Source organism: Micromesistius poutassou (assembly GCF_964030765.1).
Source record: "Micromesistius poutassou genome assembly, chromosome: 5".
In the NCBI taxonomy this organism is placed as follows: Eukaryota; Metazoa; Chordata; class Actinopteri; order Gadiformes; family Gadidae; genus Micromesistius; species Micromesistius poutassou.
The window spans coordinates 7,863,212-8,007,390 of NC_140275.1; the positions used below are offsets into that span (position 1 = coordinate 7,863,212).

Sequence of the window (144,179 nt, forward strand, 5' to 3'; positions counted from 1 at the left end):
GCGCCACCTAGGGGCGAATGTGAATTTGAGGGCTAGAATATCAAATTTTTCACCAATCCCACAAAATGCGCCAAGAAAAATTGAGTTTTAGAATATGTTCAGGGGGGGAAAAATGCAGTCGAAGGCGAGGGAAAATAGGAAGAATAATAATAAACACGAGGATTTCAATAGGGTCCTTGCCAAGTTTGGCTCGGTCCCTAATAATCACGAGGGTTTCAATAGGGTCCTTGCCAAGTTTGGCTCGGTCCCTAATTAAAACTGCGCGCAGTGATGAACGGGACCTCGCGCCGGCTTGCAGCCGCCACTACGAGGTCCCGTTCATCACTGCGCGCAGTTTTAAAAAAAAATCGCGCCGGCTTGCGGCCGCGTCACGTGCCGTCGTAACATGTGTGCTGGCAAGATGTGCACATGTAAGGACCGCACGTGACGCAGCCGCAAGCCGGCACGAGGTCCCGTTCATCACTGCGCACAGTTTTAAAAAAGCGCAGTTTAAAAAAAAATTCGCAAATTTATGTAATCTGTAGAAGCAGAGGTGCCCTGTGGTGTCCTACTGATTGTTTTGACATTAACATGTAAGACCACATTTAACTGAATTACATGTTGTAACAACTTTAACTAACATTATTAACCCTACATCAATGATCCGATAAATTCCCTAGGAGGAGTTAGTTGAAATACAAGGCGAAAAAGTGAAAGTATTCCATTCAAAATGGCCAACTTTGACAGCACGCCACGGCCATGCCCTTCAATGTACAGTCACAAATAGCACGATTTTGTTTCAGCACCACTTCATGACTGTACTGACCAATTTTGAAGCAGATCCGATAAATTCCCTAGGAGGAGTTAGTTCAAATACAAATTCCCTAGGAGGAGTAAGTTTAATACAAGGCGACGGATTTCAAAAATGGCCAACTTTGACGGCACGCCACGGCCATGCCCTTCAACGTACAGTCACAAATAACACGGCCTTGGTTGAGCACCATGTTTTGACTGTACTGACTAATTGTGAAGCAGATCCGATAAATACCCTAGGAGGAGTTCGTTCAAATACAAGGGGAAAAAAGCGAAAATAAGACCACGGAATTCAAAACGGCCAACTTTGACGGCACGCCACGGCCATGCCCTTCAACGTACAGTCACAAATAGCACGGCGTTGGTTGAGCACCATTTTTTGACTGTACTGAGTAATTGTGAAGCAGATGCGATAAATTCCCTAGGAGGAGTTCGTGCAAATACAATGCGAAAAAGTGAAATTCCATTCAAAATGGCCAACTTTGACATCACGCCACGGACACGCCCTTCAACGTACAGTCCCAAATAGCACGATTTTGGTTCAGCACCACTTCATGACTGTACTGACCAAATTTGAAGCAGATCCGATAAATTCCCTAGGAGGAGTTAGTTCAAATACAAGGCGACGGAATTCAAAAATGGCCAACTTTGACGGCACGCCACGGACACGCCCTTCAACGTACAGTCACAAATAGCACGATTATGGTTCAGCACCACTTCATGACTGTACTGACCAATTTTGAAGCAGATACGATAAATTCCCTAGGAGGAGTTCATTCAAATACAATGCAAAAAAGTGAAAAAAACTCAAAATGGCCGCCAAAAGTGAAAATTAGAAATGCAAATAGCCGACTTCCTGTGGGGTTTGGGGCATGGGTCCAAGAGGCTTTTCTGTAGGTATGGGCACATTGTACGTGAATACTGAGTTTCATACATATTGGTGAAACGTGACGTAGGGGCTGCATTTTAAAGTTCCTGTAGGGGGCGCTACAAAAAATAGAAACACGAATTTTGGTATGTGAGCTAGAGGCACCAGTTTACACGTCTCCTGTGAATTTCATATTCATAACTATTACGGTGTCCGCAGAGTGATTTTGAGCCTCTGGCGGCCATGTTGTTTTTTAAATCGACTTAATTTTTGGTGAGCAGTTAGAACTTTGGTACCTAACGGCCATTGAGTTGGTCGCGCTCGAATCAAACATTGCGTCTATGAACTGTGGCTATTTTAGTAACTGGCCACGCCCACTTCGATGCCACGCCCCATTTGAAAAATTGTTGAATTAATCTTGTTCAGAATTTGATTATGAACAACTTTAGTAGAGAGGTCCAACACCATAGGAGTCCAATTAATGTAGATATGTGCAATTTACTATTTTTGGGGTGAAAAACACACCCCTTTTTGAACTCAATGGCTCATGGGTACTTTGAAATTTATCCTACAGACTAATCCTTATGTCAGATTGACGATAATGGGCCATAGATGATATGTGCCAAAGGATTTTTGTCAAAGTCGAAAAACCTGGGATCCTTGGGGAATTTACTGTTTTTAACTAAATTCAAAATGGCGGGAAATCTGGCTACCGGAAGTGCTAAGTTAGTATCTGCAAATTTCTTCATTATGAGGATTTGCATATGTGTGCAAAGTTTCATGAGTTTAGGTCCAACCGGTGACGAGTTATGCTTGTGCAAACGTTGAAATTTTGGCATAGTTGGTATAGCGCCACCTAGGGGCGAATGTGAATTTGAGGGCTAGAATATCAAATTTTTCACCAATCCCACAAAATGCGCCAAGAAAAATTGAGTTTTAGAATATGTTCAGGGGGGGAAAAATGCAGTCGAAGGCGAGGGAAAATAGGAAGAATAATAATAAACACGAGGATTTCAATAGGGTCCTTGCCAAGTTTGGCTCGGTCCCTAATTAAAACTGCGCGCAGTGATGAACGGGACCTCGCGCCGGCTTGCAGCCGCCACTACGAGGTCCCGTTCATCACTGCGCGCAGTTTTAAAAAAAAATCGCGCCGGCTTGCGGCCGCGTCACGTGCCGTCGTAACATGTGTGCTGGCAAGATGTGCACATGTTAGGACCGCACGTGACGCAGCCGCAAGCCGGCACGAGGTCCCGTTCATCACTGCGCTCAGTTTTAAAAAAGCGCAGTTTTAAAAAAAATTCGCAAATTTATGTAATCTGTAGAAGCAGAGGTGCCCTCTGGTGTCCTACTGATTGTTTTGACATTAACATGTAAGACCACATTTAACTGAATTACATGTTGTAACAACTTTAACTAACATTATTAACCCTACATCAATGATCCGATAAATTCCCTAGGAGGAGTTAGTTGAAATACAAATTCCCTAGGAGGAGTAAGTTTAATACAAGGCGACGGATTTCAAAAATGGCCAACTTTGACGGCACGCCACGGACACGCCCTTCAACGTACAGTCACAAATAGCACGATTTTGGTTCAGCACCACTTCATGACTGTACTGACCGATTGTGAAGCATATCCGATAAATTCCCTAGGAGGAGTTCGTTCAAATACAATGCGAAAAAGTGAAATTCCATTCAAAATGGCCAACTTTGACATCACGCCACGGACACGCCCTTCAACGTACAGTCCCAAATAGCACGATTTTGGTTCAGCACCACTTCATGACTGTACTGACCAAATTTGAAGCAGATCCGATAAATTCCCTAGGAGGAGTTAGTTCAAATACAAGGCGACGGAATTAAAAAATGGCCAACTTTGACGGCATGCCACGGACACGCCCTTCAACGTACAGTCACAAATAGCACGATTTTGGTTTAGCACCACTTCATGACTGTACTGACCAATTTTGAAGCAGATCCGATAAATTCCCTAGGAGGAGTTCATTCAAATACAAGCCAAAAAAAGTGAAAAAAATTCAAAATGGCCGCCAAGGGTGAAAAATTAAAATGCAAATAGCCGACTTCCTGTGGGGTTTGGGGCATGGGTCCAAGAGGCTTTTCTGTAGGTATTGCCACATTGTACGTGCATACCGAGTTTCATACATATTGGTGAAACGTGGCGCAGGGGCTGCATTTTAAAGTTCCTGTAGGGGGCGCTACAAACATGAAGACCAGGATTTTTGGTATGTGAGCTACAGGCAGCAGTCTACACGTGTCCTGTGAATTTCATATTCATAACTATTACGGTCTCCGCACAGTGATCGACCCTCCTCTGGCGGCCATGTTGTTTTTTAAATCGACTTAATTTTTGGTGAGCAGTTAGAACTTTGGTACCTAACGGCCATTGAGTTGGTCCCGCTCAAATCAAACATTGCGTCTATGAACTGTGGCTATTTTAGTAACGGGCCACGCCCACTTCGATGCCACGCCCCATTTGAAAAATTGTTGACTTATTCTTGTTCAGAATTTGATTATGAACAACTTTAGTAGAGAGGTCCAACACCATAGGAGTCCAATTAATGTAGATATGTGCAATTTACTATTTTTGGGGTGAAAAACACACCCCTTTTTGAACTCAATGGCTCATGGGTACTTTGAAATTTATCCTACAGACTAATCCTTATGTCAGATTGAAGATAATGGGCCATAGATGATATGTGCCAAAGGATTTTTGTCAAAGTCGAAAAACCTGGGATCCTTGGGGAATTTACTGTTTTTAACTAAATTCAAAATGGCGGGAAATCTGGCTACCGGAAGTGCTAAGTTAGTATCTGCAAAGTTCTTCATTATGAGGATTTGCATATGTGTGCAAAGTTTCATGAGTTTAGGTCCAACCGGTGACGAGTTATGCTTGTGCAAACGTTGAAATTTTGGCATAGTTGGTATAGCGCCACCTAGGGGCGAATGTGAATTTGAGGGCTAGAATATCAAATTTTTCACCAGTCCCACAAAATGTGCCAAATAAAAATGAGTTTTCGAATATGTGCAGGGGGGGAAAAATGCAGTCGAAGATGAGGTAAAATAAGAAGAAGAATTAAAACTGCGCGCAGTGATGAACGGGACCTCGCGCCGGCTTGCAGCCGCCACTACGAGGTCCCGTTCATCACTGCGCGCAGTTTTAAAAAAAAATCGCGCCGGCTTGCGGCCGCGTCACGTGCCGTCGTAACATGTGTGCTGGCAAGATGTGCACATGTAAGGACCGCACGTGACGCAGCCGCAAGCCGGCACGAGGTCCCGTTCATCACTGCGCACAGTTTTAAAAAAGCGCAGTTTAAAAAAAAATTCGCAAATTTATGTAATCTGTAGAAGCAGAGGTGCCCTGTGGTGTCCTACTGATTGTTTTGACATTAACATGTAAGACCACATTTAACTGAATTACATGTTGTAACAACTTTAACTAACATTATTAACCCTACATCAATGATCCGATAAATTCCCTAGGAGGAGTTAGTTGAAATACAAGGCGAAAAAGTGAAAGTATTCCATTCAAAATGGCCAACTTTGACAGCACGCCACGGCCATGCCCTTCAATGTACAGTCACAAATAGCACGATTTTGTTTCAGCACCACTTCATGACTGTACTGACCAATTTTGAAGCAGATCCGATAAATTCCCTAGGAGGAGTTAGTTCAAATACAAATTCCCTAGGAGGAGTAAGTTTAATACAAGGCGACGGATTTCAAAAATGGCCAACTTTGACGGCACGCCACGGCCATGCCCTTCAACGTACAGTCACAAATAACACGGCCTTGGTTGAGCACCATGTTTTGACTGTACTGACTAATTGTGAAGCAGATCCGATAAATACCCTAGGAGGAGTTCGTTCAAATACAAGGGGAAAAAAGCGAAAATAAGACCACGGAATTCAAAACGGCCAACTTTGACGGCACGCCACGGCCATGCCCTTCAACGTACAGTCACAAATAGCACGGCGTTGGTTGAGCACCATTTTTTGACTGTACTGAGTAATTGTGAAGCAGATGCGATAAATTCCCTAGGAGGAGTTCGTGCAAATACAATGCGAAAAAGTGAAATTCCATTCAAAATGGCCAACTTTGACATCACGCCACGGACACGCCCTTCAACGTACAGTCCCAAATAGCACGATTTTGGTTCAGCACCACTTCATGACTGTACTGACCAAATTTGAAGCAGATCCGATAAATTCCCTAGGAGGAGTTAGTTCAAATACAAGGCGACGGAATTCAAAAATGGCCAACTTTGACGGCACGCCACGGACACGCCCTTCAACGTACAGTCACAAATAGCACGATTATGGTTCAGCACCACTTCATGACTGTACTGACCAATTTTGAAGCAGATACGATAAATTCCCTAGGAGGAGTTCATTCAAATACAATGCAAAAAAGTGAAAAAAACTCAAAATGGCCGCCAAAAGTGAAAATTAGAAATGCAAATAGCCGACTTCCTGTGGGGTTTGGGGCATGGGTCCAAGAGGCTTTTCTGTAGGTATGGGCACATTGTACGTGAATACTGAGTTTCATACATATTGGTGAAACGTGACGTAGGGGCTGCATTTTAAAGTTCCTGTAGGGGGCGCTACAAAAAATAGAAACACGAATTTTGGTATGTGAGCTAGAGGCACCAGTTTACACGTCTCCTGTGAATTTCATATTCATAACTATTACGGTGTCCGCAGAGTGATTTTGAGCCTCTGGCGGCCATGTTGTTTTTTAAATCGACTTAATTTTTGGTGAGCAGTTAGAACTTTGGTACCTAACGGCCATTGAGTTGGTCGCGCTCGAATCAAACATTGCGTCTATGAACTGTGGCTATTTTAGTAACTGGCCACGCCCACTTCGATGCCACGCCCCATTTGAAAAATTGTTGAATTAATCTTGTTCAGAATTTGATTATGAACAACTTTAGTAGAGAGGTCCAACACCATAGGAGTCCAATTAATGTAGATATGTGCAATTTACTATTTTTGGGGTGAAAAACACACCCCTTTTTGAACTCAATGGCTCATGGGTACTTTGAAATTTATCCTACAGACTAATCCTTATGTCAGATTGACGATAATGGGCCATAGATGATATGTGCCAAAGGATTTTTGTCAAAGTCGAAAAACCTGGGATCCTTGGGGAATTTACTGTTTTTAACTAAATTCAAAATGGCGGGAAATCTGGCTACCGGAAGTGCTAAGTTAGTATCTGCAAATTTCTTCATTATGAGGATTTGCATATGTGTGCAAAGTTTCATGAGTTTAGGTCCAACCGGTGACGAGTTATGCTTGTGCAAACGTTGAAATTTTGGCATAGTTGGTATAGCGCCACCTAGGGGCGAATGTGAATTTGAGGGCTAGAATATCAAATTTTTCACCAATCCCACAAAATGCGCCAAGAAAAATTGAGTTTTAGAATATGTTCAGGGGGGGAAAAATGCAGTCGAAGGCGAGGGAAAATAGGAAGAATTAAAACTGCGCGCAGTGATGAACGGGACCTCGCGCCGGCTTGCAGCCGCCACTACGAGGTCCCGTTCATCACTGCGCGCAGTTTTAAAAAAAAATCGCGCCGGCTTGCGGCCGCGTCACGTGCCGTCGTAACATGTGTGCTGGTAAGATGTGCACATGTTAGGACCGCACGTGACGCAGCCGCAAGCCGGCACGAGGTCCCGTTCATCACTGCGCGCAGTTTTAAAAAAGCGCAGTTTTAAAAAAAATTCGCAAATTTATGTAATCTGTAGAAGCAGAGGTGCCCTGTGGTGTCCTACTGATTGTTTTGACATTAACATGTAAGACCACATTTAACTGAATTACATGTTGTAACAACTTTAACTAACATTATTAACCCTACATCAATGATCCGATAAATTCCCTAGGAGGAGTTAGTTGAAATACAAGGCGAAAAAGCGAAAGTATTCCATTCAAAATGGCCAACTTTGACAGCACGCCACGGCCATGCCCTTCAATGTACAGTCACAAATAGCACGATTTTGTTTCAGCACCACTTCATGACTGTACTGACCAATTTCGAAGCAGATCCGATAAATTCCATAGGAGGAGTTAGTTCAAATACAAATTCCCTAGGAGGAGTAAGTTTAATACAAGGCGACGGATTTCAAAAATGGCCAACTTTGACGGCACGCCACGGACACGCCCTTCAACGTACAGTCACAAATAGCACGATTTTGGTTCAGCACCACTTCATGACTGTACTGACCAATTGTGAAGCAGATGCGATAAATTCCCTAGGAGGAGTTCGTTCAAATACAATGCGAAAAAGTGAAATTCCATTCAAAATGGCCAACTTTGACATCACGCCACGGACACGCCCTTCAACGTACAGTCCCAAATAGCACGATTTTGGTTCAGCACCACTTCATGACTGTACTGACCAATTTTGAAGCAGATCCGATAAATTCCCTAGGAGGAGTTAGTTCAAATACAAGGCGACGGAATTCCAAAATGGCCAACTTTGACGGCACGCCACGGACACGCCCTTCAACGTACAGTCACAAATAGCACGATTTTGGTTTAGCACCACTTCATGACTGTACTGACCAATTTTGAAGCAGATCCGATAAATTCCCTAGGAGGAGTTCATTCAAATACAAGGCAAAAAAGTGAAAAAAATTCAAAATGGCCGCCAAAAGTGAAAATTAGAAATGCAAATAGCCGACTTCCTGTGGGGTTTGGGGCATGGGTCCAAGAGGCTTTTCTGTAGGTATGGGCACATTGTACGTGATTACTGAGTTTCATACATATTGGTGAAACGTGGCGCAGGGGCTGCTTTTTAAAGTTCCTGTAGGGGGCGCTACACACATGAGAAACACGATTTTTGGTATGTGAGCTATCGGCACCAGTCTACACGTGACCTGTGAATTTCATATTCATAACTATTACGGTGTCCGCAGAGTGATCTACCCTCCTCTGGCGGCCATGTTGTTTTTTAAATCGACTTAATTTTTGGTGAGCAGTTAGAACTTTGGTACCTAACGGCCATTGAGTTGGTCCCGCTCAAATCAAACATTGCGTCTATGAACTGTGGCGATTTTAGTGTCAGGCCACGCCCATTTCGATGCCACGCCCCATTTGAAAATATGTTGACTTTATATTGTTCAGAATTTGATTCTGAACAACTTTTGTATTGGGGCCAACATCATAGGCGTCCAAATTGACGTTGATATGAGCAAATAACTATTTTCGAGGTTTCAACCACACCACTTTTAGAACTCATTGGTGCTCTAAACTTTATTGTACAGACTAATCCTTAAGTCAGATTGAAGATAATGGGCCATATATGATATGTGGCAAAGGATTTTTGTCAAAGTCGAAAAACCTGGGATCCTTGGGGAATTTACTGTTTTTAACTAAATTCAAAATGGCGGAAAATATGGCTACCGGAAGTGTTCAGTTCAAGAGACTTTTTTGTTCATCATGAGGATTTTCATGTGTGTGCAAAGTTTCATGAGTGTAGGTCAAACCGGTGACGTGTGCTGCTTGTGCAAAGTTTGCACTTTTGAACAGTTGCTATAGCGCCACCTAGGGGCGAATGTTAATTTGAGGGCTAGAATATCAAATTTTTCACCAGTCCCCACAATTGCACCAAAAAAAAATGAGTTTTCGAATATGTTCAGGGGGGGAAAAATGCAGTCGAAGTGTTTAGAAATAATAATAATAATCACGAGGGTTTCAATAGGGTCCTTGCCAAGTTTGGCTCGGTCCCTAATAATAATAAACACGAGGATTTCAATAGGGTCCTTGCCAAGTTTGGCTCGGTCCCTAATTAAAACTGCGCGCAGTGATGAACGGGACCTCGCGCCGGCTTGCGGCCGCGTCACGTGCCGTCCTAACATGTGTGCTGGCAAGATGTGCACATGTTAGGACCGCACGTGACGCAGCCGCAAGCCGGTAAGAGGTCCCGTTCATCACTGCGCGCAGTTTTAAAAAAAATTTGCGCCGGCTTGCGGCCGCGTCACGTGCCGTCGTAACGTGTGCTGGCAAGATGTGCACATGTTAGGACCGCACGTGACGCACGAGGTCCCGTTCATCACTAAGCGCAGTTTTAAAAAAAGCGCGAATTTATGTAATCTGTAGAAGCAGAGGTGCCCTGTGGTGTCCTACTGATTGTTTTGACATTAACATGTAAGACCACATTTAACTGAATTACATGTTCATTAACCCTAAATAAATGATCCGATAAATTCCCTAGGAGGAGTTAGTTGAAATACAAGGCGACGGAATTCAAAAATGGCCAACTTTGACGGCATGCCACGGCCACGCCCTTCAACGTACAGTCACAAATAGCACGATTTTGTTTCAGCACCACTTCATGACTGTACTGACCAATTTTGAAGCAGATCCGATAAATATCCTAGGAGGAGTTCGTTCAAATACAAGGGGAAAAAAGCGAAAATAAGACCACGGAATTCAAAACGGCCAACTTTGACGGCACGCCACGGCCACGCCCTTCAACGTACAATCACAAATAGCACGATTTTGGTTCAGCACCACTTCATGACTGTACTGGCCAATTGTGGAGCAGATCCGATAAATTCCCTAGGAGGAGTTAGTTCAAATACAAGGCGACGGAATTCAAAAATGGCCAACTTTGACGGCACGCCACGGACACGCCCTTCAACGTACAGTCACAAATAGCACGGCGTTGGTTCGGCACCATTTATTGACTGTACTGACCAATTTTGAAGCAGATCCGATAAATTCCCTAGGAGGAGTTCATTCAAATACAAGGCAAAAATGTGAATTTTTTTCAAAATGGCCGCCGAGAGTGAAAATGAAGAAATTAAGATTTCCGACTTCCCGTGGGGTTTGGAGCATGGGTCCAAGAGGCTTTTCTGTAGGTATTGGCACGTTATACGTGCCTACCGATTTTCATACATATTGGTGAAACGTGGCGCAGGGGCTGCTTTTTAAAGTTCCTGTAGGGGGCGCTACACACATGAGAAACACAAATTTTGGTATGTGAGCTATCGGCACCAGTCTACACGTGTCCAGTGAATTTCATATTCATAACTATTACGGTGTCTGCAGAGTGATCGACCCTCCTCTGGCGGCCATGTTGTTTTTTAAATCGACTTAATTTTTGGTGAGCAGTTAGAACTTTGGTACCTAACGGCCATTGAATTGGTCCCGCTCAAATCAAACATTGCGTCTATGAACTGTGGCTATTTTAGTAACGGGCCACGCCCACTTCGATGCCACGCCCCATTTGAAAAATTGTTGACTTATTCTTGTTCAGAATTTGATTATGAACAACTTTAGTAGAGAGGTCCAACACCATAGGAGTCCAATTAATGTAGATATGTGCAATTTACTATTTTTGGGGTGAAAAACACACCCCTTTTTGAACTCAATGGCTCATGGGTACTTTGAAATTTATCCTACAGACTAATCCTTATGTCAGATTGAAGATAACGGGCCATAGATGATATGTGCCAAAGGAATTCTGTCAAAGTCGAAAAACCTGGGATCCTTGGGGAATTTACTGTTTTTAACTAAATTCAAAATGGCGGGAAATCTGGCTACCGGAAGTGCTAAGTTAGTATCTGCAAATTTCTTCATTATGAGGATTTGCATATGTGTGCAAAGTTTCATGAGTTTAGGTCCAACCGGTGACGAGTTATGCTTGTGCAAACGTTGAAATTTTGGCATAGTTGGTATAGCGCCACCTAGGGGCGAATGTGAATTTGAGGGCTAGAATATCAAATTTTACAGCAGTCCCACAAAATGCACCAAAAAAAAATGAGTTTTCGAATATGTGCAGGGGGGGAAAAATGCAGTCGAAGTGGCCTAAAAATAAGAAGAAGAAGAATAAACACGAGGGTTTCAATAGGGACCTTGCCATGTTTGGCTCGGTCCCTAATAAACATGAGGGTTTCAATAGGGTCCTTGCCAAGTTTGGCTCGGTCCCTAATAATCATGAGGGTTTCAATAGGGTCCTTGCCAAGTTTGGCTCGGTCCCTAATAATCATGAGGGTTTCAATAGGGACCTTGCCATGTTTGGCTCGGTCCCTAATAAGAAGAAGAAGAAGAAGAATAATCATGAGGGTTTCAATAGGGACCTTGCCATGTTTGGCTCGGTCCCTAAATAGGCCTTCTGGACTTACAAAAACTGGAGGATGTTCAGTCGTAGCCGGGTCCATCAAATGCAATACTCCATCATGATCTGTGAAGTTCATTAATTAGTCACGTTTTACAATAGAGCCACATATACAGGCATACAACAAACATGAGGTTTTCTACCAAGCTACAAAAGAAAAGTTGGAACATTTGCGCTGTGACACGCACACGGTTTGCATGTGTTCAAAGACATACACAAATTAAAATACAAATAACCTACATTCAACCAGTGGGTTGACGGTGTGAGATGGACCCGGACTCTCTGAAGAGGTACCTCCAGGTACCCCCTCCATGCCAGGGCGCCCAGTATTTATATTTATGGCCAGCTCCTCAACCGGGGTGAAGGGAATTGGAGGGCCAGACCCAGTCTGCCGACTTTCGGCCCTCTTACGATTCGCTTTAAAAAAAAAAAATGTGGCTATTTAAATGCAGGAGGAGGGACAAATATGTAGGACAATACGATGGTGGGAAAAGCTTACCAGTTTGTACAACGTTTTTATATTTCATTTTCACTTGGTCTGCTGTTCTTTTTGGGGCCGTCGGATTACATCTTTGTAGATAACAGATTATGTGGTAGGAATGTTAAGAAAGCTTAACTGAGATGGGCAATGAATAGATTCATAGTTCAAATATTCAAATATTAATGTTCAAATAATAGTGCCTTTGCAATGACACTTACGAATTTACGCGGTCTGCAATTCTCTGCCATGCGTTATTTCTTTGTTTGGCATATGATTTGGTGTTGCTTTTTTTCATGATCACCGCCTTTTCCTCCTCATAACTCTCCAGGAGAACCTGGAGCTCTGGATCGCTAAAATAAGCGGCTCGTTTCGTCATTCTGATCAGGATTTCCATGATCCATACATCACGTCTTTATAGGTTTGCCGTGAACGCGCACAACCCTGCCAATCCCGTGTTGATTGAACAAATTCATAACCGGTGCTGTGGAACCGACAGCTCTGGGTTAGTCGGCACAGGATCGGACAACCTAGAGTTCAGCGTTAACTCTGTGTTTGTTAAACCTCCGTTCTTGGAACACCCCTCAGGTCCTTGATTCCGAGTCGTTATCAGGCTTGCGAAAAAATGTAAACAATGGAGCACATGGACATTGCCTCTTCGTAGCTGGTTTGTGGTCGTAGCACTCTCTATCTAACCACTCGTTCAGGTGCTTTCTCGAGTTTTTGCAACCAACTACTGCACACGTTGTTCCCGAACCACTTTTCTTCATGTTGCATATCCTCTTTTTCACTGCGATATCAGTGCTTTGTCGGCACAACGGAGCTAGCTAGCAAAACAAACCCAGCCCGCCAGAACGGAAGTGGATTGCATCGACGGGAGGAGTTTAGGATGTAGAGCGGAAACGGCTCAATAACTTGTCTATATAAACACGACTTGGACTTTTAGAAGGGAGAATCTCTTGGGCGGCGTATCGTAGATATTATGTTTAGCAACCCAGTCGCTAGAGAAAAACGTTCCCAGAGTACTCTTCTACGAACGTTGGATACGTAGCTCAGTCAACGTTTCAGGGCCAAAATACGTTACATGTCAACGTTCCATTGTAAAGAGTGGAGACTGCGCCCGCACCACGTGACTTTCAAGTTTCTTATTTCAGCACAGAAGAAATATGGCGGCCAGCCGTGTAAAATGCTACATTTTAGGGCCGTTTCTGTATCTTCACGTTTTTTGATAACATTTTTAGCGAGAAATGTGTACTTTATGTTCACAATCTTGATTCAGAGAATGCATATGAGCTTTAGTTTAGATGTTACGCGGATATAGATCGTTCCTGCCAGGAAAACGTTGTGAACTGACGTAATGCCCAAGGATACGTTGACAGTATACGTTTTCGTGAACACTGGATTACGTTGCAGTTCAACGTAAAATAGCGAGTTGTACCTACCAACGAGGACATTTCCTGGTTATAAAAAATACATAAATTACCCCCCCCCCCCCCCTCAACAATCCCGATCGCCCGCCCCCCCCCCCCCTCAACAATCCCGATCGCCCCCCCCGTCAACAATCCCGATCGCCCCCCCCGTCAACAACCCCGATCGACCCCCCCTCAACAATCCCGATCGTCCCCCCCCCCCGTCAACAATCCCGATCGCCCCCCCTCCCCGTCAACAATAAAAACGGAGTCGCGGGTGTAATCCGCGGGTCACGGTTTTCTTGGGTACTTTCAAAACCACCACAGAAACAGTTGGGGTGTAATATGTATTGTATAATCTTTATGAAAACTCAGTCAGAACTATTAAACACCAGAGGATGGGCGGGGAGGGGCAGTGGACACACACACACACACACACAATGCATTTCGCTGCTACAACAACAAAAAAATACAAGAAAAAGTTCCCTCTAATATTATTACTTTCAAAACATTGGCCAAAATTAAACACAGAGCTGCCAACTCTCACGGTTTGATCGTGTGACACGCGCTTTTGCCTGCTTACACACACACGCACACACGCCACTGTGGCGATGAGCCCCTCGGCTCACTACCACTTCAGGATAGGGGCTACTGGATTGATTGAGGAGGTCACAGGAATTCAGCCAGCACGGTGGTTTGCATGAAATTTTGGCAAATTTATTGATAGTTCTCACTCAAAAAAAAAGTGGCCAAGCCAAACAAAAATACTTAGAGAAACAAAAACAAAATCAACTCGAGGGTTGTTCGCTAGTCCTAGGTCTGCAGGAAACATTGTGCTACATATACCGCCTCACAACAAGCGATCCTCCCAAGGATCCCTGCAGGCATGAACACAGGGCTTAAATAAAGCCATTCAATTATCTCCCTTGGGAGATACCATTTGCATAGGGGTCCATGTACAATGCTATGTTAATCTTAACAACATTGTCAAACATTTATACACACTTTTCTCTTCTACTACGCATATCTCACATTATGATTATGTACATTACTATGCAAAAAAATATAACACCCCATAATAATTACCTTATAGCCCTAACAATTCCCCCCCCTTACAACTGTCATCTTCCCGCATCCCAATCAGACAATTAAGTGATTCCAGGTGCCTGGGTTGCCTGGCATTGGAAATGCTTGAGGGGACCAGGAAGTGAGTGAGGACTGTCAGTGTTTGTTTATGTCGTGCAAAATGTATGGATTAATGGCAGAGAATGGGTTATGGAGCAGATCGGCTGGTACTGATGGGCAAAATAACCCGATGAGCACGACACACTATAGAAACACACCATACAAGGCATATGCATTACACCACTAACCCTTATCTGCCCCAACACATCAGCAGCCGGCCATCCTCTACATTAAGGCCCCAAGCACAGGCAGGAGGACACGAGTGAGCACATACAACCCGATGACCACGACACATTATAGAAACACACCATACAAGGCAACACATGAAGGGGGGGGATCAAGAAACATATTACCAGACATGGTTAACCCGTACATCAAAAAGACACACCACATAAAACCTATGCACCACATAGTTAATTCTCGTTTAAACCAACACAGGAATGACTGGCCATCCTCCAGATCGAGGCCCGAATCAGGAGGCCCGTCATTAGAACTCAGAACAATGCACCACACACTCGCTGGCCCTGGAGCCAGTCTACTGATAACGTAGCACCCATAACTCCCAAGATATTCCTTGGGAACCCCTCGCACCTGGTCTGAAGGAACACTAAGCGCTCATAAATTGTATCAGCGACCAGAGACCCAAGGTCAAGATGTGCGCTCAGAGACACACACAAACACCCACCTTAAGCACACACACCTCGTTAGGAGGAGAAACACAGCATAAGACTATACCACACAGATCATCTCCCACTCTTCTGAAGCAGAACTTCCAAGGAGGCGAAGCTCCAGACGACCTCAGCGCTGATAGGGACTTAGAAATATTCGATCTCTCACGCTTTATGTACCTGTATCACTTTTACCATTTTACTTAATAAATCCGAGGCCCTCGTGCTGATAGAATTTATCACCTCTCCGTCTCATTTTCTCTGGTCAAGTAGCTAGACAGACTGATTTTCCCAACAAATTGGTGACCCCGACGTGATTTTTTCCGAATTGAACCGCAACTGGGAAAACCACAGAGGACGGAGAGAAGCACGCCCCGGGCCCCCGGAGCGCCGGACCGATTCCTGCAGTCTCATCTCGGGTACCCAACAAAAGGTAGGCAGAACCTGTTGATAAAATTCGAACTCTGCATAGTTATATAGGAACCACATTAGGAGATGAGACTGTAAGAACGATCTGCTACGGGGTGTCCCGCGGGGATGAATCCCACTGTAACCCCTTGTTAACCCGTAAAACCCGACTGACCTTAATATGCGTGGCATATCGAATATTATCGCTGTAGAGAAGCCTCGGCCTGTAATTAGTCGGACCTGGGTGATACGGATGCCACCGACGGCCGAGGTAATGAAGTAAAATGAAATGAAATGAAGTGAACTGGGCTCTGCGGGAGACCCAGAGAAGCCTCGGCCTGTAATTAGTCGGACCTGGGTGATACGGATGCCACCGACGGCCGAGGTAATGAAGTAAAATGAAATGAAATGAAGTGAACTGGGCTCTGCGGGAGACCCAGAGAAGCCTCGGCCTGTAATTAGTCGGACCTGGGTGATACGGATGCCACCGACGGCCGAGGTAATGAAGTAAAATGAAATGAAATGAAGTGAACTGGGCTCTGCGGGAGACCCAGAGAAGCCTCGGCCTGTAATTAGTCGGACCTGGGTGATACGGATGCCACCGACGGCCGAGGTAATGAAGTAAAATGAAATGAAATGAAGTGAACTGGGCTCTGCGGGAGACCCAGAGAAGCCTCGGCCTGTAATTAGTCGGACCTGGGTGATACGGATGCCACCGACGGCCGAGGTAATGAAGTAAAATGAAATGAAATGAAGTGAACTGGGCTCTGCGGGAGACCCAGAGAAGCCTCGGCCTGTAATTAGTCGGACCTGGGTGATACGGATGCCACCGACGGCCGAGGTAATGAAGTAAAATGAAGTGAAATGAAGTGAACTGGGCTCTGCGGGAGACCCAGAGGAATCACGGTCTGTAATTAGTCGGTCCTGGGTGATACGGATGCCACCGACGACCAAGTTGAATAGGACTCGCTGCATGGTGAAAATAATACCCTCGAGAACCTTTGTGAACGGATTTGAGGTGCCCGGAAAGGCACGGTAAATAATCTTTAGTTTGGCCATATATATTCATTGCATATGCGGGGACGGACGGACGAAACACATGGGTTGACGTAGATTAAGGACAGATTAGGGATAGAAAGAGACCGAGAGGCGGTGTGAATGTGCCTGGGAGAGACTGAGAGCCGGTGGGCGAGAGAGAGAGAGAAAGAAAGAGACTGAGAGGCGGTGTGTGTGCCTGGGAGAGACTGAGAGCGAGCGGGCGCGCGAGAATGGTGTGTGTGTGTGTGTGTGTGTGTGTGTGTGTGTGTGTGTGGTGCGCGCTGCGTGTGTGCGTGCGGTGCGTACTATCCTCACCCAATTAGAGAATAAAAGATATAAATAAATGAACTGATATTAATAAATACTACCTATTTGCTGCGTTGCTTTGACTCACGGCTTGTTCCGTTGAGATGAATGAACTGATATTAATAAAATGCTACTCTTTGCTGTGCTGCTTTGACTTACGGCTTGCTCCGTTGAGATAAATGAATTGATAATAATGAATGATACCTCTTTACTGTGCTGCTCGGACCTACGGCTGGTTCTGTCGGAATGGGCAAATCGATAATTAATAATGTTGAACGACGTCCCTTGGCCGTATAGTATACATGTTATGAGTTAATCGATAAAGTTGAATGACGTCCCTTGATTGTGTTGCATGCATATTATAATATAAGATCTGACTATATTGAATAACGTCTCTTGGATGTGTTGTTTCCTTTTTACCCCCCCCCCCTTTTTTCACCTCTCCCAAGAGTGACTTAAAAAAAAAAAAAAAAAAAAAAGCGACTCTTACACCTCTCCTCCGCCCTCGTATGTTAAGACAAGCCCAAAAGAGCTCATTGTTCCCCGGCCGCCGTTTTTTGAGTTCTCTCACTCCAGAGACCGAGAGACGTGAGAATGTGTGAGCGTGTATAGGAGAGACTGAGAGCGAGTGCGTGTGTGGGTGTGCGTGTGTGCGTGTGTCAAGAAAGCGCGCGTCTGAGTGTACGTGCATGACAGGGGACGACAGTGTGCATTTGGGTGAGTGTGGACGCCAGTGCGTACGCGTGTGTCAGCGTGTAGGCGTTAACGGGTGTTTGAGTGTGCGTTTGCGCAAAAGACAGCTCGAGAAGGAGAAAAAGAGGTTGTGTGTGCGTCAATGAGTGTGTGTGTCGTTGAGGAGAGAGAGACAGAGAGTGTGTGTGGGAACTGACCCTATGCCTAAAAAAGGTAGTCCCCGCCCGCCATATTTGTAGTTCTCTCATTTCATAGAGTTGTAGTCCCTGTCCGCCATATTTGAAGTTTTCCCATTTGACAAATTTGTAGTCAGCAGCAAGGACAGTAGAGATAAGAGGGGAATGCAGCCTGTGAGGGAGTCACAGGGAGACAGGCAGAGAGATTTAGAGGTTATTATCTAGACTCCATAACAGGAACAATTAGCATTTAAAGTTGTCCATAGCATGCACACCGCTCGTCCACAGAAGTCCAGGGGTCAACCAGCGCTGGGGACTCTTTTTAAGAGTTCAGGGAAAATCCTCTCTCACCAATCTGAGCAGAAGGACCCGCCCTAAAAGGACTCGGGGACTGCGGGGTTAATGCACAGTTCAACAGACCTGAAAAGGTTTAAGTACCAAAAAGACAGCACAAATAATAATAATAATTATTTTTTTAATTTTAAATCCCTGAGGGATTGCGGTAATAATAGACATTATATTAAAATTGATCATATAATCTAGACAGAGAAAGGCCGGGTAGTAGGCCTCATCAGGGCCACTGAGATAAGGGAGGTTACGCCCCTGCACATAGTGTTGGAACACACAAGGTGGTTCTGAAAGCATATTTCAGATGAAACAATAGAGTTAATAAGGTAATGGTCTTTACTATAACTAATCACAATTACATTTGTGTCAACTAAATTGTAAAAGATGTTCTGATATTCACATTATGGCTAAAGGGGAATACATATCAGTCATACAAAATAATAATGTACAAGTAGGACAATTAGATGGATTATGGATTGGATGGGTTAATACTACATCTGCTGGGAAGGGATCTAATGTACAAGCTAGGTTCTCAATTTTCATTCGGAAGTAATGGGTTTACCTTTCAGATGCCACTACTACTGCTGTTACGCTTTCATAACATGTTAACATTCAATAGTATTTTCCTCCTCACTCCAACAGAAAGTTACTTTCTGATTGGCTCCGTCATCCGCCCACTTACACACACACACAGGGTAACCGCCCTGATGTGTCTCCATTATACACACACTTGGCTGCATGAGTAGCTGGGCCTGAGGACTCTGTCTCCATCCCTCCACTTTGCGATCTATTCCACCTGATGGGTGGAAATTGATTGTATCCCAGGCACGACATCCTGCAGTAAGCCAGTATGGAAGGCTGGTTAGCCAACGACGGGTAAGATCCCACCTTGAAACCCCGGGACAACCTAAGGCAGGCACAGTCACGATTACTTGGCAGAGTCACTGTGAGCATTGACTCACTTGATCGTGAAGTGACGAGCTGCAACCATCATAGGAAGAGCCGGGTGGGGTGAAAGGTGGAGGAGGAACAGGAGTCAGATATGTTGGCTCAGGCAGCTGAAGTGGTGGACATGTCACCTTGTCGTTTATAAAATGGTATATAACTCAAGTTACGTTTTCGGTTTAGTGCATGACTTTGTTCATTTCGGGAACAGTGTGGTTTTACGGCGGCTGATGGTAAACCCACCAATATCGGCCTTTGGTTTTGGATATACTGGCTTTGATTTCCCTTCCCACCAGATTGGTTTTATTTAAAGGTTGTTAAGGTTAGGGGCTTCAAGGTTGGTTGCACTAATGACGTTTTCGGGTTTGCTTATCAGTTAATAAGCAAGGAGGGAAGTAGTGAGAAATTAGAGCAAAGTGTGGATGCTGTAATCACACTTGACTTGTGTAGATGCACTACCACTAGCACTAATGAGTTATCACACGCATGCTACTAGATTGATGCATCTAACCCTGCATGAAATGCTTACGGGTCAACCCAAGCCTTCACCTATTATTCAAGGCCCCATACGGGACCTCCATTAGAGCAATAAGTAATAGGATTAAGAAAATATGTTTGTCCACTAACTGCTGTACATAAGTTTATATTCCAACAATAGAAACACGAGTTCCAGAGCGTGAGGGGGAGCCAGATGCAGAGACGCCCGGAGCCGACCAGCCGAGCCAGGATTTGATTTTGCTTTGATTTGTTTTGTTGTATCAACACACACTTACACAACACTTAACCATACACATGAAAAGACAAAAGATTTATTGGGGATTGATTTGATTTGCAATATTTATGACATATATAGCCTCATATTTTGCTGTTTGTTTGTTTGTTTGTTGTTGCGATTTAGCGGCCCTACCAGGCCGCTAGGAGGAATTGATTTGCTTTGGTTTATCTTTCAGATTTAATTACTTTGACTTGATTTATCTTTTGATTTTAATTACTTTGACTTTCGGTTTTAATGACAAGAAGAAAAAAAAATATATATATATATATTATTATTATTATTATTATTATTTTTATTATTATTTTTTTTTAATTTAGATTTCCTTAAGCGTTTTTGCTTTAATTTCATAATCTCGATTTCTTACTGCCTATTTTGTATTCGGTGTATTTCATGATGGCGCGGACACGATGACTTTGTTAAAGATAAATTTCAGGAAGGCCCCCGCCGCGCCCGCCACACCATCCCCTACAGCAGGAGAAACAACAGCCCCCTCCCTACTCCGACGCAGCCCCCCCTCATGCCCCTACTGGACCTGCCTGTCCAGCTTCCCCAGGACGGTCAAGAAGACCAACTAGTGCCTGTGAGCTTTGGCTTAGATTATGACAACCCCTACCTGCCCCCCATCCCCGCCGTCGACTACGTCCCTGCCGGACCGGACATCTTCCTGTGATGTGCTGGTGGTCTCCCCGGAAACACGGCCCCGGCTTCCTGTTTCCACCTTCGACTGCTCCCAACCCGCCCCCCCCCCCCCCACCCTGCCTGTGAAGTGCTAGTAACCTCTCCAGGAGGGTGGCCCCATTCCCCGTCCCCGTCTACGACGTCCCCCCTCCTCCCACCTGATGCACCCACGCCGCTCGGACCAGGGATCTGCGTTCCAATACCAGGGGCCTGGCCCGTTCCCTTAGGGCTTGAGGGCTCCCCTGGCTGTATTTGCTTTTGTACGCTTCACTATTTTTAGCCGCTCCCATATCTATGCCCGTGTCTGTGCCTTTGACTATAGGTCCGGATTTTTTATTATTATTATTTTTTTCCCGACGTCTGTCGGGTACGATGGGAACTCGAATGTTATTGTTTATGTCGCCATCCCACTGAATGAGGGCCTACCCTGTATGTTATCCCATGCGTGTGTTTGCTTATTATTATCCATCAGCCATTATACCCCTCGTATCCCTACTGAGTTTAGTCGCCTAACGACGGGCTGAGGGGGATCGCCATTTTTCTGCGGTCATGTTAGTCTTAGTATTAGTCGCCTAACGACGGGCTGAGGGGGACCGCCATTTTTCTGCGGTCATGTTAGTCTTAGTATTAGTCGCCTAACGACGGGCTGAGGGGGACCGCCATTTTTCTGCGGTCATGTTAGTCTTAGTATTAGTCGCCTAACGACGGGCTGAGGGGGACCGCCATTTTTCTGCGGCCATGTTAGTCTTGGTGTTCACCATGCCTTTTGAGATTATTTGATGATTTGTTTTTATCCTGCACCGCACTTAGCCACACACATGTAGAGATGATGTTTTGCTAGGGATTAATTTGGCTTGTTATAATGTTTCCCGCCGTTTTGCTTATGTTCACCGGGATAGCGCCCTGCCGGGACATCGAATAAACGGGTCGTAAACTAGTATGGGGGTGGTACCGCCCATACTCCCATGTGGTTCCCTGGCAGGGGCTAACGACTGATTTCCCCGCCGCTCGTATATTCTTTGTTGTTTATTTCAATGCTGTTTGTGGAGTTAGTTTTACGTTAGTATGTTGTCTACTTTATGTTGTTTGATGTTGTTCGGCATTGTTTACTGTCGGCTTTGTGGTTGTGTGTGTTTGTTTGGTGGTTGTTGGATGCTTTTCTACGTTTGTTTTTGGTTGTGTGGTTTGTTTTCATGTTGTTGTTGTTTTTTCCATTTGTTTAACTGTTTTTGTTTGGCGGTTCAATTATGTTTTTGTGTATTTCCTTTTTGCTTTTTGTTTATTTAGCTCTGCACGTTCACATATTTTGTGTAATCTTGTCACGGGGTACTCGCCTTCTGTGGCCGGGGTGGATGCCACCCCCTAGGTGGGGTGTGTATGGCATACTCATGTCCAAGGCATGGGTAGCGTTTCTCCCACGTGGTTCCCCATACACCCGGTCAGGCGAGTAATTGGTGCCCCGTACTCGGTGTTCACTATTTTTGTATTGAGGTTTGTTACTTATCCGCTGCTTTAGCTTGTAGGCGCTGAGGTCCCACCCTTCCTGTCCCCAGTAGGTGAAGTCGCCTGGCGGCGACTTGAGGGGGATATGATGGGCAAAATAACCCGATGAGCACGACACACTATAGAAACACACCATACAAGGCATATGCATTACACCACTAACCCTTATCTGCCCCAACACATCAGCAGCCGGCCATCCTCTACATTAAGGCCCCAAGCACAGGCAGGAGGACACGAGTGAGCACATACAACCCGATGACCACGACACATTATAGAAACACACCATACAAGGCAACACATGAAGGGGGGGATCAAGAAACATATTACCAGACATGGTTAACCCGTACATCAAAAAGACACACCACATAAAACCTATGCACCACATAGTTAATTCTCGTTTAAACCAACACAGGAATGACTGGCCATCCTCCAGATCGAGGCCCGAATCAGGAGGCCCGTCATTAGAACTCAGAACAATGCACCACACACTCGCTGGCCCTGGAGCCAGTCTACTGATAACGTAGCACCCATAACTCCCAAGATATTCCTTGGGAACCCCTCGCACCTGGTCTGAAGGAACACTAAGCGCTCATAAATTGTATCAGCGACCAGAGACCCAAGGTCAAGATGTGCGCTCAGAGACACACACAAACACCCACCTTAAGCACACACACCTCGTTAGGAGGAGAAACACAGCATAAGACTATACCACACAGATCATCTCCCACTCTTCTGAAGCAGAACTTCCAAGGAGGCGAAGCTCCAGACGACCTCAGCGCTGATAGGGACTTAGAAATATTCGATCTCTCACGCTTTATGTACCTGTATCACTTTTACCATTTTACTTAATAAATCCGAGGCCCTCGTGCTGATAGAATTTATCACCTCTCCGTCTCATTTTCTCTGGTCAAGTAGCTAGACAGACTGATTTTCCCAACAGTACCTAACCGATTGCTAGGATGTGTAGATGAGTTACCAAAGTATAATGTAGAAGAATAATGTAATAGAACGTGATCCTTAATGTTTTAATGACAAGACGCGGTTGAGGCACTGCATGTCATTACCATATGTGTGAATGCGTGTGTGCGTGTTGATCAGTTAAATGTTGTGGGTACGTGAAAAGGAGGGCTGCCTTTTCACAGCCACACATCCAATTTCTCACGGCAAAAAAAACAAAAAAAACACGCGTCCACCCCCCCCCCCCCCCCCTCAACAATCCCGATCGTCCCCCCCCCCCCTTAATAAATATGTAGGGCAGGCAGCTATAACGCTATGGTTCCCATCGACCACACGACCTGGCCATTATTTAATTTTCTGTTTTATATATTATATAATATAGGCTATTATTATCCCGAAAATATTGATTCTAGGTTCCACGTTGCAAACGACTTCATGAGTTCAAACATAAACATTCATTGTAACATAACATTAATTCATAGATCGGCTCCAAACCACGTTAACGACGTTAAGCGAGGCAACTGAGCTGCCGTCAATTGTGTTGTTTTTGTCATAATCTAGGGTCGGCTGGCTAGGAAATAGACAACAGATATTCTAAGGTGTCCTTCAAAATTCACGTTGGAATATCTTTCTATTTTCCGCAGTTTAGACTTATAATTAAAAAATTACTTTTGTATTGAACTTGACTTTTCTTTTTTTTTAATCCCTGTCTGGTGGCTAGGTGACTAGTCACGTCACCCTGAGACATGAAAAATTATAATTTAAATCCACAAACAACACATGTGTAATCCAAGGCATATAAAGACTGGGACCAGAAAATAATTACTTTCTCTTCATTGAAGCCCATTCATATTTTTCGATTTCAGAGGTCCCATGGGCTCTACCAGAAGGGGTGTGACTTCGCCACTCTATTAAACTTACTCATACGTTATGGTCATAGCCTGGCGCCAGACTAAACAGCGCCTCCACGAGTGCCGCCGAGGTAACGACACCCCAGTTGTGAGGGGACATCAATGAACTTTGTTTTGACAATAAAATGTCTGCTGACTTCAGTGACCATTAGACCTTCAACCAAGGTGCATCTTGGGATTACTCTGTGAAAATTGTGGGTCTCTGGGAAAAAGCCAGCCCTAACCCTAACCATAACCCTAATCCAAAACCTCAGACCCCCCCCTCCCTGCCCTCGGCGTCCGACTGGGCCAAGTTTCGGTGTGGGGGTGCCAGTTATGCCCTAGAATAAGGTATTCAAGTTTCAGGGCGGTAGGACCTTCCTATCTCAAAAACTGTCTTTCCACCACATTCTGAACCACTAAGTCTTGCAGGCAACACTTCTAAGAGGCTTTGTCCAAATAACAGTCCATTTCGGAAAACCTTTTTTCTCTAAGGGCTAGAAATCCAAATCTCGGATATGTCGTTCTCGGGACCCCTGGAAGTGTGCGTGTACATTTTGGAATCTCTAGCTAACTCGAAAAGGTGGGAAAAGGGGCGTGACCTCCAACAGTAGAGTAAATGTATATAAGACAGAGGTTAGTTTCTAGTCCCCATTTTTTGTGGGATGGACGTGTACATGTGTGGCTTAAGGTGTGTAGACACAGCTGGCCTGTGGACAAGTTTTTGAAGTCTGGGGTCAAAAGGTCAAAAGGAGCCGGCACCACGCCGCTTATGATATGATAACAAAAAGTTAATGTGCATTTCTCTCATAACTTTTTGTCATTATTAAAGTGACACCTGATTCTCAGATATGCATGTTGGATGGCTAGGGTGTAGGTCTGGGGAGAACTTCAGGCCAAAATCTTGCAAGCGAGCCGGTGAGGTACAACGAGATGGAGCACTTGCTGAGTCATTTCTTGTAGGGCTGGACACCTAGGTTGATAATGATATGTGTCCTTTGAGACCCCCTTTGATATAATATAGCTTACTTGTTAATGTCCTCGACTCAGTCACCTATTGCATCACTTCCTTTAAGGCTTCGGCCTCCTAATAGATCATTGCATATATATGAAACCACCACCACTGGGACCTGACCTGGCATCCATATAGGGATGGGGGGGGGGGGGGTGGTTCTTGTGGACAGTAGGGGTGTAGACATAGGTCATTCTCACACATATTTAATTAATTGTTTCAAATAACCCTGCCTCGTTAAATCTTCATTAGTAACAAGTAACATATTAATTACAAGTCTAAACTGCAGAAAATATAAACATATTTCAAGGTTTCCTTTTGAAGGAAATCTTGGAATATCTGTCTATTTCCTAACCAGCGGGTAAACGTTTACGACAAAAACAACCCACTTGACGGCAGCACCGTTGCCGCCATGTAAGGAGCAGAGGGGGCTGGCAACCATAGCAACCATGAGAGTCACGTGCGTATCACATGTTTAAAGCCGTTATTGTATTTAATTATTAAATATTAAAATATATATTATATATATAATATATATAAAAATACAATTATTTAGTTATAATATTATAAGTAGACCATAGCTTTTATTCAATTATCGTTATAACAAGATCTGTATCTGACCAATGACCATCCTCCTTGCTTCGAGGAAGTCTAGTGGTCTCCGTATATAATAAATAAATAAATAAATACATTTATTGATTTATTTATTACACGGCTCTTCTCTATAGAGTGGCGAAGTCACGCCCCTTCAGGTAGAGCCCATGGGACCTATGGGATCGAAAAATATGAATGGGTTTCAATGGAGAGAAAGTAATTATTTTCTAGTCCCAGTCTTTATATGCCCTGGATTACACATATGTTGTTTGTGGATTTAAATGATAATTTTTCATGCCAAGAAAACTAAAAATGTTCGAGAAGAAGTTTGATAATGTTAGGTTTTGTGTGAGGCCACTTTGTGAACTACAGCTCTTCGCTGCTGTCGACGCGAATAATATAACGTCACCACCACTCTGGTGGCTTAACGTCGTTAACGTGGTTTGGAGCCGATCTATGAATGAATGTTATGTTACAATGAATATTTATGTTTGAACTCATGAAGTCGTTTGCAACGTGGAACCTAGAATCAATATTTTCGGGATAATAATATATAATACAATATATAAAACAGAAAATTAAATAATGGCCAGGTCGTGTGGTCGATGGGAACCATAGGGTTATAGCTGCCTTCCCTACATATTTATATATGTATTTATTTATTTAAGGGGGGGGGACGATCAGGATTGTTGAGGGGGGGGGGGGGGGCGATCGGGATTGTTGACGGGCGATCAGGATTGTTGAGGGGGGGGGTGGACGGACGCGTGTTTTTTTTTGCCGTGAGAAATTGGATGTGTGACGTGTGTGCGTGTGTGTGTAAGCAGGCAAAAGCGTGCCACACGGTCAAACCGTGAGAGTTGGCAGCTCTGTGTTTAATTTTGGCCCATGTTTTTAAAGTAATAATATTTTCTTGTATTTTTTTGTTGTTGTAGCAGCGAAATGCATTGTGTGTGTGTGTGTGTGTGTGTGTCCCCTGCCCCTCCCCGCCCATCCTCTGGTGTTTAATAGTTCTGACTGAGTTTTCATAAAGATTATACAATACGGAGCTGTCACACTCCAACTGTTTCTGTGGTGGGTTTTGAAAGTACCCAAGAAAACCGTGACCCGCGGATTACACCCGCGACTCCGTTTTTATTGTTGACGGGGAGGGGGGGCGATCGGGATTGTTGACGGGGGGGGGGGGGGGGGGGGGGGGGGACGATCGGGATTGTTGAGGGGGGGGCGATCAGGGTTGTTGACAGGGGAGGGGAGGGGGGGCGATCGGGATTGTTGACGGGGGGGGGGGTAATTTATGTATTTTTTATAACCAGGAAATGTCCTCGTTGGTAGGTACAACTCGCTATTTTACGTTGAACTGCAACGTAATCCAGTGTTCACGAAAACGTATACTGTCAACGTATCCTTGGGCATTACGTCAGTTCACAACGTTTTGCTGGCAGGAACGATCTATATCCTTGTAACATCTAAACTAAAGCTCATATACATTCTCTGAATCAAGATTGTGAACATAAAGTACACATTTCTCGCTAAAAATGTTTTCAAAAAACGTGAAGATACAGAAACGGCCCTAAAATGTAGCATTTTACACGGCTGGCTGCCATCTTTCTTCTGTGCTGAAATAAGAAACTTGAAAGTCACGTGGTGCGGGCGCAGTCTCCACTCTTTACAATGGAACGTTGACATGTAACGTATTTTGGCCCTGAAACGTTGACTGAGCTACGTATCCAACGTTCGTAGAAGAGTACTCTGGGAATGTTTTTCTCTGGCGACTGGGTTGTGCTTAGAGACGCTCCGCGCGTGTTATACACAATTCCTCTCCTTTTGTTTCATAGACAATAGACAATAGACCAAAACCTTTACCAAATAAAGTGAGTTAAAAGTGATCCTGTCTCGGCGGCCTTTCCTGTAAAAATAACATAACATTGAGAATATTTTTAAGTAAATATATTTTTAGTTATGGTTTAAATTATGAATTATGAAATGAAGTGTGATTAAATATTAACTTCATTTACATTCTGGATTAATATGTATGCATTTTGTGGTGATGTGTAGTGTGGTGATTGACTCCTGGGTCTCACCTGGGAAATGGGTGTGTCTAGTCACGCTCTACTTGGAGCCCATAGGATGCCCTCATATAAGGCAGGCAAATATCTTTTGTCCAGGTGGGAAGGCAAGAGAGCAAACAATTTTCTAATTTTTTTTCTTACTCAAACATAATCACTGTGCCAAATGAGTTGGGACAGCTGACGTGACTTCTAAACATGTTGAAAAGAAGTCAGAGAAAGCCTCCCACTAGAGGTCTGGAAGTCTCTTGCTAGAGGAAAGAGAAAACTGGAATCAGTCGGGAATATGCCTCTGGACGCAATTGGATAGGCCTACAATCAATCATAGACCGAGTCGGCAAGCAAGGAAACGTCACTTCCGGTCAGGGCCGTGGGGGAAAACAAACCGTTTTCCCCATACACACTCATGCAAAAAGGCGGTATTTTAAACCTTTGTCAAACGCTTGTCCGCTGTCATTTCTTGGTTTGAATCACTTGTATATGCTGTCAAAGGGCTATATATTAAAAAAATTATCATGATCGGGTCGATTGTTGTCCGTATATTTTTTAAAAAGTGGATCTTTCACAGTTGGTCTTCCCCCACAGCGTTGAGTCTAGGTGGGTGTTCCCTTGGTCGCCGGCTGTAGACACTCGGAGAGACAATGCCGAAGAGTTGTTGTTTACCATTTTGCACCGCAAATAAATTTAAAAATCACAACCTGAGCTTTCCGCGTTTTTACGATATAGATCCGGCCGGCGACCAAGGGAACACCCACCTAGACTCAACGCTGTGGGGGAAGACCAACTGTGAAAGATCCACTTTTTAAAAAATATACGGACAACAATCGACCCGATCATGATAATTTTTTTAATATATAGCCCTTTGACAGCATATACAAGTGATTCAAACCAAGAAATGACAGCGGACAAGCGTTTGACAAAGTTTAAAATACCGCCTTTTTGCATGAGTGTGTATGGGGAAAACGGTTTGTTTTCCCCCACGGCCCTGACCGGAAGTTTCCTTGCTTGCCGACTCGGTCTATAGCAACGAAACGGTGAGGCAGCACTGAGCGACGAAAAAATACATCTTTCTTTTCAAGAAAAGGTTTAAGTGTGGTTGTTTGTTCTTTTAGTGAAAATATACCATCCAGTTCGTTTAAAATTGTTTCTATCAGTCATGAATATTATTGAGCGGATAGCCGGAGATTATCCAATCACGTGGTTTAAATCCCTGATCCAATCCAAAAAGGCTAAAATCCGTCACGTGACCGCAGGGAAGGTAACTTCAATTGTAATGTATATTAAACTAATGTTAGTCAAATGCATTTCTCTGATAGGGTTAAGGTTAGGGTTAGGGTTAGGAGTTAGCATGCGAGTTTGCCTGACAGGCTGCCTGTCCAATCCTAACGCTTGAGGCGGGACTTTTCCCGGATTGCGCCTACGAAAAACATAGTCGCACCCTGTCATCGTATTCATCCCACCTCATGTTGGATAAACTTTGTGATTGGTTGGTCTATTTCGTACCATGCAGAAACATTTCTGTATGGGAGGGTGGCCAGACCTATCTGCAGAGGAAATTAATCATGAGCTAATGTAGCTGTTCTTGAACGCAATTTGAAGAACATTCTTACAAACTCAAACTTTATTCAAGACCCACTTTGAAATTGCTTCTTTATAATGCGTCCAGTTTCTAGCAGTATAATAAAAATATATTTTTTGAACAGTGAGTAATAGCCTACAATTAATTGGCACATTTAAAAGTTTAAGTTTGACCCTTGTTCCATTTTGACTGATCTTATCAAAAACAGTCCCAACCCCATTGTAAATATGCTTTTAGGAGGACACTTCCTGGTTGCAGAGAGTGTACATGTGTCAAATAATATAATTTGGATCGCTCCCTCACCAAAATAATTAATGTTGTATGATATGATCATACGTTGTTTTATAAATTATTCTGTTTTTGTTGCGCCCACACACACACACACACACACACAAAAATATAGCAATTGAGATGGATTGAACCATTGTTGGATGGATAGTGGGAGAGTAAGAGTGTTGGACAGTGTATTGAGTATTGGTTTATACAACATGTCTTTTGAGGTGTGTGTTTCCATTGTAACCTGGGTCAGCTGACCGCGGTGTCTGCAAGCCCTGAGTAGCTATATCTTTAAAGCCACTAATGCAGCCATAAAGTTCACATAATGGACCTTTAGCACATCTCCCCTCATACACACACACGCCCTGCTGACTGATAACACACATGTTTGAGCAAATATGTGAAGTAATATGACTAGCCCCAAGTACAGACTCACTGATTTATAGGTTAAAGTCACATGAAGGTTTTTGAGAGAATGTACGGATTAAACACTCCTTGCGGTTAACTTTTGGACACACATATACATGTGTGCATAGCCCACACAGACATTCACATTAAAAAACGCAAAGGATTGCATACAATTAAAAAGAAGCAACACGCAATCTACTCACACACACACACACACACACACACACACACACACATACACACACACACACACACACACACCTCACACACACCTTTCCAGCTTGTTCATCCTCATCGTCACCTGAGCGGAGCTGTCTAGCAGCAGGTAAGACTGTTTTACTCTACTTTGGTTTCTCAGTCTCAAGTTATTAAATTCAATTCCATTGTATTTGTATGGCCCTTAATCCCAGTTACAGTCTCAAAGGGCTTAACAGGCCATATATTAAAGACGACCCCTAACCATAGCCCCCTGCGGGGCCAGGGAAAACTCCCTTAATTACCATGAAGGTATCTTGAGAAGGAACACAGAGTTGTGGATTCCTCCTTCCAGGGATGGTCAGGATTGCAATGGGTGCCATAATTGAAATACATAGTAATGCAAGCAAACAGTTTAAATCATTTAGTTAAGAGAAAACCATGTTGTCTATGGTGACGGGGTGCTGGCCGGTTAGCAGGCTGGTAACCCGTCAGGGGAGTCCAGGTACCCAGTCACCACGACAGACCAGGCATCCAGTCACAGTCACCGCAACACACTATAACAGCTCCAACCTCTAAATGGGGTTCATTCATTAAGCTCGATGACCTCATACCTTCCCAAGTCCTTACTTTAGTATTTTTGCACTCTTAGCTGTAGAACAGTATGTTACAGTGGAGGTTCTGCTGGTTGTCTGGATAACCGACTGTTGTTCTTTTAGCTGTAGAACAGACTGTTTTTATTTTAGCTGTCGAACAGTATGTTACAGTGGAGGTTCTGCTGGTTGTCTGGATAACAGACTGTTGTTCTTTTATCTGTAGAACAGAATGTTACGGTGGAGATTCTGCTGGTTGTCTGGATAACAGACAGTTTCTTCAATAATTTTTGACACAATGCTATGGTTCCCTTTTATGACCTGTAAACTCACATTTGCCAAGCTACAGCACTATGCTGCCTGTATTACTGTTACGGTATACAGCAGTTTAGCTTTGGATTCTTGTTCTGGGATTGTGTAAGTTCTGTTTATTTTGGTACATTTCCATTTGCAAAAACAGTCACTGTTTGTTGCTTTCTTCATCCAATAATAATAATAAAGAGATGGTGATGTCAAAGTCTGGGGCTGCGACTTGCTGATCAAGGTGAACATGAACGTGGATTTAGTTTTGGTTCTTATTGTATTGTGGACTATAGCTGCCTTGTTGTATAATTTTAATGTTGCTTCTTGACTTCCAATTGTATGGAAGTAAATCTGTCTCATCGGATTTTGAAAATAAAAAGCCATTGAAATTTTAGCACTGAATATTTATGCATTGAAATAACGTATCTGGATTTTTTTGCCACTGAATTGAACTCTTTAAATTTTCAACAAATCATTTTCACCTTTATTTTTCAATGTTCAAAAATTCAAAATCTAATATTCAACATTAAAAAATTCAACGTGCAAAATTCAACTTGAATATTTTCAACGTCCCCAAGTTCAACATGCCAAATTCAGCTGCAAAATTCAATGTATGAAATTCAGTGTCAACATCCGGGGACCCAAGGAAGAGCAATCGATCCTAGATGCTAGATTGCGGTCAAGCAAGGAGAGGGAGCAGGAATAAGAGCGTCACTCGTTGGATACCTGACTCTGATGCTGGAAGGCATGTGCAGAGCAGGTTTTAGCCATGTCCAACGGCAACGGCTGTGATGATGGGTCTTTCTTTCTTGATACAAACCTTAATTCTAAACAGCATTTTACACAGTAGCCTATAATAAGAAATGCTCATAGGTAAATCAACATCATCACCAATTTGGGGCGATCCGAGCTCCCTTTGCCTACGTTTGGTGTGATGCTGGGGCGATCTGAAGCCCACTGCCATCTGTGGAACGAGAGCGCAGAGCCGACAGTATTGCGCATTGAGTGGCAACTGAAGCGGCATCAGCCTGTAGTTCCAGTGGAAGCACGGCGTGCCTCAGGAAGAAGCACCCGACAGCAACCTGATTTTAATTTGTCATCCTCACATTTGTATCATGCCACTCGGTGCGCAATACTGTCGGATCTCTGCAATTGGTTAACCGTTTTACTACTGTTCCACATACGTTAGTATGTGGAACATTGGTCACGAATGCACTCATTCCGAATGATCGATGACTATACAAACGTTACATTTGAAGCTTGTGCATGTTTCCGTACGCATGTGAACGACTTCTTGCCTGTCTACACTTTAAACTCGTGCATGTTCCAGAAAATGTGCAACAGCGCCCCCTGGGGACACACTTTTCGGTGGGTCGCAGAATTCGGTGTAACACCCACTCGCTCTCCTTGCTTGACTGTGATCTAGCATCTAGGATCGATTGCTCTTCCTAGGGTCCCCCGATGCTAACGTTGAATTTCATACATTGAATTTTGCAGCTGAATTTGGCATGTTGAATTTGGGGATGTTGAAAATATTTAAGTTGAAATTTATACATAGAATTTTGCATCTGAATTTAGCATATTTTAACGTATTTTTAACGTTGAATCTTTAGTTAAATTCAGAAGAAAAAAAATCAGATATGTTATTTCAATGGAGAAATATTCAGTGCTATAAATTCAATGGACTTAATTCATTGGTAAAAAATTCCAGATACGTTATTTCAATGCAGAAATATTCAGTGCTTAAAATTCAATGGATTTTTATTTTCAAAATCTGATGAGACAGATTTACTTTCATACAATTGTTCAGAGCCAACAGGTTGTCATTCTGCAGAAATAATTCACAGTCTCACATGTTGGGTATAAATTAATTAAAAGTGAATGTACTGAATACTATGACATTATTAGAATGGTCTCAGATACGTTCCCTGATTCTTGGGGGAACTTTAATTTGAATGATGAATTGAGTTATTTGGACTTTAAACAGAACAGCATGTGCTGTTTCCCTGTATTTATATTTACACTGACAGAGTGTACACTGGTCTGTAAACGTTAGACATACAGTAATTGAACTTTGCTTCTTGTTATTTCCTTTCTGCCCGCCCTTGGACGTCCCGGGCCCCTAGGCCCCCCAGTAAAGAATAGCCTCTCGGACATTCCTTCACATTGCTTCCCCTTTTCCCACTGGAGTTTCCCCTTAGTGCGAACTGACGCGACCGGTCCAACCTACCGAGGGGACAATTGAAACGAAGCGCTGTAAACAAAGACTTACATTCCAGTTTTAAAGATCAAGGTTTTACAGGCCTACATGTGACACACTATACCATGTGATTAGCCAATGAGCTATCGGAACCTGTAACATTTTACCGCCCAATTAGATTGTGCAACACACAGGTTGCACTGCGGGAATACACGCACACACCACCGCTCAAGTCCGATGACACTCCCTGGCCCTGGGAGCCTTAACGGGCCACGGGAGCACCCATGAGGGAGGACATTTGAAGGAGGATTCATAAGATGTCACTGCAGCTATTAGCTAATTGTGTGTGATCAGGATGACAATAATGCGTTTGGCTCTTGGTTCTGTCTCTCCTGTAGGTTTCCACTGTGGTTCCGCTGTTTGTTTTCTTTTACTGGGATTCTACTGGGATCCAACCATGGGCGTCGAACAAAACATTCCTGCACTAGAGTAAGACTGTGGACTTTAACGCCTCTCACCCACAGTGTTTTGATTGAGTCTCGTGGTTCTCAAGCATTCGGGTCAATTAGCAATAGTAGTCGTCAAACAAATACATGAGAATCACGAGGCTCAAGGTCAACACATTTGATACAATAGCAAAGATTGCTCATAGCAACTTTCCAATAAAAGCCATATTATATAATACCAATAATTACATAAGTACAGCACAAAGCATCTGGCCTCTTTATGCTACAGAGCTTGATTTATATTAACTTCAAATAAAACCATCTTCTTTATATTGCTGATTCATGCTTTTGACATAACCAAACTCACTCACCGCGCAATTATTGAAACCTAATAAGTTGGCAGATGCCGGAGTGACTTTGAAAAGTTGCATTTCCTTACATTTCAATTGTGTTTCAACAAAATACAATTCTTCTCAATCACCTCAACCAAATCATCTCTCTCTTCTCTCCCTCTCCTCGTCCTCACCTTACCCTCCACCCAACTCTCCCTCCCTCCTCCCTCCCTCGTACCCCTCTCCCCCTCCCCCTCCAGGATCTTCCTGGGGATGCTGGGCTTCGGCTTCACCATCCTCTTCTGCACCGCGTTCTGCAGAGTGTGCCAACGTTTCCGTGACGACCAGCTGGAGCGGGAGGAGTGGCTGCGTAACCGTGAGGCGGACCGGCCCACCTCGGTGTTCGTCATCCCGGTCCAGGGCAGGCGCTCCCCGCTGGGGAGAGAAGACTACCTGGGAAGAGGACCACCGCGCTACAGCCAGGAGGTCCACAGACCCCCGCGCTACAGCACCACCGGCCCACCCCCGGCCTACAACGAGGTGAGGCGGGACGTAGTGGGCATAGCAACGCAGGTCGGTGCTAATATGCAGACCATCAACACTGACTCCGGTAACTCACTGCATTATGCAGGGTTTTAACACGATAGTAGTTAAAAAAAAGAGTTTTATTATTTTGTTTTGTTATTTAATTTTTTTTTACCAACAAATGCTTCAAGTTAAATCTGTTCTATATGGGTTGATATCCATCCTTTCCAACCTTTATCAAATATGTCTTTAGTCTCATAGCAGATGAAATGTCATGCATCGCTTTTAACCAGTGACCACTTTTAACCTGCTAAGTTCTTGACATAACAATTTGGTCCTTATGGGTTTTCTATTGCCGATCAACATTGTTCTATACATGTACGCTTGAGAAAAGACAAAAGGCTGTTGTGCCATCCTACCGAAGTACAATAGCTGAAAACAAGTCAATCTTAGTATTTGGAACTTTTCCATGCCATCTGTGACCGTCTTCCAACAGTGGTACAACACACAGCACTAGTAAAACAGAATGGAAGTGATTGGCTCTCTCAGTGCCACTGTCGGCCTCACCTTGGTCTGGTTAAGTGCTGCTGTTATACAATATCTGACCCTATTTTTCTAATTAAACTCTCTCCTAGCAGTGCATGATTTCCATTGCTTATCGTTTCCCAATCCTCAATTTATAATACAAAGTTTCCCTCGCTTTCCCACTTTTCCTCATGTAGGATGTGTTCTGCAGAGGTCCTTTATGCCTTTGTGTTCTTCAGAAATAGGTTTGAGCCCTTGGTCAGCTCTGTATGCTGGAATTAAAAAACAGAACCTAAAGAAATCCCGGTTGGTCCAGCTATACTACTACTTCAGATCTTGTAAGCTTTTAAGGATAGGATGAGGATTTCAAAAAGAAATTCAGATAAATATTCAGTCCTTTTTACCGCCATGTTTTTCGAATTTGTATCCAATCTGTTTGGAATCAAACCTGGATCATATCTCTCCCAGCGAATCAGTGGATGGGCTCCTTGGCCGTAAAGGACTAAGCCACCTTAAACCAGATTTGAAATGTGAAAGATCTAGCCGTCGATTGTGTGTTTTAATTCCCTGTGTCCAGTAAGGCTGTAGTGGGACCCTGACCGATTACTGTTGTTCAACCAACCTCCATATCGCTGAATGCCAGGGTTGCATATATTAAGGGTTTCATCTGAGCTGCCTGGTAATACATTTTAGGCAATGGAGGGCCAGACCCTATTTATCCCTAGGAACCTGGAGGGTCCTGTATCCACATGTTGATTCTGCAAATATCTCATCTGGAATATCCACTGGTGGTGTTTACAACAAATCCAGAAGCCTTGGGAGAATGTTCATTTAAACTATTTAGACACATTGGATGAATCCCAGGAAGGGCAACCAGCCCCCCTGGAGCTTGCTCGTAGCCGGTTCTAGTTTCCAGAGGCTAGTCTTGTTAGGTCCTTAGTAACGGCACACCCAGATATATATATATTTTTTTTTCTTTTTTTTAAAGACATACACACAATACAAGTACTATAACATGAACAATAGAAAGGGGGCACACTAGTATAGATGTTGTTTTATACACATTCTCTTTCATTGCTGGTTGATACCAGTTCTTGGTGATTTTTTTTTTTCAGGCCATCAGCAATATTTTACACAGATACAAATCTTCTCCTGAGATGACATTGTTTAAAATACAGAAGTAAAGCACCTTTACATTGTTCGTGACTTCATATCCCAGAATCTTACTTAAAGTAAGACATATTTTTCCCCAAAATATCAGAATCTTTGGGCATAGCCAGAAAACATGAGATTGATGGGCGTTCATGTTTCCGCACAGCCTTTAGCACTGCTCCTCTGACTGAATTTGCTTACTTTTAATATGTGGTGTTACAAAATAACGAATAGTTCCTCCAACCAAATTCTCTCCACTTCTTTGAGCTTGTGGATGAATGCTGTGCTTTCCCCATAGAACACCAATCCTCCTGTCATATTTCTATGTTTAATTCCTTCTCCCATTTTGCTTTAACATATCCTGTGTTATCTCCATTCTTTTTCTGTAGGCCCTGATACATTTATTTATAATTTATATTTATAAGCTTTTTTTTGCAAGCTTCAACTAGGATTTCAACCACAGCATTACCCTCTACAGATAGTTCTGGTTTATTTTTTTTATCATAATAATCCCTAATTTGCAAATATCTAAAGAAATCTTTATTTTCTAGATCAAATTTATTTTGTAATTGTTCAAAACCTTTGAAGTGCCCACCTTGTGTGAGTGTACATACAGCTGTTATACCCTTGTCCCACCACTGTCTGAAACCAATATCATTATTTCCTGGTTTAAATTTGTGGTCCAGGGCAGGCCAAGTCAAAATCTTAGCGTCTCCCTCCATATTGCAATCTTTTACCATCTTGTTCCAAATACCTAGGGTTTGCTTGATCATTGTTGCTTTCTTGGCGCAGTTTATTCCCTATGTCACCTAACATTGCTCGGATTGGGAGGGTATCTCGATGACTTCTATGTCTTTCCATCTGGCTTCATATTGCAGGCAGCTTCAGCATACTACAAACCTTATTTGGGCTCCATATAAATATTGCCTCAAGTTAGGCAGTGACACACCACCCTCCTCTTTATTTATTTGAAGCGTTTTATACCTGACCCTTGGTCTCTTGCCGGCCCAACACCCAGATATTTCATACTATCTACCTCCCTAATTACCTCCCCATTTTGTCTCTGAATTGCTGACGGGTTATATCATTAAATGTTTAGAGCTGTGATTTATGAGTAAAATTTTTACCCTGATACTGATCCAAGTTCTTAAAGCGTTTGCAATACACCAGGAAGAGTGTGTGCTTGACGTGTCGAGTGAACCCGGAAGTATTATATTGTGTTGGCCTGCCGGTCTAACTCGTTGTATTGACACAGGTTTTTAATATAAATAAACAGATTGACCAAACTAAGTTCCAGGGAAAATATGAACTACACGCCAAACAGAGCCGATGAGCTTTGCTTCCATATTGTGAATTAAAGGTGAAGTGTGTAAAACAGAATGGCCTCCAGCAGGACGGACTTGGCAGAAATGGAATGTAATACCCAGAAGTATGTTTTAATAAGTGTATAAGCCCATGAAAATAACAATTGTTATGTTTTGGTTAGGAGGCCTTTATATCTCACTGGGCCTTTAAATAAGCCTTTGTATAAAGGCTCTTTGCACCTCAAAGAACTGCCTCCGTCTGCTGACACTTTAACCACCAGACTTACAGCCCTCTGCCCTTTCTCTCCAGTGTAGACCCCCTCACTCCTAGGAGTAGTATTGAAATAACATCTCCCCCCTTCCTGATTAATAATGTACTGTTTGGGTCAACATACTCTCAGTATGTGTATTGACAAGCAACTCGACTCTTATATTATATTATAAACTTCTTATATTTTTGATTCTTTAAGTCCTTTGATGCTTATGCTCACAATGTGATATTAATATACATCATGAGATTCATCTTCTTCAAGTTGTATGTGGTTTATAAACACTTGTAACACAAGTGTAATTGGAACACAATTGTGTTCCAATTATAATAATTAGAATACAAAGTATTATAATTCTGCATTGTTACAATGAGAGAATAACAACTATTGTTGAACAGGATCTTTCACTAAATTAAATTAAATTAAATTGTGTGTGTGTGTGTGTGTGTGTGTGTGTGTGTGTGTGTGTGTGTGTGTGTGTGTGTTTGTGTGTAACCCTCTCCTCTCCTTCTTTCTGTGTTCCTCCAGCTGGGCTTCAAACTAGAGGACCTTCCCCCTGGTTACACAGAACACAGCCTGGTCCCCAGCTACCCCACGTCCCCCCCTCCCACCTCACCCAGCATGGGACCCAATCAAACAGAGGTCTTGAACCCTGCTGACGTGGTGCGGGAGTGACGGCCTGAATGAGAGAGACTTGGTACGGACCGGAGAGATTTTGATGCGCCTTACGTCTGGAAGATAATTATTTTAAATAGATGCTCTTTTCCTAGTTGTGATGTTGGGCAGTACACTTTAAATTCACAGGGGGAAACACGCAAATGCCACGGTGGAAGAGCCATGGAGACTCTCTGCGTCGTCAAAACCATGAAAGCATTCCTCGACAACACTCCTTGAATTGTCCTTCTTCGTCTGATCCTTGGGAAGGGCTCAGGGAGGTCTTTGAACCCCTTCCGGGCGATACCCAGTGAGGGGAATGGAAATTCTGTCAGCAGTGATTACACATGGGGATACATAGGAACACGGTGTAGGGGTGAAGCGGCCCCACATTCCACCTGTTATTGTCCGCAGGGAGATGGGTGGGAGCCAGCAGGTTCACAACACAACACATAAATACAGACAGCAGCATAAACCACAACACAATAGAAATACATTCTGAAAGCGATGGCCGTTGTGTACTCTCACACAGTCCAATATCCAGCCAACTGGAACCAGGTCAGGCTTTAAAAGACAATAAGCAGTCATGGCTGGAGCTAGTGTTGAATACAGGAGAGAAGTCTCTAGGAGTCTGCCTATAGAGCATTTGTAGTGTGTTTTCTTAATGGTATTGACGTTAGCCAGAGCTCTTTCTCTGTTGTTGATATTTGTGAAACCAATGGAAACCAATCTTTCCATCAGTGATATTACCTACTGTTAAGACTCTATTACCTCCTTTACTGTTATGACTCTATTACCCGGCACTCGTATCAGTTACTTTAGAAGGGGGGCTGTTTGTTAATTTGGTTCAGGTGCAACTCTGTATTTGACAAATACCAATGGCAATTCCAAGTTAATGTTTGACCACAGAATGCTCACCACACGCATTTCTAGGTTATAAAGTAGCACCAATTGCCCTTTGTTTCCCCTTGTGATCCCTGCTGGGAAAAATGTTGACCCCCTGCAAATGTCCATGCGATATTATGATTTCTACTGCTAATTGTTTGTCTTGAGTTTCTTGAAAAACGTGGGAATGTTTGATGTGTACATCCTGGTTTCAGACTGGAAGAATTGAACTTTATGGACATTTTATAAGAGAATCGCCCAATGAGTGGTCCTAGACGAGGTGTCTCCTGCCCTATCTCTCTGTGAGAGACAGCAATCGCACTATGAAATTATGTATAGTTTTATGAATTTTATAAATTGTCAAATTACTACTAAACTAGTTGTACTATGAAAGTCCTGATTGTACTTTTACAGCTTTGTCCATCCCTCTGTGTTCACGTGATAACTTATTCCCTTTGTATGATCTACAAAATGATATTCTAAATAATGAAAACAATTTTGAAAATGTGTTTTATTCATTAAATTAGTTCAAAAACTAGAAGATAGGCTACATAGGGGTTTGTACAGTTTTGCAAAAGTAACCACAAAATAAGATCATAAGCAAGACAATAAATTAATCTAGGTTTTACATTACGACACGGAATGTTTCCGACTACTGTACCTCCCTATAACCAGCCAGGTTAATTATAAATGAATAGTATGTAAGTAATACGACTTGAGACCACTAGAGGGCGCTGTGTATGTGTGTAGCAGGGCTGTGAGGGCTCTGCTCGTACATATCGTACAGTATCCCATGGTATCATACAATTATAATTGGTTTGCAAATATAGGCCTAGTATTATGAATAGTTGAAAACTTCAAGTGTAGATGTTCAAGTGTAACCTGCTCAATACAAATTCATAGCAGGTTGTTTATGGAAGCTTCACAGTAAATAATCATAGGGTTATTAAGCTGTAGTATGCACTTTTTGCATGTATTTGATGGTGGGTAACTGGATATTAAGTCGTATATGCATAATAGGGGGAATATGGCTTTGAACAATTGACCACCCATAAACAAAGCCACATGGCTAATAAGCATATACTGACGTCATTTCCTTCTATGAACACAGACACCACGAGACAAAGGCAAGCACCAGCAGACCGCTCTGGTTCATTCTATACAACCCCAATCACGCTTTATTCATACTGTACAACCCCAATCACGCTCTATTCATACTATACAACGCCTATTCACGCTGAATTCATTCTATACACCACCTATTCGGCTTTATGTTTCATATTATTATTCATCGGGTTGTTGTTGTTTTTCTCATTTTGGTCAAACCTCATGTGATGACTATCACCAAAAACCACCGTTTCACAAAAACTTATTTACTGCATATATGGGCAGCATCACTGCATTTGATTTGTGGGCCTACATTGAAAAATATATAAAATACTAAATCTTAGCATGCAGGCCATATGTCTTCTATATATATATATATATAGTATTATTTAATTTGACATGTTTTATTCCGAAAGAACACGTGGAAGTGTGCCACGCTCAGCAGAAACGCGACGTTCTGCCAACTCGCTGCTGCCACCCTGTGGTCAGGACAAAGCAGTGCACCTTGCATCAGCCCGCCACAACCAGTCCTACAGTCCACCTACTACTCAGTTCCCGCAGCTCAGGGATAGAATCATTTCTGACTGGTTTTATGAAACAGTATCTTTGTTAGGTTTGTAAATGTTTGGGTAAGGCACACAGTGGTAAGGTGAACACAGTGTAATTGTACGATAAGGACAATATGTGATAGCAGTGGATTAACTCAATCATTTTGTCGTTTCTCATTGTCTGTTTCGTTTCAGGTTTTCTCATTGGCCTCATCTGATCATTATTAATGTTCTGAGCATAACCTTTAGTAGAAGAAGTGTGTGTGCACTGATGCGTGTGTGTGTGTGTGTGTGTGTGTGTGTGTGTGTGTGTGTGTGTGTGTGTGTGTGTGTGTGTGTGTGTGTGTGTGTGTGTGTGTGTGTGTGTGTGTCAATAACCCTGGTAAATCTAAACCCGCTGTGGCTTAGTCCGGCATGTCCTCTCTCTCTCTCTCTCTCTCTCTCTCTCTCTCTCTCTCTCACTCTCTCGTTTTTTCATCTGGCTTGTCCTCTGCTGTCTCTTTCACTCTCACTCTCACTTGTCAGTGTTTCTCGTCATGTCTTTCTTGGTCTCTCTCGCTCTCTCTCTGTCGATCTGTCCAACTTTCTCCTCCCGTGGGGAGAGCAGACATGAGTTAAGAAGTGGAGGGGAAATGAAAGGGGGGGGGGCAAACGAGCCCGGGTGCCCCAAGCCTGTGTAAACAACAGAGCAGGGCATCAGTTAGCATACAAACGCAAAGAGTGCTGTGAAAACCTACTCAAGGAGAAGAAGCAAAATGGGGAGGGGAAGTAGGTCATGTAAACACTAAATAATGGAGACTAACCCTAACTAATGAGTAACCATGACTGGAGGTTCAATGCATATTACTCATCAGTTTGTGATGACTGATTGAGAGACTGATGGATAAGCCCAGAGTACTGTATGGATACAGAGTACTGTATGGATACAGAGTACTGCAGCCATCTGGTTGCATCAGCAGAGACAGGTCCTTTTGTTGTCGGTTGAGTGATGTGAGTGGGTGCAAAGGGCTGATTATGGTTCCACGTTCACGCAACGCAATGACCACACAGTCGCTTCGACGTATTGGTGAACCTTTATGGTTTTGTGTCGGATTTACATGTCACTATGCATGTCCGTGGTAAAGAGAGAACAAATAGTTGGTCTTTGTCTTTGTCTTTGTACTACTAGATTTTTTGATGGTATGGATTCTAGCAACTTGAAAGCTGAATACGACTCAAACAATGTGCGACAAAAAGATCAGACAGATCACTAGCGAGTAAAAAAAAAAAAAGGTTATGGCTATGACGGCAAAAGTTATATGTTTTGCCGTTGATTTTTTGCATACATAGCGTATTGCCGGAAATGATGTAGTTAGCGGACCAATCACAGCCCTTGCGGCTGCGTCGCCTCGACGCAAGTTTACAATTTTTGGGAGGCGTATCTCAGGCCCTTGTGGTGGACGCAAGGATGGTCCGCAGGGACGTAGCGGGTCCGTAACCCCCTTGCGTTGCGTCAAGGTGGAACCAAAAAGAGCCCTTAAGATGTCACATATATTTGTTTATTGTTTTTACTCCAATTTGTTCGGCAAGATCCGATAAAATGTGTACTCTGTATCACATGCCTTTTTAATAGAACAGATTTGATTATTTAACTGAAAATCTATGTAAAGGTGCTAGGCCATGAGTGAGTGGAATGCGCTGTGAGACCTGCCTCTGTTATGAGCCGGTTTAGATGTGAACCGTTGGGCCTGTCAGACCCAGGTGCCTGCATCCCTTCAGTGGGGAAACGTGAGGAAGGAGGGGCTGTTTCTGGGTTCTCTACTTTTTCTTTCACTCTCCATGCTCTCACTTTCGAATCTCATAATTCAAAGTAGAACGCAAGAACACAAAAAAGCCTCTAAATTCCTGTAAAGGGCTGAACACAGACGCTGACTAGGAGACAAAGAGAAGGTTGAAAGGAAGAGGGGGAGGGGGATGTGTCTCATATGTGGAAACACCAGTTTTGTTTGTTGACCATCTTGCCTTCCTGACCCCCGCAGCCGTGCCCTGGACACACACACACACACACACACACACACACCCACCCCCCCACCCCCCCACCCACCCACCCACACACACACACACACACACACACTTTTCATTTTGTGAAAGATCCTGTTCAACAATAGTTATAATTCACTCATTGTAACAATGTGTGTATCTAAATTAAAGGAGACAAAATAATAAAAGACTTATAATACTGTATTATAATTATTATAATTGCAATACAATGTAGTGTTTATAAACCACATACAACTTTAGAGAGAAGATGAATCTCATGACGTATATTAATATCACATTGTGAGCATAAGCATCAAAGGACTTAAAGAAACAAAAATATAAATAAATATAAAATATATATATATATAAATAAAAAATATATAAATATAAAAAATATATTAAACTCATATTGTCTCTTGTGTGAAGCCAGTCTGCTAATGCTGAATGCTTGGGGATTATTGATGACTAAGGTTTACACTTCTGTTATGTGTTGTGTGTCGTTTCTTCCTTTGTTGTTATATTTAACATCTTGATCTTCAAAATATTCTTCATGTATAATCGTACAACAAAGGGATTAAGGGATTTAAACAAATGACCATCTAAAGAAGTAACCAACTCTCTTAAGTAAGCAACTGTAGGTACTTGAGAGGGATTTAATGGATCCCCAGGCAGGGGAATGAGGGCGTGTGCAGCCACAGAAGACCTGCAAAATAACAGAGATGCCTGGTATGGTCCAATGGCTGGAGGAGCCGTCCAAGAGCTGCTGCAGGAGGCCCACCCAGAGGTGACGCTGAGGTCAGAGGTGTAGCTTTATGAAACCAAATGGGGGAAGTGTGGATCCTTGGGCCAATGCCGCTGCGCCCCTCGCCACATCCTGAAGACCCCGACTCCCAGCTCCACTGGGCCTGGGGGTCGGGGAGGTCTGTTATCCGTGCCCCCCCGCACGGGGGTCTACCTCCATAGCCAGGAGCTTCTCTATCAGCAGGAGGGGCCCCATGGTGTTGAGCTCACTGGAGGAGTCGGAATACATGACTCTGAGCTCTGTGAGGTGGGGGATGGGGCAAACCTGTTGAACAGCACGTTCAGCTCATCTGCACATTCCACACTCCCTCCATGGCCCGACCTGATCGTTGACGTCCGTTTAGTGTCTGTTTATATTGTCCCTGTTTATATTGTCCCTGTTTGAGGTTTAATGCAATTTTTATCATTACTGTACAGTGTCCTTACATGAAAGGTGCTTTCAATAAAATGTATTATTATTATTATTATTATTATTATTATTATTATTATTATTATTATGTCCTTTATATTCTGATACTTTACTACTGCACATTAACCATCCTTCAGACTGCTTTCATTCCAGTTCTTGTTTGTCGCTTTGATATATACGTTTTGATATGTTTTGATATACGTTTTCACTGGCGCTTTACTGGGAAGTACTCTGAAGACTAACTATATGTTATGGGGTGTAGGGTTAACTCATGAATCAAACCCAGTCCCTCTATGCCAACATATGTCACACCGCATGCTAAAATAGGCACACACACACACATCAACCCCCCCCCCCACACCACACACACACACACACCACACACACATACATACAGTGAGCTATAGGGTGAGGGTTAAATGGAACTGGAGAGGCTGGTTTTAGCTAAACTGGGTCTGCATACCCCGCAGCTCAACTTGGGTTTTGAACAATGTGAAATCCTGTAATAGTGCACATGTATGTGAGGCGGCCTACCCCCACCACACGCCAACACAGGCAGGCTGGGCTGCTCCGGCACAGAGACACAGGTAGATCTTGTGCATCCCGTTTATTTTGGAGACTTGGCAAACAACGGCAATGAGAGGCGGTTGTGAATGCCCTTCCCTGAATGTGAGTGGTGATGGCGGGTGTACGGCTGGTTGAGCCTGTGTACCCTGATTGCCCAATGCACCAGAGGTGGTGCAGCCTCGCCAAGAGGCCACAGAGGCTACGCAGTCTGACTCGGTTCAGGTGAAGCTGCTCGCACCATCAGGGATCATCCACACATTCCACGGTATATGAACAGTATGTGTCCCTACTTTGTAAGTTTATAATGGGATAGTAGCTTAGGAGTGTCTATACCCTGCAATGCATTTGCATTCTGTAAAGGGGCCATGGCAGGCAGCTTATTTTTATATATAAGTAGCACGTGCGCTCAAACACACACATCCACACACGCGTGCACACACACGCGTTCACGCACAGCTCTATGAGTTTGATGGAGCGATTACGTAACACGTTAACCACCCCCACTATATGTCGTCCTCCTAAAGTCTAACCAGCATGGAAATCGTGTACCTATGCGCGAGTTTGTGACTGGATGTGTGTATGTGTGCTGGGTTTTTAGGGACACGCCCACCTTACGTGAACGCCCACAATCGTAGATCGCGTGCCTCCGATAGGTCAGCACAGGAGATGCTCGGGCTTTATAAAGGACCAGGTTGGTACTAGTTGCCCTGCTGCTGCTTTCATCGCTCATTTCTGTCTTAAAACCATCTTTTGTACCTCCGTTATCACCATGCCCAGCAACCATAAGAAGAACAAGCGTCGCATGAGGAAAAAGGTAAGCAGAGGACGGTGAAGAAAGCATGACCGCAACACACTTTCCATAACGGTTATCACGGAGACAGTTTGTTCGTTCATCAACGCACATGTGGGGGGTATTCCTCAGCCAAGAACAATTTGTTTAGTGAGCGAGCGCCAGCAGGCTCCGGCGCGCACACGTTGATCAAGACTGTGCGTAAAAGCTCGCTCACATTGAGGCGCGCCATTAAGCCAAGTCTGTGTTTTGTTATCTATTTTTCTTTGTATCAGTTTGTCATGGTTATTTAAATCACTTTTACGGCTACCGGATATTTGTACGGGAGTCAAATGGTTTGGAAAAAAGTGGGAGTATAACTCGTCCCCAAGCCAATGTGGCCTGATTCCATCATATCCTGCGCGCGCGCGCACGTTGTTGTGAGAGTTGCGTGATCGCAGAAATCTCGCAGTAATTTCCTCCTTATGGTGGTTTTAGAATACAAAACCTTTTTCGTAATTAATTTCGACTTCAACTTCAACTTTCTAAAGATTCAAAGTAGGCCTATTGCCGTATATCCCGCATATGCTTGGGGCCGTTTTTCCTGACTGTGATTTAATTAAAAGTGACTTAAGTCACTTCAATTGACTAATTCCCTAATTGTTACAGTAATAAAGAGACAAGTTATTGACCCTTTAATAGCGGGATGGTATTACTCGATGCTCTGCAGGCGAGGCTGGGTTGGGCCGCGGGAAGCGCGTGAGACGGCATGTATAGAATCTCGCACTTCCAACGCTGGCACGTGTTTGACCACCCCCACCTCTGCACTGGTCTGGCCTCACGCATGCTCTGCTTTTCTATTTCACCCTAGTTTTATTTTAAGCCACGCCCCCCTTTTTGTATAAGCGTACCTTGAAAAAATGTATAGCTCGACACATTTTTCCCCAGCTTCATTATTGTGCAGCAGTCCTTTCACCTAGCATAAAGGCTACACTGCTTGCTCTGCTGACGACATGGCCTAGCTTGTTTTGTCTCGGGCCTGTATCTGGTGCTCTGGTTTGGCTGTATTTGGTCGTATCTCAGAGGAATGTCCCACAGGGGAGCATCGCCAGGCAGCAGCCGTCTGCTCAAGCTCTCCAGCCAGGGCGACGACGCCTAACCCCCAGGCCCGCCGCCATGGCTCCGCATTATCTTCCCTTTAAGACGACGGGTCAGACTCAAGAGTCGTCACCGTGGCCTGGGGCTGGGTGGGGGGGTTGTTTTGACCAGAGAGCCGGATACGGACCAACATACAATGCACGCATGCACTTAGTGCCTTCACGCACACACACACATACATGTGCGCACCCAGACCCGCACAGACGGACCCGGTGGGATTACAGGGATTGGTGGTGTACAGTAGACGCCTGCTCTATAGCGCTCTGCGGCTGCGGGTCGACAAAGCTCCGCTCAGCCTGTGATTGTAATGTGATTAAGGGCTGATTATGATGTGATTAGGACGGCCTGTATGGGCCCCCTGGCCGGAGGCCCCCGGCTCTGCTGACTCGTGCGATTTCTCTTCTCCGCTTCACCACACCTGTCAGAATCACTCCCATTCCACCGAGTGGCTTCCATTATCTACGGTGGCATGTCTGGCCCGGCCTGTGGCCCGACCTGTAAACAACCCAGAAAGGCCTTGCCAGCATTAAGCCGGGTGCAAACCCTCCATAGGGGCTGGGATGGACAGCAAAATGCTATTGCTAGGGGAAAATGCCAGCGCCTGCTCTTTGACCTGGGGAAACGGCAGAGGAGTGTTAAGAGGGAGTGTGTGTGTGTGGGAGAAGGCCCGTAGTACATGGTGTCCAGATAACCTTTAACGCCCAGATCCCCTCGTGGTCGGCGTGTTGTGGTTGGCGTTTCGACAGACCCATGCATGGTTTTGTATTTGCATATCATGGCATCAAGGTTGATGGTATCAGAAGGTCTTTGTTTGGAATGTATGCAAGCAGTGTTGTTGTGGTGTTCATTGTAATGATTACAGAAGTGTTTTTTTTGTTTGTTTTGTTTTCTTCCGCCATTGTAATGCATACAAGCAGTGTTGAGTTCCTTTCCAGTGGGTTAGTCCAAATGTGTAAGTTGTTAGGCTGAAGCTATGTTCCTATTGGAGGGTAGTGGGGGAGTTGAAGGATGGGGGGGGGGGGGGGCAGTTCAGAAGGGACAACATGTTCCATTTAGCCAACGGGGGAGAGTGGGTAAAAGCCATGCATAAAAAAATAAAATACCCTATTTTGCACTGCTACTGTGCATTACTAAATGCATGCGTGTATCTACATGTGGCTATTTCGTGTCTGTTTTCCTTCTGAAGGCTGTTTGCATACTTTGGTGTGTTTGCTACTATGCCCCGGGATAAAACTCTTTCATAAAACCTTGGCTTGGTCCCATTATTACTTGTCATGAGAGTCGTCTGCCCCGAACAGTGCACACTTTGTATTGGGTTGTATTGCTGTATATGATGCATTTTAATTGTGCTTGTAGCCAGAGGTTATTTGTTAAGTGTTGGCTAGTGAATTGTCTCTTTGATAGAAGTATTTTTTTTCATTGTTTTTTTTTGGATGTGTGCAAGTGGATGAAATTGGAAGACTGGTTTGTGTAATTTCAAATTACCTGCTATTTTAATGAATGATTGGAGTGTTCTGAATAAGCCCACCAGCTGTTCTATATGCCCTCTCCAAACATGGCTTGTTTCTGCAAAGGATAAATGTGTGGAACCATCTCAGCAGAGTGAAAGGTCATCAATGTGAAGGCAAACGGCACGCAGCTCCTATGCACTCTGCGATGGGAACATAATGTCCTATTAGCTTTGTGAGCTCCACAGACCAGACCGCCCTCCGCACATACACCCCCACGCTAGCATGTGATATGAACGCTTGCACGCTGCATGATCTAGTGTGTCAAGCAGGGAATAGATCCCCAAACCTCTGCACCCCCTAACCTTGAAGTGGATGTTGTTGAGGAGCTCATATTTTTATTGCCAGTCAGAAATTCCTCTCTTCCTCCTCCTCTTCACTTCCTCCTCTCAATCACAGCACCCCTCCCCCTCTGCCCGTCCTGCTGCTGTGTATATGCCTTACTGTTCTGCCTCCATAAGTACCAGGAACGCCCCCCCCCCCCCCCCCCCCCCCACTCCCTCGCATATCATTTCCAAGACACTATATAGCGCTCGCATGCCAAGTCGTCAAAAGCCTTTGCATGAATTTCGCACAGCTGCCGTGAGACACTAGACGGTCGAGGTAGGGGATCTTTGGAGTTTTGGAGCTGGTTCTGAACGTGGCACATTTCTTTGACGAACACACCCAGACGCACTCACTTACTTTGCTCCCTCGTACACTCGGGAGTAGTTACATATTCAGTGAGTGGAAGTGGGCGGGGCCCACTGTTGCTTGCAGTTAACTTAGCGCGGCGCAGCCAGTGGTTTGGGTCAGTCGCCTCTCCGCCGCTATCTCAACAGAGGCTTTCTAAATGGGGCAGATATTGAGCAGGCTCCGGGTTCCGACCCCCCCGCCTCCGAACACCAGCACTACCGCCGAGACCCAGGTGAGCCCCTCCCCCAACCCCCCCCTGCCCATACCATATAGGGGGTGTGGTTAGGCTAGTAGATGGGTGTGTCTCGTGCTAAAACTGAACATTTTGTACCACTCTGCATTCGGGGGGTCTATCTTTCCCAGTCTTCCAAATCCTTTTAAAACTTTTTCTTCCACCACTTCTCCCTCATCCTCTAACCCCACTCTTCCCCTTGCTAACTTTTACACTTTTTTTATATCACCGCTCTTAAAAATGCAGCAGTGCTAATGTTCCCAATCTGGTTCTCGTCTCACTCTCACTTCTTATATATATATATAACTTCTATCACTTTCTTTGCCATCTAATCAGTGCTTTCATCTGTCCCCCCGGAGATGATGGGGGTGATTAGGGGGGGTCTAATGCAAGGCCCAGGGCAGAACAGTGAGTGTGGGGGGGTCTCTTCTCCTCCTCGGCTTATTGGAATGTATGTAAGGCCAGTGGGTGGGGTAGAACCAGGAGAAGGGGCTCCAATGTTATCTCTCTTTTATGGGGTTGGGCGTAGGTTGCTCTGTTGACATGTTAGGACCAAGTGATTTATTGTGGGGGAGTATTTGGTATGGTCCTTTTGCTATATGTAAAGTAAGAGTGTGGTAATGTACACCCGTGACGCTGCAGGAGTTGGTTTAAATGTCTCAGGTTCTACCCACAAATTAAGTTCTGTACATGTTCACGGCAGTTTGTTGGGAATTCTTTGGGAATACGACAGGACATTCAGGAGCCAGTGAGCCAACCTTTAAAGACTTGTCCCCTGGGGGTTATCCCCCTGCCCCCTTCATAACAGGCATTCTGCTTCACCTAAACCTCCACCAAAACCAGTCCCAAAGGGTGATTTGGGGTGCGGGTTTGGCTGGAGGGAGGTGTGGGTGACTTCACCAGTTTTTACAGAGTTGTTTTCCACCGGACACGTTTTGTTCTTTGTTTGTAGAGCCAGTCTCTCTCTCCCTCCCTGTCTCTCGCTCTCACATTCTTTCTTTCCTTCCTACATTTTTTTTTTTCTCCGCTGTCGCTGTGAGCAAGGACTGTATAGAGTCCTATGGAATCTATATATAAGCTATACGGCTGTCAAAACAGGACAGCCAGTCAAGCATGTACTGTATGATGCCTGCTTTTAGACAGTTGAACCCAATGCGTTATTTGTTTGATTCACTCCTTTTAACCATTTATTGTCTGTTGGCCTTAATTCGTTTTTTTAATTAACCCTAACTCAGCATTTAATTTCTAGCATGTGATATTTATTAATCTTATCAAATTCTGTGGCATCACACAATCCTTTTGCTGAAGTCTTTACAGTTCCAGTATGCAGTGCGGTTTCTTTGGAACTAGTTTGCAGTTTGAACACTCTGTACTATTTCAAACAACTTGTTTGAAATAGTATAGTATATATATATTTTTAAAATGCATCCGCACTGCCTCCTGTGGGTCTTGTGTCAATGCACTTTGCCACAAAGTGTTTTTGTTTTCTACAATCTTTAGCGTAGCCTGTGTAGACAGTGTTGATAGGCTGGCTGCGCCTGGATCAGTGCGACCCCACCATGGGCACTAGCAGTGGACCGCTGCTCTGTAGGGCCTGTTCGGTACACAATGTCCTGCTGTAGTGTGCGTATGTGTCCATTTCACGCCCTCTCTCAAACGCCCTCACACCCCTCTGTCTCTCCCTCCCTCCCCAGTTAGCAGCACCACCCACCCCCTGTAACCACTTTACTGCTGCACGCTTGGAGGAATAGCTATACGTTTCCTCTGCATGGAGCTCATTGTTGCGTATTACACTGCTCCTCCTTCTGGCCCCAGTATCCGTACCACTCAGAGGTGTGGGCGGGGGGGGGGGGGCTGCTGTATCCCTAGCGTCTCGCCTGCAGACAGACGGGCCTCTCGGTCTTCATCTTAGCGTTGGGGGTCGTCATTAGGGTGTCACCACGTCCCGGGACGGGCCCGGCCCCGACAGCTGGTCTCCAGCAGGCTCCCCCCCCCCTCTGCTTTTGCGGGGATGGACTCTGGTCGCGAGGAAGATGTAGTACAGGAGTGAATTTAGCGACTCAACATGGAGGACGGAGCATGCAGTATTCATGCACTGCGCCTCCCTGAGTCCCCACTTGTCGTTACGGCTCAGATCACGGCTGGCCGAGCCAAGTGCGCACGCACGGGCTCACACATGCAAAGGGGAGAGAAAATGTCTGGTGGTTTAGGTTGTTATGTTTGCTGTCTCAACATGAACATTATATAATCGTCCCAATAATGACAGAGCCTGGACTCCCAAATTCATCAAGTGAAAGTCCTTGCCAGTGTATTCTGTCAAATTCCTGCATTGGCTAAAGTAGCACAGCCCAGTAGTGTGTGTAATGAGCGAGAATGACTGGCGCCGCATGGCAGGGTTTTCTCACCTCTGCAATGTCATAATGTCGAGCAGTGAATTTACTGTTGACAACTTGAGTTAAGGGGATGGTAAAGTAATAGCACAATTTTAATATCCTGACAATATCGATACCAACGGTTGCGGTGGAGTTTCTAGTTATTTTGTCATATGCACGTCAACTGCTCGACAAGCAACCTTCATTAAAACATGAACGCCTTTGTTACGACTAGTTGTATTTGCATAATGTATGTATGCATCTACTTGCAGTGCTTACAAAAACCTGTTCACTGACTTTAATTTAGCTGCAAGCACATTTTTCTTCAGGCTCATGCCCCTCCCAACACCTTGCCTAGAACAGAATGTTGTTTGCACTCATGGGAAAGGTTAACAGTGCGTGCCAAGGTGTTTTGTGATGTGTATTCAAAGGCATCTGTTCGATTTCAGTGTTTGATGTATGGGTCTTCCCTTGTCATAAATACTGAATTGCTTTCTCTCTTTTGCCCCCCTTCCCAGTTCCTCGCCGGCCAAACAGAAGCTGCAGAAATCAAGGTAAACCAAAATTGGACGATGCTAACTGGCTCATAATACTTGTCAATTGTGTGGTCTATGCTATGCATTTTGCCTCTACAGTACCAATGGGTGGTGTGCTAAACATATGTCTGTCTCTGTGTTTGTGCAGAAACTGCAGGAGTCTGCTTTGATTCTGCCGGGGCAGAAGATTGTATTTCCAGCTTCTCTGATCACGCCAGTGAGAGAAGTGAAACCTGTGGTCTTGGTGAAAGAACCTGTTGTCAATGTTCCCAAGGTTGCCAAGGTTGCCAAACCCCGAAAGCCAGTGCAGGCAGATGTTATCGATGGGATCTGCGCAAAGGTACCCAAGGTCAAACCTGCAGCAGCTGTGGTGGCACCTGTGGCGGTCGTTGTGGCCGAAACGATAGTCGCAGCAGAGAAGGCAGTTGGCAAACCTGTGCAGGCACCAGTCCCTGAAACCAAAGTAGCAGCTGAAGTACCAGCAGAGGAGGCGATTGCTGTCCCAGTGGTAGCGGCTGAAGTACCGGAGGTAGCAGCTGAAGTAACGGCAGAGGTGGTTGCCATTCCAGTGGTAGCAGAGGAGGCCGTTCCAGTGGTAGCAGAGGAGGCCGTTCCAATGGTAGCAGAGGAGGCCGCTCCAGTGGTAGCAGAGGAGGCCGTTCCAGTGGTAGCAGAGGAGGCCGCACCAGTGGTAGCAGAAGAGGCCGTTCCAGTTGTAACAGAGGAGGCAGTTGACGTACCGGCTGTAGCAGCTGAAGTAACGGCAGAGATGGCTGTTGCCGCACCAGTGGTAGCAGAGGAGGCCGCACCAGTGGTAGCAGAGGAGGCTGTTGTAGCAGCTGAAGTAACGGCAGAGGAGATTGTTGTGGTAGCAGCAGAGGAGGCTGTACCAGTGTTGCCCTCTGAAACCGAAGCCACACCAGAACCCATAGCAGCAGCAGATCCAGCAGTGGTGGAGGCTGTTGAAGAACCGGTGTTGGCCGTGGTCACTGAAACCGAAGCAGAGGTGGCAGTTTGTGAACAAGTATTAAGTTTGGTTACTGAAACTGCAGCAGAAGTCGATGGTGGCGAACAAGTGTGTGCCGCAGTTACCGAAACCGAAGTCCTACCCGAACCAGCAGAAGCAGTGGAGGAGGCGGTTATCGATGCCGTGTGTGCCGCAGTTACCGAAACCGAAATCCTGCCTGAGCCAGTAGCAGCAGAAGCAGTGGAGGAGGAAGTTGTCGATGCCGTGTGTGCTGCTGTTACCGAAACCGAAGTCCTGCCAGCAGCAGTAGAGGAGGCAGTTACCGAAACCGAAGTCCTACCCGAACCAGCAGCAGCAGCAGAAGCAGTGGAGGAGGCGGTTATCGATGCCGTGATCGCAGCGGTTACTGAAACCGAAGTCACACCAGAACCAGCAGCCGTAGAGGATGTTAGCGAAACAGTCTTAGCCGTGGTAACAGAAACCGAAGTCGTAGTGGAACCCACAGTGGAAGCAGAGTCGGGAGTTGAGGCTTCTTTGGAAGAAGCGGTGGCTGTAGTGTGCGAAAGTGAGCCATCCGTGGTTGCTGAAGTGCAGGTTGAAGAGAAGAGCGTGGAGGAGGAGGTGGAGGTGTTGACTGAAGAAGTTGTCACAATAGCTGAAGACACAGAGGTACGTGCATGTTTGTGTTGGTGGGGGTTTAACATATAGAGGGCAATTCTGGCCAATATTTGCTATGTTTTTATAAACTTAAAGCATTTTAAGTAGGACCAGCACTATGTAGCACACATTATTTTAGGACTTGGTTTTGATTTGTACAGGATACTTAGTTATTAGTGTTAACTCTTTCTGTCTGTGATCCCTCTGGAACGCAGAGCACACAGGAGGTAATGGCAGAAGACCTCTGTCCCCTCAAGCAGACGGCATTCATCGAAGAGCCTTGTCTGACAGAGCTCCCAACAAAGACCATGACAATGGCAAGTCCACCCTCAACCAGTGTACACATTTTGTTTTCAAACTGTGAAGAAAAGCATAAAACCTTGCATCGATTCATCTGATCCATATGTTCTATTCTTCTCATATGTTCAAATAACATACAACAAACATTCTACCCAGGCCTTTCTATATAGTTCACACTGGAAAAACATGCTCACTAATCAAATTTCAAGTTATTTTGTATGCTAATGTCATGTGCTATGTTTATTCTCCTCCTGTTGCGACTCTGCAGGAGATTTCCCCTCTGGAAGGCCTGGTTTCTGCTGAGACTCCGGTGGATTTACATTGAGAACTCGGTCCATGCTGAGATCTGCATGCAACGCAATGCAGGTTTGAACATTAGTCCAAACACGGCCATAACCACTGAACCAACTTGCATGTTTACATTGAATTTGCTTACATATTCAGTTCACCTAAAGTGTTTATTTCCCTTCTGTTCTTCCCCCCTCTCCTACAGATTCCATTGAATGGACGGGAGACTCTATCCAGGGGCTGAGCAGTCACACTCTAGTCTATCCATTTATCAAAGGATTTTAACACAGAACTTTCAAACAATAATCACACTAAAGTGCCTTCTTATTAAGTAACATGACGTTCTCCACGGAATCGACTCGTCTTCGGGCCTATCGGGTATAATCTGGACCAACGGGTATCTTTAAAGGATGCACAGGGGTTGCGGGGGTTGATTAAGGTACATATGGCTTTGTTAGGGTACATGTGGGGTAGAACACATAGGAGGTCCGATACATTGTCACACCCGCGGCTCGTTGCCACGGAGACACGTGTTAACTGTTGAAGATGCTATACCAGCAAGGCGCTTCAATCAAGTCCATTTTTTCCTTGTTTTTATTCCCCGTTGTTTTTTTTCTTTCACCTTTTCTATACTGTGTTTTATATAGTCCATACAATGTGCTCCAGCTTCAGCCAAGCCCAGAAAAATGGATGGGATTTTGTTGGTTGTGAACAGAAGAACTTTCTTCTATTATGAAATAAATGAAGCTGTAACTCAACTGAATAAAGATTACAAATGTGATATTGATAATGTGATCTGTTTGGTTTTGTTGGTACCATGATATGGACTCAATGAGAGAGAAGGTAGAGTAGGCAAGCTGGGGATCTAAAATGTTGAGGTGTCCAACTGACACAAGACCTCCTACGTGCAAACACACTGCGTGGCCTCTTGCTATATGCTGATCAACATAGACACCGTTCGGTGTGTGATAATGGAAGAGCCAACATTAGGACAGAATTGTGTAACGCTGCCCTAATTGCCTACATAATCTGGTCGGCAATTGGTCACCAGTGTACATCAGAATCTTCCATTTGCAATCGGTGGACTACCCAGGTATAAACACTTCGCACCTGCAAGGAAAGTGTTTTGGTGAGATTGGTACATTTTGACTTGAGCATAATATAATGCTCAATGAGCCTTGAAACCATATAAAAAGGTTCAGGTTAATAATAAAATATGTAGGCTGTGCAAGGCAATAAGAGCTAGTGGGTATGAGGCATTTGCAATTAGAATAATGTAGGTTTACATGTGTATATATTCATATTGCAGATGGTGATTTGAAATCCTATGCAAGTGCTGTTGGTGCAGCGACATCAATGCATTGTGTGACAGGCTGAGGTGGGGGAAAGTAGTCCTAGGGAAAGGTTTTGTTTTCGAGCCCCACTGCCAAGGGGAGGAAACCGTTCAGGTGGAGCAATATTTTGGTATGACTAACTTTTTTCCTGGATGGAAGAGGTGGTGACTGGGATGGGTAGGATCAGCAAAGATGTTTCCTGCTCCTCCTGGTCCAGGGAGGGACGGCAGGTGGCAGCCGATACCCAGCCCTGCTGACCAAGTGCTCCACTCCAGTGCTCCGCCCCAGGCTGCCCTGTCTCAATCCATCGCAGTCAATCCATCGCAGAAGTTGGTAAATGAGCTGAGGATGGACTATGGTTTCCTGTGGCACCTACAGCAGGAACACCATCCTAACCTGGGCATTCTTGATGGTGGAGGTGATGGATGAGGTCCTGTAGGATTGATTGGCCCAGTTGGTCAAAAGTAATCTGATCGGATATTGGATAAGTACATAAATTTTTTTATATTTTACACTTTATAAACAGTATACATTAGGCTGCCCATTAAGCCTTTCAATACAGTAAAGACTTGATCCGTCAAATAGCTGTCAATATCAAAGAAAAGGTGTTTTAATCAAATAATTTGTTATTAATGTATAGTAAATATATGAGATGAATCAGTCAAAAGTAGTTTACAACTATTGTTCTTCTCAAGTTTATTTTTTCTTTATTATTCTCTACAAACTTTGGGACCCTACTCCTTCAACAATTTTGACTCCATTCCAATTTTAAAATGTTCAGATTTGCTTGGAATCGCGCAATTCTATCATTTTTTTCTAAATAGATTGAACTTGAATACTAAAGGTATACTACTTTTAAAATATTTTTTACAATTGAATGGGAGAATGGCGAACCCATTTTCTGACACTTCAACTACTTCAGACTTCGTAACTTGTTCCATTTTTAACCGTTAACCTTTGTTCAAACATTTAACAAATCAACACAATTTCAGTATCTGAAATTATGTGAAACAGAATTTCTGTTTTCTGTTTCCGTTATTTATTATTTATTCATGTTATTTATTGTTACACTGGCACTAAAGAGATTAATCGACTTGTCTGTGGGGACCCCCATTTATATGGCCAGAGGCTAGCTGCTTGCTAAATACTCGGTTTACACAGAGCCCGTCTATGGCGTCTACGCCCGTCTTCTTATTAGACATTCTCTGGTTTACAGTACTCCCGGTAGAAGCAAACATTTAACATTTTTTAAATGGTGTGCATATTTACATTGTTTACTCATTGTTTACTCAATTTACGTGGCTTTACTAAAACATATGTTCGTCATCAATTTGCACTACAGCACTCACCACATTTTCTAGTTCTACCTGCTCTTCTTTACATAGCCAGTATACATTGTTATACATAAGCTAGTCCTACTCAGAGCACTTGTAATCCAGATTTGGTAATCCTGGATGTTTGTATCTGGATGAAGGTGATCCAATCCAATGTTGCTTTGAACAACTGGGCCCAGGGATCTGAATGACTCTACGGTGCTCACTGGAGAGTCCCACCTGATAGGGGGCACTCTTTTGTTTTCAGAGTGTTCAGCTCCAGGTGGTTCAAGGCGGCCAGGTGGTCCACTTCCTTTCTGTAGGCGGACTCAGGGGCATCAGTTTGGTTTGAAATGTGCTGGGGTCAGAGACGCTTTCGGAAGTGCATTTTCAGAAGTGCTGGGTACAATAACGATGCACTCTTTTTTTCTCTTCACTGCAGGTAATGAAAGGTTCTGAAAGATGGCATACCCATGTAGCTTACTAATGAATAAAATGTATACAAAAAACTGATGTCTGACACGTTTTATGAAGAAAGCGTTTCCAAAAAGCATTGGACATATGACCCACTATGTTCTGCTCCATGTACCCAATGTTGACAACGTGACATGCCATGACTAAGCTACCAACATAAACAAAGAGGAGCTAGGAAAGGAAATTAACCAAGTGTTTAAGTTCAGAAGGGGCAAACGTGTGGCTACACACAGCACTACAAATGTCGTCAAGATTGAAAAAGCTAAAAATATTTGTTGCACAGCTGAACGCTATATCACATCATGGCTGTTCTGAATTCAACTCAAGTTTTTTTTTCTTTTCTTTTTTTAAAGTGGTGGGTACAAAATGAATTGTGACGAAAACTGGTAGGTACTCGTCCCCAGCGTCCCCAGCGAAACCGACGCCTATGGGCGGACTCCTTCCAATTGGAGATGAATCCAATGAGGTCTCTGTCGTCCGCAAACTTGAGGACTGACAGAAGGGTGGCTAGAGGAGCAGCTGTTGGTGTACAGGGAGAAGAGAGAGAACACGACCTGGGGGGCACTCCAGTGTTGACCGTCCAAGGCTCAGAGACAAGCTTACCCGGCCGCACATGTTACTTCCTGTGGGTCAGGAACTCAGTGCTCCAGCCTGCAGCTTAACACGGGCAGACTGGGACAGCTTGTACTGGAGCTGAGCTGGAGTGATGGGGTTACAGTTACATTTACATTTAGGGCAATTAGCAGACGCTTTTATCCAAAGCAACTTACAATAAGTACATTTGTCATAAGAAGTGAAACAATATATCGCCGTTGGTACAGTAAAGATGTTCATAGAACCAAGTGCAAGTACTAAAAATCTACAAAAAAGTACTATGAATAAATACAACGTACATTAAGTGCGTTCATTAAGTGCATACATTAAGTGCCAGGATGTACAACAGACAATAGTGGGCGGGCCGAGGGACATTTGGCTATGCAGAGTCTAGGTGATCTAGGTGAACAGGTGGGTTTTGAGTCTTCTTTTGGGGAAGCTGGTGAGCGACTCTGTGATCCTGACATTGGCAGGGAGCTCATTCCACCACTGTGGTCCCAAAACAGAAAAGAATGCGTTCCTGGCGTAGGGGCCAGGGGGGTCTAGGCGCTGGAGGATGAGGCGGAGTCCCGTGTTGACTGCACCGTCTACAGCCCTTTTGGATCCTTAGGGGAGCTGCAGCGGGTCGAGGAGGGGGGGTGGGCGTTGTGGTGGGTGAGGCAGCACAAGGCGCTCAAAGGTCTCCCTAACCACAGAGGTCCGGGTGACTGGTCTGTAGTCATTAAGGCCTCTGGTCCTCTGCTTTTTTGAGGACGGGATGATTGTAGATGGCAGGTGCATTCAACCAGCGAGGTGTTAAGGTTGCCTGTGAACACTTGAGACAGCTTCAGTGTAGAGGTCACTTGAAAGGTTTGTGATCGGCTCTAGAAGTGTGAGTGTTACACAAGTGGGGGGTTACACAATCTAGCATACACAGTATTGTATATTGGAAAAACGTTTTTTTCCCAGATGGATCTGTCAATGAGAATAGAGTATTTAATATTTCAGTTCTGGAACATGATGACTGCGACTGTCTTCATGTTAAACCAGACATACAACAGCCTAATGATTAGCTCAAAGAAAAACTAGACTGGATTATCAGCATTCTTTAAAACCAAAATGCTACACAGAAATCATGATTGGTTGCTCAATACATTTTTTATGTGTATGTGTGTATATCATCACAATCAAGTTATCATTATGTTATATTATCAAGTACTTTTACCAAAGAGGAATGTTGTATGGAACATTGAGTATAGAAGCTTTATCTGTATGTGACAGGTTTACAATTCCCCAACTTCTGCAACAACCACAACATAGATGTGTGGTTGTATTGTCCATTTCTTAAAAGACAAAATGAGGAGCCTAGTTATTTCACGTGGTTATATTCTTTCATTCTTCGATTCATCAAAACATTTTGGTTGAACCTCCACAGGACCAGAGTGAATATAATGTTGAAACCCATGCCACACCTGTACGTAGATGTCCATCTATGGGTCAGTGAAGGTAGTACAGAACAGATGACCAGCTTGATTAGCCCAAAACAGGCATTTTCAATCCAACAATTCAAGGTGGATTCAAGTAGCCTGGAAATCCAGACCCGCATCTAGACATTCCAGGGTACCCAACAAGTCGAACGACCAAACCGGACAATAAATAAATAAAAAGACGCAGCAAAACTTACTTTTTTTTATTGAAAGGAAAAAAAAAAAGGAAATTGTATCAGTACCAGTGTATTTTACGTTTCAATCGGTTGTCACTTCACACATTAAATAACAGTTAAGTGTAGGATCGATGTATGATGTATGATCAGAGAACGATCTGGACAGGAGGACCACCACGTTATCAGCGGCTGACCTCCTGACTGACAACCCCGTGATGACGTCAGCACCTGTCGCGGAAGTAGCGATGGTGCGTCGGCCTGTTCACACCGCTAGGTAGAGGATCATGTTTGTACCCCGAGTCAAAACGCCTGGCTATCCGTTTTAACTATTCAATCCGATAAACCCGTCGGTGTTCTTTGGAGTATTCCCCGGGGGACTAAGACCTCTATCGTCCGCCACCTGAACCGAGCTTGTGGGTGAGACTGGCGGGAGGGCAGCAGGACAAAATGTCCCTCTTCCAGTCCGCACTTGATTTCCTAGCCGGGCCCGGTTCGTCCGGAGGGGCCGGTCGGGACCAGAATGACTTCGTGGGACAAGTCGTGGAGCTTGGCGACATGAAACTGAGGATTAAGAGGGTGATCGCAGAAGGTGAGCTGGAAGCTGACCTGGAGGTGGAGGGTCCACAGAGCTAGCCCCTCTCAGCTAGCCCTCACGGCTAGCTCACGAACCCTTGATAAGGGAGCTTTTTTCTTGCCCTCTTGGGGGCTAGGGTCAGAGGGGTGTCATAAATATTTGGCCTGTTAAACATTTTGAGACTGTACTGGTGAATAAGGGCTATACAAATAAAATTGAATTGAATTATGATAGCAATCACTGACCAACCGCTGGCTAGCCGACCTAGCTACGTTAGCCCAGAGAGTCTCCAGATAAACAAGATGTGGCCTATCGTTTTCCCATCTCTCCGATTAAGAAATGTACTGTTTTGTGATACAATAGTGTGCTGTGTTTACGAAGTATTTGTAAGAATAGGAGCCGATTAGTTTCACTGTTTGAAAGACGTGTCATGACTGTTATACAGGACGGCTCGCCGGCTTCATGGTTTTCTCTTATCCTCTTTTCCTCACGTACGTCTCGTTTTTGTTGGCTTAACAAAGTGATGTGAAAAAGATGATACGTTTTATGGATCGATGTGATGGGTGTGTCGTGGCTGCACCCCAAAATATGCTTACTATGGGCAAACTTAATAAGGCTTTTGAGTCTCAGCGATATGAGGGTTATTCGCATATAACTGACATTATACCTAATTAAGTTGGCCAGAACTAATCTGTCATGCTGTTGAGATCGACGTATGCGGTATTGATTATTTTATTCACATAAAGCTATAAGTCGGTCTTCATTTAAGTCTTCTCCTTTTGCTAAAAGCAAACCACTGCACCAGCTGCATCGTTATGTGAGGCTGAACTATTCAATGGAGCTGTGCTGCTGGCCCCCATTTGGTCTGTCCCTGTGGTGGGAAACTGAGAGGAAAACATCAACATTGGATGTACATCTTTTCGAGACTTAAGGCCCACTAGACATGTTTAGGGGCTATAACAAGTGGATCTGTAAAAGCACTTATAACTATTGCAATTCATCATCAATAACAACAACAACAACAACAACAACAACAGATTATCTTTGTAACCTACACAACAAAGTGACACTACTAGGTAAAAAAAAAACTTAACGTTGTTTGTCTGTAGATTCCCTGTAGAGTGTGCTTTGAATTTGTGCTTTGAAGGGTAACAGAGCGGAGTATTCAAGGAACTATGCCTACACAGGTCATTGATTTACTGAGTGTCTTGGAGGCACCCAAGCCTCGGCACAACGTGACCCTCAGCAGTCTTTTCCACAGACTTACTACAGTAAAAAGCCAGTTAACGCTCTTTGTCCCTCAGTGGTGCTGACGTACATCATTGGACACTGAACGATCCACATCCAGTACTGCTCCTGCCTTGTGAATAGAAATATTTATGGTCAACCATGTACTTAGTACATGGTTGACCATAAATATTTCTATTCACATGAATCTAGGTCTATGCAGCACCGCATGACTAACTGCTGAAGTGAACCACCTGTTTCAGCAGGGGGTTCACTATGAGATGAAGAGAAAAAAAGTGTTTTGCGCTGAGAGTTCTAGGAAGGAGGGGGATGTGCTATCCCCATGCTTTTGACACACGGTAATTTTGTTATACTTTTTTAAAACTATGTAGCATTCTGTTTGATGGTCTGATCTTTGGTCTCTTTGGTCCCTGGGCGAGTAGGGCAGCCCAAAGTGCTGTATTGGGACACCCTACCCCTTCACAGGAACGCGCAAAATCTAGGGTTAGGGCTCAAATCTAAGGGAAGGGGGAGAATTGGGACAGGGCTATAGAGTAGTGTTGACACCCCACCACGACTGTGGAATAGTCTTATGAATGGGTTGTTATCGAAGCGCTTTGATTCTTTGAACTAATGTAGCCCATTGTCACACACTGCCGGTGTCTCTACTCCGTGTCTCTCTCCTGGCTGGTACCCCAAATTTAACGACTCCTGTCATCTGAGATGTTCTGCTCTACCCTGCTGCCTCTTCTTTGTCCAGACAAACAGGTTCTCTCTTTGTTGACGTGCTGGGCCGCTCACAGAACACACTTGTGTAGCCATGGAGTCGGCCCCCCTCTACGGAGCTTTACTGGGTGGGATCTTAGGGCAGTGTTTAGTACTCATCGTACAATAACATCTGATGTTAGATCAGTCCATGCATTGTGGCAATTATTCTGATGCGGTATTGGCAAGAATACTTGAAATAAGAGAGGATTAGGTTCAGGATATTCTATAGTTCATATTAAATTAAGTTGCATTATATATCCTTTTTTTGATTCAATTAAGATGTATTAAACTTAATTCATGAAAGAAGAATTATTATATTAACGTTACCAACTTTTAGGCCAATAATTAACCAAGTAGATGTTTTTGCAAAAAATAAAAAAACTTTAGGCAGTCCTTAATGTTGGGGTGGTGACATGCAGAAGTCGTGTGTGTGCTTGTTAACACTGTCTGGCCGGAGTGTCTGACTTTACTGTCCTGTGTACAATGTTTTTTTTAGCAAGTCCCTGGAAATACTTAATTTCACAGATCTCGTAGGCTGAGCATCTAAACAAAGAACCAACTAATGCCACACAGGAGGATGTTCATGTTTCAAATCTCTCCGTGTTACAAAGTGATTCTGCTATCTCCAGTTTGTTTCACCCCCGGGGGAGAATGGGGCAGAGCATCATTTCCGGTAAGGCGTCATTTCCTGTCTAATGGGAGGGCCGCTCAAACCACAAACTTGCATTTAGACATCCTCAGATGCTTGGTAAGCAGCATGATCTCTGATTCTCTGGTATGGCGACAGAATGCCCTTCCTCTAACTGTTGCAGAGCAAAAGTAATTTTTTAATGGCAAGGTCAAGGGTTGAAAGTTCTTGGAGTTGTCTGTTGCTGTGTCTCCATCCTCCCTGTTTTCATTAACATTTTTATTTGGTGGCAACAGCGAAAATTCAAACAAATCTATTATTGCAAAAAAATGTATACCTTAGTTTGTACTGCTCTACTGTTTGGAGCTGTGTCAGCTTGTGTATGTGCTGTTTAAAAGTATTCTCTACTTAAGGCAAGTGTGAACAAATTTGTGTGGGAGCCTGGACTGTCTCATAAGCCGTTTTCAAACATGTCCTCATTTTTTCAACATTTTTACATCAGGAATTTCGACCCTGAGGGTGATTCAGACTTGATGCTTTATATGCGGATATCAGACATCAGTTGAATCTCTGGGTGGTTTGGGGGGTGAGCTTGCAAGGGGCGGGACGTAGGATCTAAGTTCGCAAGAGGCGGGATAAGTGCAGCCGCTGGCATTCTAGTTTGTTTTGGTTTGACCACAGACAGCATGGAGGCAGAACAGGCAGAACTCTTGAAATCTTAAATGTTGCTGCTATTTACGAGGAATATACGATGCATCATATATTCCGTTGCATCCACAACATCTCCAGCATCGATTAAAGATTGGAGCATGAGTTAGAGACAAATCGAAGAAACGACGAAGAAGAAAGGCGTCGCGAACGACTACGTTACTGGAGGAAGAGTGTTTTTGCTGTTGAACCTGCATCGACAGCAGGGAAAGATCTGGGAAGACCGGGACCCAATAATGTTCAGCTAACTGTAAATAATAATAATAATAAAAGCATTTTCTATATACGCGTGTAGCAGTGATATAAATATGTTTTTATTATTCAGCGAACAAAAGGCAACAGGCTGATTATCATTTTGGGTGCCACTGACATGCCATGACATGCAAATACAGACCAAAGCGTCATCAACACGCCCACTCACTCTGGATGTTGGAGGGTGGATGTTTTAGTGCAGTTCAATATTGAATACATTTGAATACACAGTTACATAACAGTTACAGAAAGCTATGGTCTAACTGATTAATTTGTTGATAAACGTCTTTGCTGATGAACACATTTGCTCGTAATAAAGAGAGGTGTTCATTGTGAGGCTGTGTGACATGTAGCTGTTGATCAAGGCTATCTTTAAATGTCAAGGACCTATAGGAGGGCTTGTTTGTGAGCATTAAAGGTGCTGTTGGTATGATCTAAGAGGTATGATCTGTATGTGATCAGGGCATCCCTTCCTGTATTGTTTTGGAGAATCCATATTGACTGTCAATCACAGGTGTGTGTATGCAGCACTTCTCTTTGGCGAAGAACCGTGAGAGGAAGGGAGCAGAGAGAGTTGTTTATTTTCAAAATACTGCTACTCTTAGCTCCTTATCCCTTTTCAAGTCTGAAGTCTTACTCACAGCACCTTTTTAAATGGAAAATTATGGATTTTGTCTGTTGCGTCTTGTGGGGGAAATGTAGCTGTCCAACATACTACTTCACTGTATCACTCTTCTCTAGGGCCTTGTCCTAGTGGCTTGGCCACACCAAAAGCGTGGTCTCCTCTTTGACAACGCCTGGCACCGCCCGCCCTCTCTAGGGGCTGCTTGTGGGAGTTGACCACTCTGTCAATGGAAGTGCTTAAAACCAGGCCATGAAATCACACCACGACGAGTCCATACGATCCGCCAGTACCCCCTGAACTTCGTGTGTCCAATGGCATGGCCCAACGTCCGCTTCAAGAAGCACTCATTAGCATAACATTATCTGCAGTTTCACTTTCGTCCCTCCCCTTTCAACGCGTCGCGGCCCCCACCCCACGTGAGCCTACCCACAATCCCTTGCCCCCACGCGTGTGTCCAATACAAAGTGATTCGGCGGCGAGGGCCCTGCTAGAGGCCAGGCTTTGAGTGTGGGGCCGGACCCTGAGACATGTGGGCTAACCTGTGTTATGTGAGTGTTCATCGCTCTTCCTCTCCCTCCTGTTTGACCCCAGGCGGATTCGCCTTCGTTTATGAAGCCCAGGACATCAGCAATGGGAAAGACTACGCCCTCAAGGTGAGTTGCCACTCCACGTTTCCTAGCATGCATTAACCATACCAAATTAGCTGTTTTAATATATTTTTACTAACTTCCCAAGTGTATAATGTTGATGGCTAGTGTATTCCCTCACTGACCTTATCATTAGTATAAGCTTCCAGTCCAACTGTAAACTGTTATTCTCTTTCAGCAGAATTGGTTCTGTTCGCTTGTGAATGTTTGTTTATAGTCTGATTAATGTTTATATACATAATACAAATGATCGTGTGTGTTACTTTTTCTCGTATGACAACAGAGGCTGTTGTCCAATGAGGAAGAGAAGAACAAGGACATCATCCAGGAAGTGTGCTTCATGGTATCCTTTACTGTCTTTCTGTGTTGCTTCCTTAGATCCAGACCAAGCACTTTGTAAACGGTGTTTTCCACAGACAGTACCAGCTCAACTCGCCACTACTTAGCGTGGCACGAATTGGTTTGGTTCCAGGCACGTCGTGTTTCCATCTAGAAAGTACCTCTTCAGCGTGGGCAGGTCGTCATAGCACGCATGCACGAAACTGCAACACATACGCGACACATAAACAGACAGGGCTACGCACAGGAGCGTCTCCACCTCTGTCACGGTCCACGGCGTGTTCTTGCATGCTGATCCTGCCATGTTCAATAATCAATCACTATCGTTGACTGAATGCTGATGCTAGTATTTAAAGAAGTCGGGTGTCGGGCTCGGACGTTGCGCTCATCATTATTCGTCCAGTGGTGTCACTCTGGCCAATCAGTGGCCAGCAGCCTGTTGACGTCACACAAAAGTATCAGATCAGCGCTCTTGGAACCTCGACGGAGGGGAGACTAAAAAAGTGCCAGGTGCCAGGTACCACATTTTGGCGATCGAAACGCAAAAATAGGCGAGTTGAGGCGAGTTGAGCTGGTACGGTCGGTGGAAAAGGGGCAAAAAGGTCCCACACAGAAAAGGTTGCTGTTGTTCTTATCATCAGCAGTTAATGCAGTAGTGTCCATTAGTATTATTGCAGTATCCTTGTCTTGTGTGTTCCTTGACGTGTGGTTGTGTAGAAAAAGCTGTCGGGTCACCCCAACGTGGTCCAGTTCTGCTCAGCAGCCTCCATCAGCAAAGAGGAGTCTGACACGGGCCAGGCAGAGTTCCTCATTCTCACTGAGCTCTGTAAAGGTATGCCTCTAGAACCTCCGTCCAGCTAATACACTTGGGAGCTTTCTAGAAATGTTCAAAAAGTTTTGGGACCAAACCCAAAATTTGACTAAACTTGCTAATTAGTTCAACCACACCGTTCCAGTATTGCCGTCAGCAGCCCCCGTCAGCCAAATCACAGCGGTTTGCCATGAGTTGTCCTGTCAGCTTCCTCCCTGTGCAACGTAGACTTCCTGTCCCACTTCCTGTTGAAGGACACCCGACTGGTCCATAACAAAAAAAGACTTCCTCTCACTAGAACCAGCGCATAAATGTTCAAAGAGTATTGACCGATGTATACTATAAATAAAGTAGCAAAGGTAGAAGGATGGCTCTATCGATCGGCCTGTCTGCCTGTCCATCAATCATGGATCAGTGGTTTATTTTCTGCTTGCTCCTTCAGGTCAGCTGGTGGACTTTGTGAAGCGAGTGGAGCAGCGGGCGACCATGTCCTGTGACACGGTGCTGAAGATCTTCTACCAGACCTGCCGCGGCGTGCAGCACATGCACAAACAGAAGCCCACCATCATACACAGGGACCTCAAGGTGGGTGGCACCCCCGGCGGAGGCCTACCGCAGCACGGGGGGCAGGCCTGGTGTGGCCGGCGCCCTGGTCTGTCCGGGTCACCTTCATGCTCTCGCCTTCTGTTTCTCTCCGAGCTCCAGCCCCGTTAAAAGCCTCCCACGAAATAGACTAAGTAACAATGTTTAAAGATGGACCGATATTTGCGCGGAAGGCTATTCTCAGAGGACGATACGTTAGTGCTTTACTTCCGACCGGATTCGGCGAGACAGAGGAGCATCACTTAGGTATTTAATAGGATTCGCTGGGGGCTTTGGAACAATGTGAGGCAGCATGCATCTGTGGAAATCAATCGCTGCTCGGCTAAGACCAGACGGATAGTCATTGCGGATTGTAACCTTATATCTGGATGGTTTGTGGGTCGACCATTCGATCACAATGCGTCGTCTGATATCATTTATGGGATGAAATGGGATGTGTACGGTTCCCACAATGCTGACATGAAGGGGCTGATTGGTTTCTAGAGTTGGGAAGCGCCACGTCGCGCTGGTCCGGTCTGACCCGGTTTCAACCTGCCCCTCTGCTATCGGAGACGGCAGTGAGAGAGAGCTCTTCCTGTGTTTTGAAGCTGATCATGCATTGTTTGGGGCAGGGGTTGACATGGCAACGGAGGCCTTTAATCCAAGCCAAAGGGGGGGGGTTTGTAAACATCCACAGCTTCATCGGCGGTGTCCGCGTTTGATTCTACAGCACTGCGTTTCCACAGGGGCCCTCGGGAGCACACTCGTATCAGTGTTGACTGCACTCCGACCCTTATGCCCTCGAAGAAGCAGGAGAAAACTCGCCAAAGGAAAATAATACAATCTTAAGAAGGGCTCCGTGAGAGAGGCTGGCGTCCTGAGAATGGCCTGGGATGTAATAGCGGTGGCATGCGTTCATATCCATTACACTCACCATTGCTATTGCTGTGAAAGCTGTGAATGTAACAGATGAGAAGTGTGGCTAACTAATGGATGCCAATGTTTGGGCCTTGCATGTATGGGTGTAAAGGCAGTGATGTGATTGGTTGGGAGGTGTTGCCATGACAACAAAGCGCTATCCTTTTTTAAGCAGCCAGGATCTTTTTGTCAACAAATTGTTTGGCCAACAAATTGAAGAGGGGCGTTTGTTGTTCTTGCATTGACTGGGGGGGTGCTGTCGTGTGTGTGTGTTGTTCACAGATCGAGAACTTGTTGATTAGTAACCAGGGCACCGTCAAGCTGTGTGACTTTGGCAGCGCAACCACCCTGGCACATTACCCCGACTACAGCTGGTCAGCACAGAAGAGGTCCATGGTGGAGGACGAGGTACGCGCACGTACACACACACACGCACACGCGCGCAAAACTGCATGAACCCATGCATCGGCGCGTCACATTTATTGAACGCTTCAACGCATTCGGTCACAGCTGACAATTTGTCGTTAGGCTAAACATTTTAAACCTGCACAAAACTACTTGAATGTAGCTTTGGTGTGCATCACATCAAATTGAAACAGATTGGCCATATAAGACAAGCCTACTGCAAAGATGAAAACTTATGAGAGAGAGGGAGAGGGAGAGACCTCCTCGACCGACAGACAGGCCTAATGTATAATGGCTATATTTCTTATATTTGTATAGTGGGAGGGCTCTCACAGAAACGTTCAGGAGGGAAGGGGGGAGGAGCTGCCGTGATTTTACTGATTCTTGAGCTCTCAGCCGAGTGCTGACTTGCGCGCCTTTTTTAGATGGTGAACGTAAACGAAAGCCCTCTGATTGGATGGGCTAGACTGACAATTAGGCGGGCCTAGGCCAGTCCAGGCCCACCCGTGGCTACGCCTCTGCTGCTGCTATACTTTATGTTTACCTTCACGTTTCTCCTGTATCTGCAGAGAGTATACCAAATAGACTTAAATTTAATATAACATTGAAGAGTACATTTAACTCTATATCCTCACAACAATCATGCTATAGTGACCTCACTGTGACTTAATTCACATAAATATTGAAATCAAAGACACATATCAAAGAATCAAACTTCCACATTTCATTTTGTTGTGAAGATCTGTTTGCAAAATAACACTGAAGAATGTCAATTATAGTTATAGACATAAGCCTATTGGCTGAACCTCACCTATTCCTAAATTATTTTGGCTCTCACCACGGTAATCAGCAGGTTGGAAGATTTAATATTAAAGGGGTGATATTATGCCACCAGGTGTGCGGGTGATTAGCCATTACAAGCCGTTTGAAAATCGTTCCTGTGTTTTAGTGAGTGTCTACCTAGATGTATGACGGATAGATAAGCAACATTTGCTACAGTCCACTGCGTAGGCTGGTAGACTGAGCTATCCAGCACTCATCTAGGTGGTCACGCCCGCTTGTGGCGTCACTAAAGCACAGGGAAAGGTAGATTTCCAAATGGCTTGTTATGGCTTATCACACTCACCTGGTGGCATGATGTCACCCCTTTTAATGTATTGAATGTCTCTATTATAATATGTTACGATATAAATCCCAGGGCCCCGTCTAGCTCCGCTTGAAATGTCATCAGCACGCCGCCGAGTGTGACACATCCACTTAGCGTCGTGCGGTAGTCTTGGGGTCTAGCCTTTCTGTCTTGTTATTGTCATTAAGGTGCTGCCTCCCCGACATCTCCATGAAGACACAAACCAGAGGAGGCTGATTGAATTAACAGCAACCAGCCTCCGGAAACTGTACTTCTTCATAATGCCAATTATTTTCACACAAAGACACACAAACAGACGCACACAGAGACACACACAGAGACGCACACAGTGCCGTCAATTATCCATGGTTACCGTCTGTGTCCATGGCAACACTATTAGATGTCCAGTACTAACCCTGTACTAAGTAATTATTGTTGAATATCTTTTCTTTCACTGTGTGTGTGTGTGTAGATCACAAGGAACACCACTCCAGCCTACAGGACACCAGAGATGATTGATCTGTACTCCAACTTCCCCATCAATGACAAACAGGACATCTGGGTCAGAACGGCCTCACTCCCCTCTCTATTGACCAGTGTCTCCCAGGCCCCTCAGACCGCTACCGGGCTGGGAGCCTGGGTCCTCCAGGCCACGCAAACAGACTCAAAAATTACCTAAAAAAATACAAAACAAATAATAAAGTAGGGTAAACGTCTGTGAAAATGTTTCCAATGGAGGCCCTGTCCAAAGTACATGAGTATTTTGGGAGTTCCTGCTATGGACCACCAACAGAATGTAGCATCAACACCATTACGTGCATCATGCTGCTATAGAGTGAGAGCAGGATGGTGGAGCATAATCAAGAGACAGAGAAATAGAATGTTACTAATTTCTTGTTCATTGAGGCCTCAAACTGATTATTAGAAATAACTGATTATTTAATAAGTGTTCCTTGACAAGTACCAGGCCCATATGAAAATACTTGAAGCTAAGCCTATGTAATTTCTCTGACTCCAACACAATCCTAGACAACTTAATGGTCCAAATCGGTTTCCGATTTTCTGATGTTGCAGACTGTGATAGATTCCCGACACAATCTTATGACGCAGTATTCTCTTGAATTTGAAAATAGCCAAGCATGACGGTCCCGCTTTAAGTAGAGTGTTCTTTGCTTTTAATGATATGTCGCCGTCTCCGTCTGTGGTGGGTGGGTTTTAAACCCACTGGTACTCCTCTCCATCTGTAGGGTCAGTACCAACCCCTCTGCTCCTATCTCTGCAGGCCCTTGGCTGCATCCTCTACCTGCTCTGCTTCAAGCAGCACCCCTTCGAGGAGGGGGCCAAGCTGCAGATCGTCAACGGCAAATATGCCATTCCTCAGAACGACCTCAAATACACCGTCTACCACGAGCTCATCCGTACGTAGTCTCTCTCTCTCTCTCTCTCTCTCTCTCTCTCTCTCTCTCTCTCTCTCTCTCTCTCTCTCTCTCTCTCTCTCTCTCTCTCTCTCTCTCTCTCTCTCTCTCTCTCTCTCTCTCTCTCTCTCTCTCTCTCTCTCTCTGCCCTGTAGTTTGTCCCACTGAGCTCCTAATGAGGGCCAGCAGGGTAAATGAAATACGACCAAATGGTTGGCAAAATGACTTCCATAGCATACATTGGGAGTTGTAGGTAATGTCAAATTATGTCCGTCTGACATGATGATTATATTACCTCACACTATTCCGCCAATTCAACTGAGACATTCCAACCTTCACGGTAGTTTGATTAAAGGTTGTATCAGCGATGGTGGGTGACGTCACTTCTGTTGGTATTTGAAGCGAGATCCCAAACAAACAGAGCCAGCTCGCCCCTCCCTTCCGTGTTTCGTGCATCCAGTAAAAACACCCACCCCTTGTCGGTGATTGGTTGGAATACTAGCGGACAGCTAGCGGATTATGAGGAATGATCAGATGAATGTGATCATATATGTTTCGGCCTAGAATTGCTGATACAACCTTTAATATGCTGATACAACCTATAATATTCTTCCACCACTACCCAAGAACCAGCAACTGCATTTGTTCTGTCTGTATGTTGCTCAGCCATTTACTGTTGTTTATTAGGGGGGGGGAAAGCTTTTTCAGGTCGTTTCATTGAACTAGAGACGGTGTGTAGCATGACCTGGAGGGAAGATCCACTCTCTGTTCTCTCTGTTCCAGGGTCCATGCTCAAGGTCAACCCCGAGGAGCGTCTGTCCATCACAGAGCTGGTCAACCAGCTCCAGGAGATAGCAGCGGCCCGCAACGTCAATGCCCGCTCGCCCATCACAGAGGTGTGTGTGTGTGTGTGTGTGTGTGTGTGTGTGTGTGTGTGTGTGTGTGTGTGTGTGTGTGTGTGTGTGTGTGTGTGTGTGTGTGTGTGTGTGTGTGTGTGTGTGTGTGTGTGAACAGTATAAAGGGGGCTCTCTTCTCCCTCCTGCTGTCCTCAGATGCCTCTGTCTCTTTAAAAAACAGAAAGAGAGAGGGCGGGAGAGAGTTAGATGAAGAGAGAGAGACAGAGGGGGAGAGTAAAGTTGAATGGCTCAAACGTGGTCCAACGTTGACATCGATGGATCTGAAATCCCAGCGATTTGGCCTCGGGGCCCTGCTTTGGTTTGTCACCTGCTCCTGTCACTTTGCTGTTCATTGTCATTCTCAAATCTCGTGTTCACAACATGTTGTGAAACTTTTGAAACTTGAAGATCTGGTTTTGGTCAAGGTGTTCGCTCTTGGTATGGAAGCGCTCTGAGGGAGAGGTATACAGAGAGAGAAAGGTGAGGGAGAGAAATACGAGACAACACAAATAGATAAGGACAAGAGAGAGAGAGACACACAAAGAGCGAGGATAAGAGGCATGGAGAGAGACCCTTCGGGAGATGAAGCGAAAGAAGAACAATGATGTCCTCATTGCTAATTAAGATGTCTTTACCAAAAATCTAATCTCGCCTCATAAAATGTAGTGGCAGCTGACTTACTATCAACAGGTCCTTCTATGGACTCCTTTTGTCCGCTCTGCCCCACCCTAACCCTGCCTGTCTCATATGATGGGCCATTGCTCTCCAATGGCTCACGGTACCACCAACACCACCACTAGCCGTAAGATAAGCGTGGTCAGTCTGCCTCAGTGCACCTAAAGCGGTTCAGATGCTTTTCTCTGGATGTTGAGCGGCGTGGTTCTCAGCGGGCGGTCTGGGATCGGTTCCTGATCTGATCTGAGCTGATCCGGAGCTGATCTGGGTTTAGAAGGAGTTTCCACTGTTTCCCTCTCAGCTGCCATGAAGGACATAAGGCTCCTCCTCTCACTCTCCCACTCTTTCTCCCTCTTACTCTCTCTCTCTCTCTCTTACTCGCTCCCTCTCTCTCTCTCTCTCTCCTTCTCTAACTCTGTATCCCACTCTCTCTCTCTGATGAGGGACATTGTGGCATATCTCCGGCCGACGCAGATGTCCATGCTCGTACGAAGTGGAGAGAGGTGCTGGTTTGGCTAAAGAGGAAGGGGAGAGAGGGAAACAGAAGACTGATCTCTAGACCAACACCAGAGGAGCTTTTACTGCTTTCTGTTGTTAAACTTCAACCTGGCCTTCTATGCGGAACGTTTTTCTTTTAAACGGAATGCTGAATCTTCCTCATCGTTTGCAGGGATGTTAATGTTTTCCTTCCCCCCGTCTTCACTGTGTCGGGTCGGGATGACCTCGTCCTACTAAACCCTCCTCCACACGCTCCTCCTTTGGATCAATTAACCTCGATGGGGCCGAAAATAGCCATGTAATTTTCCATTAAAAAATTTGCCGTTTTAGTTTTTTTTAAATCTCCTGGATTTGGGAACCGGGGTGGCCCCCCCCATCTCCGGAGTGTCTCCTGCCTTATGTTAGCCTGGTTTAGCCGTCCCATCGCTGTGCATGCGCTGCGGCGCCGCCATGAGCGTGCTGGGAGCGTACCACTGCTGGCGGCCGCAGTTTGATGGTTATGAATGTCTGCAGCTGATGGAGCAGAATGGGGGCTTCGGGAACAACGGCGCACCACCGCCCACGCAGATCCACAACCTGCAGAACAACGCAGGTAACACCCCCCCCCCCCCTCCCCGCCGTGTGTGTGTGTGTGTGTGTGTGTGTGTGTGTGTGTGTGTGTGTGTGGCAGCCCCAATGGGTTTGTGTGTGTGAGGCAGCTCCGATGGGTTTGTGTGTGTGTGAGCCCCGATGGGTTTGTGTGTGTGAGGCAGCTCCGATGGGTTTGTGTGTGTGTGTGAGGCCCGATGAGTTTGTGTGTGCGCTGTTGAGTTTGAGTGTGATGTGTTTTGATCGGCCGTCTGAACCTGTGCAGAGTTGTTGTCGACTCAATCTGAGGAGCCCAAATTGGAGGTGCTGTTTGGCATTAATCACGTCTCATCTGCTCCTGTGGGCGAGTCACCACCACGTCATTTCTGATTGGGTGTAAAGGCCTTCAATGAAAAGGCCTAATGACTTGAACACACACACACATGCACACACACACACACACGTGTGCACATACACCGCTCCCAGGAAGCCACGCAATTAGTCATCTAGTTGGACCCCCACAGTCCCAGAGTGTACACACACACACGCATAGCCTAGTCCTAACTAGACCTTCGTACTCATTTCATTCATACCGATGGTCTAGAACTGCTATAGAGACAAACGATTTCTCACTTGAAGGCGGGTGCTGTTGAAGTTTAAAACCTGTTGGCTCTGCCGAGTGCCACTCCGGATCTGCCTTAACCAATCGCTAACGTTTGGTCATGACGTATTTCATGCTTATCAAACTCCTTCACCACTAACGGAGCCAGCTGGAAAATTCAACTTTTCCCGAATTCCGTGGGAAGAAGCGCCACAACATCTTGACCACCAACAAAAAAAAAATCTGGCTTTAATGTATCTATATTCGGCAGAGTTTCCGCAACAGACCGAATAGCTTTCTCCATGGTCTTCCTGCTGCTTCCTGGTATTCGTTTGACTACAACTGAAACTCGCGCACGACCTGTACGTCACTGTTTTCAGGCCGCGCCTCCTGTTCATTCGAACATACAGCACTCCCAGACGGAAGTACAGAAGCGGGCGGAACCAGGCTAACACACGCACGCGCGACTAAATGACAAGATTTTTCTAAGTCTGAACAGCGGCATTGTGGGTAGCCACAGCCCCAAAGAATTGAGTTTCCTCTGAATAAGCTGGCATAAAATATGAATACTACTAATACTACTGGTTTAGTAGTGTTTTTATAGAGTTTTTTTTTCAAGACCAGAAGCAAGCTGGGCAATGCCCATGGGCGTAGCGGTGGTGTGTGTCATGACAGTGGCGCCTGTAAAGTGCACAAAGATGAGCAGCCGCTGCCAGCGGTGCAGGTGGAGTCACAAGCATTGGGCTAAGGCTCTCCACCAATATGAGCGCTGTTGTATCTTGTTTTTAGAACCTTTCCACAGTGCCATCTCCAGCATTTGCCGCATTTCTCTAGCTACATACTAGTTAACAAACTAGTTCATAATTCGGTCATCATTTATTAAATGTTAAATTTGATAGACTAAAAGATGAATTGATTAATCGCAAATATCTTCGATAGTTGGCCTATCAACTTTGATAGTAATGTTTAGTTGCAGCCCCGGTGCTGACTGTAAGAGTTAATGTACTCCGAGAGGGGCACATCCCTGTGATCTAAATCAACAGACCGTGACAAACGTCTTCTCATTCATTTAACTGATCATCATGAACTTGTGATTGGCCTCCTGAAATATATGTCGGGATGGGAATGAATGCAGTTTGTTTTGTTTTGGTTCACCATTTCACACACACACACACATACACACGCACACGCACGCACGCGCGCACATGACCACTTGTTGACTAAGAGGATCGCTGCTTGGTTGCGCTGCCATCTGTTGGTGGCAGATTGTGTTTATCACTTTCTCGTGACTGTTGCTCATAGCACTATAAAAAGTTCTGAAACAAAAATAATGCTATATTATTATCAATTCATTTCACTTTCCAAAAGTAGGATTTTTCATAATTGTTGTAATTGTATAATTGTTATGTTTGTTATACATTGGTATAATATAATATAGGTTTCTTGAATATTTATTGAGTTTTTCTTTTGTATTCCTCCGTAATGCTAGGTGTGTATGATCCTGACCAATCAGCGAGTGGCTTCCTGGACATTCTAAAGGGCGGGACAGAACGCTTCCTGACCAATATCAAAGACACCTCCTCTAAGGTCATCCAATCAGTGGCCAGGTGAGTTACAGCGGTGACCCGGCTCCTCCTTCTCTTCCAGTCACGCCTCTCGCTCCACCTTCAAAGGAATTCCTCCATGTTATTCCTCTACGGAATTCACCAGACTTCATGACAAATCCCAAATGTGGCTCATGGCAATGCCAACAACGTCTGGCTCTGTCTAGCTGTGCTCCAACAGACTACAAGCGTGGTTGCAATGCCATACATGGGCGGTCACTTCCAGGTCTTTTTAAATAAGACCAGATGCTCATGGCAAGGCATAGAGTGGCCTTTGTCCTCTGGGCCGCCTCCTCCTCGTTATAGCCCTCCATGGTGGCCGCGCTCACGGTTTCATCTCGGCCATCCATCTGTGCTGTTGTTTTGCTTGTTCTGTTCTTGTTTCGTTTTATTTTGTCGTTTGTTGTTCTCTGCCCCCTCTCGCACACCCATCGCTCATGGCCCGTCACCTAGCAACCCAAGGTAAATATGGGTGGGCTGCTGCAGAGCACCCCCCCCCCCCCCCCCCTCCCCGTGTGCGTGTGTGTGGGTGTGGGTTCGAGAGTCAATAATACTTACATGTTATGTCCCATCAGCATCGCTTGTCGGCTCCTAACCGTTGTCGAATCGACCAATCAGTGACTATACTCACAAGAGGGCATTTGTTCACCACGAGTGAATAAATGAACACATTAACCAAAGTGAATGAAACGAGTGAATTGAATGGATGAGTTCTGAATGGATCCTGAAAGCTAGACTAGATATAAATCCCCACCCCCCATTTCACCAGCACCCTTCCCTAACCATCACTCATACCATCAGCATCAACTCATGGATGAACTCAACAGGTACAGCAAGACACCTAGTGCTTTATTTAAGAAAAGTTGGTTTTATCCCTGGATCAATGGGACTGTCTCCAGAGTTGAGTTGAATATCGCCACACTTGTATTGTGAGCAAAGAAAATAAGTATTGGTTAATGGATAGATATTATATTTTCAATTGTAATCACAGTGTGGTTATTAGGTTCTGAGGTCAACATTGGTTCAACCCAGAGCATCACTTTATATTATGAGGGTTGACTTGGGTAGAGTTTGAAGGTATAGAGACTCAAGTTAGGTTTTGATTTACATTTGGCATCTCAATGGACTGACTGTTGTCCGTTCAAGTGTACCGGTCGTATACACGAGACACCCACTAAAGGGCTGATTATGGTCCCACGTTCACGCAACGCAATGACCCCGCAGACGCTTCGACTTCGTCGTGAACCTTAGCGGGTTTACGTTAGCGGACCAATCACAGCCCTTGCGGCTGCGTCGCCTCAGCGGCAGGTTACATTTTTTGGGAGGCGCACGTCAGGCCCTTGCGGTGGACGCAAGGAGGGTCCACAAGGATGTAAGGGGTCCATAACCCCCTTGCGTTGCGTGAATGTGGGACCATAATCAGCCCTTTACTGCCACCCTCATGTATTTTGCACGTTTCAATTAACACAAAATGTTAATTTTGCAATGCATAACAAGTCCATTAATTGTGTGTATCCGCTGATGCATTAATTGCGCATTTCATGCAGAGGTGGTTTTAGCTACTAAATCTAATACAGACTCAAGCACACGATGAAGCAGTCCTACTGTTTGGCATGTGAGTGATCTCGGTCACACTTTTGGGATTGGATTCTCCTGGACGCACCAACTGTCTGGTGTAGACGCTCCCCGATCGGGTTTAGGTCCCGATTCCGGTTTGTCTCCGCACTAAAGGGTTTCATATTACATAATTCCTTTAAAATCTCATCTCACATATCTCTCCTGAATGCCACACTTGTTGTAGACACTACACAATCTGAACACACAACAGCTTAAGCAATAAGTCATTCACTAGTCATTTCCATAATCCGCTGGAAAAATGGATTTGATCACATACTGTTCGCGTTCAAGCCTCGGGTGTTGAAATAGCGTCCTTGAGATCCGATAGCGAGTGTGACCGAGGCCTTTTGAGTCGTCTCCCTGTGTGTGTCTGTTTGTTCTGCTGGTTCTAGACCCCGCTCCTTTACAACTGTTGTTTCTATTTGATTCCCAGCTACGCCAAAGGAGACCTGGACATATCCTACATCACATCCAGAATAGCAGGTAGGACTCCATCAGGGGTTGCTGATAATAATGAGGGAGATGCACCCTGCTCACCAACTCAATATGATTCCTGATCCCAGTTCCAGTCTCAGAGGGCTTCACAGGCCACATTATACGACACCCCATAAAGGACCAGGAGAAACTCCTGTAAAGCCAGAGGAAGAAACCTGGAGAGGAAACACAGTAAAGCTGTGGCTGCTTTCATGAGCATCATAACAAGCATCACAGTTCAAATGGATATTGTTATTTTATGTATGTTGGCATTTTCCTGTCTTGCAGAAAAGTTGTTAGCATTTGCATTAGCCGCTTCCATTGATTTGCATGGTGACAGTAGCCTAGCTCCTGTTCATGTGGGAGGAATACACTTGTAATAGCTTCCAAAATGAGTGTCAGTCACAACACAACCAGATAATGACTTTAGGAAGACGGATAATTCTGCAATGTTTTCGGCACTGTGATCGTAGGAAAGTAATTAAAGTGTATTCCCCTCTCAGGACCTGGGCTGTGGTAACTCTGCTGCATCAGAGGTGCTCACAGGTCCAGAGTAACGGCCCCTTAATGGACCCGGGGAACTCCCAGGATTCTCTCGTGATCAGCATTCACCTCATCCCACTTTAACACACGTGTGTGTGTGTGTGTGTGTGTGTGTGTGTGTGTGTGTGTGTGTGTGTGTGTGTGTGTGTGTGTGTGTGTGTGTGTGTGTGTGTGTGTGTGTGTGTGTGTGTGTGTGCAGTAATGTCGTTCCCGGCCGAGGGCGTGGAGTCGGCCATCAAGAACAACATCGAGGAGGTGCGCCTGTTCCTGGATTCGCGTCACGCCGGCCACTACGCCGTCTACAACCTCTCCAAGCGCTCCTACCGCTCCGCACGCTTCCACAACAGGGTGGGTGTCTGTGTCAGCATTACGGGCTTGGTTATAAATCTATGTTTATTTATTCATGTGTGTGTGTGTCAGCATTATGTGCTAAAAAAAAAAACATTTATGAGGGGCGTGGTGTGTGTCTAGATCTCTAGGTAATATGTCGCCATATGATAGTGTACAAAGTTGTATTTAAAGGGTGTGTTTGTGTGTGTGTGCACACGCAGGTGTCGGAGTGTAACTGGCAAGTCCGGCGAGCCCCCAACCTGCGCAGTCTGTACAGCGTGTGTAAGAACATGCACCTGTGGCTCAAGCAGGACCAGAGGAACATCTGCATCGTGCACTGCCTGGTGGGTACCTCTCCAAACGAATGTACTGATCCAGGGGTATTACTGCTGAACCACACTGCCTGGTGGGTACTCCTCTCCAAACAAATGTACTGATCCAGGGGTATTACTGCTGAACCACACTGCCTGGTGGGTACTCCTCTCCAAACGAATGTACTGATCCAGGGGTATTACTGCTGAACCACACTGCCTGGTGGGTACTCCTCTCCAAACGAATGTACTGATCCAGGGGTATTACTGCTGAACCACACTGCCTGGTGGGTACTCCTCTCCAAACGAATGTACTGATCCAGGGGTATTACTGCTGAACCACACTGCCTGGTGGGTACTCCTCTCCAAACGAATGTACTGATCCAGGGGTATTACTGCTGAACCACACTGTGGGTGCGGGTGGCCCACTCCTCTCCTAAATAACCTACGGATCCAGGAGTATTGCACTACTCCTCTCATAAATAACGTACTCATCCAGGGACTTTACTGCTGAACCACACTGTCTGGTGGGTGGCCTACTCCTCTCCTAAATGACCTACTGATCCAGGGATATATCCTTACTGCTGAACCACACTGCTGTTCTGCTCACGGTTCCACTCAAACACTCTGATTTGGGATCTTTACTTTGGGTAATCAATGTTATCAGTTCATTTGGTCGACCCCACTTAACTCGTCAAACTATAAATACACTACTAATATACTTTATATGGTACTATAGTACCAGGGTAGTTGTGGGAGTGTGTGGATGATGGCTGGTCTAAGCAGTGAGGCTGCACACCTGTTGCACATTGAGTTATCAGTGTGCACAAGAGGAGTGTCTGGAGGAGCATAATAAAAGTCACCTGGGTAGCATTGCTACAGTAGTAATAGTATTGAACTGTACTACTGCTCTAGACCAGAACGCATATTAACGATCCCTCTGTAAAACAGTCCACTACTAAAACTAGAGTAGTCCAAACTGTAGGTGGTAGCGACGGGAACAAGGTAGGGCTGTGCAATTAATCTAATTTTGATCACAATTTCGATTCTTGGGTCAAATCTCCAAATTAATAAAATCGAGTTGGAACGATTCTTTTGATAATTTATTTATTTATTTTTTTTATTCTGAAGTTTAAGGACAAGTTAAATGCATTTTATTTTCAAACTCAAAAAAAATTGTTTGAAGAATCGTGATTTCAATCTTGACCAATAAAATCGTGATTCTCATTTTTTCCAAAATGGAGCAGCCCTAGAACAAGGTGTGTGTTTCGAAAACAGCTTTGTGTTCCAAAACGTCCCCGCGTGCCCACGTGTGTTTCTTGTTGAGAACGAGTCTCAAGACTGAGAAAGGGCCAGTCCTGTATTGAAAGATTAACTACGGTACCTCCCGTTGTGTTTGGCAGCGGTGTTGAGACTGTAACCCTCTTGGGGGCCCCGGGGCCTACAGAACGTACGGGGGCCCCGGGGCCTACTGAGTAACGCGGTCCCCTCTGTCAACGCAGGACGGCCGGGCTGCCTCGGCAGTGGCCGTGTGCTCCTTCCTGTGCTTCTGCCGGCTGTTCAGCACCGCCGAGGCCGCCGTCTACATGTTCTCCATGAAGCGCTGCCCGCCCGGCATCTCCGCCTCACACAAGAGGTACGCACACGCATGCACGCACGCACGCACGCACACACACACACACACACACACACACACACACACACACACACACACACACACACACACACACACACACACACACACACACACACACACACACGAGGTATATACACATGCACGCACAGACAAACACACTCACACAAGAGGTACACACACATGCATCCAAGCACACACCCACCCGCTCGCACAACATGTACACAGGCACGCATGCACGCACAAACGTACTCATAAGAGGTACGCACACATGCATGCACTGGACATGCAATACAATGCACATACAGGCACTATTCTTTACAGTGTCACTCGTCAGGGATCGCTCCCTCTGGATATGCTGTGTTTCACGGGCTACTTCCCCCCCCCCCCCGTCCTGGTCCGTGATTGGTTGTTGGGTGTGTTTCCGCGGTGACCTGCAGGTACATCGAGTACATGTGCGACATGATGGCGGAGGAGCCCATCACGCCCCACAGCAAGCCCATAGTGATCCACTCCATCACCATGACGCCCGTGCCCCTCTTCAACAAGCAGCGCAACGGCTGCCGGCCCTTCTGCGAGGTGTACGTGGGCGACCAGAGGGTCCTCACCACCTCACAGGAGTACGACCGCATGAGGTGAGGCTACGCACGCACACGGCCCTCCTACTGCCGTGGAAACACGCGCACGGTCTAGCACCGTGAAGCTGTACACACACACACACACTGAAACTCTCTGGGCCTCGTCTTCCTCGGTCTCCCTGTCCCTCGCTCTCCCTGTCCCTCGCTCTCCCCTCTCACAACGTCAACTGATTTATTATTGGCATTGGAAACTCTCATTTATAAATCTGCAGCACATAGTTAGATAGGAGACAAATGTTAAGATTGAAAAAGGATAGAATAATATTACATCAAATGTATACAGTGAAAAAGGGCTTGACTCATACTTTAGTATCACAGTCAAGTGTTTCCATTGTGATTCCCCCCACCCCCCCCCCCCCCTGCAGGGATTATAAGAGCGAGGATGGTTGTGCAGAGATCCCCCTCAACGTGACGGTCCAGGGAGATGTCCTGGTGGTCATCTACCACGCGCGGTCCACACTGGGAGGACGTCTGCAGGCTAAGGTACACACACACCAACGCACAGGCACACACACACACACAAATGCAGGCATGCAAATCATTAGACATGATGACCCACACCATTGTGGCGGCCAATCACAGTCTGGTTGTGACTGTCGGTGAAGTTTACGAATGGAGCATCACGGCCACTATAACTTCAGTTTAAAGATGCTAGCACACTGCCCCAACAGACTTCTTGTCAAAAGTGTGCCATAGTTGACCAACCTGTCGGATCGTTGTTGGATACGTTCTACATGCTACAGCTGGGTGTTGGTGTGTAGTGTTGGGGCGGTGGCCTCAAAGCACACACACACACACACACACACACACACACACACACACACACACACACACACACACACACACACACACACACACACACACACACACACACACACACACACACACACACACACACACACACACACACACACACACACACACACACGTCGAGCTCAGACCTGCACTCCACACACACACGTCGAGCTCAGACCTGCACTCCACACACTGTTCAGTGGCAGGGGTCAGAGCCGCAGTAACAGAACCAAAGATGAGGTTCATTCATGATTGTGACCAATATGACGATAAAGGACCGTTTTCTACATTTACGGAATTTAGCTTTTATCCAAAGCGACTTACAATAAGTACATTTGTCATAAGAAGTGAAACAATATATCGCCGTCGGTACAGTAAAGATGTTCGTAGAACCAAGTGCAAGTACTAACAATCGCCAGGCTAACCCCATTCCCCGTATACAGCAGTGATAGCTAGCTACTGCAGATGCTACACAACTGCACAACACAATTAAGTACATGCTACACAATTAAGTACAATGAATGAATACAACCTGCATTAAGTGCGTTCATTAAGTGCCAGGACGTACAACAAACAATAGTGCAACAGACAAATAAGAGACTGGGTTAGGGTTTTGGGTCGTTTGCGGAAGCTGGTGAGCGACTCTGCGGTCCTGACATTGTTTTTCTCCGGCGGATGTCGTTGTTTTTCTTCAGATGGCGTCAATGAAGATGTTTCAGATCCAGTTTCACACCGGTTTCGTTCCCAGGAACGCCACCACTGTCAAGTTTGCCAAGTAAGAGCTCAAACTGCTACAAGAACTTGCGTTATTATAGTGATGTGAGCCAATGGACACTTTCTTAACGTGTGTGTGTGTGTGTGTGTGTGTGTGTGTGTGTGTGTGTGTGTGTGTGTGTGTGTGTGTGTGTGTGTGTGTGTGTGTGTGTGTGTGTGTGTGTGTGTGTGTGTGTGTGTGTGTGTAGGTACGACCTGGACGCGTGTGACATCCAGGAGAAGTACCCGGACCTGTTCCAGGTGCAGCTGGACATCGAGGTGGAGGCCCGGGACCAGCCCAGCAGCAAGCCCCCGCCCTGGGACAGCTTCCAGACCAAGGGGCTCAACCCCAAGATCCTATTCTCCTCCCGAGATGAGCAGCAGGAGATCCTCAGCAAGTTTGGTAGGACGAACCCCCCCCCCGGAGCTCCTAGTGTGGTCCGCCAGGCTACCTGACCCCTGACCCCTGACCCTGCCTCTAAAAAATGTGTCAACACCAAGTGGTGCAGCAATGCGGGGGGGGAGGGTCAACATGGAGCCAGAGTGGTTATCTAAAATGGGAGTGGTGTTGTGTCCTTGCTATCTTTGTTGTATACTGGGAGTGGGTTAACCTAGCGATTGTTAGTGCTTTGCACTTGGTTCTATGAACATCCTTACTGTGTGTTCACACCAAACGCGACGGCGCGACACGTTTCAATACAGAGTCAACGTAGAGACGCGAATTGGGCAAAAACTTTTGTCGCCGAAACCCGCGACAAGATTTGATTGACAGCGCGACACTTTTCCACGTGAACGGCGAGCGCGTTCACGAGGAGTGCGGCGCGACAAATTTGCTGAAGTTGAAATATTTTAACTTTTCCGCGGCATTCGCATGAGACAGCCAATCAACGTTCACTCCCTGTGGGTAACGTGGGTGGAGTAACGTAAAACAGCCAATCAGCGTTCAACCGGCCGGGCCAACCTGCACTCCGCAGTGAACGCAGCTTGGAGGAGAAAGTGATCGTTGCCGTTTGCGACTCCCGGAGCTCTATCTATATATAATATTATATGATATTATATATATAATATATAAATATTAGGGGTGTGCATCTCTCCAATAAAAGACGATTCGATGCGTATCTCGATACACGGGGTACGATACGATTCAGGAACGATAAATTTTAAAAATGGAACGATTCGATTCAGAAGGATTTCGATTCGATGTGGCACGGCTCAATTCGAGAGGGTATGATGCAATGGATTTCTTGTTGAAAGTAGACAATCATTTAACTAAATGAATTAACTTGTAAATGTAGCATTTCCTTCAAAAAGATTTATTAAAGACTAGAGAAGAAGTGTATTTGTTAGGGGTGTGTATCTCTCCAATAAAAGACGATTCGATGCATATCTCGATACATGGGGTACGATACGATTCAGGAACGATACATTTTTTAAATGGAACGATTCGATTCAGAAGATTTGCATCTTTTAAATCGAAATCGATTTTCAGATTCAAATCGGTTTTTGTTACACCCCTAATAAATATCTATATAATATAAACATATATATAATATCACGGCACAAAGCGGTGTGCGCCTCCGGATTATATTATTAACCCATAAACGACGGGCATTCCGACGTCTCTCCCTCTTCCACAACAGATAAAGACATGCAATGGTGGTTATTTCGGCCATGGTTGATGAGAATGAATTGGCATAAAGCACCGTTGGCGGGTGTTATGACCGCATGGCTCAAGCATGACATAACAAATTGGGAGACACGCAGTGAACAAGTTTTTGTATATTTATTTAAAAATAAAGGCCCTAACAAGGAAATTAAGTATCAGTGTAGATGGCAGCTTAACTATGTGTAATGTGTTATGGACTGGTGTAATGGGAATGTGCAACAAAACCAAAATAAAGAAGAAAAGGGTTGGCAGCAGCAGCTGCTGTCACGCAGGCAGCGAGAGACAGACAGGCTGGATGTCTTCCTCCTTTTATAGGCCAATCAGGCCAATCAGGTGCACCTGCTGCAGAAAGGGAAGAGCCAAATGGCCCAAGTAGGCAAGCAGCGCCTCCCCCACCACACAGGGGAAGGACACCTTCCCTGACCGCCATGGTAAGAGTTACCAGGGGGACGTAACAGCGGGCAAAAGATGTTGTCAGACAAAATTCGCTGCACGACAAGTTCGCCTGACATAACTGCACACATAACTGCACAGCGACAGATTTAGATTTGTCGCGTGGCAACATTCGCCTGTTCGCACGAACAGGCGAAACGTGTCTTTTGGTTACGCAGTTACTGTACCGACACACAGTTACTGTACCGACAGCGGTATATTGTTTCTCCTTCTTCTGACAAATGTACTTATTTGGATAAATGCGTCTGCTAAATGCCCCTAAAGGTAAGTGTGTTGAGTTAATGCCGGGTCTCACGGCTCTCCCCCTCCCCCTCCAGGTAAACCAGAACTCCCCCGCCAGCCCGGGTCCTCGGCCTTCTACCACTCAGAGTCCCCCCAGCCCGCTGCCCAGACCCCGGAGGAGCCGGCCCCCCCGGCGGACCCCGAGTCCCCCACCGACTCCAACGCCAACCACTTCTTCCAGACGCTGGACTGGGAAGGTAGCGCCCGGACACCACCACCACCACCCCCCCCCCCCCTCCCCCCCCCCTCTGCTGCTCTATGAGTTGATCTAATGTCTTCATACGACGTTGAGACCAGTTCACCACCAAATCAGCCTCATAACATTATACATTACATCTAAATGAAACCTTATAGATTTAAATGTAGGGCATTTAGCAGACGCTTTTATCCAAAGTGACCATTTTCAACACACAGCGACGAGTCAACGACACGCGGCGAGAGCAGTCAGGGTGAGGCGTCTTGCTCAGGGACTCCTCGAGGATCGAACTAGCAACCTTCCGCTTATAAGTCAACTCGCTCTCCATCCCAGGCTACTGCCGCCCACCCGCACAATAATAATATTATTGATTAATGATCATTTTATTATTATTATTATTAATAATAACAACCGTACAATCATGGTGTTTGCGGTTGGGCCGTCATTCCGGCTGGGTTGTAGAGAAGTTTGTACGGTCACCACCTGGGGGCTAATGGAAAGGTGACCTATGGAAACTTCTGTCCAAGGGGACTCTGGGAAAGTCACTTAAACCACAGTTGCTGGTCGTGCATTGTCAGTGTATTGTTCATCGGATCATGACCTTTGGTCTATTTTCAATTCTTTTGTTGCCAGATATCAGTGGCAACCCAGAAGGCTCTGACAGCCAGGGAGGTGGGACTCTGGATGACCACGATGACCTCAGTGACCAATCAGAGGTGGAGTCCTACTCCTACTCGGGGCCCAGCGGGGAGCCCCTGTCTCGGGACCCCAGCGAGCCGCTGTTTGATGCCGACTTCCAGGTAGGCCCCAGATCTCCTGATGGAGGGACATCTCAAAAGTTAAAGGCTCTAAAGGCACCCCGAGCATCATATGTTCACTGGCCAATCAGAATGGAGCCCTGACCGGGAAACTGGACAGGAGCTCAAAGTCTCGTTCTTTAGCGCTTATTAATATGCTTAAGGTTGTATCAGCGATGTTGGGCGTCACTTCTGTTGGTATTTGAAGCGAGATCCCAAACAAACAGAGCCAGCTTGCCCCTCCCTTCCGTGTTTCGTGCATCCAGTAAAAACGATACTGAACGCAGCGCAAAACCCCACAACACCCACCGCTTGTCAGTGATTGGTTGGAATACCATTTATTTTGGTTTTGAGTGGTTGGTAGTACCATTTGTTTTTGTGTACGATCTCGGAGCACAGGCTGCCTACAGAGACACGTTTTTTTGACGGCCTGCTTATGGGGTGGGCAGCTAGCGGATCGTGAGGAAAGATCAGACGAATGTGATCATTTATGTTTCCGCCTAGAATCGCTAGAAACCTGGTGTTTTAGATGTTGATCCTCAGTGTATCTGTGCCTCATTGTGGAGTTCCAATGAGAGCGGGAATCGGACCCCCGTTCACAAGCCACAACCGACTACATAACCAACACAACCGACTCTCTCCCCCTTCCTCCCAGACCCCCGCTCCCATTCCCCAAGAGTCTCCCTCCAGCGACACCGCCGACCTCTTGGGCCTGAACTCTGACCCCAGGGCACCGGCCACTTCCTCCTCCTCCGCCGCCAACGCCTCCTCCTCCTCCTCCTCTGCTCCTCACCAGGGGGAGATGAAGGCGGCCTCCAGTAACAGCGACCTCCTCAACGACCTGTTTGCTCCCCCTGCTGGCCTCGTCGGGGAGGCGCAGGAGGACTTGTTCTTTGGTGGCGCCGCCGCTGCAGCCCCACCCAAACGTAGGACGGCGCCTGTTTTTAGTGTGGATTTGTCTGTACTAATGATTTATTAAATATAAGACCGCTTTACAGTAGGGCTGAACGATTTGGGGAAATAATCTTATTGAGATTATTTTTTATCAATATTGCTATTTAATATGCGATTTTTAAAAATGTATTAAGTTCCTTATGTTCTGTATTATTCACTAAAAAGGCCATAAATCATTCTTTAGTATGACCAACACAACATTGGAAGCAGTCAACATATAAACTGCTCTTTCCTTTAGGACAGGCCGATGTGTTGAGATGAATTGATATAACATCTTTATTTTACTATTGAATTGTAAAATAAATATAAACTTACTGATCTCCAGTCAGTAACGGTAACAAATTTTGCAAACACTCCCAGCCGTTGTGATTTGCATATCGCGTTCTATTACATTGTGATTTCGATTTGAATTTGATTAGTCGTTCAGCCCTACTCCACAGTGTCTGCAGCGTCACCTCTGTGGGCAGAAAGGCTGACGTCGTTGGTCCTGGTTTTGCATAATCCGTTGGTCTGAGCGGGGAAACGTGGCGTAAACGACCCGACTTTCTCTTCTGTGGCGGAGACGTTGTTGACCCTGATTTTGAAGCGTCATTCAACATTCTGCTGTTTCAAAAGAGCAGGATGGCTCCCTTTTCGCCCCTTTAAGAGGGATTAGTAAAGACACTATGTACGGTATCTCAGGCATGCAATTAGAAAAGTATGGAAACACAGCTTCTTATAACCAAAGAAAATCAATTGAACGATGGAACTGATACGGCCTGCCAATACAAACCGTTTTACAACAAAATGTTCAGAACTATAACAGTAATTATTGCAAATATAGCTTTTTGTTGACCCACGATTATTGATCCATTATTTTCTTCTCCCCCTCAGTCATGGGGGACCTGTTCGACCCGTTCGGGATGGGCTCGGGGCCTGGCTCCGGCCAGGGCGTGGCCTCGTCCCGGCAGGCCTCGGGGCCGGACCTGTTCGGGGAACTCCTGGGGGCGGACGGGGGCGGGGCGGACGGGGGCGGGGCGGCCGGGGGCTTCGGCCCCGCTCAGCCCCACCCCGGCGCCTCCAACAACGCCAGCCTCTTCAACCTCAGTAAGACTTCAGCCCCCAATATTATATTTTTAAGTATTTAAAGAATAGCTTTGGGGGGGGGGGGGGGGGGTCTCATCTGACTTTGTTACTACTACTACCTAGGATCATTTAGAAAAGTTGAGTGTTGTTGCATTGTAACAAACTGTGTGTGTGTGTGTGTGTGTGTGTGTGTGTGTGTGTGTGTGTGTGTGTGTGTGTGTGTGTGTGTGTGTGTGTGTGTGTGTGTGTGTGTGTGTGTGTGTGTGTGTGTGTGTGTGTGTGTTCCTAACAGACACGCTCGGTAAGGAGCCTCCCAAGATGACCACCTCTGCCAGTCAGCCGGACCTCCTGGCTGGATGGGATAACTGGTCTGGCGGCTCCGGCACTGGTCTGAGCACCGCTCCCAGTAAGCCCATTTACCCCGGTTCAGGTGAGAGAGGAGCTCTTATTGGTGGCACTCACTCCCACTCTTACACACAGTCACAGTCTACACATTCTACACATGTATCTGAATCGACCAGTAAGCGATATTGTGTGTGTGTGTGTGTGTGTGTGTGTGTGTGTGTGTGTGTGTGTGTGTGTGTGTGTGTGTGTGTGTGTGTGTGTGTGTGTGTGTGTGTGTGTGTGTGTGTGTGTGTGTGTGTGTGTGTGTGTGTGTGTGTGTCAGCTCCAGGAGTGGCCTCCTTCTCCAAGGCCAAGTCTCAGAGCTTTGACCCGTTCGCAGACCTGGGGAACCTGGGCTCCAGTCTGCCAGGTGAGGAGCCCCCCTCTCTCTCTGTTTCCAACTTAAATCAATTCCATAAATACTGTTTATGATGCTTTAGCTAAGTCCACACACCACTGACCCTTTATGGGGCATAGAGCGCTGATTAAAAACTGTGGGCAGCAGCACCCTCTAGTGGGCATCAAGGGTGCTGCAGGCGGGTGATCAATTTGTCGCCCCACAAACTGCTATTACGAATAAAACTTATTTCTTATTAAATAAAAAAAAAAATATATAAATATATATATTCATATTGTACGCAAGTAAACATGCCAAGGCTTCTATTGATAATTGGCTTATAGTTGGGTGCCACGATTCCATATTTTGTGGCTGCAGTCCACAAACGCTTTTGAGATGTTCAGGTGGGGCCATGGGTCCATGAGCAGCTCAGCTCGGTACCACGGGGGGGGGGGGGAGTCTGCCCATCACAGGGTGGTCTCTGAGCAGAAGGTGGCGCTGCCCCTCACCATGACCTCACCCGTCGACCTGAGGTGCAGCTGACAGATGCCGCAAGCGGCGCCCTGTATGAACGCATCCCAACCTGCAGCGTCTCCTTTCAGGTTCATCCGGTCCGTCGTTTAACGCCAAGACAGCTTCTGCCTCCTCCTCCACCTCATCCTCCTACTCCGCCACCACCAAGCCGCAGCAGAACCCGGCCTGGCAGACGCCCCGGCCCGGCCCGGCCCAGAACAAGGCCTGGATGTCGGGGCCGGGCGCCGGCGCTGCAGGGTCCTCTGGCCCCGGCTCCGGGGCCAAGGCCCAGCCCTCGGCCACGCAGACCTCCAAACCCAACTACAACCTCAGCTTCTCCAGTGTGATCGGGGGCCGGGAGGAGCGGGGGGTCCGCGGGCCCACCTTCGGTAGGAATGCAGACAAGATCCAGAAAGCATCAACGCAGCGTGGCCGTTAGTGTGGCAGCCTCGCTGTTTTATTATTTTTTATTTTATTAGTTTATTTGATAGGAGCCATGCATATTTATGAACATTGTATAAAAAACACCATGTAAATATGCCAGAGTTAGTAAAAATAACTAGTTTTAGTCTGCAGTCCTTAGGCAGGTGGCAGGACAAACATAGAGACAGCCAGCAGTTATACATCACTCATACACTATACATTAAACACATAATGGTGACATATACAGACAGAACAAATAAACAAAACAGAAATACATGATGACAAGGACATTATTCATCCACATCTATACTGCATTCAATTTAACAGTATTGTTTGCTGTCTTCTGGCTGTATCCTACAAAGCCTCTGTTTTGAGATCTGAAACAATGCGATGCGTCAGGATTCATAGTTGACCTGTTTGTCCTTAAGAGGAATCCAAACGACCTGTTTGAGCGGTCACAATGTAAAGAATTCCCTCTGTTGTTCACTTCTGGTACAGGTTTGTTACATTTAGGGGCAGGGCTATTATGTGAGGCAGGCTTTTCGCCCTCTGCGCTCGCTACAAGGAGTGGAGTTTACAACAACGACACAACACCGCTCATTATAACACTCCTACACAACAACGTTACTAAAGAAGTATCCCAAAGGCCCCTGGCGATCACCCCTGTGCCCCCCCTCCCCCTGTGCTAGAACTCTTAATGGCTGTTTATTGTCCCACGTTCACGCAACGCCAGGGGGTTACGGAACCTTCCGTCGAGGCAACGCAGCAGCAAGGGCTGTGATTGGTCCGCTAACCCGACGCAGAACCATAAAGGTTCACGACTGCGTCGAAGCGTCTGTGGGGTCATTGTGTTGTGTGAACGTGGGACCATAATCAGCCCTTTAGCCCACAAAGTGTATTTTGTTACATCATAGTGTTATCGCTGGTGATAACGTTGGCATCCCAGTTGTACCCCTCCTTATGTACTCCTCCTCCTCCTGGTGCCAGGGGTGCCCAAGCCCAAGGTGAAGGAGGACGACTTTGAGGAGCTGCTGTCCACGCAGGGCTTCGCCTCCCGGCCCGACCGGAAGGGCCCGCAGACCATCGCCGAGCTGCGGCGCCAGGAGCTCACCCGGGACATGGACCCCCTCAAACTACAGGTGACCCGGGGAGACACACACACCACAGCACAACCCACCATAACGCACCACACCACAGCACAACCCACAACCCACCACACCACAGCACAATGCACCACACCACACCACAGCACAATGCACCACACCACACCACACCACAGCACAGCACAACGCACCACACCACCACAACACACCACACCACACCACAACACACCACACCACAACCCACCACCACAACCCACCACACCTCACCACACCACCACAACCCACCACACCACAACACACCACACTACAGCACAACCCACAACACACCACAATGCACCACACCATAACACACCACCACAACACACCACACCACACCACCACAACACACCACACCACAACACACCACAGCACAACCCACCACACCCTACACTACACTACACCACAGCACACTATGACACATCGCACCACACCGCCACACCACAACCCACCACACCACACCCTACACTACACTACACTACAACACTACACTACACTACACACTACACTACACTACACCACTACACTACACACTGCAGCACACCACACCACGCCACAGCACACTATGACAAAAAAACCACACCACAACACAGTACAGCTCCCCATTGGACCATTCGTGGACCAGTGCAGGGTGCAATAATGCGAAGGGCCAGCGAGTCACCAGGGTTCATATTTGTGTAAACAAATGACTCAACGTGGAGTTTGTCTTTGGTTTTCTGTTCTGACCCCTGATGACCACAATGTGAAGTGAGGGCCAGTAGAGATTGTTGTTGGCCAGCACACACACACGCACATTCACACATTCGCACACACACACTCACTCACAAACACTCACAAACACACACACACCAACGCACACACTCGCTCTCAAACGCACACTCACAAACACACACCCCAAGGCACACACTCACTCAAACACACACACACACACACACTCGCTCTCAAACACACACACACACACACACTCTCAAACAAACAAACACACACACACTCATTCTCAAAAAAACACACACACCAACACTCTCAAACGCACACACATTGACACACCCTCCAACACAGACACACTCCAACACACACACAATTACTCTCAAACTCACTCTCCCAATCCCACATGATTGTGAGTGTTTGAGTCCTGTGTGTTACCAACCCCCTCCCTGCTGTCAGATCCTGGACTGGATCGAGGGGAAGGAGCGTAACATCCGAGCCCTGCTGTCCACGCTGCACACGGTGCTGTGGGAGGGCGAGGCGCGCTGGAGGCCCGTGGGCATGGCCGACCTGGTCACCCCCGACCAGGTGAAGAGGAGCTACAGGAAGGCCGTGCTGGTGGTCCACCCGGACAAGGTACCCGCGCCAACCCCCCCCCCCCCCTCCTTCATTACCGTCAGCAACGTCATAGGGGGATGGTGGAGTCCCAATCGGACTCAATCTGATTAATGAGCGAATTAACGGTTATTTATTTAGCATAAGTGGGCATTAAGTTTGGATATTATAGGATGTCTTGTCAGTTGATACTAATATGAACTGATTATAATGTTAATTCAGAATATATTATTTTAATTCTGAATGTAATATTGATTTTATTGTTCCCCCTCCCTAGGCGACCGGCAAGCCATATGAGCACTATGCTAAGATGATCTTCATGGAGCTGAACGACGCCTGGACAGAGTTTGAGAACCAGGGCTCCAAATCACTCTTTTAAAAAAAAGGAAATCCATATCTTTAAAAAAGATTCAAAAAAAAAAAAAAAAAAGCAAAAAAAATTAGAAAACACCAACCCGGTCTGGATCCTCGTTGAAGCGGACGGGGTCTGGACTAGGACCACAGTGGCCCGGGTGGAAGGGGGGCGGACCAAGACCAAGACCCCCCCACACCCCACCAAGCCCGGACCCGGTCAGGCCGGACTTCTGAGCCCACATTGGGCCAACATTATCAATCGTAGAGGGTGTGTTCTTCCTGAACTTTACCCTTTTTCTCTCTCTCGCCCCTCTCTCTCTCGCCTCTCTCTCTCTCGCCCCTCTCTCTCACAAGGACTTTGACGCAGTGAATAAATACCTCCATAGCCTTACAAGTGGCCATCCTGGAAAGACATATCCTTCTTAAAAAGGGGGGGAGGGAGAGAGAAAGAGGGGGTGTACATTTCTGAGGTTTGGAATGACGGACAATCAGACACCAAGAGGTGTCGAATCAGGCTGCAAACGGACTCGCTTTGGGGAAACTAGAAGGGGCTTGCTTTGCATGATGACAGTGGACCAGATAAAATGTTTCTGTGGGGGGAGTGAGTATGAAAAAGAGGCAAAACCCGCCATGGTGGTGGACGGGCGATGGCTGTTTGGAATGTACCGGGTCACAACCCCAGCAACGACGGCCGCATCCAAAACACAAAGGTTTGAGTGCAGAGTCTGATCAGCTTGTTTGTAAGGAGAAAAAAAAGAAACAAAACATATCTTCCTAAGACGTTCCTTCCTCAACGTTCCCGCTCTCTTTGGTAACCTCCGACCACGTCGTCCCGTCGGCGTCTCCGTGACAACCCTGAGCAGAACTTTAACTGGCGGAGGGGTTGACACGACCACTACTAATACTACTACTTCTACTACTACTACTACTACAACTACTACAACTACTACCATGGCCACACAGTAACACTCCACGGCCCGTTCCCAGGTGCCCAAGGCCCGCCCTCTTGTGCTGGAAGTGCTCCTGACTGCTCGGAGCTCAACCAATCACGCGGCTGAAGTGAAACACGTGAGGCGCAGTGGGGACACTCTCCGCCGCCAGTCGCCACTTTTGTTTTTGGAGTGGGAGTCTCGTTGTCGCCTGCTAATGAACCCCTCCCCCCTCCCCCACCACACACATAACACACGCCTACTTGTCAGTGAGCCCCGCCCACCACCGCCACCGCCTCCATCAGTTCTGTGTGTCGGTCATAGGAGATGAATAAAGGTTATCAAGTTGAAGGAACACAAAGAGAAGAAGGATGGCATCATGGCGACGGCGTCCGGGCCGGGGACTCCGGCTTTATGTTTGATGTGGTCGCTTATATGTTTGTATTGATTGACAGACTGTGTCTTTGTCTCAGTGTATATATCACCACCATTCCCCCCCCGTGTGTGTGTGTGTGTGTGTGTGTGTGTGTGTGTGTGTGTGTGTGTGTGTGTGTGTGTGTGTGTGTGTGTGTGTGTGTGTGTGTGTGTGTGTGTGTGTGTGTGTGTGTGTGTGTGTGTGTGTGTGTGTGTGTGAGAAATAGGACATACTTTCCTTTGCTGAATTCCTTTGATCGCCCTTTCTAAACGGCCTGCTCTCGTTCCATCTCTGTGCTCTCTGTTGTTCCCCCCCTTTTTTATCTCACTTTTTACCTCATGGACCAATCAGCTGTTTTCATATTTATTTTAATTGGGGATTGGGATTGTGGGTTTTGAGGACATTTATTCATGCAGATGAATGGCAGAACCTAATGAAGTAAATGATAGTAAACAGATAATATATGTATTGAATGTGTGAGGGACAGCTTGATGATCTCATGCTAAGACGTTTTCATTCCAAAGCTTTTCTTCTTAAGATAAATATGCTTTTATAAAAAAAAAAAAAATATATATATATATATATATATATATATATATATATATATATATATATATATATACACACACATACACCGATATATCAATGTAAAAAAAAAAAAACCTTTTTCATTTGTTACCCTAGCTTCTTCGTCTTTTTTTTTTTTCTTCTGTTCACTTGTTTAATTTTCATACACCATATGCTGTGTTGCCTGGCATTCAGTGGACACTGATTTTGACAGTATCATGTTGGTATTATTAAGAAACATAAACTGCTGAAAACCCGGGGGGTGTTCACCAAACTACATCTTACTAATATGAATGTAGATTTCAATGCAAAAAAAATCCAAATAAACTTTTTTTGATGTGAGGAATTGTTTTGATGTTTAGCGTCGTCTGTCTCTGTAAACCGTTTTATAACTGCTGTAAATGGGCAGGACACCCGGAGTCGGTCCCCAGTCGCTGGACTGCGGACTCATGTCTCCCAACAGCAGTGATACAATATCTCTTCTAGTTCGCAAACAGTGATGAGCCGTTTTGGGGCGGAACAAACTGATCAAAGCGTTAATCTAATGTGACCTTAAAGAGCCCATGACATGCCACCAGTGTGGTGTGATTAGCCGTTATAAGTCGTTTTGGAAATCTGCCTCTTAAGACATCACAGTTGTGTGTGTCCACCTAGATGTGTGACGGATAGATGAGCAACGTTTGCTACAGTCCACTGGGTAGGCTGATAGACTGATCCAGCACACATCTAGGTGGACACACTCACTTTCTGCCCCTTATGTCATAAGGATGTCATAAGGGGCAGATTTCCAAAACTGCTTGTAACGGCTAATCACACCACACCTGGTGGCATGTCATGGGACCCTTAAAGATCCCATATCAATGTTTTTTTTAGGGTTAATAGTTGCATTTGGGGATACTACTAGGATAAGGTAGGATAATCTGTTAGAAATACCCCTCATTATTCTCACACTGTTCATTTCTGAAAAAACAATTTCAGCGCCTTTCAAAACGGTCTGATTCATGTCGCTTTATGGCCCAGTCCGTTGCGATTGGTCGAACACTGCGCATGCATCTGCAAATTCACCCCCCCGAGAAGTTGTACACAATGCGGGTAGCGAGGAGGCTGCACTTCAGCACTGCACAGTCTGATGTCACACTAAGTAAAGTTTGAAGCTGTTTGACACACTTATTGAAGGTCGTTCTCGGTGGGTGCGAATACTCCCCCTGGCTCGGACTTAGATTTTTCCAAGTTTAGCAGACGTAACTATACATACGTCATATAACAGTCTAAAGCAAAAAGTCGAGTGGATATCACCCTTTTAAAACCATCACCGCACGATCTAACACACTATCACACTGAGGAGAAAGCATTGAATGAGAGATGACAATTAAATCAGGACCCCTGCAAAGGTATTCTTATCAGAAACACAAGGAAACTCAGGCCGACTGGCACTACCGCAATAAAACGCCCAGCACACAGTAGCTTGTACAGAATAATCCTTCCTCATCAATGCCAAAGTGGACAGATAAAATAGTGCATTTCTGAACGTTGCCTCGGAGCACGTAGTATTTAGGCTAGTACATACAATTTCGGCTGGTTTAAAAAGAAACTGGCGGGATTATTATAATTCTACAAACATCAATCAATACCATACCTTTCATATGGCATCTCGTTTGTGCAGCTAGTACCACTCTTACTTCAGCTACTACTACCACTACTTCAGCTACTATACTACTTCAGTGACTACTACTACCATTACTACTACTACTACTACTACAGCTAGTACCACTACTTCTACTACTATCTTCCAGCTTTGACAGTATTACAGTTTAGATTCCAGCTTTTGTAACAATGTATTTCAGCACTTTGCTTCTTCAGGTAATGCAATTCAGCGTAAGTCAGTTTTCGATTTCAGCTTCCAGGTTTTTCAGCAGTGCACTGCAATACATTTGACCTTTCAGATTCTTCAGTTCAAAATTTCTGCATTTTTACCAATGCTTTGCGTGTTTCATTCAGCTGTCACTTCATTTGTTTCCAACCATTTACATTTTTTAAATGGTGTGCATGTTTACATTGTTTACTCCATTTAGACTTATGAACTCTGTTCAAATCCCTTCACTTGATTTAAGCCATTTTCTTTACGTCTTAGACTATGTGGCTTTATTAAAACATGTTCAACCTCACCTTGCACTCCTTGGTCTGTTGTTCCTTAGAGTACCTTTTGTATTTTGAAGCACTTTGAAGCAATATTTCAACAGCTTTGAAGCAGCTGTTGAAATATTCTGCTGGGATGCACTAGCTTTATTTGCACTCAGCATCCTTGTCGAAGGTCTTCTGTATCTGGGAGGTAGATTAAGGGGGGGAAGGGGGAATCAAGTTCAGATTTTTCTATCTGTCATCCATTCCCCTCTCTCACTCATACACACGTGCACACACACCTCCAAGTTGCCTCCATATCACATAGCTGCTCCTTTCTACCGTCATAATTACGTTAGTGTATGTAACTGTGGCTACCTGTGGCTTTCCCACTAGATAACTTTGTATTTTTAAGCATTAGTATTTTAAAAGTATTTCTCATGTCACATTATCCGTCAATGAAATGAACACTGCCATACTGGCCTATTGCAGGATGCCGTGCCTGGGATACAATCAATTTCCAACCATAAAACAGGTGGTAAAGATTGCAATGTGGAGGGATGGAGACAAAGTCTTCAATTCAATTAAATTCAATTTTATTTGTATAGCCCTTAATCACCATTACAGTCTCAAAGGGCCTAACAGGCCAAGTATTTATGACACCCCCCTGACCCAAGCCCCCATACGGGCAAGAAAAAACTCCCTTAATCAGCAAGGAAGAAACGCAGTGTGAGGGATCCCTCCTTCCAGGGATGGTCAGGAGTGCAGAGGGTGCCACAATTGACATACATACATACAGGCAAAACATCAAAATTGATGCTGGAGTGCTGGCCGGTTACCCATGAGGAGAGTCCAGGCATCCAGTCGCAGTCACCGCACCACGGTAGAACCAGCCGATTTCTTTTTAACCTTTGCAATATTCTTCTACCAGAGCTACCCATGCAGCCATGTGCGTGCGTAATGGAGACACAGCAGGGTGATTATCCTGTGTGTATAAGGGGTTGCTGCTTCGTCACTTCATGATCAAGTGAGTCAGTGCTTGCAGTGACTCGGCCAAGTAATCGTGACTGTGCCTGCCTTAGGTTGTCCCGGGGTTTCAAGGTGGGATCTTACCCGTTGTTGGCTAACCAGCCTTCCATACTGGCCTATTGCAGGATGCCGCAGCCATGTGCGTGCGTAATGGAGACACAGCATGGCTATTATCCTGTGTGTATGAGGGGCCTGAACGATCCGTTCCATGAACAGGTCAGTCTGTGTAGATTATTTACCACCCCAGGCCTACTGTTCCCTGAACAGACTACTATACTTCTGACTTACAGTTCTATTAACTCACCAACCAAGTTATGGGGCAAAACACTTCAATGCAGTTCAACGGCAATAATACACTACCTCAATTCAGTATTTTAACAATCATTCAGTGTATTTTGAGTATTCTTTACTTATCCCACAGTGTTGTCAGGTCCGTAAAGTCCCAACAACCAACGCTCCTTTTAGCAGTTTCAAATTCTATGCAGAAACAAATATCAACTTAGCTTTCGGTGTGTTGGATTTTGTGGGAGTTTATTCGTTCGGATTTGTTACGTCTCTGTGGGTCTTCGAGAATCACGTCGGCCACAGTCAAGTCTGGAAACCCAACCCTGCGATGGAAGCGAGGGTTCTGCTCTGGTGGACCAGCCTCTCAACGGTCACCTGGAAGACATAGTAATGAGTCTTCACCATGAGAGTTTACATACATAGGCTTACTATTTTGATTAGACTTATGAAAGACAGTATGTATATAAATAGATGTAGTACATACTTTATACATACTCTTACATGATCACAATGAAACATATATATCAATACATAATATATTTTATAATATATTTCTTTATATACATAATATATATATTTGCAAACAGACATTATACATTTTAAATATAATCTTGTGATCACTTTAAATTGTTAAAATTGTTGTTGTTAAATGATTATGCATCTGCATGATTTGTCATTTCATTTTATTCCTTCCTGTATTTTTGTTTGATATTCTGTTATTTCTGATATTTTTTTCCTTCTGTTTATTATTAGGGTGAGGCTATTTGCACCCCTGGTACAATTATCAGTATATGCTATTTTTACCCTGGTGCAATTAGAAGTGAATGCTATTTGTACCCTGGTACAATTATCAGTATATGCACACAGAAATGTGTTCTATTAATACCCCCCCCCCCCAGTGCAAATATCAATGTATGCTATTTCCACTCCTGTGCATTTACCCTGGCATATTGATCACACAATGTAATAAAAAAAACAAGGTAACCCTGACAAGATCTTCTCCAAACATTTTCAAGTGTGGTGATCAGACTCATACATTTGTAGCCTACATTTGTACACCCATGATTGCCTAGGATAGCATTGGGAATAGCTACACTATTTTGCATTGTTAGCCTCCTCAATAGAACACACAAGTAAAACAGCTTACTTTAATCTTTGATTTATTGCTAGATTCAGATGTAATGTTTAAGTATTCTCCAATTCTTAGGGCTTGTCCTCAGAATATCAGGCACTGAATTTGAAACTTTATGATACAGGTCCTGAGCTAATCCCATTCATATAAAGTACACAATGTGAATCCGCTTTGCAAAGGGTGTTTTTAGTCCCCCTGTGTGGCCAAGGCTAAAAGGACCACTGGTACGAACAGATACTCCGCTATAGTAAACAGTGCTGACAGGAACACAGTACGTAGGCCTATATATGCAGAGTCATAATCGGGTAACTAAACGAATAAGACCTCAACAGGACTTGTAAAATGCATGTAAACACCTTTATCCGATCTACTTCACACAAAAATCGGCACATGAACGGACAAGCTAAATCGGATAAGAATACCTAGATAAGTCATTCATAGTCTGGTCTCTACCTGCATGTGCACAGCATCGTTTTGGAGTTCGCGTTCTGCGCATGCTCGAGATCTTTTCCGGGGACCGTGAGCCGGAAGTAGAAGGAGACAGTATATATGTGTTGTTGTAGCCGTCGAAAAACGAGAAACTGTGATTTATTTAAAAAGGTGGCGCAGAAGATAGAGAAAGCCGGTGAATGTAGTTACCCCCTATAAGAAGCGTATCCCTGACCACGGGAGTGCGCATGGCATGCATTCAGTGCAGGTGGAAGCACACAGACACTACGCTTCGATTTCACCCAAGGCTGAATTAAAAGTACATGCTTTCCTAAATGTGGGTCATCAACAAGGTTGTAAAGTAGTAACTTCGGGCACATCTGTCAAAATAAATGTTTTTTTCTTCCGACGTCTTTGCGATCTTTATTCATTCATTGCGGCGCGGCCTAACTGACGGGGGTATTCTCTGATATTATGAATCTTAAAGACCTCGTCGGGTTCTCAGACTCTCGGGTACTTCCACAACAAGTAAAGACTCGTAGTGTGGGTTATCTCGGCCATGGGGGAGAAGCAATTGGGGGAATGCTGTATACGGACGAGCGGCGGAGAGGCTGCTCCGGCGGGAGAAAGATGTTTTGAGCAAACAGCTGTCAACTCACTTCGGGTCGGCGATTTATTTAAAAAGCTGGCGCAGAAGATGGAGGAAGCCGGTGTCGTGCCAATGTAGTTACCCCCTATAAGGAGTGTATCATCATCAACATGCATTCAGTACACACTACGCTTCGATTTCACCCAATGCTGAATTAAAAGTACATGTTTTTCTAAATGTTGCTCATTAACGAGGTTGTAAAGTAGTAAATACGATGTTTATTCATTCATTGTGCCGCAGCCGAACCGACTGGGATATTCTCTGATATTATGAAACGCGACATGGAGGAGAAAGTGATGTTTTCAGTAGACAGCTGTCAGTTCACTTCGGGTCCATATATAATTTCTCCGACGCTCCATTGTTCTGACCTCTCGGTCGTATGCGGACTCCTCCGCCGGCAGGGTCAGCTCCTCCCGCTGGACTCCGCAGAATTATCAACTACTCACTCGAGTCCTAGGAGATGAATAAAGTAGGCCTAGTAGCCTACTCTGAATCGGAATGTAATGTCTATCAGCACACGCACTAAGCAACAGATATACTGAAACTCAGCCGGAGAGATTCGTCTTTGTTAAACGTAATTATGAAAACCTGTCTTTGTAAAACTTGTTTATGGTAAAGCACGATGCAAAAAGTTGAGTGATATTTACTTGCTACTGTTTTGCCTACTGCTACCAAACGAGCGCTCAGAAACCAAGAACAATTTGCACGTTAATCCCGCAAAGGTGCGACAATATTTGTCTTTGATTCAAATAAGTTAGAAATAAATATCACATTATGGTTCAGGCATTTCAATAGTTGCCGCTTAACGATATAATTAACAGTAAAAACAAGTTTGTTTTAGTGGCTTGGCAGTGTAAAAATTCTGCGTGTCTATGGTCATGCGTGCGCTGGGCGCCCACACATGTTTTAATAGTAAAGTAGGCCTAACGATAGAAATGAATAAAACAGTAACAGTACTAAGCTTACGTGGTTATCGAAAATAAAATACTTGCTTGCTAAACTGCTGCCCCAGTGTGGTAGCAGGGTTCGCTGTGTGTGTATGAGTACTCGGAATCATGGCAGAGATGCAGAACACGCCCATTGAGCAAGTGGTAGAGTCAGGTACTGCAGGAAGCTGCATCCACATAGAAAAAAATCCCTGTGCGACTACATGCGACTACATTTTACACACTTGACCTTTAATAATACCACAAATAAATGAATTAGTGTGTAGATTCATACATCCAGTGGAATAAGACAAGTATTCAATATCCCACATAGTATATTCCATGCATGACTTCCTTGCTGTACTTTGCCCTTTGTCCTTTGCCTTAATACAACTCGTCACTAATCAAGGATGACTTTATTATCAATGCTCTTCTCAATATGTTCATCTTGTGATATACTGTATGCATTGACTTTCATTATTATGATCCTACAGGCACAGGAGACCGGGGACCAATAGGACCTACTCTAGAATACTTTTTTTATTTTTTTATTTATACCACTGTCATGTATCTTCTGCGGTGAGACCAAAATGTCTCTTCCTGGATTAATAAAATACAAACTTATATCATTTTAAAATAATGAGGTAAAATCTCAGAATTCAGGTTCAAGAAATGTACAGATCAGGCCAATGATTGCAATATAAAAAGGTACTGTATGGATGCATCTTAGATATAACCTGTTTACAAACAAAGTAGCTGTACATATGTAAATACATCTGCACATTACACTTTCATATCAGTATTATGTGGAGAGCAAAGTATGAACACAGTGGCTGCCCAGTGACCAGCCTATTCAGTGCAGAGAGAGAGAGAGAGAGAGAGAGAGAGAGAGAGAGAGAGAGAGAGAGAGAGAGAGAGAGAGAGAGAGATCTATTTAGTCCAGCTAACCTGTGGTTGTCTGTGTCATTGGTCTTGGTCAATCAAGGACCATAACGTTTTATATGTACTTTGTCAATACAATTTAGACCTTGGATCTGGAAAATAAAAAACATGTCTTTATGTGGGCTACTGCTTCATGGTACCTACTGTACATCATTTTCAGATTTGTTTACCTCAAAACAGGCAACCTAAACTAATTCTGGTCACTTTAATCTGGAAGGAAGTCATGCATGGAATATACTATGTGGGATATTGAATACTTGTCTTATTCCACTGGATGTATGAATCTACACACTAATTCATTTATTTGTGGTATTATTAAAGGTCCAGTGTAAAATGTAGTCGCATATAGAGTGGCTTGTACTGGGTTTACTGGGCTTTGTAGTGGAAGGTGCCAGTAGGTACTTTCACAATGATGCCATCGTCTATGACCTCATCGAGTAGCCAAGTGTCAAGTGATAAGGTTCCTTAAAAGACTTCTTAACACGCCCCCTCCTTCCTGAAGCACCCTAACCCTAACCCTACTAACCCTAACCCTAACCCTAGCCCCCTCCTTCCTGAAGCACCCTAACCCTAACCCTAACCCCCTAACCCTAACTAACCCTAACCCTAACCCCCTAACCCTAACCCTACTAACCCTAACCCTAACCCCCTAACCCCCTATTAACAGCAGTTATCATCCCCGGCATACTTTTAGTTCAATTATTAAATCACAATTAATCCGTTTTCACCGAATCTGTTCCCTTCCCCATCATGTAGAGGAGGCCACCAGAACCCTGTTTGAGGCCCTTAGACCTCGCGGTTACTGTAAACGATTCCTTCGTACCATCAAGCGTGAAGTAGCCGCTCTCTTCCAGCTGGACCGGCCCGACCTCCCTGCAAAAGACAATAAATTAATTCCACTTGTCACAACATTCTCACACCAACTAGGTCCCTTCAATCAAGCCATCAAACAACACTTCAACTCTGCCAAACTACAAACCACCCCACTCGCACCTTTCAAAGTCATTATGGCATATCGGCGGAATAGGAATTTAAAGGATTTGCTGGTCCACACAGCACTTAATAAAACAATACGCACAGTTATAGATCCTTATTTCACCAACCTCAAATATATCTCCAACCGTCGAACTGGCGCCCCCATCTGGCAGACCTTTTCCTTGCTCTCCTGCAATGTGGTATACGCCATACAATGTCAACATTGTAAGGCCATATATGTGGGTGAGACAGGTGCCACTATTAAAAAACGCTTGTACCAACATGTGTATCACATCCAGAGGGGAACAAACTCCAACCTGTTATACGTCCATTTTTCTCAACACCATCTTTCCAGCTTCTCTCTCTCAGGCCTGGAGTCCAATACCGGTTGGTCTCTGTCCCAGAGGAGGGCGGCTGAGAGGAGGTGGATGTACAGGCTTTCTTCTATAGCCCCCCCTCTTGGTTTAAACGGTCACATATCTCACCCCTCTGGCCCCTTGCCTAACCATAACCTTTCCATCCTCAGATCCAATCAACACCTGGCCCTCACCATAACCTCCTCCACCCCCTCTCCTCAACATAACCCCCTTCCCTCCCTTGCCTAACCATAACCTCTTCACCCTCAGATTCAATCAACACCTGGCCCTCACCATAACCTCCTCCACCCCCTCTCCTCAACATAACCCCCTTCTCTCCCTTACCTAACCATAACCTCTTCACCCCCTCTCCTCAACATAACCTCCATCTTTCCCTTGCCTAACCATAACCTCTTCATCCATAGATCCAATCACCACCTGGCCCTCATCATAACCTCTTCCATCCCCTCTCCTAAACATAACCTTCATCTCTCCCTTTTCTCTTCATTTAATTTACTTTATCTTTTAATTTTATTTTTATTTTTATTCTTTTTGAGCAAAAGTTATTCTTTTAATATATTAGCTTGTGCCCGTGCCCTCCTCTCTCCTGTGTGCCACGTAGTGGCGCATGGGAGACTACATAGTAGTCCCATGCGCCGCTGCGGGGTACACGGGAGAGAGCGCCTCTCTCTCAACCTAACCCTAACCCTAACCCTAACTAACCCTAACCCTAACTAACCCTAACCCCCTAACCCTAACCCCCTAACCCTAACTAACCCTAACCCTAACTAACCCTAACCCTAACTTTCACAATGATGCCATCGTCTATGACCTCATCGAGTAGCCAAGGGTCAAGTGATAAGGTTCCTTGAAAGACTTCTTAACACGCCCCCTCCTTCCTGAAGCACCCTAACCCTAACCCCCTAACCCTAACTAACCCTAACCCTACTAACCCTAACCCTAACTAACCCTAACCCCAACCCTACTAACCCTAACCCTACTAACCCTAACCCCTAACCCTACCCTAACCCTCTAACCCTAACCCTAACCCTCTAACCCTAACCCTAACCCTCTAACCCCCTAACCTTAACCCTAACCCTACTAACCCTAACCCTAACCCTACTAACCCTAAACCCTAACCCTAACCCTAACACTAACCCTAACCCTACTAACCCTAACCCTACTAACCCTAACCCTAACCCTCTAACCCTAACTCAACCCTAACCCTCTAACCCTAACACCTAACCCTAACCCTTAACCCTAACCCAACCCTAACCCTACCTAACCCTACCTAACCCTACCCTAACCCTACCCCTAACACCTAACCCAAACCCCCAACCCTAACCCCCTAACCCTAACCCTTACCCTAACCCCCTGTCTCCTTCGGGAGAAGGGCTCAGTTCCCCTACCCTAACCCTCTAACCCTAACCCCCCCCCTAACCCTAACCCTACTAACCCCAACCCCAACAAGAAATATACCTAACCCTAACCCCTACTAACCCCAACCCCTCCACACACAGACACACACCTCTAGAGAAGCTTTTGTAGTTATACTTCCCTTTACAATTCACATGAGTGAAAAAAACAGTTAGGAATAGACTCTTTGACTTCTCTCATGAACTGTACTCTCCCTGGTGGATGTCTGAGTAGGGACTCGAACGCAGGTCCACAGACTTCTAACCCAACACTCTTACCACTGAACCGCCAGCGTAATGAGTTACTGTACAGAAGCTTCTTTGTAGTTATACTTCCTTTTACAATTCACATGAGTGAAAAATCCAATTAGGAATAGACTCATTGCCTTCTCTCATTAACTGTACTCTGCCTGGTGGACGTCTGAGTAGGGACTCGAACCCAGGTCCACAGACTTCTAACCCAACACTCTTACCACTGAACCGCCAGGGTAATGCATTAATGTACAGAAGCTTCTTTGTAGTTATACTTCCCTTTACAATTCACATCAGTGAAAAAGCCAGTTAGGAATAGACTCATTGACTCACCATCAGAGGGGCACTTGAGGTGGTATGCCCACATCCAATAGGGCAGCCAGAGGAAGAATGGGTGCTGGAAGAAGGCTTGGGCTGTGGCGGGGGGGCTGCGTGTAGAGGTGCCGGGCGCCTGGCGGGTACCACCACAGGCGGGGCGGTGTGGTGAGGACCACCTTCACACACACAGACAAAGCTGTAACAGAGCACCGAAAGGGTTACTTACACACACACACAAAGCTGTAACAGAACACAGAAAGGGTTACTTACACACACACACACACACACACACACACACACACACACACACACACACACACACACACACACACACACACACACACACACACACACACACACACACACACACAAAGCTGTAACAGAGCACAGAAAGGGTTACTTACACACACACAAAGCTGTAACAGAGCACAGAAAGGGTTACTTACACACACACACACACACACACACACACACACACACACACACACACACACACACACACACACACACACACACACACACACACACACACACACACACACACACACACACACACACACACACACACACACACAGAAAGCTGTAACAGAGCACAGAAAGGGATACACACACACACACACACACACACTACTTACGATCGACTCTCTTGGTCCCGAGTGCCGTACAGGGACTTGTAGGTCCGGTGAGCATTCACACTGAACCCCACCAGCGCGTCGTCCACCCTGCTGGTAAACGTGACGGTGCGTACTTTCCACATCAAGTTTAACATATTTATACTTCGACATTCGTTCCAACATTTATACCACAGCTGCCTTAGGGTCTATAGCATGTAACTGGCTAATCTGCTCACATTTTAATGCATTTTTCACGATTTACCAGATCTCGTTTCAAGGCCTATCACCGCGCCATTCGTTTCAATGGGAAACGTGACGGTGCGTACTTTCCACATCAAGTTTAACATATTGTGGCGACCACTGCCGTGGACGCCTGTTCGGGTTCCGTGCAGGGGATCACGGGAATTCGCTGTTGCCGTTGGATCGACGTTCTCATTGTATTTGTTGGAGTGGTTTGGGAGTGTTGAGTTAAGTGGGATTAATGGGTTAGGGTTGTTGGAGTGTAGTGTTGTTATCATGTTGTGTTCTTCGTGTCGCACCGTTATTGAGAATGTCATGTATGTATGTGTGTTGGTTGTGCTGTGTTCTGTGCGATGTGTGCTCAAAATAAATGCAATTTCCGTAGTCGTGCGGTGTATGGGGCACGGAAGTTGTAAACCATTTAAACCTGGGTTTCTGTCTTAATCTTTCTGTGCGTCGCCACATTGGTGTCAGAAGTGGGATTGAAAAAAAGAACGATGGAGAAGAAAATCTTTCCCGAGTGGGGATTGCCTATGGCAGCGCGTCCAAAAAAAGAAGAGACAGATGACTGGCCCGGCGTTTCGGCTCCTGGCATGTCACCGGTCGCGACGGGCGCGACTGGTGCACAGCACCACCCAGTGGCCGATGAGGGAATCGCACGGTTGGCAGCGGTCGACCGCCCCCAGGTGGCCAGGCTGCCCAAATATTCCGGGACAACGCAGCTGGAACCTTACCTGGCGCAGTTCCGGATCGCTGCACTACATTATGGCTGGGGTGGGGACGAGTCAGCCACCCAGCTTGCCCTGGCGTTGGAGGGGACGGCGGTCCAAGTTCTTCTGGACCTGGCCCCAGCAGCCCAGCGGGACCTCCAGGCCTTGACCCGGGCGTTGGAAATGCGTTTCGGGCAGCGGGCGGTCGCTGACCACAGCCGGGAATTGCTAACCGGCCGCCGCCGCCAGGAAGGGGAACGCTTGGGGGCCTACGCCGCAGACGTTCTGTTGTACGCCCAGCGTGGGTACCCCACCTACCCTGCTGTGGTTAAGGAGGACCTAGCCCTACACGCCTTCCTTCGGGGACTTTCCCCGCCACGGCTGGGACAGCATGTCCGGCTTACCAGGCCCCCGACCCTCGGTGCTGCGCTCGACGAGGCGGAACGGGCAGAACGAGAGCTTTCCGACCAACCCAGCCTGCAGCCGCCCAGTGCCTCCAGACCTCACGTCCGGCGGGCGGACTACTGCGAGTAGGAGGAGGACGGAGAGGAGGTTTTCCAGGCCTGGACTTCGCCCCAGCGCCCCCGGCAGCGGCCACCACCCCCCCGACCGTGCGTCCGGAGCTGACCGGCGCTGCTTCCGATGTGGTGAACCAGGCCATCTGGCCCGTGACTGCCCTGCCCCGGCACCACGGGCTAGACCCCGTCGTTCAGCGGAAAACTACGGCGGAGTGGGCCAGTGAGGGGACCACCACTCCGAAAGCCTACCCCTCTCCACGGTCGGTGCGCTCTGGTCGGCGGCCCTGCCCGCGCCAGGGGCCTCTACCTCCACTGCAGGCTCGACGGCCGACCCTGCCAGGCCTTGGTGGACACAGGGTCAACCATCTCCCTGGTGCGTCCGGGTGTTTTTCCGGGCACCACCGGTGCACTCTCGGGGGGGTGGACGGCGACCAGCGGTCGCCTGACGACTGTGACAGGGCAGGAGGCCGGAATGAGGGGGAGGAAGCAGCTGGTCGTCCAGGTGGGTGACCAGGAGGTGATGCATGAGTTTTGGCTCGCCGACATTCGGGACCCATGCATCATCGGCCTGGACCTGCTGGTCCGTTGGGGTGCCAGGATGGACATGGCTGGAGCAGCCATCACTGTAGGCGCAGAGACCGTGGCACTCCAGTCCGGGCGGGGAGAACACAGGGGCTCTGGCGGTCAGCGGAGCAGTCGCCGGGTTACGGGCCAGGTGCCCCGGCCCTGCAGTGAGAGCGGACCTGTGTCTGCTGCCTCCCCTTCCCTGGAGACCGTCGAGGCTGTCCACGCGCTCTGGCTGCGCAGTGGAGTTAGCCTCAACGTGCAGCAGAGTGAACAGCTGAGGCTGCTACTCGAGGACTATGGGGACATTTTTGCAGCTCGGGATGAGGACTGCAGGCGGACCGGGCTGGTGCAGCATGCCATCGACACCGGCTCTGCCCGGCCCATCCGCCTGCGGCCCCATCGACTAGCCATGGCCAAACGCCAGGCGGCTGAGGACAAGGTCCGCGAGATGGCCGCAGCGGGGGTGATCGAGCCCTCGTCCAGTCCCTGGGCGGCTCCGGCCGTCCTGGTGAGGAAGAAGGACGGCAGCTGGAGGTTCTGCGTGGACTACCGACGCCTCAACGCAGTCACGCGGAAGGACTCGTACCCGCTCCCTCGCATCGACGACGCCCTGGACTACATCGGAGGGTCTAGCTGGTTCAGCTCCCTCGACCTGCGTAGCGGCTACTGGCAGGTGGAGCTGGACCCCGAGGCCAGACCAAAGACTGCGTTCACCATCGGGCAGGGTTTGTGGCAGTTTCGGGTCATGCCGTTCGGACTATGCAACGCGCCGGCTACGTTCGAGCGGATGATGGAGAGGGTACTGGCGGACGTCCCCCGGAGTCGTTGTATCGTGTACCTGGACGATTTGCTGGTGCATGCCCGCGACTTCGGTGGGGCGCTGGAGAACCTGCGGGAGGTTCTTGCCGCCATCCGCCGGGCCGGGTTGCGGCTGAACCCTGCCAAGTGTTCCCTGCTGACCAGGGAAACGCTGTTCTTGGGGCACGTGGTGAGCGAGCGGGGCGTAGCCACGAACCCGGCCAAGGCGGCAGCAGTCTGGGACTGGCCGACCCCCGCCAACGCCGGCGAACTGCAGAGTTTTCTGGGCCTGGCGGGGTACTACCGCCGGTTCGTCCGGGACTTCGCCACGGTCGCCAGCCCTCTCCACCGCCTGACCGAGGCGGGCCGGCCGTACGTCTGGAACGACGCCTGCGCCACGGCTTTCGCCCGACTCCAGGCGGTCCTCACTGAGGCCCCGGTCCTGGCCTACCCCGATGCGCGTCGCCCCTTCACCGTCGACACCGATGCCAGCGACGTGGGGGTGGGTGCGGTCCTCTCCCAGGGGGGGGGAGGATGGGGAGCATGCAGTGGCCTACTTCAGCCGCACGCTTAGTCGGGCGGAGCGCAATTACTGCGTGACCCGACGGGAGCTGCTGGCTGTGGTTCTGGCTGTGCGGCATTTCAAACCATACCTGCATGGCAAGCGCTTCCTGGTCCGCACCGACCACGCGTCCCTCACCTGGCTCCTCAGTTTTAAGAACCCTGAGGGCCAGGTGGCTCGATGGCTGGAGGCGCTGCAGGAGTACGACTTCGAGATCCAGCATCGGGCGGGACGCCTCCACAGCAACGCCGACGCGCTCTCCCGACGGCCCTGTGCAGCCCTGGAGTGTCGCTACTGCCTGCGGCAGGAGGAGCGGGCCAACAAGCTTCCGGTGGTGGCGGCTGTCCAGACCACCGGGGCTGTCCAGGTCGCCGATGATGCTGAGGGGTGGCTCCCGCTGTCGGCGCGCCAGTTGGAGCAGCAGCAGCGGGCCGATGAGACCCTGGCGGCGGTGAGGGACTGGTTGGAGGCGGGGCGGCCCCCCAGCTGGCCTGAGGTGTCGGCGCGGGGGTCTGATGTGAAGGCCTACCACTCCCAGTGGGGATGCTTCCAGCTCCACGAAGGGGTGGTCTACCGCCGGTGGCAGGATCCTAGGGGTAAGGGCGACATCCTACAGCTGTTGGTTCCCCGTGTGCTTCGTCTACAGGTACTGCAGCTGGTCCACGGCTCGGTGGGAGCGGGGCACTACGGGAACGCCAAGACCCTGCACCGCCTGCGTGGGCGGTTCTACTGGCCGGGCTGTCGGCGGGACGTTGAGCTACACGTCCACTGCTGCGACACCTGCACAGCACAGAAAGGGCCTGCCCAGCATTCCCACGCCCCGCTCCAGCAGTACCTGGTGGGAGCGCCGATGGAGCGGGTGGGGGTCGACGTCCTGGGGCCATTCCCAGTCACCGACTCCGGCAACCGCTACGTCCTCGTGGCCATGGACTACTTCACCAAATGGCCCGAGGCGTATGCGGTGCCGGACCAGAGTGCCGCCACCACGGCGGAGAAGTTGGTGGAGGAGATGTTTGCCCGTTTCGGGGTCCCCGAGGAGCTCCACAGCGACCAGGGGCGGAACTTTGAGTCCCAGGTCTTTGGGGAGGTCTGCCGGCGGCTGGGGGTGCATAAGACGAGGACGACGCCGCTCCATCCCCAGAGCGACGGGTTGGTGGAGCGGTTTAACCGCACCCTGGCCACCCAGCTCGCCATCCTCACCAGCTAGCACCAGCGGGACTGGGACCGCCACCTTCCCCTGGTCCTGTGGTCCTATCGGACGGCAGTGCAGGAGACCAGTCACTGCACGCCGGCGGCCCTCATGTTCGGGCGGGAGCTCCGGACACCGGTGGACTTGGTGTTCGGGTCCCCGCCCGAGCCTGAGATTGCCGGGGGTGCGGCGATGGATTACTTCCGCCGGCTGAGGGATCGCCTGCTGGTGGTCCATGACTACACCCGCCAGGCTCAGGCTGCCTCTGGGGTGAGGCAGAAGAGGGGCTACGACACTCGCTGTCGGGGACGAGCGTTCACACCTGGGGACAGGGTGTGGGTGTACTGCCCAGTGCGAAAGAGGGGGGTCTGCCCTAAGCTGCGGAGCCACTGGCAGGGGCCTGGGGAGATCCTTGCCGTCGTGTCCGAGGTGGTCTACCGCCTGCGGATGCCGGGACGGGGGCGTGTGGTGGTGCTGCACCGGGACAGGCTCTCTCCGTACCGCCCCCTCGCCCCAGTTGTTGCTGAGGAGGAGGGGGGCGGAACGCCCAGTGGTTCCCCGGGGGGCCCCCCGGCCCCTGCCGACTCCTCTGCCCCTGCCGACTCCCCCGACGCGGTTGCCACTCCCCCGAACACTTGAGGGACTATGTGTCGGGTGAGGGGGTCGTCGGGGACGACTGACCCCTCAGGGGGGAGCTGTGTGGCGACCACTGCCGTGGTTCGGGTTCCGTGCAGGGGATCACAGGAATTCGCTGTTGCCGTTGGATCGACGTTCTCATTGTATTTGTTGGAGTGGTTTGGGAGTGTTGAGTTAAGTGGGATTAATGGGTTAGGGTTGTTGGAGTGTAGTGTTGTTATCATGTTGTGTTCTTCGTGTCGCACCGTTATTGAGAATGTCATGTATGTATGTGTGTTGGTTGTGCTGTGTTCTGTGCGATGTGTGTTCAAAATAAATGCAACTTCCGTAGTCGTGCGGTGTATGGGGCACGGAAGTTGTAAACCATTTAAACCTGGGTTTCTGTCTTAATCTTTCTGTGCGTCGCCACAATATTTACACTTCGACATTCGTTCCAACATTTATACCACAGCTACCTTAGGGTCTATAGCATGTAACTGGCTAATCTGCTCACATTTTAATGCATTTTTCACGATTTGCCAGATCTCGTTTCAAGGCCTATCACCGCGCCATTCGTTTCAATGGGAAACGTGACAATGCGTACTTTCCACATCAAGTTTAACATATTTATACTTCGACATTCGTTCCAACATTTATACCACAGCTACCTTAGGGTCTATAGCATATAACTAGCGTGTCTGCTCACATTTTAATGCATTTTCTAACCTCAGTCATTTAAATGGAATTGATATGCTAATCGCGATGAAATCAACTTTATTTAAACTCTGCAGAATGTTAAGCTGTATTAATACTGATTTGATACGTTGTTCTGAAGACAATAAAGACAATAAATTACTTACGTGATGGTTGGAAACTGTAAAAGTCTGAAGTTTTCGGCGGGAGGAGCGCAGGTGAATATGCGCTCCCAATGCGCCAATCACGGAGCAGCATCCTAGTCCAAGTGAGATTCAGTCCAATTAAACCATGGGAGCTGTTTGGCAAATTAAGTGAGACGGTCCAATCAAAGGCCGCGTTTTTTTTTTGTTGCCAGGGCGGGAGGGGGCGGGAAGCACAAGTGAGCAAGTGAGACACAGGATGTAGTCCTCCTCCTCGGTTCCTCGCGGCGGCTGCCATCGTTAAGTAAACCAGATCATGCCCCATAAGCTAGTAGCGAGTTTATTGGCTTGTGGTTCGTGTCCCTCACAGCGGGCGGAACTTGTCATAAAGTTAGCGATAACAAAGCCCACCCATTTAGAGGGAAGATATGATTGGTCAATTTTAATGTCATTTGAAATTAGTCTCATTGAATTACTATTACTCGTTACTATTTCCCCTGTTGGAGAGATAAAGGCAGATGCTGTATACTGTGAGGACAATGGAGAAATAGTCTAATAAAGATACAATAAAATCAGGGCTGTCAAATGAACGCGTTCATTTAGATTCAATAATCACAGAAAAAGGCGTTAAAAGAATGAACGCAGATTAATCGCGGTCCTATAGTGTCCTCTAGAGTCGAAACAAAGTATTGTACATTTTTTGCCAGAGGTGCATTGCATCTTGAGTGACAGCATAAATGTTTTATCATTTCAGCCGTCAGCATTCCCACGCGTTTTCTGCAGGAAATGCATTTTCTAGTTTCCCTTCATATTGACAAACATAGAAACTGCTACAAGAAATACTCTCGCATTGTTTCTCTTTTCATATCTTTCTCCAAGCCTCACTTGAACCAAGTGGGTGATCACCATTTACATTTTAAAAATAACTACACTGAATTAGACTCTTCACACAGCAACAGATTCTTCACACAGCAACAGAAGAGTTCTTTGTCAAAATAATGACAAGAAGTCAAGGCAGGAATCAAGAGGCAGTATTCTACAGCAGCATAATGCAGTCACTTGAGAATATTAATTGTTTTTCTGAATTAACGACATGAATATCTCAGAATTCTGAGATACGTTTCTATGGAGTAAAAATTCTGCAGTTTTTCTGAATTATCTCATAATTCTGAAAAAAGTCTGAATGGATCAAATAAATGTGCTGTTTTTCTGAGTTAGAGATACCTTGAAATCCCAAGAGAAGCTCTCATTCACTTAAGAGCTGTTATTCATACAAGTAAACCTGTCTGGCCGTTAAATCAGTTCTATTTGGTTTATGTCTGAGACATCAGGATGTCAACCCCATACCTGAATCACCTTCGGAGGGTCAGGCTGATCAGCAGCCTACCCCATGCAGGTCATGGGGTATATATCTCATTTATCTTGTTTATTTAAAAAACTGCAAAATATTTTCTCAAGTGAATGCACTACACCTCCATAGTATTCTTTGCATTTTTAAAAAGATAAATTAGAAAAAGCAGCCATTTAAAAATATAGTGGTTCCTGAGATCCAAAGCTATGAGGCAATGATTCTGAATGTGTGGGTAATCTGACCCAGTTAATGCATCCACATGATGCACATAGACTGAAGCTCTGGCATCAGGCCCTTCATTACATTGAGGTCCAGCCTTGAGGATGAGGAGCCCCCCATGTGTGGCGGGATAGTGCAACCTGGGCCCCTAATGTTTCATTAGCCCCCTGCCCGTGGTCCCGTGTCCCCCTCGTTAGGAGGACCAGGTGACCTTAACGGGCTTGAAGGTCCAGGTGTCGGGCTGGCCCATGTGCAGCAGGTCCTTGTAGGGTGAGGTGCTCCACTGGAAGGGGGGCACCTGGTCTGCCGTGGGCCCGTTCACCGCCAGCATCTCGAATCCCCGGGACATCCTGTACGAGGTAATCTGCAAGCGGCACGTGGCCAGAGCCAACAAGCGGTTTACTATCAAGTCTAATGTAAATGTACGCACTTATTGTATGTTGTACGTCCTTGCACTTAAAAACAGTAGCTTAGCATTGTGTAGCATATTATCCCAGCTATTTTTGTTGTGTAGGTGGAAGGGGTTAACCTAGTGATTGTTAGTGCTTGGCATTTGGTTCTTTGAACATCCTTACTGTACCGAGAGCAATATATTGTTGTTTCTCTTTGTTCTGACAAATGTCGCTTTGGATAGAAGTGTCTGCTAAAATGCCCTAAATGTAAATGTAATGTTTTCTGAGGCTAAAGGCTCATTAAGGCCACTTGAGGTTTTTTTATTGAAGCATTGCTTGTTTGATCTGTGCCACAATAAAAGTCCTATAAACCAGATGTCTCCGAGGAGAAAGGGCCGAACCTTCATGTCCGTCCCTCCGTGCGGCCTCTGGGTCAGAGCCCCGAACGGGTAGGTCCCGTTGGCCGGGTTCAGATCCGAGCGGGCGGAGATGGTGTTCTCCCCGTTGGCATGGGGACTACAGGCATTGCACCGCGACAACGGATCCTCTTTGTAGTTATTATATCTGAGAGGGAACACAGGTGAGGCACCTCATGAATAAACCTACAAAATCCTACACAAGTAATCCTACACAAGTCTTTACCAGCCGGTTGTGACCTCATGACCTCGGTGGGAACCTCACCTCATGAGGCGAACCATGGAGTCCAGGTCTTTGACGGCCGTCTGGTTCCGTCTGAAGATCTGAGCCCGGGGACTCTGGTCCAGAGAGAACCAGGGGCCGAACTTCTCTACCAGCTCATTGCAGCCGCTGGCGTTGAAGACCTCTGGGTAGTACCTGCTCAGAGACGGAGCATCAGGGAACAGGCAGAAAGGACTCTTAGTTTGACCGCACTAAAATAATGGTGAATAAATATATCAAAACTAATGGTGAATAATTAAATATATCAACTAAACTAATGGGGAATATTTAAAGATATAAACTAAACTAATAGTGAACATTTAAATATATCAACTAAACTAATAGTGAACATTTAAATATATAAACTAAACTAATAGTGAATAATTAAATATATCAATTAAACTAATAGTGAACATTTAAATATATCAACTAAACTAATGGTGCAATAGAGAGCATATATTTTTAGAACGCTGCCCAATAATGCTGATCTATTCTTAATTTGTTAATTTGGAAACTGCAGTGTCATGCAGCACTAAAATGTTGAAGCCGTTTTGAGTCATCTGTACTTACGGGATATTGAAACTTGCCCAATATCCTTTCTCCCGCAGTTCGTGAGTTTTATCAGCATAGACCACCAGCCCGCTGTAGAAACAGTCAGCGATTGATTACGTCTGGAGGACAAAGACAATCAGCGGGGTTGAGTAGATCATTGACTGGGACTCACGGAATCTGCTCCAGCACCGTTAAGACCCCATCCTTTAGGACTGTCAGCCCTGGAATGAACTGCTTATAGTCCACAATCATCCACTGATTGTTGTACCTGTCACAAGAAACAAAAGCTTATCCGTTTAGTACAATGTGGGTCCAACCAGCCCGACCGGAGCTGTAGCTGCGTAGCCCAGAGGGAGCTGGGAAACGCCCCATCCGCCCGGTGTGTGAACTCACGTCCCGCTGTTGTACTTGCTGAAGACCTGGGCCCACTGCTCCCCGCTGGCCGCCAGCCGGTTGGCCACGATGTTCCTGAGCCACTCCATCACAGCCCCCTTGGGCTGCACGAACCTCCACAGGTCCGGGTTGTTGTTTCCGATGGTGGTCTCTAGAGTCACCTGGAGGAAGAGAGGCAGCCTTTAATCAGGGGGTATTAAGAATGAGATCACTACATTATATATACAGTATATATATATAAATAATCATCATATATAATAATTTTCTAAATAATCTCAATTCAAACTCTTAACTCAGTCCAATGTATTCTTAAATGGAGTCCCAAACGCTAGCAGGACACTTAATAAAGAAGCTTTCTACCAGACGGCTGCTCAGGATGTAGAAGTCATCCCCAGAGAAGATGGATCCTGGGTAGGAGGAGAAGGCCGTGGTTCCCCCTGGGAGCGCGGTGCTGTCTGGTGGAGAACACAACCACAACACATCCACTACTATATTAGTAGAAATATATATATATATATATATATATATATATATGTATATATATCTATATAGATATATAGATATATATCTATATATCTATATAGATATATATATATATATCTATATAAATATAGCAATATCTGGAACTCAGCCCTGTTATCAACGTGTTTTATTTTTCTGTTAAGAAATGTAAACAACATTCAATCTAGGTATTCAATAGAGCACAATTGAGTACATTATAAGCACTGATATTCTATTTAATAATAGTTTAATAGAAATACAGACAGGTAAATGAATGCTTCTGATTGGCTCTTTCCTCCTTAAGACTCCTGTGGGCTCTACGTTATGAAGATGGGATATCTTGCCAATCCTAACCATGATATTAATCAATAACAAAACACAGCAATAAAAGAGGAGGAGTTCAAAGATTAGTAAGCAGCTTTGAGTTTGGATCTGGTTTCGGTTTTAGAGTCACGCGTTTAGGTTGTGAAACGTTCTCCTACCTTTGGGAGACACGCTGTAGGCAAAGCTGTACTTCTTCATGATGCGCAGCATGGACTGGTACGTGTTCCAGGTGTCGTGGGAGACCAGCAGGTCCTGGTAGCCGGGCAACAGTTTGATGAGGGCGGAGCAGGACCCGGCCCCCAGCGGGCGTGTCAGGCTGGACTTGTTGAGGGCCGATTCCAGGTCCTCGATGTCCCCGCCCATCTGGAACAGCCTGTTGGTCCACAACGACGACACTATCAACAACATGGAGGAGACTCCCCGCAGCGTCTGGAGCAGGATTGATCCAAAAACACTCCACAGGAAAGCTTTCAGAACCAGACCTCTGTGACCGGTCTGATCCCGGATCAGTCTGAACAAGGTCTGGTCCCAGGAACGGGACCACCAATCAACGTGTTGCATTGGAAGAATGTAAGAAGCTGAGGAACCATAGCACGGTCCAGACCAAAGCATCTCAACTTACAGGAAGCCGAAGGGGTTGATGGAGAAGGGGCCGTCGGGGAATGCCAGCTCGTCGTTGTAGCTGTCCTCCAAGCCCTTGAGCTGGAGCAGGGCCAGGTTCGCCTGAGGGGGGAAACACAACGGATCACAAGGAGCCGTCGTCAGCTTCCTCTGAGGGAAGTGAACCGCGTTGTACTCTCACTTTAGTAAGGGGAGAATCACCTGGTGCCAGTACGGCGTGTTTCCTTGCTCCTGGATCTGTTCCATCACCCACTTCATGTTGGTGGTGATGTATGCCTTCAGTCGCTGGCAGTAACCCGACTCAAACGTTTTGGGCCCGCAGTAACCCATGAGGATGTTCAGCCAGTGTTTGTACATGAGCTGGAAGGGAAAACGCACAACCACGGGTCAATTGCTGTACAGTAGAATCGGATTGTACTTCCAGCCTTAACGGGGTCTTTGTGTCGGACCTGGGAGGTGACCGCAGCCTCCACCGCCCCGGCTGCGTACGCCTGGATGCTGTCATTGAAGCGGTAACTGGTCGTGACCTCCAGGAAGGCCCAGCTGAGAACACGACACACAGTAATGATGTGAGGCGGAATAGAAGTCGGGTGTGTTCATGGTATAAATGCACGTTTTTCTGCACTGCATTTTTCTGCGCCAGAATGTACACTAACAAGTTTGCATGAATATAAATCATTTTTCTAGGTTACAAATAGGGAACATCCACGTCGTTAATGTGATTTATGAGACGTAAACAACTCTCTCTCTCTGAGAGAGCGAGAGCGACTCACCCAGACTTCTCGATGTCATCAGTAAAGTTCGCCCAGGCGACGAAGTCCTCCCGATATCCCTCAGATATCGATAACTGGCCCGTCTGCTGATCGATGAAAGCTGAACTGATTTCAGCCTCAACGGGGCAATAAGAGAATAGTAACACAAGTAAAACGGACAAAATACTCTTAAAACGAGACGCTGTACGCCTCTGTCCGAACGCCATGTTTACAAGACGAAGTCATATGATCACTCTGGTCATGTGATCACAAAACTTTCTTTCAAAATAAAAGACCCTCGTCTTCGTCACAAAGAAAAAAAATACAATACAGCATGAACGTAATTATAAATCATTCGATTTTATTAATACATAAAATTAGGCCTACTACAATAGCCATATTGCCTCTTGATATCATGTCAAACAGGACATTTGCAATCTCTTGAAGAACATTGGTAGTGCTTTAACATACACTTTGTTTTTTACACCCGTCCACAGGAAATCACGCGGTTCACCAAACCATTGTGTATTGTACAACATTTTGAGGAACAACAAAGCTACGCATTTTGGTCTTCTGCTCCGCCAGTTTCTATCGACTCAATGATCCCCTCCATCAACTCAGCCCGGCGGCGTTTCTTATCCACAACTGAGAAGAGAGGCAGGAGGGAGAGAGAGACAGGAGGGAGAGAGAGACAGGAGGAAGAGAGAAAGTGACACGAGAGATAGAGAGGAGAGAGAGAGAGAGAGAGAGAGAGAGAGAGAGAGAGAGAGAGAGAGAGAGAGAGAGAGAGAGAGAGAGAGAGAGAGAGAGAGAGAGACAGGAGGGAGAGAGACAGGAGAGAGAGAGACAGGAGGGAGAGAGAGAGGAGGGAGAGAGACAGGAGGGAGAGAGACGAGAGAGAGAGACAGGAGGGAGTGACCCAAGACATAGAGAGCGAGACAGAGACATAGAGAGAGATACAAAATCAGCCCATTAGTCAGGAACGACTGTGTTCATAGTTTATCTCATTCCGCTGTGGTCACTGAGGTACCGTGGAAGTGTTCCGCCGTCTTCCTCCTCAGCGTCTCCACCGCGTCCTCTCCGTCTGCCCACTCCAGCACCAGGCGCCGGCCGTACAGATGGGTGCTGTGGCACAGCGCCGTGAACGCTTTCTGGAGACGCAACGCATGACCACATGACCTCAGCACACATCGGTGTCACATGGTGCATAGGGATTCACAACGAGCTGCGTATTCATCTCGATGATGGCCACTGAAAGGTCTCCGTCAGCCCCGATGACAAATCACAACGTCGGGAAAGATAATCGCTGTTATGATTTTTGTCCTAATTGCGGGGCCCTAGGAGCTGAAGGGTTTATTATGAACGACCAGCAGAGCATAGGACAGGGCAAGGATCGACCACTAACACTGATTAAATATGAATTAGTAAAAGCATCAACATAAGGTAAACCCTGACCTAAATACACACAGCGTGTGTATGTGTATGAGAAGCTCATGCCCTCACCTTGGCGTCCTGCTTGGTGAGGAAGTCGATGAAGCCAAAGCCGCGGTGGCATCCATCACCTGCGGATTTCTTAGGGAGACGGACGGTCTGAAGCTCACCGAACGTACTGGAGAGGAGAGAGGAGAGAGGCGAGGATAGGGGAGGGGAGGGGTGAGAGGAGGAGAGGGGAGGAGAGAAGGGAAAAGAGAGGGGAGGAGAGAGGAGAGAGGAGAGGAGAGGGGAGGGGAGGGGTGAGAGGAGGAGAGGAGACGGGAGGGGAAGAGAGAGGAAAGGAGAGAGGAGAGGAGCGATGCTGAAGTGAAACCCTAATCTAATCATTAACTTTGTTCAAATATTTTGTAGACCAAATGGAGTCATGCTGTGATGTGAGTCAGAGAGTGGAGGGAGAGAGAGGAGGGAGAGAAGGGAGAGAGAGGATGGAGAAAGAGGGGCGCAGACTCACCTGAACAGCTCCCTGATCTCCCGGACCGAGGCCTGGAAGGGGACGTTGCGGACCAGGATCTTGGTTCCCGTCTGCTTCTTGTCTGCTTGCTTCTTCTTGTGGGTCACCTGGTCAGACCTGGAGACGAGAGGGACCAGAGTAGACCAGTTCAAACCACTGATCATCAGGCTGAGGGGGGCTCTGCTGGAACCAGTAGTCCAAGCCAGTGGTTCACCACCAGGGGAACACGGCCATTTACCATTGGGGAAAAATACGATGTCAAGTATTTGTTGAATTAGTTCCATATTATATGTGCTGATTATTGCTGCACATTTTAAATGGTTGTAGGCTATTACAATTTCAGAATTATGTTATTCTCTCCGGTACACATTGGGTTCAAACCAGAGCTCAAACATCATCATATTTCATAATGATAATAATAATTAATAATAGCTTTTTAACAAGCATACTCATTAACATTTTATTAGCATACTCTTTCTGGTTTTTTAGCATCCTTTCACCTTGTGGCTCGCTCAGAAATCTTGATGTCTAGCTGATGATCGTCCACAGAACAGTGCTGGGGGACGGAAGGGGAGAAGGGTCAATCCAGTGAGAAAGGTTTGAGCTCCAATATACGAACCCTCAGATGCTATAGAATCTGAGATGTCATTGTCATTTATGTCATTTAAGTACAAATGTAGAAGGCACTCCTCTTGTGCAGGTGTCAGCTATCAGTATCATAAATAGGGTTAGGGTTAGTAAGGTTAGGTTAGTAGTAGTAGTAGTAGTAGTAGTAGTACTTAGTAAGGTTACTAAGATAAGAAGCACTGAAGCGAGTTCTACTATACTAGGAGCCCCTCTCGCTGGGGGAGTGAGGCTGTACCTGCAGCAGCCTCATGGCCTTCTGGGCAGACTCAGGCTTCTGATACTGGACAAAACCGTAGCCCATGGACAGCATCTTGCCTGGAAGTAGAAATCATAGGGGACAGTGTCATGGAACAGACTTACTGATATTAACATGCCCACAAATATCTTCCTATCTTCTTATTGATTCCAGAATTTGGGACTGAAGCCCATTTTATTTTAGATTACATTGTCGCCCCCTTCTGGTGAGTTGTGGAATTTATTCAAATTACTTATTTTTCCAAAATAAAAGGATGGGCAGAGAGCAGAAGTAAGACATTGCTGATAAACAACATACAAATATACATGCAGGCATCCTACACACTAGATAGACAGAACCCTTGATGAACACCTCCCAATACAGGAACTCTTTTAGTGCGGGTAATAAAAATAACATAGTAACATAACATAAATAACATAACAGTAACATAATATAACATAGTGAACCTTACCCGTTTTGTCCTTCTTCTTGGACACGGTGCAGGAGGTCACTTTGCCACATTTGGAGAATGTCTGCCAACAAATAATATTCCACATGAGTCAACGACGTGAGGAGAGGAACGGAGAGGAGAAGAGAAGAGAAGAGAAGAGAAGAGAAGAGAAGAGAAGAGAAGAGAAGAGGAGGAGGCAGTTTGTATTTTAATATAATTCCAACCCTGCTCTGCCCACCTCTTGAAGCGTCTCCTCAGTGGTGCTGAAGTTAAGGTTCTTAATGAACAGCGTGGAACCAGGAACGCTCTCCTCCTCCTCCTCCTCCTCCTCCTTCTCCTTCTCCTTCACGGCTGCGTCTCCCTGCGGTGCTGGAGAGGTCGACGTGGACGCATCTATGAGACACGCCAGAGCTCACATCAAACGTCTGCTCTGTGCAAACAAATACAAAGCCGGGAAACAGAAAGCCGGGAGTGGAGAGCGGGAGGAGGAAGCGTACCGGGTGGAGACGGCGCAGCGCTGAACACTCCCCCCGGGGCCCACTCCAGGTACAACGGGATGTGGTGGAACTGCGGAGGAGATGGTGAGAGAGTTAGTGATGGGGACCGCGCTGCAGCCAGCCTGGGAACCACACCATTCTGGAGCTCATGTTGTGTTCGCTCTAGCACGCACCTAAGCCTTGTAGCGTACACGCTCCTTCTCCCTCTCCTCCTCCACCCAGCCCCTCCTCCTCTACCCACTCCTTCCTCCTCTCCTCCTCCACCCACCCCCTCCTCCTCCTCTCTTCATCTGCTCGTTTCTATTGGTTAAAGAGCAGACTCCGCCCCCTCCTCCATCACCCCCACCTTGCTGTAGGCCAGCTTCATGAAGGCCCTCTTGGCCTCGGTGGGCTCCAGGAACTCAACGATGGCGGTGAGCCCCGAGGGGGGCAGCAGCACGCGGCCCAGAGAGCCGTGGGGGGCGAACACCTCCTGCAGCTCCGCCAGGGTGACGCCGGCCGGAAGGTTCTTCACCAGGACCACCGTGTTGCTGCGCGCCGCCGCCGCCTGGGGAGGACACACCATCAGGTCAGACGGGCGGAGACACGTAGAAGATAACATCAGATAGATACAACTATAAAACTACTAGACTGCTTTGGACGATGTGGTTCGAACCCACAACCTTTTGACTTTGCAGGAGTCAAACATCCCAGCCACTGCCGCATCCTGCCTCTCATAATCTCCCACAGAGACCATGAGAGGCAGGGAGCAGAGGGGAGGGGACCCCAGCTGAGGGGTAGTTTGGGGAGCAGGGAGAGGAGAGGGTTTGGGGAGCAGGGAGAGGAGAGGGTTTGAGGAGCAGGGAGAGGAGAGGGTTTGAGGAGCAGGGAGAGGAGGGGACCTACCTGGCTGAAGGAGTCCAGGGACACCCGGTTGTCCAGCAGGAACTGTCGTGTCTCCTGGACGATCTGGGTCTCCCCCAGGGCCATGCGGACCGCTACACTGCCTCGGGACTCCTGGAGCGGGACGGACGGAGCACAGGAGTCACAACACGGAGACACTAAAAGGACACACTGTAAAGAGCCTCTTGGTGCAGTCAGATACTAGAATAAATTATCAGTATCATGGAAACACACATATGGGTTGTGGAGCCTTTGCTACTGGTAAACTTGGGGTGAATAAAGTATTGAAGGGTCCCTCTCAGTGTACGATAGAATGAAGTGCAGTGAGGGCGGATCACAGGGAAGGGATGTGGGAAGACTACGGCCTGGGGAGGCGTGAAGCATACGACCTAACCACCTGTCCATCTGTATTCACACCCTGTCCTCAAAGAGTTTGGCCTGCTGGCGTCCAGGCCGCTCTGGAGAGGAAGGAGGCTACTCACGTGGTCCAGCACTTGGCTCTTGGTGGTGTTGTACTTCTCAGCGATGGCGTCTGCCACGGCGTTGGTCCCCACAAACAGGCTGTTCCAGTTATGTGAGCTTAAAGAGAGATATACAGTTCACTAGTTTGAAAACAACACAAACAACATGGTCAAACGGCTGCAGGTCATTACCACCCTAATGACATGTGTATCAAAGGTCACAGGTCAACAGGTCATTACCACCCTAATGAGATGTGTATCAAAGGTCACAGGTTAACAGGTCATTACCACCCTAATGAGATGTGTATCAAAGGTCACAGTTCAACAGGTCATTACCACCCTAATGAGATGCGTATCAAAGTTCAAAGGGTCAAAGTTCACAGGTCATTAGCACCCTAATGAGATGCGTATCAAAGTTCAAAGGGTCAAAGTTCACAGGTCATTAGCACCCTAATGAGATGTGTATCAAAGGTCACAGGTCAACAGGTCATTACCACCCTAATGAGATGTGTATCAAAGGTCAACAGGTCATTACCACCCTAATGAGATGTGTATCAAAGGTCAACAGGTCATTACCACCCTAATGAGATGCGTATCAAAGGTCAACAGGTCATTATCACCCTAATGAGATGTGTATCAAAGGTCAACAGGTCATTACCACCCTAATGAGATGTGTATCAAAGGTCAACAGGTCATTACCACCCTAATGAGATGCGTATCAAAGGTCACAGGTCAACAGTTAATTACCACCCTAATGAGATCCGTATCAAAGTTCAAAGGGTCAAAGTTCACAGGTCATTAGCATCCTAACGAGATGCGTACCTGTTACTGGCCGCTTTGCTCTTGGCGTCTCTCTGCCGTTTGAAGGAGGAGCCTCCAGCCGCCTCCGCCGACTCCTCCTTCTCCTTCTTCAGGGTGGAGGGCAGCAGGTGGAGCATGCGGCCCTGGAGGAGGAGGAGGAGGAGGAGGAGGAATGATTAGGTGGAGATGGAGCATGGTCAATTATAAATGGACTGCATTTATGTCACACTTTTCTAACCAGTATCCACTCAAGCGCTTTACGATATTGCCAAACAATATTCATACACAGTCACACAGCGACGGCGGCGTCAGCCCCTCAGGGCGACAGCCGGCTCGTCGGGAGCCGTCAGGGTGAGGTGTCTCGCTCAGGGACACCTCCACACTCAGCTAGGAGGAGCCAGGGATCCAACCAGCAACCTTCTGGTTACCAGCCAACCAGCTCTACCTCCTGGGCGTCACCTCACCTGGAACACGTGTCCGTCCAGCTGGGACATGGCTGACACAGCGTTCTCTGGGATCATGTAGGTGACGAAGGCAAACCCCTTGGACTGCTTGGTGAGGTTGTCGATGGGGAACAGCACCTCGGAGAGCGGCCCTGCAGGGAGAGGACCTCCGTTAACATTCTGGAGAACACCACGTTCCTCTGGGTTAGGGTTAGGGTTAGGAGAACACCACGTTCCTCTGGGTTAGAGTTAGCCCTAACCCTAACCCTAACGTTCTGGAGAACACCACGTTCCTCCAGGGAGAGGACCTCCGTTAACGTTCTGGAGAACACCACGTTCCTCTGGGTCATTTGTACAGATGTTCCATACCATTTTCTTCTTCCGAATTCATATTCCTGAACTTATCGGCCAATACCGAGTATGTCCACCGATACAGCATAAAGCATAATGTCACTACTGACAGCACTTGTTCTTATTGAAGGGTTCTCTTACGATGACAGTATAGTCGCTTCACTTACTGTCAACAATTTCTTTCATCATATACACATCACATCGTTTACGACTTGGTAGCTCGAACGCACGTAAGTCGGAGATGACGCGTTTCCCAGTTTGACTTTCCACCTCTGACTGAGGATGCACACCACCACACGTGTTTGTGATGCGTGTTCTTTGTGTGTAGTAATAGTGTAGCATTGGATTGGCGCATAGACTTGCGTACTCGCAGATAGCGGATACTGCAGGTATTTCCCATACTGGTATCAGTATCGGAACAACTCGACTTATTTGAATCCAGGTTCCACCGCACCGTGCCGGGTGAACAGGTTCTTGATGTCCTCCTCGCTGCAGGTGTAGGGCAGGTTCCTGATGAAGATGCGGCCCGACTCGGCCACGTCCTCCTCTTCCTCGTCCTCCTTCAGCGCTCTGGCGAAGTTCTGCTCCGCCTCTTTCTCCCTCTTCTTCTTCCAGGCGCTGTCCTTGGAGCCGTCCACACGAAACACTTCGATGTAGCGTCCGCCTGCAGTCACAGGTCCTCAGTGAGTCGTACGTACACACACGTTGTTATACCTTATTATATTATTATATTTATATAATAATATATATATATTATATTATACCGTTATTATACCTTTACCAACGTGTGTTAAACAACGGCCTATTTATAGAACCCACCCATGTAATCGTTGGTCTTCTGGAGGGCCTTGTCTACCTCGGCATCTGAGTGCAGATCCACATAAATGTAACCTGGGAGCAGGGATAGAGAGACACAGTTAACATAAGGACGCATAACCCATAAACACCACCACCAGTTGATAGCCCAGAGGAAGAGGAAGAGGAAGAGGAAGGAGGAGCGGAGATCTTTAACGCTCCACACACCGGTTCTGCTGCCGCTCTCATTGCGTCCGATCCGGATGGCGGCCGGCTTCAGAGGGGTCATGAACTCTCGGATTTGTTGCTGTCATGACAACAGAGAAAGCATGTCATCATTGATGAAGACAGTTACATCCAGGTTGTAGAAAACAAACAATTCAAGGTTCTTCACCTTGAATTTGAAAATGACACCAAAAAAGAGCATTATGATCAGAAAGGTCCGCCAGCGCTCACCTCTTTGACGGTGAACGGAGCTCCTCTCAGCTTCACCGTGAAGTCTGTGGCGGGCTCCGTCTGCACAACAGGGGGCCGCGGGTCAGGGGATGGACAGGGTAAAGACAGAATAACGTGTGTGTAGTAACGTGTGAGTGTTCACCTCCTGCTTGGCTTTTTTGCCTCTCTTCTTCTCCCCCCCGGGGGTCACAGCAGGCTTGGGGAGGCTGTCTCTGTCCCCGCTCTCATAAGCACTGTCCGCCTGGACCCCAGGAGTCCGCTCCTCCTCCTCCTCCTCCTCCTCCTCTCCCTCGTCCTCTCCCTCCTCCTCCTCCTCCTTCTCCTCCATGGTCTCCTCCGTCGAGGCCACCTTGGACCTCAGGTACTCCATGTCTGACAGGCCGCTCTTGAGAGCTTCCTTGGGCTCAGCTGAACCCAGAAGGAGGCATTTTATTGACATTATTTTATCATTCGTTTTTATCTGATTTACTTTCATTTTATGTTATTTTTTCTCCTGATCTTAAACTCTCATTGATCAAAATAGTAAATCTTTACCTAAACACTGTTAAATACATATTTTCTGTATCTTTCTTATAATCTTAATTTCTGCTACTTTTTATATCTATAATAATGTTGTTTTGATATATCTCTAGCAAAATGTTTTACATTATCTATGAAAGATGATATACATATAAAAGGTTGTTATTAAAAGGTTGTTATTATCACTATCAACCCAAACATGGAGACGGACAGCCCACCTGGCACAGCACCAGTTCCCTGCTCCTCCTCTTCCTCCTCCTGCTCTTCATCCTCAGACTGGTCCGAGTCAAAGTTGAGGTAGTCGTCGGAGGCGGGTTTCTTGGCTGGCCGGGTCTCCTCCTTGGCGGGCGCCCGGGTGCTCTCCAGGGCCGTGGAGTCGTTGGCCCAGGTCGGCACTTGGTTTCGTTTTGTGTGAACCAAGACGAACTCCTTGAAGGCTGGCTCCTCCTCCAACTGGGGGTCAGAGGTCAGAGGTCAGCGTGGTCAAAAGCTCAGTCTATTGAATTCATAAAAATACTACAGATAGAGTCATAAGTTTTGATTAGTTCTTCTTTACTGCCGTAAGAATAAAAGCAAATAGCAGAGACAAACTGCTACATACTGTACGCAAATGATCACAGCTTGTCAGTTGAAGAGGCATCTCTTCACATTTTATTAAGCCAAAAGGAACCACTTACTTGGTCGAGTTTCTTGATGGATGGCTTCTTCTTCTGTGGAAGAAATGACAGAAGACAATTTACAATTCAACACTCGGAGACCGTGATCATTGTCTTCCTTTAAGTGAAGGCACCTTCACATGCTGAAGTGACACTGGTTCACCAGGGTGTTAAACGGGTTGGTCAGTCAGTAGTAATTTATTTGTTTTAAGGTGAAGTTAGAGCTGCAGCATTAGGTTTAGAGTCGGGTCAGGGTTAAGGTTAGGGTTTACCTTCAGGCTCTCTGTGTCTCTCACGGCAGCGGGTGCCGGTGGGGTCGCGGTCTGGCTGTGCTTGCTCCAGGCTTTGGTTTTTGAGGGGTCTCCAAACGCCTTACACATCTCCACCTGAACAGAACAAGTGAAGAACTCAAGATGTTTACAAGAAGAGTTACAGGCATGGAAACATACTAGGCTTGAGTTCAGCTGGAGGTCGACCCTATTCATCCCTTACCGTAACTCTCGATGTGTCCAAGAAGCTCCTGTTGAAATGCTGCTGCGCTTTGACAGCATCTTCTTCAGTTTTATATCCAACAAAACCGAACTTACGAAACTTGCCGTCTTTCGTAAACTTTAACGTGCAGTCTGTTAGCGTTCCGATGGCAGCAAACAGTTCCCGGAACCTCTCCTCCTTCATCTATAACGACAACAGAGCATCTCAACATGGATATAGAGGACAGGCTGGCTCGTCGCTCTGGTTCAGAGCAGACTGAAGCCCAACTAAACGATGTAGCCGCTGGGTGAAGGACTTACCCCGTTAGGAAGGTTCTTAACGATGAGTCGTGACATTGTTGCTTCAGTAAAAGTATTATTATCAACTGAACTTTGGTATTACAGAAGATGTCAACAAACAAGCATGGTATTATCCCGATGTCGCCATTGATATGGGAGGGGCTTACTGTGTCGGAAGTACGCATGCGTACGCAGTCCAAATAATTTGACACGTGAAAGCAGTCGGAGTTAACACGGTTCATTTATTAAATGGATTTATGTATTCATGTTTCACAGTCTACATCGACGTGCTTTTAACACTGGTCATTACAAAGCATCCAAATGATATCGTCCTTTAGTATAATGCAATATAGATATATTATAATAGTCATATTATTCTAATTACATATTACTGGCTTGTGTGAGTTACTATGCACTAACGAGAATCATGAAGTATGAAAATGTAAATATAATCATCTTTATTAAAAAATTAAAGCATTTCAAGATGGTGCATTCCAATACAGAGAGGATCCAAAACAGTCTTTGACCTGTAGTACAGTATTTGCAGTATAGAGGGGTCGACACGCTGGTTCATAGAGGGGTCGACACACTGGTTCATAGAGGGGTCGACACACTGGTTCATAGAGGGGTCGACACACTGGTTCATAGAGGGGTCGACACACTGGTTCATAGAGGGGTCGACAGTCCAACTTCTCCAGACTTCGATCCAGACTTCTCCTTTTCTTCCTCTCTCATCTGGAACTCCTGGTGGATCTCCAGGAAGGTCTTACCCTTCGTCTCCGGGACAACAAGGAAGATGTATGCCCCCGCCCCGATGCACACCACCAGGAACACCAGGAAGGAGTACTGCTTCAGCCCTGTCTGGGGGTCAAACCACACGGCACCCTGAGTCCTCCCTGATTGTCTCCCTGACTCTGAGACCCTGACTCTGTCTCCCTGAGTCTGTCTCCCTGAGTCTGTCTCCCTGACTCTGAGACCCTGACTCTGTCTCCCTGAGTCTGTCTCCCTGAGTCCGTCTCCCTGACTCTGAGACCCTGAGTCCTCCCTGACTCTGAGACCCTGAGTCCGTCTCCCTGACTCTGAGTCTGAGACAGAAAGCCTCTCTGATTCCCCTTCGTAGAATAGAATAGAATGGATCTGTATTTGGCCCGAGGGTGAATCTGTCCTGCACATGCAGAGGGTTGGAATAACAGTTAGTCGAATGAAATACGGGCCTTTAACGAAGGTAAACTAAAAGTGTCTGCTAAATGCCCTGAATGTAAATGTCCTGCTGTGAGCACTCACCACGATGAATGGGAAGACCATCCCTACGGTGAAGAAGCTCAGCCAGCTCACCACCCCACTGATGATGTACGCAGCCGGGCGCGTGGTCTGGGTGAAGAGCTCCGTGTTCAGGATGTTAGTTACACCACCTTCACAGAGAGACCAGATGGCCGTGGACAGCATCAGAATCGTGAGATAACGTCCCGGTCCCTCTGACCAGGCAGCGATCTCAAGAGAAGGACGAGTGTAACTTAGTGAGTCAGACGTTACCTGGTCCCAAACCGAAACTCAGGATGAAGGCGAAGATGCAGGCCATGCTGACATAGGGTAGGGCTGGGCTGGCGTCCTGATGGAGAGACAACAAAAATAAGTGTGCTGACAGAAATACATTTAATGTAAAAAATACCTTTTTGGTCTTTATAAAGTAGAAAAAATAAACCATAGATATAGTTGTTATTATAAATTACAAATAAATCATAGATATAGTTGTTATTCTGCCTTGACTTTGCTGCTGTGACCCTTTTTTCCCTCAGGGATAATGAAGTGTTCTCTAATGGACGTTACCTGGTAGGTCAGGGACAAGGTGACCCCAACGCAGCAGAGGCACATCAGGAAGTACCCTCCTACGATGAGCACCTTCCTGCCCAGACGGTCGATGAGCAGCCCCTGGAAGACAGCCGTCATGAGACCGCCCAGAGACACGCGGGCCCCCAGTATAAAGGTACAGCGCATACTCACACAGGTCAGAGACCCACGGGCCCCCAGTATAAAGGTACAGCGCATACTCACACAGGTCAGAGCAGTGATGCATTCACAGGCGCCGGTGCCCACAGTCGCATATGGACTCTTATCGGCAGGGATACCAGCCTGCCTGAATACGTAATCTGCATAGAAATAAATCTGGAAGAAAAAGACATAAAAGTAGTTCAGTATGATAATAACCTTACCTCTATCTCACCCTCCACCTCCCTACCATCTCACCCTCCACCTCCCTACCATCTCACCCTCCACCTCCCTACCATCTCACCCTCCACCTCCCTACCATCTAACCCTCCACCTCCCTACCATCTAACCCTCCACCTCTCTTTACTATCTAAGTTCTCCATCACATTCACCTTCCTGCTAACAACACCCTCATCACCAATAAACCAACTGACCCGCCTTCGGTGTGGTCTGTACTCGCTGTGAAGCATTAATTGTTCATAAAACATATCTATAGGTGGAGTGCTGTGGATTTGGACGTACAGCGTTTATGCCGTTCAACTGCTGAGCAGAGTTGATGATGAAGATGGTGAGGAGTTGCCAGCGCACACTGCGGTCTTTAAAGAGCTCCCAGGGTTTCTTGGCCTGGACGCCTAATGCCAGAATCCGTTCACTCTCCATATCTTCCCTCTCCTTCACAAAATGGTCCGAACCATTGAACCGCTTCAGGGCTGGAGAGAGAGAGAAAGAAAGAAAGAAAGAAAGAGACTGTTCAGCTCATCAATAACAATATCTTAAGAGATTTGTGGATTTGTGAAGGCTGTGTGGACCATAACATGACACTGTTACAAGAATGTGATGACATGTTGTGATCTCATCACATGAAGGACATAACTTCTCAGGAGAATCAGGAGCACAATAGACATGCAGCTGCACTGCACCATCATGTGAAGTACCTTCCACACACCCCGCCTCGTCTCCGCGGTCGATGAGCAGGAAGCGAGGGCTCTCGGGGCAGAAGGGCAGGGTGAGGAGCTGCAGGAAGGCAGGGAGGCAGGTGGTGGAGAGGAGGAGGGGCCAGAGGCGCTCATCCCCCAGCAGCTCCCTGGACAAACACAGGAGGAGGTCCGCCTTGATGAGAACAATCGCCTGTGGAATCCAAACTCAAGGACCCTGAGGAGCATGTGGCGTGTGAAGCCCAGGTCAGGACCTGTGATCGGCCATCCTGACATCGGACAGCCGACATCAGGACCTCACAAGCTTCCTGCAAAAAACTCAAGACTCACTTCTTCAGAGTTCCCCTGGACTCTGCATTGCCTCCCCCCTTATAGCCTCCCCCCGTTTCTACACTAATCCCCATTGAGTGGACAGAACCCTTGGGACCACCAAGAACTACCCCTCCACCCCTCTACTATCTAACCTCCACCTGCTTCCTCGTCAACGGACGGAACCCTCCAGACCACCCACAGGTCCCGTCAAACCCCTCTGCTCTCCAGGAAACAGAACACGGATCAGGGGCATTTGTTGTGTCGTGCCCCCCCGCCCCCCCCCCGTGGTCAGCACTCACTTGAGTCCGAGGACTTGTCCCGTTAGGATTCCCCCGGTGATGAAGATGACGGTGCCAATTGAGATGGAGCCACGCAGTGAGGTCGGGGCGATCTCCCCCAGATAGAGAGGTTGCACGCATAAACCAATCCCTGGGGAAGACAGCACACCACCAGACACAACGTGAGGCACTGGGTTGGAGTTCTCCCATAGACGCGACAGGAAAGACTGAAGATTTGGAATATAGACATGCTATGTATTCACCTGCGTTCAATCCACTGAGGAATCGCCCAACAATGAGCAACTCAAACAGCCCTGTGGGGTAGCTGATGCCCATGAGCAGGGCAGCAACCATGGCAAACACATTATTGGCCAACAGTGAGCCTTTCCTGCAGCGCAAACGATTGATCTTTAACATCACCATTTAAAGACACACTCCAACACAAAGAGTAAAGCCATCCACTCGTACACGGGTACACACCTCCCCAGCTTGACTGACAGCGTCCCCCCCATGCACCCCCCCAGCAGCCCCCCCAGGGTGAAGATGGACACGATGGTGGACCACAGCAGGGTGAGGGTATGACCCGAGATGTTTGCTTGGTAGCGCTCCAGCCAGGTCTGTTTGAGGAAGTTCTGCACAAACTGCAGGAAACAATGAATGGATGGTACACAAAATGGGCACACACACACACACGTTATTACACAACGTATTAGACTTGGTCCCGCCCCCCGCCCTCAGGTGCTGTGGTTAATACCTGGGAGGGGCCATTGATGACGGAGACGTTAAAGCCGTACTGAAAGGTCCCTCCTATGCAGGCTGCACTCACCGCAAACACAAGGGATTTGTTTGGGAACTAAAACGAGGCAAGGAAGGAAAGAAAACAGAAAAAAGGAAAGCATCACATCGACCAAGTTGGACAAAATATGTATGTTTATTTCGTACAACCTTGAGGTGAACCGATGTGAACCGCAGCAGCCTGTCTGCTTCGCTCGCCTGTAAGCCCAGTAAAGTAGAGTCGCTAGTTTACAGTAAAGTAGCGATTCCCAACCCCCGGTCCGCTGACCCGTTAATACCGGGCCTTGAAATAAAATAATTAATAAATAGAAATAATAAAATTGTCATATTTTATAACTTAGCCAATACGAGTCATGGTATTGCCTCCAAGGCTCCAACACATAAAACCACTGTAAATTAAGCACTAATGCACTGTAATGCACTCCAAATAAAGTACAAAAGCACTACTTTAGTCCCAGGGGACTTTGCTTGCGTTTCTCTTATAAATTGTAGTTTTTATATTATTGCATTGTTGAAGGGAGCCTGACACTCAAGCATATCATTGTTGTTGCTTTAATTGTTGTGAATTTGTCATATCCTTTGTTTAAAAATTATGCTTCTTAAAATACAGGCACTACCGGTCCTCCAAATGTGTTATGAATATGCTGGTCCTTGGAACAAAAGAGGTTGGGAACCCCTGAACTAAAGGACGACCTACCTTGAGGCGTTCCTCAAGTCCGTCAGGGCTTCCTATCAGAGGATCATTCTCATCCCCGATTTCTTTAGCCGCTCGGTCCATTGTTTTAAGTACGGAAACTGTAACAATATTATCTGAATTCGATGTTTTCTTAACTTTAAAATGGAGCTCTGCATGCAGCGATAAGCTGGAGGGTACAGTCCTAACCCTAACCCCAGAGAGACAAACAGAGCTCTGTGGACCGCTGGACGTAACCTTGTTAGTTAACTCTAATGCTGCACAACATTTACAGTTCACACTGCATAGCAGACTTCATCTTCTTAGAAAGACACAAATTCGACCTGTAGGAGACATTCCGAAAAACTGGTCTTGGTCCAACACTCACATATAGGCCTACCGGTGTTTTAATATTACTTTAAGTGAAGGTGTGTAGATGTGTTTTGATACACTGACCGCCATGCCGGATGTAACGCGGTAAGTTATTGGGCAGACGAACCACGTCCACCTGGGCATTCATTTAATTCATTGAAAGTCTTAATTACATCGTCTGGTCTCAGAAAGGATATCTTTGGGACAGCAACATGTATGTATTTAAAACATGTAGATTTGAAGCCAAGGACTGGCACGGTTAACGAATTGCAAGATAGGAAACGTGATGAAATCATGCATCGCAGACAGATTGCATTATTTAACGATACAAGCACTGACAGCGATGCCTCAGACCTGCTTGTTACATGACGGAGGGTTTTTGTCACGAGTGCAGCTCTAAATGTTTTTACTGTATCATACCTTCCTCTCTATCGGTGTCCCCCCGCTCTCGTTCAGGGTCATTGTATCACCTGCTTAAAAAAACAACCTTTACTTCTGCTGGATGTAATTAACATCCCACTCAGCCCAGAGGTCATCACGGCCTCAAAGGATCCCATCTCATGATCCCTTGCTTGATCTGGCGCTGCACACAACCACCCACATATACTGGCGTGCACACTTAGTTAGTCTAGTTAGTAAGTTTCTACTCACCAACAGCAGGATAACATGAAACAACCTTCTTAAAGACAAATGTATAATGTATGTAACTTCATCGACTTTGTGATTCCTCTTTCTAGGCAGCCTCCGATCCAATCAAACTAAACACACAAGTTAGTTGTTTCTGGACTCACCGATGGCAGGATAAGCCTATGTAAAATGTAACACACGAGAAGCACACAGACGCATCAGGGCTGCCAACTTTTGGTTTTTGGCCGGAGAGTCTTATAATGCTTACCTTATAACAGGGTCCGCGGGTGGAATTGTTGACCGGGGGGAGGGGGGTCTCGTTTGGAAAGGAACGACACACACACACACACACACACACACACACACACACACACACACACACACACACACACACACACACAACCTAATTATCCTGCAATCAGAGTGGGGCCCCCAGTAAAGGCTTTATTACCGATAATAAAAGACCCTCAATCTAGCCCTCCACTGAGCAGGGTGTGATGACACTGCATGTGAAACTGGAACTGCTGCTCCTCACTCAGTACGGGAGGTCACCCGGTCACCGGGCCAATAGGACCCTCATCCGTGGAACCCTATTTAGCAGAGATGTGACGGATGGCGCCTATCCTCAGCCAATCTTATAGTAGGCTATACCGTTTCTGTCATGACATGAGCAGGCCCTAGGAAAGCTCTAGAGGAGAGGGTCCTAGAGGGTCCTAGAGGAGAGGGTCCTGGGGGAGCAGGTCCTAGAGGAGAGGGTCCTGGGGGAGCAGGTCCTAGAGGAGAGGGTCCTGGGGGAGCAGGTCCTAGAGAGGGCCCTGGGGAATCCGATTCATTCATTCTAGCGAAGTTCTCTCTAACTTCGGTTTCTTGTTCGAATTTGGAAAACAAATAGCATAAATAGCTCAGCATATATAAATAGCTTAGCATACATATATAGCGTATATTAAATGTTATATAATTAGTTATATAGTTATATAATAAACAATAATCAAAAATGTAATTGTATGGGTTCTTTAATTTATCTGGAGTACTTATAATAACAATAATAACATATCTCTTCGCCTCTGACGTCAGAGGGCGCTCGGAGTGTAACACCGTAACTCTTCCCCCGCAGACTGTCCTAAAGTACCCTAACCCTCTCCGGAGCAGCAGCAGCCGCTCCGTGCTGCTGTCACTATGTCGAGCAGAAAGCCCCGTCCCGTGGCGAACCCCCTGGAGACCACCACCACCGCACCCGGGGAACGCATACTGAAGGAGTGCCACAACCTGTACGTCGACAGCGAACACGGTAAAGAGCGAAGGGAAAGTGTGTGTGTGTGTGTGTGTGTGTGTGTGTGTGTGTGTGTGTGTGTGTGTGTGTGTGTGTGTGTGTGTGTGTGTGTGTGTGTGTGAATCAACGTTTTGATATAATGTATCCAATAACGCAGCGCATATAGTTCAGATGTTATGCAACGCAACGTTCATGTGAAACGGGTGAATACGCTGTATTAGCTGTAGATCACCTCTTACAGCCTTTGGCCCATGCTCTGCGTTTCGTGTGTAACTCCACTCCACTCCACTCCACTCCACACTTCTCCACTGTCTCCTAGATCGTCCCGACCGCAGACTTTTAATGTTATGCAAATTAAATCACGTTTACATTTGCATAATACAAGATGAAAACATACGTAAGATCCGTGTTAACATATGCATCCGTACCAAGGCGTTGTCCTATACGCTATTACATGTGTATAACTATTGTTGTGTGGTTGCTGATCTCGTCTGATAAAACGGTACACATTTGTAAATGCTTTTTAACAACAGAACTCACCTCAGCTAATGCAAAGCAGCTGGAATACGTGTTTAAAGCTGGTGGATCAGAAACACACATTAATATACTGCCTCCTATGATGTCAGGTCTGGTGAAGATCGCCAGCAGTGTGGACGTGCGTCTCCTACCTCCACGGAAGAAGATCTTCGTGATGATAATGGGAAACCACTCGGCAGGGAAGAGCTCCTTCATCAACTGGTATTTCCCCTGTGCCACTTCTGGATTCACCGCATGTTTGAGAAGCGTCCGTTTCTGCAGCTGGTCGGTTCAGAGCAGGTTCACGCTACATGCTCCGGACACGTTGTGAAGGAGTCCAGCTGGACACTACTGAGGATCTTATCTTAAAATCATTAACTACTACTACTACTACTTAAACTCATGAACTACTGAGGATCTTATCTTAAATCTAATCCTCCTCCGTGGGACAGCTTGTGCAATGTGATGGTCGTGACAGTTATCTAATACAAGACAAATTTAATTGTATTAGCATTTCCAGAATGACCGGTTTTCAGATGCACATTTAGGCAAGTTCTGTAGAGGCTCTGGGGTTTGGTTAATGGGAGGGATGGGATTGCTGGTTCATGTTCATCTTGACGTCTCTGTGGTCACTGGTCCAGGTACATTGAGATGGTTCATCTTGATGTCTCTCTGGTCCAGGTATATTGAGATGATCTGCTGGTTCATGTTCATGTCTCTGTTGTCCAGGTATATTGAGGAGCACATTCAGAAGACCGGAGTGGCTATCGAGACTCAGGGCTTCACCTTCATCACAAGCGGTCGCAAGAGAGAATCGCTGACGGTAAGAAGTGTTCTATTTCTCTTCTGTAATGTCTAATGTTGTTACAACTGTCAGTGTTACACTTAAAATGTCACTGCATGACTCACTGTAATCATTTATATAACCAATACTGTTACACTCTTCTATAACCTGTTTATATTACTATCCCTACTGGACTTTTCTATAATTGTAACTATATAACCATTGATGTAACATTCCATTATAACTTCACCTGCTTCTGCCTCTGAACACTCAACAGTTGAATTGTCTCACCTATAAGTTACATATTACATCGTTCATGAATCATCACACTATTTAAAGACTTGGGAGAATTGGCAGGTTGTTTTTTACAGCCCCTAAATGTGAAAGAATAATTCCAGCCTGTGTACAGAAAGTGTATTCTCTGGTCCACAGTGTTGTGGCATTGTTCACCAAATGAATGGTGTAGCTGTACATCCAATCACAGCCGTTCAGCCAGAGGAGCAGGCAGGATAAGGCCCCTGTCCTTCAGGGTGCTGGGTCCAAACATGGTGCTTGTGTCTAGCTGTGGCAGGAGTGTGTTGTGTGAGAAGGTCATGCCGTCTGCTCGTCTCTCCCTCCCACAGGGAAACGCCACCCTGCACCTCTACCCACACTTCCGACCCCTCCTTGAGTTTAAAGGTAAGCCATTCCCTTTGAGATGCCGCCATTAAAAGATGATTCGGATTATCTGATCTTAATTATGCGCTGTGAAGAACAATACTTATACACTGGTTGGCCTTCTCTCTGAAAGACACATTCACCTGTCAATACAGGGATAGAGTTGCAATGTGAATCCACACTGCATCTAGAGGTGATCCTCTACCTGATCCAATATACAGGCTGCATTGTAAACCCACACTGCACTACTGCCTCCAGGTCTTATGGGAACGCAGACTCACTGAGTGGAGCGCGTCTTAACGTTGATAAATGGACTGCATTCATACTGCGCTTTTCTAACCAGTGGCCACTCAAAGCTCTTTACAATATTGCCTAACATTCACACATTCATTCACACATTCACACACCGACGGCGCTGTCAACCACGCAGGGCGACAGCCAGCTGGTCGTCTCCACCACGACACTCAGCTAGGAGGAGACGGGGATCGAACTAGCAACCTTCAGGTTACCGGCCAACACGCTCTACCTCCTGAGCCACATGCCGCTCCCAGTTGTCTTGGGCGTCCAGAAGGCCAGACAGACAGACAGACAGCCAGCCAGAGAGACAGCAAGACAGACAGACAGCCAGACAATCAGACAGACAGTACATCCCTGTATTGGCCCCGGCGCTGTGAACCTCCTGCAGGTCTGACGTGTTTCCCTACGAGAGGACAAGCTGTTACAGGTTTCCTACTGTAACAGAAAGACAACACAGTGTTGTTGGAGGCTGCATTCCTGCTGTGAGCACTCTCCCCCCTGGGAGAACCTGGATGACTTCACCGCCTCAGACCACATCATGCTACTTATTATGTCCTACTTTCCAGCGTCACACAATATATGAAGGTTGGATCTCCTCACGGATGAAAGCTGTACGTTTCAGCGGTATTGTGACTTCAGCACAGCTGGCCATGCAGGTCTGATCTGCGTTGATCGGTTGTGTCGGTATCAGTGGGTTTGATGGGCTGTTGTACAATCAGATGATGGAAAAAATCTGCATGTGGAGATGCAGATTTGTGTGTACGCGTGCGTGTGTGAATATGTGCCTGTGTGTATGTGTGAATATGTGCCTGTGTGTATGTGTATATGCATGCACATCCAGGGGGGGCTAAGCGGTCGTGTGTGCGTGGGAAAGGTTTTGTAAGGGGGTCTCTGTGTGTGTGCGAGCGTGCAGGGTTTCGTAAGGGTGTGTGTGTGTGTGTGGGTGTTGCGTGCGTGTCTGCAGGGTTTCGTAAGGGTCTGTGTGTGTGCAGGGTTTGGTCTGTGTGTGTGTGTGTGTGACTATCTGTTCACAGTATAAACTGGGGACTGAGGAGTTCACTGGGGGTGGAGAGCACATGGTGTGCGTGCGTGTGTGCGCGTGCGTGTGCGTGACTCAGAGCTACACACCGCCCAGCCACAGTGCAGTGGCATCAGAGAGGCTGCGGAGAAATGTCACACAGGCTTCATCCGGCGCTCGGACCGGGGTGTGTGTGTGTGTGTGTGTGTGTGTGTGTGTGTGTGTGTGTGTGTGTGTGTGTGTGTGTGTGTGTGTGTGTGTGTGTGTGTGTGTGTGTGTGTGTGTGTGTGTGTGGCCGTGCTGGGGATCCATGCAGCTTATCTCTAGCTGATCAGGCTGCGGTGGAGTGTAGGACGGATGCTTTCATCTCGCCGCTGGAGGACGGAGGATGAGTCATCAGAACACAGCAGCAGACGTCCTGATTCACGGACCTGGAGACGGGTTCTGCGCGTTACTCTTTACTGAACGTGTTGCGTTGGCAGTGATGTGCTCATGGCTATTTAGTTTGGTTATCAAGGACGGAGATGTTATCTTGTTGAGTGTGTGTGTGTGTGTGTGTGTGTGTGTGTGTGTGTGTGTGTGTGTGTGTGTGTGTGTGTGTGTGTGTGTGTGTGTGTGTGTGTGTGTGTGTGTGTGTGTGTGGAGGGGGGGGTGTTGCTATTGAAGTTAACAACCTGTTGCTGAGTTTGGACTAGAGTCGCTCTTCATCACTCGCTGGTTAGTGTTAGTTAGTGTTAGTGTTACTCATGTGTTGGACGGTGCAGGGCGTTCCTATCTCAGTCATGGTTGAGTCAGCCTCTCTGCATCCTCCACCGCCCCCCCCCCCCCCCCCCCCCGTGGGACCAGGTAGCCTCGTCGCTGTCATCAGACCTAGTGTCTCATGGCCGAGGAGTCGCCTTTGCAGTCGCTTTTCTCGTTTATCGTGGCGAGCCGAGAGTGACAGCGGGATCAATACGTCACCGCCGGTCCAGTGTGTGGAAGGCTCCGGCACTGACAGTTCATCGAGGATACGTCTGCGTTCTTTTAAGAGAGAGAGCCCTGTTCTTTCTCTCCTGCAAACCTTTTCTCCCCAGTGGACTCAAAGGGGTCTCTGGAGTAACATGAGGAAGAAGACTTTAATCTTTTAATCTTTTAATATAGTGATGTTAATATCCCTGTGTGTGTGTGTGTGTGGTCTTGTATATCAGTAGGGTGGTCTAGCTCCGTCACGCTAGCATAAGGAATGCTAATGCGCAGCACACAGGCGGCGCTGGCTCCAGCACAAGGGTGTGATCTGTGTCACAGCCCGACACCTGCAGCCAACTCTGAACCAGCTCCAATCTCATCGTGCACGTGCGTGCGTGTGTGCGTGTGAGTGCTTGTGTGTGCACATGCATGTGTGTGCCTGCGTGTGTGTATCTGTGTGTGTGAAAGATTGTGAGTGTGCATGCATGGGTGTGCGTGTATGCAAGTCTTTTTTGTGGCCCATGTTTCTTAGCGTATATATATGTATATATATATATACACATATGCGTACAGGTGCGTTGGGGGGGGGGGGGGGGGGTCTTTAGGTGACGGAGCACGGGGGGGGGGGCAGCCCAGCGTAGCCCGGGCCGTCCAGCACGGTGCGTCACAGTCGTTCTTCACTAGCTAGCTTTACGCCGCGCTCACGCTAAAGCTGCCAGTTGAAGAGCTGTTGTGAGTAACCATGACAACCGGCCAGCGCTCACAGCCCTGATTGTTATGATTATGGTCACATTATGGTCACATGGTCACATTATGGTCACAGTCGTCATACGACAGTCAGCCTTCAATAGGCTCTGAAGAGCTGCTGACCGGTGTCATTGTCGTTATACACAGTGTCATTATCGTTATACACAGAGTCATTATCGTTATACACAGTGTCATTATCGTTATACAGTGTCATTATCGTTATACACAGAGTCATTATTGTTATACACAGTGTCATTACTAGTACTGTGGTTGTTATACTCTTATCGTTCATGTTGTCGTTGAAGTTAATAATAGACATATAAGATATAAGAAGAGGTGTGTAGAACAGCCAGACGTACAGGACAAGAGGGGGATGAAGAGGGATCAACTGGTTTTAAATAAGAGTAAAAGCGACTAAACAGAAATACAGGAAATAAATCGAGATGCAGCAGAGTTACTGTAATTATATTATCTATTGTATATCTATTGTCATCATCATAGCTTACCCCCCTCCCTCCCCCAGCACTGACTGCACTGCAGCCTCATGATCAACACAACGTGAACCTCTCTGTAGTCGCACACGTCCACACTCACTCTACCTCACACACACACACACACACACACACACACACACACACACACACACACACACACACACACACACACACACACACACACACACACACACACACACTCCCTCCAGCCCCACCCAGTGTGTGTGTTCCTGTGCGTCCCCAGGTGTGACTGACTACCTGTCCGCTGAGATCTCCAGCTCCAAGCAGAAGAAGTTCAGCCTGCTGACCTTCGTGGACACGCCGGGCCTGGTGGACGGGGACATGGTGTATCCCTTCAGTGTCAACAGCGCCATCACCTGGCTGGGTACGCCACCGCTCCGCTGACCTGTCGTAACCAAGGGTTACGGTTCTCGTTACCAATGGTTACGGCTAGTCGGCCTGGACGGTGGAGGGCAGACGCGTTATGGATATATAGTATATAGATATATAATATATTTAGTTACATGTCTTTGAATGTTTTTGATTATTTCTTTTCTTTGATGTATTATTTACAATACATACATTTTTTTGCTTATATTTTAACATATATTTATTTTAGATTCTCTATTTGTATTCCTATTTTTAAATCAAGAGCAGAGCAATTTTGGTAGTAACACTTAAAAGATGATTTAAGTACTCTTCCTTATCTTATCTGTCTGTCTGCGTGTCTGTCCGTCTGTTTGTTTGTCCGTCTTTCTGCCTATCCGTCTGTCTGTCTCTCTCTGTCTGTCTGCCTGTCTCTCTCTCTGTCTGCCTGTCTGTCTGCCTGTCTCTCTCTCTGTCTGCCTGTCTCTCTCTCTGTCTGCCTGCCTGTCTGTCTGCAGGGAAGCAGGCAGACCTGGTCCTGGTGTTCTTCGACCCGATGGGTCAGGCTCTGTGCAAGCGGACGCTGAACATCGTGGAGCAGCTCAGCGACGCCGTCGGCGACAAGCTGCACTTCTACCTCAGCAAGGCGGACGAGGCCGGCAACGAGACCGACCGCCAGGTAACGCATAGCAACCAGACGGACTGCCAGGTAATGCATAGCAACCAGACCGACCGTCAGGTAACGCATAGCAACCAGACCGACCGCCAGGTAACGCATAGCAACCAGACCGACCGCCAGGTAACGCATAGCAACCAGACGGACCGCCAGGTAACGCATAGCAACCAGACGGACCGCCAGGTAACGCATAGCAACCAGACCGACCGCCAGGTAACGCATAGCAACCAGACGGACCGCCAGATAACGCATAGCAACCAGACGGACCGCCAGGTAACGCATAGCAACCAGACCGACCGCCAGGTAACGCATAGCAACCAGACGGACCGCCAGGTAACGCATAGTAACCAGACGGACCGCCAGGTAACGCATAGCAACCAGACGGACCGCCAGGTAACGCATAGCAACCAGACCGACCGCCAGGTAACGCATAGCAACCAGACCGACCGCCAGGTAACGCATAGCAACCAGACGGACCACCAGGTAACGCATAGCAACCAGAAGGACCGCCAGGTAACGCATAGCAACCAGACCGACCGCCAGGTAACGCATAGCAACCAGACCGACCGCCAGGTAATGCATAGCAACCAGACCGACCGCCAGGTAACGCATAGCAACCAGACCGACCGCCAGGTAACGCATAGTATGGAAGAAAATTGACCTTACATTATTATGCTAACATATACTTTTCATCTGGCCTATATGCTATATAAATATAACAATGGTGAAGAAAAGCTTAAGAAGACAAGTCACCACTCCTCTCTAACTGTGGCCTGGAGTGGTGCCATAAGGTCTGTTGATTAACTTATCTGTGTTTACCCACGGACATAGAGGTCAAGGATCAGGGTGACCTGAGGCTAGTCTAGGGGCAAGGACAAGCCGGACACCCCATTCTAGTGTCGTAAAACTGTTGCTGAATCATTCACAAAAATTCCTGGGAGGCAGGATGCGGGCCAGGAGGGAAACTAGAAAAACAACAGATTGTGAAACTAGTTAGACATGGTGTGTGCAGGAGATAACAACATTCTTGATGAACAGAAAGGGAGATATAAGGAGGGGCCCGTGACTAGCTCTCCAGTTCTTTGTCAAACCAACTCGGCTTTGCTCTTACTTGTTCGCGAGTAAAAATAAAGTCTTTTGTCATTCTTGCTCCAGTCTCCTCGAACTCTCTTATTTAAGTTATAGTGTTAAATGCGGTTTATCTACCACAATAGCAACGAGACGGGCCGCCAGGTAACGCATAGCAACGAGACGGGCCGCCAGGTAACGCATAGCAACCAGACCGACCGCCAGGTAACGCATAGCAACCAGACCGACCGCCAGTTAACGCATAGCAACCAGACGGACTGCCAGGTAACGCATAGCAACCAGACGGACCGCCAGGTAACGCATAGCAACCAGACGGACCGCCAGGTAACGCATAGCAACCAGACCGACCGCCAGGTAATGCATAGCAACAAGACGGACCGCCAGGTAACGCATAGCAACCAGACCGACCGCCAGGTAACGCATAGCAACCAGACCGACCGCCAGGTAACGCATAGCAACCAGACCGACCGCCAGGTAACGCATAGCAACCAGACCGACCGCCAGGTAACGCATAGCAACCAGACCGACCGCCAGGTAACGCATAGCAACGAGACCGACCGCCAGGTACACACAACGTATAATATATCAAATATAATGTCCGACAGGTACGTCAGAATACATATCAAATATAAGGTCATTGTAGCAGAGGTACAGCAGAATATATATACATAAGAAATATAATGTGGTGGTATGAGGGTCCCTCCCCGATCACAGGTCTGAATATATAAACCCATTATGGGAATGTACTTTACTTTAATCCAGCAATGCAACCAGGCAACAGCTGACTGTTGTGTATGTATTATGTATTCTGCGTCTAAAGCCTCATCTCCAACAGTAAGGTAAACGCTGTGTTTCCTGCAGAGGGTGATGATGCAGATCGTACAGGAGCTCTGTCGCCGGCCTGGTCTCAACAAGTGTGGCTTTGAGATGTCTACCATCTACATCCCCAACCCCCAGAAGGTGAGTCACAGACCCCAGGTCTGTCTCCCAGGCCACAGAGTGCTCTCAGGGGGGACATGGTTTTACATGTCAGCTCCAGAACAGAGCAGGGCCGTGAACACATGAGGAGTGAACACATGAGTGCCGTCAGCCTCAGCTGGCTCGTGTGTCTCTGGGGTTGAGCGTTGAAGTTTGACCTAGCTAGTTAGCAGCCACCGCTGCACCCAAACCTCCAACTATTTCAACTTTGACCCCCGATTTGTTTAACGTTGTTAAACCAGCCGGAACGCGGTGGTTCATTTATAAACTAAATACGTGAGTTATGAGTTCCAAGTGCTAAACCCTCACCTCATTCCAAACACACGACCCAGGGCCTAGCTCTCTGCTGGACCCTCTCCTGGTGTGGAGCACTGCGGCCCGGACTAGGAGCTAGAATCGGTCCAGAGTGGTTTTACTGCAGCACTTTACTCTGGGAGCAGAATTCAGTATCTTTGTGACTCAGACCTGGTTGTATGTTTACACCCATTCTACCCCCTGTTAATCAGGAGACCGGAAATAACCATCAAATATGCTATACTCAGATTTATCCTCCTTTCTCCCTATAGGGAGAAACTCGAGCTGTAGTATAGCGTGAGTAATTCTCGTAATCAAAGCCATT

The 144,179-nt window shown here is 46.6% G+C and overlaps 7 protein-coding genes and 1 long non-coding RNA gene across 9 annotated transcripts in view; 4 read left to right on the plus strand and 4 right to left on the minus strand.

Moving 5' to 3' along the window:
- Nucleotides 1–30,220: 30,220 nt before the first annotated feature.
- LOC311342989 (uncharacterized protein) lies at nt 30,221–40,114 on the plus strand. Its single transcript, XM_084467840.1, has 4 exons — nt 30,221–30,516; nt 33,881–33,971; nt 34,521–34,800; nt 38,564–40,114. Exons 2-4 carry the CDS (start codon nt 33,940–33,942, stop codon nt 38,708–38,710), a joined length of 459 nt encoding a protein of 152 aa, XP_084323966.1. The 5' UTR covers nt 30,221–30,516; nt 33,881–33,939; the 3' UTR covers nt 38,711–40,114.
- A 5,624-nt stretch (nt 40,115–45,738) lies between these two features.
- Nucleotides 45,739–55,148, plus strand: LOC311342764 (uncharacterized protein). Its single transcript, XM_084467586.1, has 6 exons — nt 45,739–45,839; nt 52,258–52,293; nt 52,424–53,911; nt 54,115–54,216; nt 54,468–54,565; nt 54,693–55,148. The coding sequence occupies exons 1-5, from the start codon at nt 45,795–45,797 to the stop codon at nt 54,522–54,524; spliced, it is 1,728 nt and encodes a 575-aa protein (XP_084323712.1). The 5' UTR covers nt 45,739–45,794; the 3' UTR covers nt 54,525–54,565; nt 54,693–55,148.
- A 4,953-nt stretch (nt 55,149–60,101) lies between these two features.
- Nucleotides 60,102–94,623, plus strand: gak (cyclin G associated kinase). 2 transcript variants are annotated; one of them, XM_084467762.1, is made up of 29 exons: nt 60,102–60,433; nt 65,218–65,279; nt 65,557–65,616; nt 66,330–66,444; nt 66,866–67,008; nt 68,206–68,331; nt 69,927–70,016; nt 70,737–70,872; nt 71,653–71,765; nt 73,452–73,530; nt 75,596–75,713; nt 77,761–77,810; nt 78,544–78,692; nt 78,896–79,018; nt 80,488–80,621; nt 81,059–81,253; nt 81,622–81,739; nt 82,747–82,826; nt 83,014–83,207; nt 85,241–85,402; nt 86,035–86,201; nt 86,854–87,124; nt 88,026–88,238; nt 88,510–88,647; nt 88,885–88,971; nt 89,541–89,840; nt 90,862–91,013; nt 92,178–92,354; nt 92,611–94,623. In XM_084467762.1, the coding sequence occupies exons 1-29, from the start codon at nt 60,292–60,294 to the stop codon at nt 92,710–92,712; spliced, it is 3,996 nt and encodes a 1,331-aa protein (XP_084323888.1). In that variant the 5' UTR covers nt 60,102–60,291; the 3' UTR covers nt 92,713–94,623. The 2 variants fall into 2 exon arrangements, with proteins under 2 accessions (XP_084323888.1, XP_084323889.1); XM_084467763.1 differs by having other exon boundaries at nt 88,891–88,971.
- Nucleotides 94,624–97,228: 2,605 nt separating this feature from the next.
- Nucleotides 97,229–112,274, minus strand: LOC311343179. The gene is made up of 6 exons (XR_014633466.1): nt 112,098–112,274; nt 106,060–106,149; nt 105,440–105,620; nt 103,212–103,273; nt 102,932–102,981; nt 97,229–98,405 (listed from the first exon to the last, which is right to left on the minus strand). It is a non-coding gene; the product is annotated as an uncharacterized lncRNA (long non-coding RNA).
- A 213-nt stretch (nt 112,275–112,487) lies between these two features.
- On the minus strand, nt 112,488–118,083 carry plbd2 (phospholipase B domain containing 2; the record flags this gene model as incomplete). The annotated part of the gene is made up of 12 exons (XM_084468036.1): nt 112,488–114,007; nt 114,437–114,599; nt 114,717–114,869; nt 115,284–115,355; nt 115,438–115,533; nt 115,659–115,819; nt 116,019–116,113; nt 116,642–116,856; nt 117,106–117,206; nt 117,306–117,464; nt 117,554–117,647; nt 117,878–118,083. 12 exons carry the CDS (start codon nt 118,081–118,083, stop codon nt 113,837–113,839), a joined length of 1,686 nt encoding a protein of 561 aa, XP_084324162.1. The 3' UTR covers nt 112,488–113,836.
- A 150-nt stretch (nt 118,084–118,233) lies between these two features.
- rbm19 (RNA binding motif protein 19) lies at nt 118,234–127,899 on the minus strand. The gene is made up of 24 exons (XM_084467557.1): nt 127,767–127,899; nt 127,468–127,650; nt 127,248–127,361; nt 126,997–127,029; nt 126,538–126,772; nt 125,943–126,208; nt 125,801–125,860; nt 125,573–125,651; nt 125,369–125,440; nt 125,004–125,213; nt 124,220–124,350; nt 123,777–123,898; nt 122,976–123,072; nt 122,497–122,607; nt 121,958–122,158; nt 121,612–121,681; nt 121,353–121,507; nt 121,136–121,196; nt 120,664–120,743; nt 120,302–120,357; nt 119,802–119,918; nt 119,360–119,465; nt 118,887–119,007; nt 118,234–118,501 (listed from the first exon to the last, which is right to left on the minus strand). Exons 1-24 carry the CDS (start codon nt 127,800–127,802, stop codon nt 118,413–118,415), a joined length of 2,805 nt encoding a protein of 934 aa, XP_084323683.1. The 5' UTR covers nt 127,803–127,899; the 3' UTR covers nt 118,234–118,412.
- Nucleotides 127,900–128,411: 512 nt separating this feature from the next.
- Nucleotides 128,412–132,829, minus strand: slc2a11b (solute carrier family 2 member 11b; the record flags this gene model as incomplete). The annotated part of the gene is made up of 12 exons (XM_084468947.1): nt 128,412–128,606; nt 129,030–129,157; nt 129,279–129,354; nt 129,573–129,674; nt 129,798–129,908; nt 130,254–130,441; nt 130,667–130,815; nt 131,278–131,407; nt 131,520–131,644; nt 131,737–131,897; nt 132,011–132,109; nt 132,749–132,829. The coding sequence occupies 12 exons, from the start codon at nt 132,827–132,829 to the stop codon at nt 128,412–128,414; spliced, it is 1,545 nt and encodes a 514-aa protein (XP_084325073.1).
- A 2,038-nt stretch (nt 132,830–134,867) lies between these two features.
- LOC311343813 (uncharacterized protein) overlaps nt 134,868–144,179 on the plus strand; it is a 13,299-nt gene continuing 3,987 nt past the window's right edge. Inside the window, exons 1-7 of the mRNA XM_084468776.1 lie at nt 134,868–135,011; nt 135,620–135,731; nt 136,239–136,332; nt 136,917–136,971; nt 140,696–140,836; nt 141,336–141,496; nt 143,444–143,542. Coding sequence (XP_084324902.1) covers nt 134,900–135,011; nt 135,620–135,731; nt 136,239–136,332; nt 136,917–136,971; nt 140,696–140,836; nt 141,336–141,496; nt 143,444–143,542 — 774 coding nt within the window. The 5' untranslated portion in view covers nt 134,868–134,899. The remainder of the gene's footprint in view (nt 135,012–135,619; nt 135,732–136,238; nt 136,333–136,916; nt 136,972–140,695; nt 140,837–141,335; nt 141,497–143,443; nt 143,543–144,179) is intronic.

Excerpts from the sequence above, each read along its gene's own strand:
- rbm19 (XM_084467557.1), bottom strand. The coding sequence starts at position 127,802 with ATGTCACGACTCATCGTTAAGAACCTTCCTAACGGG. Across the intron at positions 127,362-127,467 it reads TGGACACATCGAGAGTTACG|GTGGAGATGTGTAAGGCGTT; the intron begins GTAAGGGATGAA and ends TGTTCTGTTCAG. Across the intron at positions 124,351-125,003 it reads GAACCTGTTCACCCGGCACG|GGCCGCTCTCCGAGGTGCTG; the intron begins GTGCGGTGGAAC and ends CTCTCCCTGCAG.
- LOC311342989 (XM_084467840.1), top strand. The coding sequence starts at position 33,940 with ATGGGCGTCGAACAAAACATTCCTGCACTAGA. Across the intron at positions 33,972-34,520 it reads CAAAACATTCCTGCACTAGA|GATCTTCCTGGGGATGCTGG; the intron begins GTAAGACTGTGG and ends CTCCCCCTCCAG. Across the intron at positions 34,801-38,563 it reads CACCCCCGGCCTACAACGAG|CTGGGCTTCAAACTAGAGGA; the intron begins GTGAGGCGGGAC and ends GTGTTCCTCCAG.
- LOC311342764 (XM_084467586.1), top strand. The coding sequence starts at position 45,795 with ATGCCCAGCAACCATAAGAAGAACAAGCGTCGCATGAGGAAAAAG. Across the intron at positions 53,912-54,114 it reads CAATAGCTGAAGACACAGAG|AGCACACAGGAGGTAATGGC; the intron begins GTACGTGCATGT and ends TCTGGAACGCAG. Across the intron at positions 54,217-54,467 it reads CAACAAAGACCATGACAATG|GAGATTTCCCCTCTGGAAGG; the intron begins GCAAGTCCACCC and ends GCGACTCTGCAG.
- gak (XM_084467762.1), top strand. The coding sequence starts at position 60,292 with ATGTCCCTCTTCCAGTCCGCACTTGATTTCCTAGCCGGGCCCGGTTCG. Across the intron at positions 89,841-90,861 it reads GGTCCGCGGGCCCACCTTCG|GGGTGCCCAAGCCCAAGGTG; the intron begins GTAGGAATGCAG and ends TCCTGGTGCCAG. Across the intron at positions 91,014-92,177 it reads TGGACCCCCTCAAACTACAG|ATCCTGGACTGGATCGAGGG; the intron begins GTGACCCGGGGA and ends CCCTGCTGTCAG.